At 37.5% G+C, this 144,179-nt stretch overlaps 1 pseudogene; it reads right to left on the reverse strand.

Annotated features, from left to right (window-relative positions):
* Positions 1-4,387: 4,387 nt before the first annotated feature.
* On the reverse strand, positions 4,388-5,126 carry LOC118669722 (annotated as a pseudogene).
* Between the last annotated feature and the right edge of the window lie 139,053 nt (positions 5,127-144,179).

A 144,179-nucleotide genomic window follows, 5' to 3' on the forward strand; every position in this document is an offset into this window, starting at 1 on the left:
TGAGCTCTAGATTTCGACCCATAGAGAACTGTATTAATTCTCTGTCTAGGGTCCCTTAAACAAGTGATATAGTAGTGTTTGGGGCTATTATTCTAACTTACCATGTCATTTTAAAGATAGTAGATGAGGCAATTAGCCATAAACAGAGAGCAGAGTGTTACCAGCTATAGATGGGTCAATAAGTATTAGTCCAAGTACATGTTAGCCAATGATACACTAAAAACAATTTGGGAGGCAAAGCAGGGTGAGTTCATATTGACAAATATGATTTAAGTTCCACCTTACAACTTTCCTTGGTATTTAATACATACTTTATTTTTCTTTGTATTAAAACTTAGGATAAGAATTACTAATTATTTTTACATTTTCTTTAAACAAAAAAGTAAACACAATATTTTAAGACAGGAAAAAGTAGACTCCTTTTTTAAGTTAATTAAAATAAAGCTAAAGTAGTTAAGTTATTCTCTCAACTATTAGCATGTTTTAAATGATGTTCCCAAAGATTTTCATGGTGAGACAAAACAAAATAAATGCTATAAATGGATGCTTGATATTATATACCTAGTTAGAGAAGTCACTAAACTCAGTTCCCTTGATTATTTTTCATTTTTTTTAAATTATAGTTTGCATTCAACATTGCTTTACAGTAGTTTCAGGTACACTGCATCATGGTTAAACAGCCATATATTTTACAAAGTGCTTCCCCAATCTTCAGGTCCCCATCTGGCATCAGTTCTCTTGTTTTTATTTTCTATGATTGTTTATTTTTTTTAATACTCACCCGAGCACATGCTTATTGGTTTTAGAGAGAGGGGGGAGAAGGAGAGAGGGAGGAGAATGGAGGGAGAGAGTGAGAGGGAAAGGGAGGGAGGGAGAAAGAGAGAGAGAGAGAGAGAGAGAGAGAGAGAGAGAGAGAGAGAGAGAGAGAAGGGAAAAACATCTATCAGTTGCCTCTTGCATGCACCTGGACCTAGACTGAACCTGCAACCTGTGTAAGTGCCCTGACCAGGAATTGAACTCACAACCTTACTTTGTGTGGGATGACACTCCAACCAACTGAACCACAGCAGCCAGAGATGCTCTCTTGATTTTAAATCTCTTGATCAGTCTACTTAGTCACACTGACTTGCATGCAGCATACAAAATTAAAATAATAATAAACAAATGGGACTACATCAAAATAAAAAGCTTTTTCACAGCAAAAGAAACCATCAAAAAAACAAGAAAGCCCTGAGAGAATTGCATGGGAGAACATATTTGCCAATATTATCACCAATAAGGGTTTAATCTCCAACATTTATAGGGAACTCATATAACTTAACAAAAGACAGATAAACAACCCAATCAAAAAATGGGCAACAGACCTAAATAGATCCTTCTTTGTGAAAGAAGACAGAAGGAAGGCCAAGAGACATATGAAAACATGCTCAAAGTCACTAATTATCTGAGAGATGCAAATCAAAATGACAATGGGGTACCATCTCACAACTGTCAGAATGGCTATCATCAACAAATCAACAAATAACAAGTGCTGGAGAGGATGCAGAGAAAAAGGAACTCTTCTGCACTGTTGGTGAGAATGCAGGCTGGTGCAGCCACTGTGGAGAACAGTATGGAGTTTCCTCAAAAAACTAAAAATGGAACTCCCATTTGACCCAGTGATCTCACATCTAGGAATATATCCCAAGAAACTAGAAACACCAATTAGAAAGGATATATGCACCCCTATGTTCATAGCAGCTCAATTTACCATAGCTAAGATTTGGAAACAGCCTAAGTGCCCATCAGCAGATGAGTGGATTAGAAAACAGTGGTACATCTACACAATGAAATACTATGCTGCTGTAAAAAAGAAGAAATTCTTACCATTTGCAACAGCATGGATGGACCTGGAGAGCATTATGCTAAGTGAAATAAGCCAGTCAGAGAATGATAAATATCACATTATCTCACTCACTTATGGAATATAATGAACAAAATAAACTGATGAATAAAAACACATCCAGAGACAGAGATGCATCAATCAGACCGTCAAACCTCAGATGGTAGGTAGGGAGGGTGAGGGTAAGGGGGAGTGATCAACCAGAGGACTTTTATGCATGCATATAAGCCTAACCAATGGACACAGACACCAGGGGGATGAGGGCATGAGTCGGGGGTTCAGGGGAGTAATGGGGGAAAGGACACATATGCAATACCTTAATCAATAAAGAAATTTAAAAATAAAACAAAACAAAAAATGTCACAAATGTGATAGTCTGTGAACAGATATCTCTCTCATAAATTATTGTGGCTTATTCATGTTTGTTTGTTTGTTTTGCTTTGTTTCACATTCTACTTATTTGTTTAAGGTGGTAGGATGCTAATGGATCACAAAGAGAGATATTTATAATGAAGGACAATAATCCTTGAAATAGACACACTAAGAATTTTGATGTTATATGCTACAAGTAACATTGACAAAAGTATGATATATGAGCCTTTATTTTTAACTTATAAAAGTGTTGTATTAAGTATTTTTTCTCATAATTTAAATATACTGGAGAAATAGTTTAACTAATTTCCTACTTTGCTACACTTCTCTTAGTACTATGTGCATTAAAAAAATTCATACATATATTCATTTATAGTGTATTCTGGATATAAATTCCATGATGAAAATTACATTATGAAATAGTGATTATATTTCTACTATACAGTTCACACAATTACAGCAAGGTAAATCTGAGAGAGAAACAGTTATATGGTTGTGGAGGCAGTAGTGGTTATGTAGATGTGTGTGTGTGTATATGTGTATGCCTATCTTTTTCTGTATTATATAGGTATAAATATGAGTATAGATATGTTTTATAGTATTTAACATAAGGCAAAATATTAAAAATCTAATTGTTTAAATTAGTTAATTAGAAATAAAACAAATATTTGTGGAAATAAGTACATTCATTTTCCCCAGATTTGGTGACTGTCTCACTTATGGTTCTCCATTTTGTAATGCAAAAAGCCACAGTATTGATTTTTCTTCCCTTAATTGACTCTTTCTGGTCATATCAATTTTTCTCAGTGTGATTTCCAGGTACCTGTTTTTGCTGCTTTGAACACCATTCAGTTTCTCATTGTTGAAAATTTACAGAATGAAAACTTATCCTACATTTGATAAGACTGACTTGACTAATAGCTAAAAGACAACAGAAGGAAACACTAGTCCTTATTCTACTGATGAATGTCTAAATTAAATCTTTGTTGACACAGTGAATATTTTACCCTCTTTATACTGCAGAGAATCAGTACTTCAATGGTTTATAATATAGCTAGAGGCCCAGCGCACGAAATTCGTGTGCGGGTACAGTCCCTAGGCCTGGCCTGTGATCAGGGCCATCTTCCCCGGCTGCCTGCAGCCGGCCCCATCCCCACTGCCACCCACCCCCAGTTCTTCATTCGCCATCAGATCCTGCTGGGGGGAGGAACCAAGAGGTTGGCTGTTCTGCCTACTTGCCGGCCCTGATCCTGCTGCGGGTAACCCTGTGTGTGGGGGGTGACTGACGGGGCAGGAGGCCTTGCCCTGGTGCCACCCGCATCCCTCACCACCCACCCCCAGTTCCCCATTCATCATTGGGAAATCAGAGCCTGATGGTGGGGGAAAGGGACTGAGAAGTGGTCAGTACACCTCATAGTGACTGGTCAAGCAGTCATTCTGATGGTTCTGCCATTAGGGTCAATTTGCATATTAGCTTTCTATTATATAGGACTAGAGGCTCAGTGCACAAAAATTTGTGCACTCAGGTGGGTCCCTCAGCCCGGCCTGTGCCCTCTCGCAATCTGGGTCCCCTTCGGGGCCCCTTCCCCTGGCTGCTGGCACCAGTTTTCCTCCGGCGCCCAGAACCCAGGCCTTCGCTCTTTGCTGGGAGGGGCCCATGCGTTGGGTGAGGGGCTTAGCTCTTTTAAAAATACTTCTGAATGTTTGGTAAATAACCCTGTAGGAATCTACTTTCTGAAACATGCTGGTTAGTAAGGGCTGATTTGGGTAATCAACAAAATGTATGTTATAATCCTAATCCCCAGAACCTCAGAATGTACCTGTATGTGGAGATAAGATCTTTAAAGAGGGGATTACATTAAATTGAGGCAGTTCCAGTGTGACTCTTAGCCCATCTCACTGAAGTCCTTATAAGAAGAGGAATGTTGGGGTCCAGCCCCAGTAGGTCCAGAGGTTCCCAAATGTGTGGACAGAGTTGGCAAAGAAGGAATGACACAGAGGCAGCGTTCAGGTGATCATCATAGGCAGGTTCTCTTTTTATTGTCCTGTTACATCTATATTTATACTATTTGATTCTATAAGCTTTTTTTTTTTTTTTTGCCAAGGAGAGCATGGGGTCCATTTATTGGGGGGTCAGTCAAAAGGGGAGCTGGCTAGGGTGGGGTAGGGCAGCAGCTTGTCTGGCCCCTGAGAAACCCAACTTGAGTCCAGAGCCTAGACCACTTTGAAGCCAAAGTCTTCCTCCACCTTTATCTGCATGGGGGCCAGATCCAGAGTCAGCGGGACTCCCGCCTGGCCCCCTTCCCATGGCGCTCGCCACCTCTTCCAACCGCTGGGCCCCTCACCAGGGGCCGGGCTGCAGGCTTCTGCAGGTGCTGGTGTCCTCCTGGGCAGGGACAACCCCTCTTTCTCCAGAGGCTAGTTCTCAGCATTGCCTGGGCTGGGGGCATCTGTGCTCTGGCTGCCCTCGTCCTCCAGTAAGATGGTGAACTGCCTGGCCCAGTAGTCGGCCCCGTAGGAGTCCAGCACCCTCATGAGGAACCTCCGCTCCTGCTGGAGTCTCCGTGTTATCCTCTATATCTGATGGAGCCTGTTCAGGACCCACTTGTTCACCTGCTCGATCTCCCTGCAGCGCCGACCCAGCACCTGGTACTTCCTGCGATTGAGTTCCCCTTGGCACCACAGCCGCTGGCCTTAGGCTGCCTCCTCCTCTTTGTCTCGCTCCTGGAGGCTGGTGCTGCCCAGACCCCCCAGACATGAACTCCACTTCGGTCTCAAGCTCGCTCTCCAGGATGTGACCACCTAACAGTGGAGGCAGCGCCAGCTCCCAGCAGGGAGGTGCTGAGAACTCCTCAAATCCCAGGGCTGCCATGGACCACTCTCTCTGCTCCAGCTTCATTTCTCCCTGGCTCCCGGCAGAACTTCCAACCTTGCAAGCCTCTTAAAGTGCAAAATGACTCATCCCATCCGATTTCATGACCAGGCACACAGGCCCCTGCTGCTAAGCCTCCTGGGAGTTGTAGTTCTCTATTTCCAGCTCACTTTCCTCGCCCCACCCCCACCTGGAGTCCCCATTGAAAGGCCCTGCTTGCTGGTCTAATGCTGCTGGCCAGGCATCTGAGTCACCTCCATCTTTATTCCTGTCCTGACACAGTGCAGTCTGACCATAGAGACTCTCCGCTTGGGAAGCCCCTGGGCCTCCTTCTGGGGCTGGGGATGTGCCACTGCCTGGGAACCGGATTGCGTGCCCCAGCGGCGACACAGCCCTGGCCCCTGGGTCTTCTTCTGGGGCCTGGCTGCGTTGCCCCAGGACCAGATTGCTGCCCCAGGCAGGGATGCAGCCGGGCATCTGGCCCCGCCTCTGGGTGTTCTCCGATCACAGGTGATCTGAGAAGCCCGAGGGGCAGGGAAGAGGCAGACATTCCCTCTTCCCTGCCCCACCCGGCTTCTCTGATTACTGGCCCAGGGCCAGCAAAGGCGGCCCCGCTTCTCAGATCACAAAGGCGGCCCAGTTCTCCGGCTCTTGGCTGCCACCTGGGTTCCGACACCGGCAGGCAGCTTCTTCCATCCTTCCCCTTTCACCTCCCATCATTGTGCCTACGTATGAAAATTAACCGCCATCTTTGTTGGCAGTAATTTGCATATCGCCCTGATTAGCCAATGCGAAGGGTAATGAAGTTAGGGTTAATTACCATGTTTGTCTATTATTAGATAGGATGATAAGAGTGGGTGGAGTGCAAAGATAGTTGCTTGAGCATGGTTCTTGGTTAGACTTGATTTATCTATCTCACTTTTACAAATAAATTACCCTCATACACATTCCTATTTGTTTGTGGACACAGAGTGTGTGTGTGGGTAAATCACATTCTAAAGCAAAACTTACTACAGCTTTGTTTTATTCAAATTATATTTTCTTAGTCCATTCTTCCCCACATAACTTGATTCTGATTTCACAGTTTGTTTAAGCTTTGTGTTACAGACTTCAGTATTTGAAATAGACTTTTAAGCTTCTTTATTACAGATTTTGCAGTTTCTTGCATGTGATCTTTATAGGATATGTGTTATTGTCTATGAATGCTTGATATTCAAAGCTCTAGCTATAAGTTCCAACAAAATAAAAGTGAATTTATTGAGGCCCACAAAGACAAACAAGGTTCATACTGTCTGTCCTATACATCACCTAAAGTAAACCAAAACAATAAATTGTACTTAGCCAATTGAGAAGTCATATTTACCTTTTAATAGTATTAGAATACACTTCTCATTATAACCTAAATAATATTTTCCTAAAATTTTAAATGAGCAATTTTATGTAATTTATTTGAATCAGATTTCTCTAGAACCATTTATTTTTGTTGAAAAAAGTTTAATGTCAATGTAAGCATTCTATTTTATTTTATAACCAAAACCAGGTAGTACTTTCTAGGGTATTCTAAAGTTGTAGCTATTGTGGAACTACTTAGAGGAAGAACCAAATATAGCAGAAAGGAGTATAAGCAGTTTGGTATTCTTAACTTTACAAATGGCGGGGGGTTGGGGTATGGGAACTTAACCAAAGAACTTATATGCATAACCCATGGATACAGACAATAGTGCAGTAGGCCTGGGGCTCTGTGGGGTGGAGGGGGCCAATGGGGAAAAAAGGGAATATCTGTACTAGTATCTTTCAACAGAAAGATACTAGTACATTAAAAAATAAAAAATAAATAAATAAAATTTAAAAAGTAAAAAGGTTTGAAGTTATACATATACAACTTCCTATATGAACTTGACAATAAACTTCCATCACATCTAGAAAGTATTATGAGGAGGCTGTTGAGGATAAAAGGAAAACTTCTGCATCTAAGCATTTTTAAAGATACATATAGACATATCAAATTTGGGGGGCTGATGATTAATTTAAGTTATAAATAGGTAAATGTTATTTTTTACTTCTATATAATTTTCCTACATAAAATTGACTATTAGTCACTTCCTCTTACTAAGAAAGAACTTATGCCAACAATATTTACAATGCATTAAATGGACCAACACTCTAAATGTCCTAAGTGAATTTCTTCCACAAATAAAGGTTAATTGGAAACTCAGTGGCATTTCCTTTTGCATAAAAGATTAAATCATAGATATTATATTGACACATTTTACATCCTGACCTACCATGCTTTACCATTAACCTAAGTTCTGTTCAATGAAAGTGATTCCTCTTTGTAACTTTGTTAGAAATCCCAATGCAATTGAATACTTATGTCCTTGGAAACAATTTAAGAATGATTACCCAGAACTGGTTAAAACCATTCATGTATGAAAGACCTTTAGACTCTCGAGTGTCTAGGAATTTCTAATACAATAAATGTAACATTTTCATTTAAAAAGCATTTTAAAGCTGTTGGCTCAGAGTGGAGATGGGCAAACTTTTCAATTACCAATTTCATTTACTTTGATGACCACAATTTCTAAATTCTCAAATGCCAGATGCTTTCAATGTATAGATTCTAACTAAAATGCTCCTGAAATGTGTTCCCAATGTCCAGTGAATTTATGTGTATAAGTAAATATGGATATGTTATACAAAAGATTAATGTTGACCATGTAAGATAGAAATTGGAAAATACTCAAGAAGTAGACTAATACTCTGTTGACAGGTTTGGGGCAAGCAAGCCCTTTCTTGCATTTACAGGCTCTCTTTTGCATTTAAGAGAATGAAATGCTACAACAAATATAGATGAAGAATTTGGCAATATCCTATATAATCAAAACCTAATATGCTAAGTACCCTACCATTCATTCAACTGTTCGACTAGTTGCTATGATGCGCACTGACCGCCAGGGGGCAGACACTCCTACTGGTAGGTTTGCTTGCTGTTGAGATTGGGCAGATCTGGACAAGGGTGAGACAGGCCAGAAATGCCCTGGAGCCCTCCTGCGGTCCCTCCCCGGCCCTGATTGTGCACTGGTGGGGTCCCTTGGGCTGGCCTGCACCCTCTCACAATACAGGACCCTTCAGGAGATGTCGAAGAACCAGTGTCAGCCGATCCCCACAGACCAGGCCAAGGGACCCCACCGGTGCACAAATCAGTGCACCGGGCCTCTAGTCTGACATATATGGCTATATTTATATAATTTACATAAATTTTATATTATACATGTTTATATAAATATATGTATGTTGTGATACATATAACTAACAATTTATATTTGGCATTTGAGTCATTCATCCTAACTCAGAGACTCTATTATATATATCAAAACAATATATTATATATAACATAGATAATATAGATAATACTATTTAGTACTAAAGATTTCATACAACTAAAATAGGAAACTGGCCTAATAAACTATAGAATAAAAATATATATAACTGAAAAAGAACATAGCAATGTTAATTCTATAAATTGACATAAAGTCTCTCTTTCTGTAAGTTCACTATTGGTGTATAGAAATGCCATAGATTTCTTGGTGTTAATTTTGTATCCTGTTACATTGCTGAATTCATTTATTAAGTCTAATAGTTTTTTGATGGAGTATTTAGGGTGTTTTATGTACAATATCATGTCATCTGCGAATAAGAACAGTTTTATTTCTTCTTTTCCAATTTGGATGCCTTTTATTTCTTCTTCTTGTCTAATCACAATGGCTAATACTTCCAGTACTATGTCGAACAGGAGTGGTGAGAGTGGACATCCCTGTCTTGTTCCTGTTCTTAAGGGAAATGGTTTTGCCCATTGAGTATGATTTTGGCTGTGGGTTTGTCATATATGGCTTTTATTATGTTGAGGTATAATCCTTCTATTCCCACCTTGCTAAGAGTTTTTATCAAAAATGGGTGTTGGATTTTGTCAAATGCTTTTTCTGCATCAATTGATATGACTATGTGTTTTGTTTTTTTTTTCCCTCTCAATTTGTTTGTGTGATGTATCACGTTTATTGATTTGTGGATATTGTACCATCCTTGCAACCCTGGGATAAATCCTACTTGGTCATGGTGTATGATCTTTCTGATGTACTGCTGGATCCAATTTGCTAAGATTTTGTTGAGGATTTTGGCATCTATGTTCATGAGGGATATAGGCCTGTAATTCTCTTTCATTGTGTTGTCTTTATCTGCTTTTGGTATTAGGGTGATGCTGGCTTCATAGAATGAGCTTGGAAGTGTTCCTTCCTCTTGAATCTTTTGGAATAGTCTGAGGAGGATGGGTATTAGCTCTTTCTTGAATGTTTGGTAAAACTCCCCTGTGAAGCCGACTGGCCCCGGGCTTTTGTTTGCTGGAAGCTTTTTGATGACTGCTTCAATTTCTTCCATAGTTATTGGCCTATTGAGATTTTTAGATTCTTCCTGATTGAGTTTTGGAAGGTTGTATTTTTCTAGGAATATGTCCATTTCCTCCAGGATGTCTAGTTTGTTGGAGTAGAGTTGTTCATAGTATTTATTAACAATCATTTGTATTTCTGTGGGATCTGTTATTATTTTGCCTCTATCATTTCTGATTTTGTTTACTTGGGTCCTCTCTCTTTGCTTCTTGATGAGCCTGGCTAGAGGTTAATCATTTTTGTTCATTCTTTCAAAGAACCAACTCTTGGTTTCATTGATCTTATGTAGCAATCTCATTTACCATCACACCAAAAAAATTAAGATACCTAGGAATAAACTTAACTAAAGAGGTAAAAGACCTCTACTCGGAAAACTACAGGACATTGAAAAAAGAGATAGAGGAAGACATAAACAAATGGAAAAACATACCATGTTCATGGATTGGTAGAATCAACATCATTAGAATGTCCATACTACCTAAAGCAATCTATAAATTCAATGCACTCCCCATTAAAATACCAACGGCATATTTCCCAGACCTAGAATGAACTCTCCAAAAATTCATCTAGAATAAAAAAAGACCTCGAATAGCTGCAGCTATCCTTAGAAAGAACAAAATAGGTGGGATCTCAATACCAGATATCAAGCTGTATTACAAAGCCATTGTTCTCAAAACTGCCTGGTACTGGCACAAGAACAGACATATAGATCAATGGAATAGAATAGAACAGAGAACCCAGAAATTGACCCGAACCAATATGCTTAATTAATAATTGACAAAGGAGGCAAGAACATACAAAGGAGTCAAAGAGAGTCTCTTCAATAAATGGTGTTGGGAAAATTGGACAGATACATGCAAAAAAATGAAACTAGACCACCAACTTCCACCATACACAAAAATAAACTCAAAATGGATAAAGGACTTAAATGTAAGATAGGAAACCATAAAAATACTAGAGGAATCCAAAGGCAACAAAATCTCAGATATATGTCGAAGAAATTTCTTCACCAATATAGCTCCCAGGACATTGGACACTAAAGAGAAAATAAACAAATGTTTACATCAAAATAAAAAGCTTCTGCACAGCAAAAGAAACCATCAACAAAACAACAAGAAAGCCCACTGCATGGGAGAACATATTTGCCAATCTTATCACCGATAAAGTTTTAATCTCCAACATTTATAGGGAACTCATACAACTTAACAAAAGGAAGATAAACAATCCAATCAAAAAATGGTCAAAGGATCTAAATAGGCACTTTTCAAAAGAGGACATTCAGAAAGCCAAGAGACATATGAAAACATGCTCAAAGTCACTAATCATCTGGGAGATGTAAATCAAAACAACCATGAGGTATCATCTCACACCTGTCAGAATGGCTATCATCAACAAATCAACAAAGGACAAGTGCTGGAGACGATGCAGAGAAAAGGGAACACTCGTGCACTGCTGGTGGGAATGCAGACTGGTGCAGCCACTATGGAAGACAGTATGGATGCCGGGGTCCAACCCCAGCAGGTCCAGGGGTCCCCAAAGGTGTGGACGGAGTCGGCGAAGAAGGAATGATGCGGAGACAGCGTTCAGTTGATCAGCAGCCTAGCCAGGATCTCTAGCCAGGATCTCCAGCCAGGTTCTGTGTCCATGTTCTCTTGCTAGGTTCTCCAGGATCTCCAGCCAAGTTCTGGTCTGGATCTCCAGAGAGGTTCTGCTTCAGATCTCCAGCCAGGTTCTGTGTCCATGTTCTCTTGCTAGGTTCTCCAGCCAGGTTCAGTCACCAGGTTCTAGTCAGGTTCTCTTGCCCATTTCTGTAGTCAGGTTCAGTCCAGGATCTTTTGCCATGTTCTCTCCAGTGAAGTTCTTCTGTCTCTAGTTCTGTGTGTTCTGTCTTCTTACATCTGTATTTATACCAGTTGATTCCAATCCTATCAATCTCTATTTCAAAGGTTAGGGCGTTTCTTATCTCCATTCCAGGGAGTAAAGATTATGTAGCTTAAGCATGATTGTTCGTAGTTAAAGTGATTAATTACCCACCTGGCACTTAGTTAAGAGGTTTTATTCCCTCCCTAACTTCAGGGGAAAATCCCTACCTGGGGAAACAACCTTTCTCAGAGACCTTGGTTAAAACACATAGTGCCAAGAAGGTGAGCAAACATATTAAGAACAGTATGCCATATATGCCAGGTCCCTTGAAACAGCAAGCATGGGCCGGCTCCCGGCAAATTCCCCCTTTTTTATTTTTTAAAAGCGGGCATTAAAAAGAAAAACCCCAAATGCTCTCTTGTATCCATTTTAAGAGTAGGATTGGCGCTTTCCGCTATTACCTGAGTCCTGATCTATCATCCTAGGGAGAGCTTGCCAATCCTGCACTTTCCCAGGGTGGAAAGGCTGCAGTGGGGTTAAGGATAAGGCTCCTTGGGCCTACCTTCTCCCATGCCATTACATTTACCTTTCCTTCCTCAGAAAAGCATGGACATACTTCTTGTATAAAACGTTCTGACTGGGAGTAACCTTAATTCCTCTGCTAGCAAGCATGTGTGTTAAAAGATCAATACAGAGTCTTATTTCTTTAGACTCAGTATGGCACATCTTCTTAATCTAAAGATCAATACAGAGTCTTCTTTCTTTGGACTCAGTATGGCACATCTTCTCAATCTAAGTTCTGTACTATCCACCTTCTTACCCTACTTATCCTCTATAGGGGGGTCTGAGTACCCTGGTGGAGTCCTATCCGTCCCGAGTGTGGGGGTTCTCAATGGGGGAGGAGGGCTTACCTAGGGGAATCCTGTTCCAGGGGTTCCCAAAGGTGTGGACGGAGTCAGCGAAGACTATCCACCCTCTTCCTACAGTGGAGTCCTATCCGTCCCGAGTGCGGGGCGCTTACCTAGGGGTCCCTGTTCGGGCGCCAGATGCCGGGGTCCACCCCCAGCAGGTCCAGGGGTCTCCAAAGGTGTGGACGGAGTCGGCGAAGAAGAAGGAATGACACGGAGACGGAGTTCAGTTGATCAGCAGCCTAGCCAGGATCTCTAGCCAGGATCTCCAGCCAAGTTCTGGTCTGGATCTCCAGCGAAGTTCTGGCTAGGATCTCCAGCCAGGTTCTGTGTCCATGTTCTCTTGCTAGGTTCTCCAGGATCTCCAGCCAAGTTCTGGTCTGGATCTCCAGAGAGGTTCTGCTTCAGATCTCCAGCCAGGTTCTGTGTCCATGTTCTCTTGCTAGGTTCTCCAGCCAGGTTCAGTCACCAGGTTCTAGTCAGGTTCTCTTGCCCATTTCTGTAGTCAGGTTCAGTCCAGGATCTTTTGCCATGTTCTCTCCAGCGAAGTTCTTCTGTCTCTAGTTCTGTGTGTTCTGTCTTCTTACATCTGTATTTATACCAGTTGATTCCAATCCTATCAATCTCTATTTCAAAGGTTAGGGCGTTTCTTATCTCCATTCCAGGGAGTAAAGATTATGTAGCTAAGCATGATTGTTCGTAGTTAAAGTGATTAATTACCCACCTGGCACTTAGTTAAGAGGTTTTATTCCCTCCCTAACTTCAGGGGAAAATCCCTACCTGGGGAAACAACCTTTCTCAGCGACCTTGGTTAAAACACATAGTGCCAAGAAGGTGAGCAAACATATTAAGAACAGTATGCCATATATGCCAGGTCCCTTGAAACAGCAAGCATGGGCCGGCTCCCGGCATATGGAGTTTCCTCAAAAAGTTAAAAATGGAACTCCCATTTGACCCAGTGATCCCACTTTTAGGAATATAACCGAAGAAACCAGAAACACCAGTCAGAAAGGATATATGCATCCCTATGTTCATAGCATCTCAATTTACCATAGTGAAGATTTGGAAACAGCCTAAGTGCCCATCAGTAGATGAATGGATTAGAAAACTGTGGTACATCTACACGATGGAATACTATGCTGCTGTAAAAAAGAAGGAATTCTTACCATTTGCAATGGCATGGATGGAACAGGAGAGCATTATGCTAACTGAAATAAGCCAGTCAGAGAAAGAAAAATACCACATGATCTCACTCATTTATGGATAATAAAGACCATTATAAACTGATGAACAAAAATAGATACAGAGGCAGAGCAGCATCGAACAGACTGTCAAACTACAGTGGGAGGCCAGGGAGGGTTGGGGGAGGGGGGTAAGAGATCAACCTAAGGACTTTTATGCATGCATATAAGCATAACCAATGGACACAAGACACTGGGGGGTAGGGGAGGCCGGGGGAAGGTCAAGGGGAAAAAAAAAGAAGACATATGTAATACTATTTGTAATACTTTAAGCAATAAAACAAAATTTTTTTAAAAAATTGACATAGAGTGATTTCCAGATACCATTGTTAAGAGCAAAAGCAAATCACAATAGTGTATTTAGTATGTCTGATAGTTTATTTGTATAATTGAGAAAAAATATGTTAACTTCAGACCTATATGTTATGCTCAAGAAATAAAAAATGAGATGACATGCTCTTCTTCCTTGCAGACATTGTAGAAACCAGAAATCCTGGAACATCTTAATGGTATTTACTAACAGAAAGACAATGGAGAATCTTTATCTGTGAAAACATTTAGAAGGCTGTAAGTGCTCTGTTTGTTGAGTTTATCGTAAACAAATCTGGAATATATGAGTTAATGAAGCATGGCTGGCTGGCTGTGTAATGAAAGATTACAAAAGGAAATGTTTCATAACTGAAATGACTTCTTTTGAAGCAACATTACACATTCATTATTTAATCTTTGCATGTTAAACACAAAATAGAGTATGTTCTACTCTAAGAGAGAAAAGACAGCAAAAGAGCTGTGGATGGTCCTGCACCTCCTTAAAGGAAAAACGCTTGGCCAATATCTACCTTTTGCTTATGTCTTTTTGGTCATATGTGGATTGGAACTGAGATCCACGTCAAGTTTGATTTAACAATGAAACATTTGGTGTAATCTTAAGAAAATAAAAATAAATAAAAATATTTTCTTGTTCATATATAGGTATCTGAGTAAACACAATGTATAGATATATATATTTAGATATAAATACATCAAAAGTAAAATATATATATATATATATATATATATATATATATATATATATAATCAAAAGTAAATTGAAAGAAGAGTCCAGACACTAATAAAAATGTTTCACTAAAGAAAATAGGTTGAAGAAATTATGGATAAGAGTGAAATCCTCTGAGCATATGTTCAATAGTTTATAATTCAAATAAGTAAATGTTTTGAAATATAATTAAATCAAATAGGAAAAGGAAATAAGCCATACAATTGAACACACTATAAAAAACCAACTTCACAGCATATCAAAATCATGAAAGAAAATAAATGTTACTTAGTAGTTGTTATATTCATAGTAGTGTTAACAATGGAATTAAAAACTGTTTTACAATTGTAGGAAAACCACCTGAACAAATGTATAGATGTTTAAGAAATATGATTATTACTATTAAATATATAATTATAGACTAAAAGAAGCCAAGAAAAACTGTGTAACATTAGATATGAAACAGAAACAGCAGTATGAAGTATTAAATGTGTGCATGTGATTATGTTACTCCACTGGAATAGGCCAGAGCAATGTTGTTCTGGTTACAAATTGCTGACCTACTGGTCAGACTTTAGATTTAAATTTCCATTGACCATGCCCAATAACAGGACTCAAGTCTTCTTAGATAAATTGTTTATAATACCTCTGGTGTAGGGAAAGCAAAAGGTGCACCATACTCTTTCAAGAAAAGCCTTGAGACAGCTTCATTTCAAAAGCATGGCGGAAATAAGAATATTGGGGCTCTCAATGGCCAAATTTGGAATGCAAGCAATAAAAATAGTGATCATAGTTTCTTATAAACAATTCATTTGAAAATTGCTTAAAAGGAATTTGAAAAGTGGAAGAGAAGTAATAAAACTCTACAGAATAATGTCAGGTAATTATTGAAACAAAATCATTAGAAAAATCACTAATTTGCAATCTCTAATGCAATAAATTATTTTTACAAGAAATATCAATGTAATCTAAAAACATTTAATGATAGACTTAGAAATTAGGTCATTAATGGTTTCTAAAAGCTTCTCCACACAGATTACTTATCCAACCACAAAAGGAAAAATATACCTGTATTCTATGAAGATCTGGTAGGTACCACCTTGATTAACTGTTCAAACTTATTTTCCTTAATACCAGTATAGCGATCACTTTATGCCTCCTAATGGAAAGGATTCATAATCAGCTAGGGTTAATATGAATCTATTCTTCTGAGATTTTTATGTAGATTACAGGTGATATTACAATAAATTAAATGACAACATGAGGAAACAGGGAGATATACCATGTACTGAAAGGCGCACCGCCCGCCTCTCTGGGCGGTGCAGGAGGAGGAGTCCGGCCGTTGGGCTCTGGAATCCCTCCGCGCCCGCTGTAAGGCCTAGCCTCCCCGGAGTGGGTCCGAGTGTCCGGACCAGGCTGCTTGGCCGGCGGCGGGCCAAGGGGTGGGGCCAGGCGGCGACTGACCACGGGGGAGGTCGTGGGAGCGGAAGGCCTCACTGCCTGGCTCTTTCCTCCCTTCCCTGTGGTCGGCTCCCCGCTTGCCCGCACTGAGGCCGGAGGTCCATGCAGCCCTCGGGGCCCGGTCAGGGGCGCCCGGGCCTGCGTGGGCTGGCCACCGGGCCCCATGAGGCACGGCCTGGCCGTGCTGCTGGCGGCCTGGGGCATCGACCCCCCGGCCCACAGCGGGAGCCCAGCGCAGGCTGCCACCCGCCCGCTGCCCCCCGGACTGGACCCACGGGGCAGCGGCGGTGGCTGAGTGGGGCACGTGCCCTAGCCCAGGGAGGTCGCCGTGCTGCAGTGCACCAGCCTCGTGGGCCAGGCCTGCTCCGAGCGGATGCTGCTCTTCTGGAGCTGGTCCGCTCCGCCGGCTGCACCCCGTGTGCTGGGCCTGTGTCGCCCAGACGTGCCGCTGCGGGAGTCCCGGTCCACCCGCAGGCCGGCTGCAGGTGCTGTACTGGAGGGCCATCCTGCCTTGCGGCGTGTTCGAGCGGCAGCAGCGGGAGCCGGGCAAGGACTGCGCCCTCCATCTTGCCTTGGGTCCTCCATTTTGGGACGGAGCCATGTGTTTCTTCATGGAAGAAGCCTCTGCTAGCCACACCCAGGATTTCTCTGGACTAACCAATAATAATCAAGGGAAGTGTACGCCATCACTATGACCACATCCTGTGTAATGAGACACCTACTCGCGCCTGGCAAATCGGCGGGGCCCACAGTCCCCTCTCCTGCCCTCACTCCACCCCCCTATAAAACCCCCTGTCCCATCAGGCCTCGCTCTCTCGGCCACTGGACTTTCCGCTGTGTCGGTGGGTCTGATGAACGGGGAGCGCAAGCCGGCTTGCATTAAAAGGACTCCTTGCTTTTGCATCAGACTGACTGGCTCCCTGGGGGTCTTGGGAACCTTGAAATCTGGGCACAACAGTACATGAACTTTTTGAAAGTCAATATCAATAAAAATAAAATACATGGGGTTATTGTCTATGATTTAACATGAAAAGAAAAATCTTACTAATAAATTCATAAATCTTGATTAAATGTTTCAAACAGCACTCTTGGGAAAGAGAAATTTGAATTGAATAGTAGAGTAGATGATAATATATTATTAGTTTCCTTAGATGTGATAATATTGTGCTTATATAAGACAATAATTCATTACCCTTATAATCTTCATGACAAACTACTTAAGTATAAAGTGTCATTGATACTTTCAAGTTGCTCCATTTAATTATATATGTAGATAAAAGTGTGAAAGAGGGAGAGAGAGAAAGATAAAAAGACAAAGACAGAGAGAGACAGATATGCAAATATGGCAAAAATATTAAAAAGTACTGGCCAGAGTAAATAGGGGGTGGGGGCTTGGTGAAGGTGGAAAGGGGTATGAGGAAGGTGGGGACATATGTAATAGTGTCAACAATGAAAAATAAAAATAAATAAATACATAGAAAAGAATGAGCACAGTTTATTGGAACTGTGGGAAAACATGAAGTACAACAACACCAGCGTCATAGGAGTACAAAAAGTATATTGAATCTCATAAAATATATTGATGTCCTTTATATTGCCTTTCAGACTCCTTTGAGAATGTTTACTTTTTTAAATTAAAATTTGAGGAAAGTAAGAAAGTTAGTATCATTCTTCCAACTTTACAAGCAATTGAAATTGTACCATAAATGAGCATATAATATCCTTCTATTGGATTTTGAACTTGTATTTCATTTATGATCAATAGCATGACTTTTGTCAAATGAGGGATTTTGTTCCTTGCAATAGTGTTCTCTTCCACATATACTAGAATCAGTTTTATTCCCTCTATCCTAAACCATTTTGTCATGCTACTTAAGGCTTTCTCTCAAGAGAATATAATTTGTGCCTGCTATTCTTGCTACTCAAATAAAACTATTTTCATCATCTTTCAATAACTACCATGGCAAGCTTAATACCAGTTATTCTACTGATAAGTTTTGCCCCACATAGTTATGTTGGATGACATAGAAAATAATATTTTTAATTTAGTCCTCTCATTATTTTTCTTATTAGATATCTCTGTGTTTGAATGTGTGTGTATATGTGTTTGTGTGAATGTGTGAATTTTTGGTTTTAATGCTTGTGAGAACAGATTCTGAGAGAAATAAAAAAGTGAATAATGCAGAATAGATGTGTTCCTAAAAGTTATGACAGAAATAACTTGTTAACTTGTCCCCTGTGATATCTATGGTAAAACATAAAACTTAACATTTATTCCTAAGAGAAATAAGAATGCCATTTTAAAAGTATAAGCAAAAATGAAGCAATTTGAAATATGTTCAACAGCATATTCTCAATAAAACGAGTAATCTTATGAAAAAAAAAACACATGCTCTCATGAATTTGAAAATATTGAATCACTGAGTACTTCTCATAAAGCTCAAGATCCAAATAAATCACGGAATAAATTTACTTATTTTCTTAACCCTTTAAAAATGTGTAATACTTTATTATTTACAAAGCAATTATAGTAATAATTATAGATACATTGCGCTATGTATGATACAAGCAGGATATTATGTTCTGTAAACATATTTTGATTTAGGCATCACCGCTTTCTGGTAAAAGTGGTTACTGAATTTGTAGATGATGAAACTGAGACTCAAGATTAAAAATAGTTAGAAGATATACAGCTAATAAAATTGAAGACATGTTTTTCTGACTCCAAAATCCCTGGGCTATTCTTTCTGTTTCTCACCTAATAAAGAGACATTGTCCTGACCCAATTCACTCATTCACCAAATAGTTATTGAACATCGACTAAGTACCAGTCATTGTTCTAAATGTGTGGAATACATCAGTGAAGAAAACAAAGATATAGTGGAAAAAAATTCACTTATGAAAGAATTTTTTAAAACAATAAAGTGTAATATATCATTGTTTTCCTAAGTTTTTAACTTAATTTTGTTGTAACATTCTTTAGTAATGTCCATTAATTAACTGAGAGCTTTTGTGTATTAGTTTCCTATTGATGATGCAGCAATTTACCACACACACAAAAAGAACACACATTAATATTTTATTTTTAATAAATATATTTTTATTGAAGGAGAAAACCAAGATGGCAGCATAGGTAAACACCGGAGATTGCTGCCTCGCACAACCACTTCAAAAATACAACTAAAAGACGGAATGGATATCATCCAGAACCACAGGAAGGCTGGCTGAGTGGAAATTCTACAACTAGAAGGAAAGAGAAAAGCATACTGAGACTCAGAGGAGGTGTGGTGTGGAAGTAAAATACAAAGGTGCAGAGGTTCATGCAGAGAGGGCTGGCGGCTGAGGTCATGATTGTCTTTTTCAATCGGGAGGGAGTCTCAGGCTCTGAGCCCCAGTTCTGGGCGAGTCTCTGGGGACCCAGACTCATATGAGAGAAACGGGATTGTCTGGCATAGGTCGGAACTTGAGGGCAGCTTTCTCTCGAAGGCACACACAGTGATTGCCAGGGCCTCTGAGGACAGGACTGAGAGCAGCCATACTGCTTTCTCCGACCCTGTTGATCCCTTTGGGCTCCACCCCGCCCAAGCTGTGCACGGAGGCTTTTGCATATGAAAGGCCCGGCCCTTTGTAATCTGAAAATTACTTAACAAACTGCATCTGTCCAAGGCCCCAGGGCAACTTGCATTGCTTTACAGCTGGCTTCTGCAGGGTAGCCTCAGGCAGAGACTAGATTAGCACCTTCTTAGATCCAAGAGCCAGTGTACCCAGTGGTCAGAGTGGGACCATCCAATTATAACTCCACAGATCCATAAGGGACACACTCAGGGGGCAGACTCAGTGAGCACCAAAGCCCCACTGAAGCAAATCTTGCCCCAAAAGGGTGTCTTCAGCACAGAAGTTCTCCCACCATAGACACAGCTGATTCTCACAGCCAATTGGCCTGGAGATCAAATCCTCCTAGTGTTACCTACAACAATCAAGGCTTAACTACAACAAGACTGTGCACAAAGCCCACAAGGGGGTGCACAAAGAGTGTCTACCTCAGGTAATTGGGGAGGCTGAGCCACCGGACCCTATAGGACACTTAGCACAGAAAGCCACTCTATCGATGCAGCGAAGTATAAAAAATGCTGAGACAAAGAAACAGGACGCAAGTGACAGAAATGAGGAAAGCAAACTACTGGATATAGAGAACAAAACCACATTTTTAAGGTTTTTCAAGAACTTTCTAGAAACTGCCGATAAATGTAGTGAGATCCTCAAGAAATCTAGTGCGACCCTCGATGTTGTGATAAAGGACCAACTAGAAATTAAGCATACACTCACTGAAATAAAGAATATTATATAGACTCCCAACAGCAGACCAGGGGATTGCAAGAATCAAGTCAAAGATTTGAAATGCGAAGAAGCAAAAAACACCTAACCGGAAAAGCAAAATGAAAAAAGAATCCAAAAATACGAAGATAGTGTAAGGAGCCTCTGGGACAGCTTCAAGCGTACCAACATCAGAACTATAGGGGTGCCAGAAGAAGAGAGAGAGCAAGATATTGAAAACCTATTTGAAGAAATAATGACAGAAAACTTCCCCTACCTAGTCAAAGAAATAGACTTACAAGTCCAGGAAGCGCAGAGAACCCCAAACAAAAGGAATCCAAAGAGGACCACACCAAGACACATCATCATTAAAATGCCAAGAGCAAAAGACAAAAAGAGAATCTTAAAAGCAGCAAGAGAAAAACAGCCAGTTACCTACAAGGGAGTACCCATACGACTGTCAGCTGATTTCTCAACATAAACCATGCAGGCCAGAAAGGAGTGGCAAGAAATATTCAAAGTGATGAATACCAAGAACCTACAGCCAATATTACTTTATCCAGCAAAGCTATCATTCATAATTGAAGGTCAGATAAAGAGCTTCACAGATATGGAAAAGCTAAAGGAGTTCATCACCACCAAACCAGTATTATATGAAATGCTGAAAGATATCCTTTAAGAAGAGGAAGAAGGAGAAAAAGGTAAAGATACAAATTATGAACAACAAATATGCATCTATCAACAAGTGAATCTAAAAATCAAGTGAATAAATAATCTGATGAACAGAATGAACTGGTGACTATAATAGAATCAGGGACATAGAAAGGGAATGGACTGACTATTCTTGGGGGGAAAAGGGGTATGGGGGATGCAGGAAGAGACTGGACAAAAATCGTGCACCTATGGATCAGGACAGTGGGTGGGGAGTGAGGGCGGAGGGTGGGGTGGGAACTGGGAGGAGGGGAGTTATGGGGGGGAAAGAGGAACAAATGTAATAATCTGAACAGTAAAGATTTAATTAAAAAAAAATAAAGATGCTTTCTCCCTAAAATTAAATAAATAAATAAATAAATAAATTAATTAATTAATTAATTAATATATTTTTATTGATTTCATAGAGGAAGGGAGAGGGAGAGAGACAGAAACATCAATGATGAGAGAGAATCATTGACCAGCTGCCTCCTGCCCACCCCCCACTGAGGATCGAGCCTTCAACCTAGGCATTTGCCCTGACCAGGAATCAAACTGTGACCTCCTGGTTCATAGGTCAACTCTCAACTACTGGCCCAGGCTGTCTGGGCAAAAGAAGACACATTTATTGTCTTACAGTCCTGTAGATCAGAACAAATGACACAGATCTCACTAGGCTAAAATCAAGTTACCAGGAGGTTCCAGGCAAGAATTTATCTCTTTGCCTTTTCCCGCCTCCAGAGGTCACCCACATCTCTTTAAGGAAGCAGTGTTTCCTCTGTGACCACTCGTCCATAGTAATATCCGCTTCTGCTGCCGGCCAAATTGAACAACCCATGTAATTAGATTAGCCCCACCTTGGTACTCCAGGGTAATCTCCCCATCTCAAGGTCCTTGTCTTCAATCACATCTGCAAAGTCCCTTTTACTATGGGAGTCAACCATTCACAGGTCCTGAGTATGAGGACATTGACATCCTTGGGAACATTAATCTGCCTATGACTGATATTTCAATTCTACTTTTTATCTTCCTAAACAAACCTAATCAATATAAACCATGATTCAAATTCAAGGATTCTAATTTTTATTGCATTTTTATAAGACCGTTTGCTATTTATTTTTTTAATAATTTAAATTGTATTTTTTCAATTACAGTTTATATTATTGTATCTCATATGAGATTAAAAATCAAATTATCCAGACGCTGTGGCTCAGTGGTTGAGCATTGACCTATGAACCAGGAGGTCAGGGTTTGATTCCCAGTTAGGGCATATGCCTGGGTTGCAGGCTTGATCCCCAATGCAGGGCATGCAGGAGGCAGCCAATCAATGATTCTCTCTCATCATTGATGTTTCTATCTCTTTCTCTCTCCCTTCCTCTCTGAAATCAATAAAAAATATATTTATAAAAATAAATAAATAAATAAATAAAATAATACAGTGTAAAAACAGCAGAATCTACTAATTAGATGTAAACATGTGTCCACATATGTACAGCTGCCTGGTCCAGGATATTAAACCATAAGCAATGTGAAGATTGACATTATATAAGGGTGATAGCTTTGATTGTGAAAGGGGATTGTTTTCATACAAGAAGACTGACCAAATAAGTAAGTAAATTGAACATAATGGAGGCCAGTTTTCTTATGGCTAAAGGTTTCAGTGTCCATTGCCAACCAAAATATTATAAACGATAATGCACTAGAAAGCATCTTGTGCTACTGACTAATTTGGGCTTGTCATTGTCTACTTTTATTTTTCAATATATACAGAGAAATGTAGAAAAATATAAAAGTGCTTATCTGTTTATATGTTTGTAACCTCCATTTCTACCCACAATCCAGACCTGCGAGCACCAACTCCAACAGCTCTGAGCACACCTAACACTCAGTTATTGTTTTCCAAGAATTGTTATTATACATTCTTGGTAAGAATATCACAGACGAACTTTCCGCTCTTCTCATTGCATCTCAGGAGGCAGTACTCATATTGGACTTGTCCTGCTACTTGGGATATTAACTTTGATCATTTGAATGACGAACTTCTAGGTCTCTTTGGAGGAATAGCTAATTCCTGAGCTGGTGGAAGGATGTATTTTTATTTTAGAAAGCTAGAAAATGTTGAAAGGGTAATAGTAATATGTGTAAAAGACAAAGAAGTAACTCCTATTGGCCCAAACTGGGACAATGTGGACATCAAAGTAGATATTTCTAGCAAAAGATTATAATCTATTGCATAAAATAGCAATTAATGTATCCCCCCTGATATAAATAAAATGAATGAAGACAAGACCAGGGAAGAGCAGAGGGCTATTTTCTATGGAATAGTACCAGCTAATAATTTTGAAGTAATGAAGGAATTAGAAAATTATTTTGCCAGTATCCTTTACTTCTATTTAACTAGAGGCCCGGTGCACAAAATTTTTGCATTTGGGGGAGGAAGAGGTACCTCAGTCTGGACTGCACCCTCTGGCAGTCTGGGAGCCCTCAGGGGATGTCCGACTGATGGCTTAGGCCTGCTCTTGGCGGGGATGTCCATCAGTCAGGTATCCTTAGGACTGCCACAGAGGTGGGAGAGTCTCCCGCCATTGCCGCTACTCTCACCAGCTGTGAGCCCAGCTTCTCGCTGAGCGGCGCTCCCCCTGTGGGAGTGCACTGACCACCAGGGGGCAGCTCCTGTGTGAGCTTCTGCCCCCTGGTGATCAGTGCACATCATAGCGACTGGTAGTTCTGCCATTGGGTCGAAACCTGCTCTCTGATATCCTCCAAGGGGTCCCAGATTGCGAGAGGATGCAGGCCAGGCCAAGGAACCCCACCAGTGCATGACTGGGGCTGAGGAGGGGCGTGGGAGGTTGGCCAGCCTGGGAGGGACCACAGGAGGGCTCTAGGGCATGTCCGGCCCATCTCACTCAGTCCCGATTGGCCAGACCCCAGCAGCAAGCTAACCTATTGATCGGAGCATATGCCTCCTGGTGGTCAGTGCACATCATAGTGAGTGGTTGAATGGCTTTAGCATATCATTAGCATATTACGCTTTGATTGGTTGAATGGCCGACTGGACAATTGGACACTTAGCATATTAGACTTTTATTATATAGGATTCAGGCAAGAAGCATCAATAATTGCTAACAATAGTTATGACATGTTTGAATAAAGAATGATAGTTACATAGTCTGAAAGTATTGTCCCTTAAAATATTATTAATGACAAATTAAAAGAAAAGAAAAACTCTACAGTGGAGAAATAGAAACTAATTCAAGGGGTTTATGTTCATATTAAAGGCAGTGGGACAAATCTACACTGGGTAATACTTCATGGAATGCAGTGAGAAGAGCAGAAAGTTCTTCTGTGATATTTTTACTAAGACAATATAACCTAAAATTATATGGAAATATAAAATATACTCAAATGGAGGAATAAATTACAAAATACTTGTCTTGTAGTCATTAAAAGTGTCAAGAACATACATGTCAAAGAAAGACTAAGAAAAATTTCCGAATTGATGGAGACTGACAAATGAAATGAGTGATCCTGGATTAGGTATTTCTGCTATAAGAAAAATTACTGAGATAATTGCTTTAATGGGGATTGAGGTTTACATGGTATTAATGTATCATTGTTGAAATTCTGATTTTTATGGTTACATGCAAAATATGAGAACATATCCTTTTTGGTAGGTAGTACTGAGGAGACAGAAAGAGGTAGGTAGATAGGGGTAGAACCATGGGGGCGAAGGTAGTAGAATCAGGGAACCCAATTAGGCAGAGTTACTAAGACACCCAAGTGGGTGGAGAAGGAAGGGCTCTCATGACAGACATGAACTTTAAAATGTATGAATGCTGCTAAGACAGACAGTATGCAGATAACCAATTACAAGACAGTGAGGCTTATAACCAATCCCACAAATGTTGCTAAGGCAAAATTCTTTGAAAGGACCAATCAGGAATTAATAAGCATCCTATATAATAAAAGGCTAATATGCAAATATAACGAATGGCGGAACAACCAAACAACTGAACAACCAGTTGCTGTGATGTGAGCTGGCCACCAGGGGGCACACGCAGCAGGCAGCAGAGAGCGGAGCATGGCGGGCATCGGCTGCAGTGAGATGGTAGAGCAGGTGAACAGGGGTACCAGACTTAGGCAGGGCGCCAGTTGCTGTCATTGAGGCGAGCCTCTGTTGGTTAATGAAAATTCTTTGCTTCCACGTGCTGCAGTCTCACCTGGCGCTCGCACCTGCTGCCAGTGCCATCCCCATTCTCACCCACTGCTGGCACCAGAGCCACCACTCGCACCCACTTCTGGCGCCTGGTGCCACTCCCGATCACTTCGGTCAGTGGGTGCAAGTGGCGGCTCCTAGCCTTGATTGCCCCTGAGGACTTCTCCATCTTCCCCTGTTCCTGAGGGGCGATCGGGGCAGCAGCCACAGCTTGCAGCTGCTGATGGCTCTGGCCCCAATTGCTCCACGCTGTCAATAGGTGTGAGTGGGGCAGGTTCCATGAGTGCGTGGGAGCAACAGCAGCAGCAGGTGTGGGGCTGCTGGCAGACAGGGGACCTGGAGGCCATGGCGGGAGGTGCCGGGAGGGGATGTGGAGGATGGGCCGAGAGACCCACCTCTGTGCCCACTGCAGCCTCATGGCCCACAATTCCTTCCAAGGTGCATGAATTCATGCATTGGGCCCCTAGTACATATGAAAAAGCCTGCGCGCTTCCCCTTAGTTCTTCCCAGGTGCACTAGATTCTTGGGTTAATGGCAGGAGATGCATGTGCTCCAACATCGCCCATGTGGCTTATGGCCATGTGGTCCTCTACACATGGATAATAGACTTTACTTAGCTTGGATGCCAAACTGCTCCCGACTGTAACATGGAAAGGGGGCTCTGGACACTGGCCTGCTCCTGGAACCCCAGTGCACCTTTTCTAGGACTAGCTTCTCTCAATAAACTTCGGTTCCACTATTTTTGTCCGCAACTTCATTCTTCTATTTTGTGAGACAGTGAACTCTGACTCAACACCCCAAATTTTGGTTTCAAGACAAAGCGTCTTATTTAAGGATGATGGAACATCAGGTCAAAAAAATCTCTCAAAAAAGTTTATTTTATGAGTCTTGCAACATTTTTTCAAAGAATAGTTTATTGATTTTTTAGAGAGAGGAAGGGAGAAGAAACATGGATATGAGAGGATAATACCAAGTCTGCAAACCAGGTATGTACCTTAACTGGGAATGGAACCAAACCTGTGATCTCAGTGCACAGGATGAAACCCAACCCCCTGAGACACACTGGCCAGGACTTTTTTTCCTTTTTTTAAAAAATGTAATTGATAGCTCTGGCACACACAACAGAAGATATACCAGAAAGCAGAAGGAAAGGTTGATATGTTGCTGTGGTGGTGCTTGTTTATATATTTTATTATTGTTGCTTTTTGTTTGTTTGTTTTTAAGAGGGAAAGGAAGAGAGAGAAAGAGAACATTGATGTGAAAGCAAAACATTGATCAGTTGTCTCCTGCATGCCCCCTACCGACCCAGGCTCGTGCCCTGACCAAGAAGCATACCAGCAGCCTTTTAGGTGCATGGGACAAAGTCCAAACAACAGCCACGCAGGCCAGGGCAATCCTTGCAAAATTATTTTTATGTTTAGTTTCTTCAATTTGCAATGAGGTTTAGTTGTATCAGCAGCAGAGAAGAGCATTTAGTGTATATATATACATATATATATATGTATATATATATATATATATATATATATATTCTATTTGTCAGATAACTATATATGAAACACATTTTAAAATTTTAATTATTACAGGACATATTTTAGACTGCTGTTGGCTTTAAGCAATATTCAATATTTCATTACATATCCTATTAGTCATATTAAAATACCATACTACCATATTAAGTCTGATTTAAATCTAACTATATTATAGTAAGTTGATTTGTATTGGGTTGCAGTAATTAGCAGACTTAATATTAGATATGCTTTGGAAAATAAGTTAATTCTTTATTATTATTTTACAATAATATTATTTGATATTTTGGAACACTCAAATTTGATTATAATCCACTGAAAACACCTAGTCCCTAGACATTGTGTATTTGCTGATTTAGAATATTTTATTATGTGACAAGACAATGTAGCTAATGAAGCAAAGGTTAAGGATTTACATTATTTAAAAGATTAATCTGTATCAGACTGCTGACTGTTCATTGCACTAATCCAGAATATTTTAAAAATATGCTATTACTAAGTTTTGCATTTAGCACTTTACCATTTTGCATATGATTTCCAAAACTTTAAACACTGCAAACTTTGTAAATTAATAATCCTCTTATCATTTTTATTATTTTGAAATTTTATAGTTAAGGCTGAGTCGATTTGCTTTACAGTGTCATTTTAAGTATTTTTTTTAAACTATGATACTATGTATCAATATATAATTTAGTCTGCTAGAGGAAAATTGTTTTTAAGCAGTTCTAAAAAGGATATAATTTTTCTTGTATGACTGCATTCTCAAAAATACTCCTCTTGGGGGGGGGGGGGTCCCATTGAGCCAAGAAAGATTCACAAAAAACAAGCACCTGAAGTTGATCATGCTGATTGAACAATGTTGATGCATTCCCTAGAATTTCTGAAAATCTGTTTTATCTGTGAATTTTGCATTTGGGGCTATTTAAAAGCAATAAATGTTTCTTTTTATATTTAGAATCAATTCAGTGTTCTATCTGTATCCACCTCCTGCACTCCATTTACTAAATAACCTCCCTATTCATTAGCAATGCTTTGCAAATGCTGAAGCCAATGAAGTGCACTCATATAATTTGTGCTCAAATGGTAAAAATGACCTCAAAGGTACAGAGTTATTTTGTGGTTCTTCCACCTTTGAAGTCATTATTGCTTAATCTTTCACTGCTGCCTGAATGCCACAGAAACATTAGTTGTGGATTCATGAATTACTAATGTGGTGCTTAGAGGTTGAAATATAAAGACTTCATCAAACTCTGAGTATTTGCATATACATTGCAGATAATTAAGTGGCCGATAGGCAATATTCCCCCCTCCCTGCTGCTGGGGTATTCAAAGATGACAGGATATTTAATACATATGTTCCTCAGCATTTACCCCACTTTAAAAATGTCTAAGGGAACATGTTTTTAGGGTGCCTGGAACTTTATTTCCAATGCTGTTGCTTTGTTGTATACCTGCAGGCTAATATAAAATAGCCAGATTTTGTATAAAACCTACAAGCTGTCAACACAAATGTAATTCTTTGTTTTTGCTTTGCTTTAGCAAGTTTAACAGTCTCTTTTGATCAATATCAGTTGTTGACATTTGTTTAATAACTAGCTAGAGAACCCACACTGTTTTTAATGATTATTTTATAAAAAATTAGCAATCTGTGGAAATAAAATGTAAAAAACAGGTGGGAATACTATTTTGTTCTAAAGCTGGCATGTGCCTTTTCTTAATTACATATAGTTTGCTTGCTCTAGGTCATTTGCTTTAATCTTTGAAAACAGTGACGCTGATTATTTATTTCAATGTTTCAAAGTTCAAAATGTATTTGCAAATGCATTATCTCATTTGATACTCACAACAAATCTGTAAGCTTAATCACTTGGTGTCTAAATTTTCAGCTATAAACATTGTTATATAGAATCAAATGAGACAGCAGAATTTATCTTTGTCTCTCATTTACATACATATATTAGACATGTTTTATATACTTTCTACTCAAACAGAAATTAAATCATGGATGAGCTCTAAAAGACCAGATAAAAAATTTTTTATACTTGGTTGTTCTTTGTTAATTGCATGCTAATAGATAGTAAAATAGTTAATTGCATGTTAATAGACTTCCTTTGATATTAACTAAAAGGATGGTAATGGAGACTTGCTCTATACTCAGTTTTGTCATTTCATAACAGTTCCAGCATTTGTTTGCTTAAGTCTCTTCTGAAATGTCAGATTTTATTCAACAGATGTTTACCAAGCTATTATTTTAAAATCAGCTGAAGAGAATAAAAATATGGTCTGGAAGCATATTCTCTTTCCTTTTTTTTATTATAGGAAACTTTTCAAAAAACACAGTAACTTAAAGATAAATGGGAAGCAAGGATTTATAATCTTATAGTGAGCTCTACATTTTATGGAATTATATGTATTTTTTAATATACTTTTTGGAGGAATGGACTCGACAGCATGCCATGAAACTCATGATCCTATTTAATATTTTGGGACAAATTTGGCAAAAGTACTATATTTGAAGGTTAATAACTAGGATTGAAATAATGTTCCATATTGAAAAAGACATGAGGTACAACCTGGACAAAGATAAAGTATCCTATCTAATAAAAGAGAAACATGGTAATTAGCATACGACCGCTACCCTTTCCATTGGCTAATTAGGGCGATATGCAAATTAACTGCCAGCCAAGATGGCGGCTGGCAGCCAGGCAGCTTGAAACTAACATGAGGCTTGCTTGCTTCAGTGACACAGGGCTCCATCATTCCCCGTCTGCCTTGCCCGCCTCTGAGCCTGCAGTTTGAAACATTGTAACAAATATAGAAGCTAAACAAAATCCCAGAAACCTGCTTTCAGTGAGTCAGGATCTCAGGGCTGGAGTTATACATTGTTTCAATTATAGAACCCAAACAAACCAGATACCTGCTTTCAGCAGCAGAGGCCTAAGAGCTGGAGCCTCAGAGCTAAAGCTGGCCCAGAATTTAAAAAAAAAGAAAAAAAGGAGCAGTTGGGAGCTTCAGTCACCCGCCAGCCTGAAAACAGCCCTCAGCCCCTCACACAGACTGGCCAGGCACCCCAGTGGGTACCCCCACCCTGATCCAGGACACCCTTCAGGGCAAACCAGCCAGCCACACCCATGCTCTGTGTGTGACAGGGGGCGGGGCCACAACCTCCCTATCGGCCCTGCTCTGTGCATGACAGGGGAAGGCGCCCCAAACCCCTGATCAGCCCTGCTCTGTGTGTGACAGGGTGCCCCAACCCCCCAGTCGGCCCTACCCTGAGTGTGACTGAGGGTGGCATTGCATCCTCCCAATCCTCCCTGCTCTGTGCATGACAGGGGGCGGCGCCCCAACTCCCCAATTGGCCCTGCTCTGATCCCTACCAGGGGCTGCACCTAGGGATTGGGCCTGCCCTCTGCAGGCCTAATCCAGCAGGGCGTTATCTCCCGAGGGGTCCCAGACTGCGAGAGGGCACAGGATGGGCTGAGGGACCCCCCCTTCCCCCCGAGTTCACAAATTTTTGTGCACCGGGCCTCTAGTCTATAATAATAAAAGCGTAATATGCTAATTAGACTGGACAGCCAAAAGACCTTCCAGATGTCCTTCTGGATGAAGCTGCTTCGGGGGGGGGGGGGAGGGCAAGGGAGAGGCAGTTAAGGGCAATCAGGCAGGCAGGCGAGCAGTTAGGGATGATCAGGCAGGCAGGTGAGTGGTTAGGGGTGATCAGGCAGGCAGGCAGAGTGGTTAGGAGTGATCAGACAGGCAGGCAAGCAGTTATGGGCAATCAGGCAGGCAGGCAGGTGAGCAGTAGGAGCCAGTGGTCCCAGATTGCAAGAGAGATGTCTGACTACCAGTTAGGCTCAATCCTAAACTGGCAGTCAGACATCCCCCGGGGATCCCGGATTTCGAGAGGGTGCAGGCCGGGCTGAGGGACCACCCCCACCCGTGCCTGAATTTTGTGCACCGGGCTTCTAGTATGTTATATTACAAGTGGTTACTTCTAGCAAAAGTAGGATGAAACTTATTGCCATAGTACTCAGTAGGAAAGTTTTTCAACAGTTGCATTTATAACTGCATTTTTCTGACAATAAAGCTAAATTCCTCATATTGTAACAAACCTGTACTATGCCTCAATGGATTGAAAACAAAATAAAAGCAAAATCAATCAAATGTACAAACACTATCACCACCACCACCGCCATCAATACCAACACCAACCACAAAACATAAAAAGAGGTATGCTCGCCCTAACTGGTTTGGCTCAGTGGATAGAGCATCAGCCTGCGGACTCAAGGGTCCCAGGTTCGAGTCTGGTCAAGGGCATGTACCTTGGTTGCGGGCACATCCCCAGTAGGGAGTGTGCAGGAGGCAGCTGATCAATGTTTCTCTCATTGATGTTTCTAACTCTCTATCCTCCCTTCCTCTCTGTAAAAAAAAAAAAAAAAAAAAAAAAAAAAGGTATGCTTCTTTTTGCAGCTCTGTCATTTGAAACAGACACATTATTTATTTTCTTCCCCTAGATTTGAATGCTTTAAATTTGGGAGAAATTTTCTCCATTGGTTAAAATTTTGCATCTCTCTGACATATTTATTCCCACCCTCCTGAGAACTAGTGAAGAAGCCTATGGCCAAGGATATGCCAATCAGAAGAATCAGACTCAGTGTTGGCGACAAGAAAAAAAAAGTGGGGCGACAGGTAGGATCAAGGAAGGTAAGACCTAGACTATTAACAGTAGCTTTGAAGGAAAGGTATATAGTTAAATACCTGGCAGAGAAGTGGTGGTAATAATTGTACAGGAGGCAATAGTGCTTGACGCAAATTCAAGTTCCTGGCACAGTAAAGTCAATAACACAAATAATGGAGTGTAGCTCATTGTGGTTATGGAGAGATTTTTTTTTTCCTTTTTGGTAGGATTTTAGTAGCTTAGCCTTGAGCGTAGTTCCTCAGCTCTACCTGTGATACTTTGCTTTGCCCAAAGTCCATACATTAAAACAAAAACAAGATCCACATGATCTTTGAACACAGAATCAAATTATAAAGCTTTTTATTGATTTATTTTATCTCCTCTTAACTTTGTTAATCTTCTTTATACTTTATTTCACATATAAGGTTCAAATTACCTCTAACAGTACATGGGAAATAGTATCTTGTATATGACCACAGTGCAGCATCATGTAAATTCTCAATTCCTAAAATTGAATAGAAGAAAAAAAAGAATTACAAAAAAACAAAACAAAAACACAAAAAAACAATGCTAAGTCTATTTGAAATCATGTAACATTTTCTCAGGCTACCCTTCTGTTATTATAATCCTCAAAGCTTGAAAATTTATTCTAAGAGAACCAAGTAATTAATTAAGAGTAAATAAAATTTTTGTACTTTGGTTGCATAAACAAAATAAAAGTTTTTGCTTTGTTTTCTGAACTTAAAAAAAGGGAGAATCCTTTTGAGTGTCTTTTTTTCTTTCTCACTTTCATGCTTTCCATTAGGTCAAAAGATCATGATTCCTTTTCATCTTGTGATTGTCGGGCATTCTAAGAGTTGCCAAAACCAAGAAGGAAATATCGATCACTTCACATTGCCAGCAACCTTGGATGACACATGTTCTAACACTATTAAATATCAATTTAGCAAGAAATTGTAATGACAAAGATGTTGTGACAGTCAGGCCTTGACAACCACTGGGTACTGTCTTTAAAGCACTGAATTCAAAGATTTTTAGGTGCTTTCCCTACTGTTACAAAATCTACCAGAAGGTAGAAAAGCATTGTATTCTTAGAAAAATATGAACAATTATGAGTGAAAGCTGTTACCAATGAGCTGAAGCTTGATGCCATGTCACTAGGTATTTTACACATTAAATAGTCTTCTTTACGTTAGGAAACATACTAATTTTGACGTCTCTCCACTTCCAGCCTACCTACCTGCCAACTACCTACCTACCTATCTTTATTAGTAGTTCAGTGTTGTTGTTTTTATTTAATTTATTGGGGTGACATTGGTTAATGGGATCATATATGTTTCAGGTTTCTATATGTAAGATCTGTATATTACAATGTGTGCCTACCACCCAAAGTCAAATCTTTTGTCACCATATAATAGGTCCCCTTTACCCCAACCCTACCCACTTCTCTCTGGCAACCACCACGCTTGTTTGTGTCCACAAGTTTCAGTTTTATATCCAAAATATGGTTCTTAGCTTTTCCTGACTGGCTTATTTCACTTAGTATAATGTTCTCAAGGTCCATCCATGTCGTTTCAATTGACAATATTTCATTATGTAGTGTTCCATTGTGTATATGTACCAGATCTTTATCCAGTCCTCTATGCCAGGACACTTTGGTTGTCTCTATATTTTTGCCACCATGCATAATAGTTCAGAGCTTTAATTGGGAAGGTTATTGCTTGATACAGTGACTTTTTATGATGACATTCTCTTATATCTATCATATCAATTAATATTATATTTTAGGTGCCATCTTTTCTGAATATTGGAAACTCTCCCATCTCCTCATATAGTATAATTACTTTATAATTTTTCTTTTGAATCTTCTCTTTCCTCATTAAGGAGCCTTACTAACACATTCTTCTGTCATTATAGTTTCAAAGTTTTATGGGATTTATTTTCATTTGTTATTGGAAACCCCTTGAAAACTTGATCTTATTATTTTCCTAGCACCAGGTACATGGCACAATCACTGTTATATAATATATATTTTATAAATATTGTTGATTTAATGAATGATTACCCCCAATTTCTCTCCAGGGAAAAGCATACATATTGACAATAAACTCTCATCTCTACATAAAAATTAAATGGATAAAGAATATTGTAAAATATATTTCCATAAAATTATTATTTTTCTCTGGAATGAAGCTATAGGCTTTGTTTTTAATATAGCCTGTGCAAGTTAGATATGCCTTGAAATAATTTTCTTGTTACTATAATTTGTTTTATTGAGTAAACAATAAGTGTTTTTAGAAGACAAATCACATTATTTGATCAACACATTAATTTGACATTCTTTTTTACAGTTATGTTAATTTCTCTTATAATGTTATGCATTTGTAGTGTTGTTGTTGTTGTTTTCTTTTATATATATATATATATTTTATTGATTTTTTACAGAGAGGAAGGGAGAGGGATAGAGAGTTAGAAACATCGATAAGAGAGAAACGTCAGTCAGCTGCCTCCTGCACACTCCCCACTGGGGATTTGCCCGCAACCAAGGTACATGCCCTTGACCGGAATCAAACCCGGGACCCTTGAGTCCGCAGGCCGACGCTCTATCCATCAAGCCAAACCGGTTAGGGCTGTTTTTTTGTTTTTTTTCTTGAAAAAATTTGTTGCATGTTTGTCACCTCATGTGTGAAAGGAGACACATTACTGGAGAAGAAAAACGGGAAACATTTAAAAGTATTGATCTAATTGCAAAATATATTAGCCTAGGTTTGCTATCAACAATGAGGCCTATTCTTCATTCTGATTAAGTCAATTAACTCCAGAAGTAAAGGTCTTTTTATCTTAGGACAAAGTCTCTACTGAAGCTAATCCTATGACCTGGAAAAAGTTATTGATCTAAAACTGAATAATACACTTTTGTCTAACCCACAGGTTATAGCTATTCAGACTAAATCATTTCTCAATTGTCCTTTTTTGGAGTTGTTTACCTAGCTCAAATTTATCATTGGATTTGTGGGTATGAGCATCACAGAGAAAACAGTGTGGCTTTGCCATGTTGCTTTTAATTTTGCTATCAAGCTTGTGCCAAATCAATTAAACCTCTTTAATTTCTGAAGAGAATTAAGCACTCTAGAGATTTACTATTTAATCATTAAATGAACATAACAAGGCACAAAAGCAAGATTTCTTTGGAAAAAGCAGAAAGATAAAAGAAGGAAAAATTTAGTTCCATAATACCAACTAGTATAGTGAGTGGTTGTGAATATGGAAGCAAGTTAAAAAAAAAAAAAAAACACTAAAATTTTGAAATTTAAACATAAGTCTACAATAGTTTCAAACATTGTTTTAGAAAATGAAGTATACGATGTATGAATAAAAATATCCTATAGCATTTCTGGAAAAGTCCTCCCAATGGCATTTAAAGTTTAAAGTTTAATTTTAGCCATATCATGATATTTGTGGTACATAAACTATGTGAAGGGAGAATTCTTGCAAATATATTGTATATTAAACTGTGCAAAGTAAAAAATAGAGCTTCCTTTCTGTGAACATAAGTTTTCCAATAACGCCTTCATATCTCTACAATAGCCAGCATATATAGAATGGGTATCTCTAGAATTTTTGCTAGGTATTACAATTTTTAAAATAATCTGTTAATGTATATAATCCTAAGGTTTACAAAAAACAGTTGTTAAACATTTTTTAAGCAGTCTATCTCTATATTGTTAACATAGAATTGTAGGCTAAACTATAACTCTAGAAATGGTTGTTACTTGTTTTATTAACAGAGTCTTCTTTTGAGACAGCTTAATGCCCAAAGTCTTATCCCTCAATGATTAAGCCCTACTCAATACCTACCTATTCTCTTATTTTAGTTATTCTAGAACGTTGTGTACAAATTTAGTAGAGAAATAAAACATGTTTGTCTAAAACTATGCAATATTGTTCTATTGAAAAATGTCTTATGCAAAAATAATCAACATTCAGTGAGAATTTTTACTATTAATTTCACCACTCGAAAGGGCAATGATATATTCAAAATGAAACTACTCATATATAATATATAAAATTACTAGCATAAAATCCTTGACTATTCCCATTGTTTTGCTTGGAGAGTACCAATGAATTCATGTGCGTACGTGCATAACCCATGGACACAGATTACTGGCTGGTGAGGGCTTGGGGGAAGAGGAGAGGGCAATGGGGGGAAAAGGGGACATATGTAATACTTTCAGCAATAAAGATTTATTTAAAAAAAATAGGATGCCACCCAAACCACAAAAGAGTGAGGAATTCTCTGGAAAATCTGCCACCCAAACAAGAAAAGAGTGAGGAATTCTCTGGAAAATGTCATGTCACTTGATGTAGTAATAGCATTTAAATTTAGTCATTTAATAATCTCTCAAATTATCAATAAAATTCTTCTAATCAAAAGCAGAGTATTAAGATTATTCTAGAAAGCATAAAATCCCTTAGAATATACAAGATAAATGTAATTATGAAGAAAAAACATCAGCTAAAATAATTACTACTTGAAGACAACTAAACAATTTTCAAAATATTACTATTTCTGCCCTATCCGGTTTGGCTCAGTGGATAGATGGTCAACCTGCGGACTGAAAGGTCCCAGGTTCGATTCTGGCCAAGGGTATGTACCTTGGTTGCGGGCACATCCCCAGTAGGAGGTGTGCAAGAGGCAGCTGATCGATGTTTCTCTCTCATCGATGTTTCTAACTCTATCCCTCTCCCTTCCTCTCTGTAAAAAATCAATAAAATATTATATATATATATATATATATATATATATATATATATATATATATATTGCTATTTCTTAGTAGCTAATCTGGGAAGTAAACTAAATTCAAACCAAACGAATTTGTCCACAGCATTCAAACAATTGACTGCTAGAAAATACTATCTATACATACCAGCTATCAGTGTTTAGGCATGTATAGAGATTGGTTGCATCTAGATTTCAAGTAGATGGAAATAACGGCACAGAAAACTTTAATTTTATTCTCAACAAATAACAAATTGCTCTTTTAAATATGAAGAATACCATGTTAATATATATACAATTAGTAGTCAAATAATTTCAATTTGAGAAGATTATAAGGGGGAAGAATACTTAGACAAAAACAAATTTAAGAGGTGCTGCTTAGTTAAGATATAACTCGAGGAGATCTGACTAGTGAGACTGCAAGATAAATAAGCTTTTAGTGTATTTAGCGTTTACATAGATCTTTCCCAACAATTCTAAAGTGGGATAGGGACAAGAGAACTCTGTGTATTTTCCACTCATTTCTCTTTCTACCTTAAACTGCTCTTTAAAAGCAATATTTATCAATATCTTTAAATTAAATGTATTGGGGTGACATTGGTTAATAGGATCATACAGGTTTCAGTTATGGATTTGTATGTTACAAGATCTGTACCAGTATATTGCACCGTGTGTCCAAAGTCCAATCATTTTCTGTCAACATATATTAGGCCCCTTTCACTGCCCCCCACATCTTTGTCCCACTCTCTCTGGCCACCACCATGCTGCTGCTTGTGTTCACAAGTTTCAGTTTTTATATCCCACATATTTTTAAAAAGTAATCGCAGCAAATATTTACAGTCTCTTATGATGAATAGCACCTTGACAAATGATCTTTCAGTCATTGCTGTGCACTTTCCTTAAGTTGGAGCTCATATCATTATTGCTTTATTGTGATTACATATTATTTAAGTGCATCCTATTTTAAATGCCATTAAATCATATTAGCAATTCAACATATTACTTATTAAATTATTAAAATGAACATAACAAAGATGTGATTTTATTTATCCTTGAGTATCCAGTGTTCTCACTCTATATTCACTTTTAAGTAAGATTAAACTTTTAAAACATCCTCAAAATAGAAGCTCAATACACACTCTTGTTCAAAGGTTCATATTTCCAACAACTTTTCTTCTTCCTTTTCTTCTCATTCTCTTAAAAGACTACTTTTTATTAACCAGGGTGTTTAAGTTCAAATCACCCTTTCTTCAAAGCAAAAGCTCTAGAATTGGCTAAGCATACCATCTGAATACCAATTTTACTGGTATTAAAGCATGGCTCACACATGAACTTTCACCTTCCTCTCCCTACAGCCAGCCCCCAACTTGTCTAGAAGATTAAGACCTGAAAGAAATATAATGCAAAATAATGAGATTTCTACTTTTCTACAGTCTATATAAATTAGACATGTATTTTCTCAAGTTTTACCCCATGACTCAAACAGTTCTAGATATAGAGTATATTGTAAAATTTAGAAAATGTTAATTAAAAATATAGACATATAAAAGTCAAGTAACCAAGTGGGAATATGTTTGTATCATAAAGTTAGATTGATATTAATAATTCACAAAAAATACTTTCTGAATACCAAGGAAAAATTAACCATTGTAAGTTATATTTCACATTAGCTTGTACAAAGTTATATTTAACAGCGGACTCTTTATTGAGGAGAAAAGTTCATCTTTGTAAAAAAAAATCTTAATGAATTAAATGAACTAATATTTTTCATGAGATGTGAAAGTGAACTTTTTTTCCATTTTGGAAAATATGCTATAATATAAGGATGCTAAGCTGCTACTTACAAGGGCAGAAACAAAGAAATCATGAAAAATGGTATCTGGGAATGATGCAGTAAGGTTTCTGTTCTGTTACAATGGGAACAGATTCTAATTAACAGAGAAGTATTTTGATGAAGCTTTTTAAATTTTTCTTTCTGAAAACAATTGAACAATGTAGAAAGTTGTCACAGTAAGAGGTTAAGAAAAACCTGTGTGAAACAGAGAACTTGACATTTAGATACCACTTTCAATTTTATAAGACTTATCTTTCTTAAGGAACTCAATTAAAGTAATTTGTTCATTATTGGATAAATGGGTTCTGAACAAGATAATGCATTAATCTTTCTAGATTTTCTGTTCCTAGAGTGTTTCTAATGGTTGTTTGAATAATTCATACCATCCAGTATATTTCTTCTATTTCCTTTCCTACTTCATTTTTTATTTTAGTCTATTAATATTTAAATGGAGAAGCAGATTTATTTGAGATCAATGACTAATTTAAATTCCATAAATTACAAATATTTTATTTAACAAAGGTAAAAATACAGAATTAGTTGCAGAAACCTACAAATGTGAGAACTATTCTGAGATGAATGAATTTTTTATGCATCTAAATGCCATCTGTCAAGAAGTATAGTTCTGTATGAATACTTCATGTTGATCATTGCAACTTATACAATAAAATTACGAATGAGAAGAACAGATACTCTGTAAAAATGAACAAAGCAGAAATAGTTTCTACAAGATGCTCTGAAATTAAAAACAGCAAAAACAAGCTTAAGTTACACATTTGGTTCTATTAAATAACTGGAGGCCTTGTGCATGAATTCATGCACTAGTGGGGTCCCTCAGCCTGGCCTGTGGAATGGGGCCAAAACCAGCTCTCCAACATCCCCCACAGGGTCCTGGATTGCAAGAGGGCGCGGGCCAGGCTGAGGGACCCCACCAGTGCATAACTGGGACCAGGGAGGGATGCAGGAGGGCTCCAGGGTGTGTCAGGCCCATCTTGTTCAGTCCCAATCACCTGGACCCCAGCACAAGCTAACCTATGGGTCGGAGTGTCTGCCGCCTGGTGGTCAGTACATGTTGTAGCGAGCAGTTGAGCGGCCTTAGCATATCATTAGGATATTATGCTTTGATTGGTTGAACAGATGACTGGACTTTAGCATATTAGGCTCTTATTATATAGGATAATAAAAACTAAAGAATTAGCCGAAAATGTTTAGTTATTTACTAAAAATCTGTGTTCAATTTTTCAGGCACAGCCAAACAAAATTTGTGTAATTTCTTAGAGTTAAAGTAAAACGAAAACTCCAAAAGGGTTCTGAAAGGAGCATTTATTCCCATGAAGATGGAGTACACCACCTGGAAGCTCTCCATGCCTTATAGTTCAGGGATTTTTATAGAAGCTTCCCATGAAGACATGATTATTAACCAAATTCTTAGCTCCTCCTTTCCCCAGAGGATGAGAGTGGGGGCTGAAAGTTCTATGCTTGTAATCATAACTTAGTCTTTCTGGTCACTAACCACCAGCCTGAAGCCATCCAGGTTCCCACCAAGAGACACCTCATTAAAACAGACAATACTACTATCTCCTAGGAAACCCCAAGAGATTTAGGAGCTCTGTGTCAGGAACTGAGGTCAAAGACCAAAAATTAGAACAATAGATGCTCCTAGCATCACTATCACTCAGGAAATTACAAGGGTTTTAGGAGCTCTGTGTCAGGAAACAGAGACAGAGATCGAATATATATTTCTCATTATGTCACAGTCTACCCACTGGTCTCTTATCAACAAAATGATCATAAAAGTCAAAAGCAATCGGCACATTACTATAATCCTGCTCATTCATTAATAATTAGGTCAGTCCATCATCACATCATATAAAAATGTCCTCCATTTGATCTTGTCATGTTCTAAAAGCAGGAATGGTTTCCGAAAAATGTGGCTTCAGCCTTGTAGGGTAAAGTGACATGAGCAAATGCAACAAGTGATAGAAACAAGGGGATGTTTTATAGTGACATTATTCCTCTAGTTTTATTCTTCCTTCATGCAGTTTACCCACATCCATATGGGAGCAAAAAACAAACAAACAAATAAAAAAACCCAAGGTTAATTGAGATATTGAACAAGATATGGTTGGTTGGTCTCTGAAACTGAAGGTTAGCCAAGCTCATATTATAATTTAGAGAAAAGAAAGTTTTTCTACTGGGGAATTTTCAAGGTTCTTTGATATTACAAAAACATCACACATGACCATTCCTTTTCCAAGAACCCCACATTTCCAGGTCTTAAAAAAAAGGATTCAGGTCAATCCGATGGTGGTTTGGGAAGCTTTTTGCACGATGGTAATCATTAGCATTCCTTTAGTTTAGCCTATTGTGTCTGGGTTATAGCCAGACTGTGCAACAGTACCTAAACCCCTGGAGAAGATATACTGATCATTGTGATGGCAAGTTCAGTGAACAAGTGAGTTATTATCAAACTCTGAAATGACTCCCAAGCAAGCACTGACATTTTCTAAAACTAATCAAGAAAATGGTCCCATCTACCGCCAGAGGACAAGGATCTGGAGATTGGAGTATTAGCCCAATCCCAGCTTTAGTGTCTATGCTGTGTCTTTTATTTTTGTAGTGAAGTGATAGACTTCTGTTAAATCTGTGGGAACAAAAGTGTAATATCCTTCTTATAACACTGTGTGGGTACTTCCTTGAGAAACAAGTATAGGCCCTATTTTACCACTGCTTTCCTCATTTCAAATACCTCCCATGCTAGTTTGTTTGTTTTAATCTGTAAACTTCTAATTTTTCTTTGAGCTAATGTTTGAGGCAGTTTTGAACAATATGGCCCACCTTTCATGCCTCCAGCATGGCACAGTTTCAGGCAGCATGATGATAAAAGTATGTTGCCTGAAATTCTACTTTAGTTTGCTAATATATTGACATTTGAGATGAGAATGATGAATCCCATGATCAGTAACTGGCAATTTTACTGTAGTGTAGTGTTAGTTTCTACTAGTAGTACTTGATATGGCCTCTTCCATCAGTAGGAGTTTGTTTTGGTTTCTCTCTGGTGATGTTTCCATTAAATGATTAAATGAGATGCTTAAGCTAATGTCCATGAAGACATTCAGGAAACTGCTTTTATTTTTTGAATATTAAGTTTAGCCTAAGGATTATAAAGCTGAATAAGTAGGGTGTAAGTCATCTATCTTTTACAATACCTAACCACATCTTTTAAAAAAAATGTTATTTTCACCCTGACTGGTTTGGCTTAGTGGATAGAGTAGTGGCCTGCAGACTGAAGGATCCTGGGTTCAATTCCAGTCAAAGGCACGTACGTAGGTTGCAGGCTCCATCATGAGCTCAGTTACCAGGTATTACTTCATCAAAAATGCCCATTACTGTGGCAAGATGTAAGCTGCTATATTAGTGGAGAATTATGTAAAAAGGTGAATGAACAAATTGGCAGAAAATGTTGTATATTATCAGAAATAAAGCTTGGAGAGGGGAAGGCAATAATAAATTTAAATAATTTGACAGAATAAAGTTGGAAGACTAACATTCTACTAACTATGTGGAAAAGGCTACTGCCCCAAAAGAGTAGATAAACCATAGCTATAACATTTAAAATTACACCATAATATGCTATAAGTTAATGATGCCATTTTGTTTTTGAGTGGACATACAAAAACATGTTCAAATATTTCATGTACAAATAACAGAATTTATGATAAGTAGGAAGACAGCATGGTACATAGCAAAGGAAAACTTAAGGGCACTTAAGATACATTATGATTAAAATTCTGGAATTCCAGTGCTTTGACTTTGGAAAGATTATTGCAGAGAAACTGGTACCAAGTAATAATATATTGCAAGACAGTAAATAAACCCTTTCCCTCTACCCTCCTAGGTTTTCTGATAGGGGCCTTATAAATCAAACTGACAAAAGACAGATTAACAAGAGAAAAACAATCATTATTAATATATTGATCACACATACCCATGGGAGCACAAGAATAAGTAACTGAAAGGGGTGGTTAAAACTTGGGCTTCCATAGCATCTCAACAAAAGAACAACAATATTTCAGAGAAGTGACAAAACAAAGGAAAAAGACCAAATGGCAAAAAGAATGGCAAATTGTGGCAAGATAGCTCTATAGGGAAAACTAGTGAAAGACAAATACTATTTAGTAAGGTTTTAATATAAATTCCCTTTGTGCTGTCTCTGGGATGATAAGAGTCTCTTGTTGTCTCTGGTGGTTAACTCCTTTCCTTCCTGGTAGAAAGGAAGGGGGGCCACCTTTACAAATTTATGTCCTACTTTTATAAAATAGGGGGAGGGCACAGAGCTCTTCTTGTTTGCTGCTTCTCAATTGTCAAAATATTCAATATGCCAAAGTGGAATATTTGGAAGTAGCATATTCTGTTACTCTTCAATATCCTAGTATTTGCACAATTCCCCAAGTTGTCTCTTAGTGGTTGGTTGAAGAGAGTTCTTAGTGAGCCAGAATTAATTGACTTCTTCTTACTTAACTAGATGTCATGCAGCTGATCATGGACTGGAGGTTAGCAAATTTGTGCTTTGTCTCTGGAGACACAGTAACCATTTTTAGCAAGTTTTTGAAGAAGATGAGATTCTTCTACTAAACCTTTATTAATGGAGCATTAAATCATCCACATTTTAAGAAAGATGGTGCCTCCCTCAAACGAAAGTTAATTTAAGTATTTATTCAGACACTGAGAAAGGCATAATGATGGTTTAGTGCACCCCTGTGATATAACTGTCCAATTATATTTTGATTTTTTTCAGCTGAAAGCATATAGAAAATAAATATTGACTTAAAATGCATAGCTATAGAAAAGAAATGTGAAGAGAGTTCTACAACAGTAAAATAAATAACATCTGAAAGAACACAGAATAGAATGATATTTAAATTGATAACCAGAAAAATAGATATGATTGTCATATTTATGGCCCAAAAATTCTGAACAAAATTATAGCCTTGCACATGAGATTTCTTAACTAGGAGCAAAGGCCTATAAAAATTATGATCAAACTTTTTTGTACTGAGTTCTTTCTGTTGTTTTAGAGCATATTAAGGGAGTCTGAATAAAGATTTTCCAGAATGACTATTAAATTTTAGAGTTTCCCACTGAGAATGGAAAATACATCCTTATTCCTGTAGTCCACAAGATGGAGAATTCTTCTGATAGCTCAGCTAAAATTAGTTGAAGAAATCTAGAGTCTGGGTGATCAAATTTAAAAAGTATTCACTATTAAATTAGACTCAGATCCTCAGGAAGAGGAGATTGGAGGAACCTTTGGCATGTTCTAACTTCATTGAGGAGCCTATTGCAGGTGTGAAGGCAGTATTATTCTTGAACCACGTCATGGCACCAAGTTACCATTTTTTATGAGATAGCAACACATTTTCAGACTTTATTTACAAGATGCTGCAGGTCAGGAGGCAGCATGGGGAAGAAATTGCTATACTTCCTACTGGGTGAGGGGCTTAATGGCTCTACTTCCTACTGGGTTGAGGGGCTTAATTGCTCTACTTCCTACTGGGATGAGGGGCTAAATCTTAGAAGACTTAGGGGTCATGGAAGGCCAGAACCTAAGTGCAGTATTACAAGTCCAAGGACAGAGGATATGTGCAGTTGCAATTGTGCACATGAGGGAATAATTCTCATATCGAATGGGAGCACAATGCAGTCCCTGGATCACAAGTTCAGTCACTCTCATGTTTTTGTTACTATATATGGAGAATTCTACAGGGGCTTGGAAATATCAAAATTTGATCTTAATTTTTTAAAAGATTGTTATTATTTACATAAAAACTTATTCAAGAGAAATAGCATTTAACTGGGACTCTGAAGGTTGTAATTTGATTTTTTTCAGTTATCTAGAATTATACATTTAAAGAGTCAGCAAACTTCAGAAAGTATGATAAGTCCATACCGAAGAGGATTGAGGCACAAAGCTTTGCTTTCTAAATGTAATAAACTTACTTTACACACCATGAATCAATTTGAGTATTGCTGTAAGCAGTTTACTAGCAATTCTGCAAATAATCTACCACCTGTTATGCAGCCTGTTAGATTAAAATCTTTTTCTTAAATTTGGTGCTGCATACCATCAATAGTATAAATGGCGTGCTATAACTTGGAACATTTCTAAGCCTACACATTGATGTGCAGTAGTACACATAATATAGCAATAAAACTTGGCTTAGCAGATCACTATATCACAACAATTTATTTTTATTTCTAATAAAATAAATTAGTTGTACCTAACTTTAAATAGCAGTTTTATTTTAACCATAGAACATATGCAGTATCCTATATAATTATAATTTACATTTAGATTTTATATTGTTTATACAGGTACTGAGTATTAAATTTATTTCAAGACCAAATTTCTCCTTACTGTGACATTTCAAACTGTTTGGATAATTGGATGATGCTTTCATCTTATTATTCCAAAGTCAACATTTTCAAAATTTAAGTGTCATAAAATTAAAATATCTTGGACATTGGATGGGTCCCAAGTCATCATTTACCTATTGGAGATAAGAATATATCCCCCACATTACTGCCTTCCAAATTTCTAATCTATCTTTTTACATTCTTGAGGATTTCATGGTTCATATCAACTAAATTTTGATTGCCTTATGTTATATATTACTTTTGTTTTTTTACCTACAATAGTCAATTATTAATATCTGATTGAATATTTGTGTTTACTCACAGTCCATTCTGAAGACAAAGTAAATAATATTATAGGGTTAAAAGGCATTAATGTTCAAAGGCGAAGAGAATGGGGGGGTAGAAGGGATCAGAAAGAAATATTCCTGAATGATGAATAGCAATATAATGTAGCAGACAGGCACAAGCTAAAATATTGTGGTCTAGACACCAGAAACCACTCAGTTTGCACCAGAGAGCTTGTTCAGACCCCTGAACATGAGACTTTGGGTGGAGATTTGTTCAAAGTCATAAAAAACAAACAAACAAAAAACACAAAAACTACAAAACAGTTTCAACATAAATCCACTTCCACACAGAGAGAGTTCACTGCCTTTCATGCTCTCAGCAAAAGACAGTGAATACCTGAATGATAATAAACACTTGAGTGATACCTGAATTGCTGTGCCTTCTGCTTCCCCACAACTCCATGAAGATTGGAAGCTTCTTTCCTGACCAGTTCAAAATAAAGAGCTATAAATTCTGATATTAAAGAGTCCTCCAGTGTAATGTCGGGACCTTGCCAAATCACAGCAAGCCCAACATACCATCAAGTACCATCCAGGAGTATGGGATTTATGATCAGCTTTTAAGTGCTTGACTCTTACATATGAATGAGCAGTCAACGATTACTAGATATTTGTGGAGTCTACACTGATGATTTATGATGGAAAATTATTAGCTGATTTAGGGCAAGAGAAGATATTTGAAGAGTGCATGAGGCATTAAATAATTCCTTATTTAGCATATGAATGCATTTACTAGAATTTACTAATATTCCAAGACTTGTTATTTTAGGTAGATTGCTCATCAAGCATTTGTAGTAATATCCAAGTTGAGTGATTTTTCTTTAACACAATCCAGCTACTCAGCAGCAAGATTTATTAATTTACAAATGATTGACACTGAATTATCTTAAGTATGATTAATGACTGTCTCCTAGGTCATTACAGTGAAATTAAATCACCCTCTTTGGATGATATATTATGTCATAATAATTGTTTACACTCATTATGGCTATAGGTCTTATATGTACTGTATATTTTCAGTTACACCTCTTCATTTACTCCTTTTTAATACAAAACCCATCTTTTCCCCTCTATTTACCAGGAATTATAAGAAGAGGTAGGATCTGAGGGTGAATTTGTGTCTCTCAAAAAGATATGCCCAAATCCCAGTTTCTGGTACCTATCAATGTGATCTTATTTGGGAATAGGGACATCTTAAAGTCATACTGGATTAGAGTGGGCACCTAAATTTAATGACTGCTGTCCTTATGAGAAAGAAATGTGATGACTTGAGGATACAGGTATACAGGGAGAATGCCAGGTGTCCAGGGAAGCAGAGATCAGAATGATGTGTCTGCAAGATGAGGAATGTCAAAGATTGCATGCTACCACCAGCAAATAGGAAGAAGATTGGAAGTCACCTCCCATGGCACCTTCAGAAATAACCTGGCTCTGCTGTCACCTTAATTTTGGATTTCTAGCCTCCAGAACTGTGAGAAAATGCATTTCATTTATGTTAAAGCTACTCAGTTTGCGATACTTTGTTGTGGCAGCCCTAGGAAACTAATACAGTAGACTGGAGTAAATGTTTTGCAGCAGTCAGTTTAGCATGAACTCTATCACAGCATGAGTCACTGTGTATGTGCGCCTTGCCAGACTGTGAAACTGGGTCTGAGATATACACTTTAGGCCCACCATGTCTAAATTAGCTTTATTGCCTTTTTCACCTTCATTTTGTTACTGTCTTGCTCCCTAATCACGTGCTTTAATTTTCTTTTCATTTTTTTCTTGATTTTTAAAAAAATCCTCACTCGAGGATATGTTTTCAATTGATCTTTTAGAGAGAGAGGGAAAGAGAGAAACATCCATGTGAGAGAGAAAAACATTGATCAGTTGTCTCCCCATATGCGCCCTACTGAGGTTTGAACCCACAACTTAGGTATGTGCCCTGACCAAGAATTGAACCCAGAATCTTTTGGTCTACAGGACAACACTCCAGCCAGTTTTTTTTTTTTCTTGATATTTTCATAAACGTGGAGAATTAGAGAAATTTAGGGAAGGGGTATTTATTACATCATTTCTATTTACTTTTAAGAATATTTGTTTTCAATAAGTTAAAGAGGTTTGAATAAGCAGTACAGCATTATCTTTAAAAACCAGAGATTCTGGAATGATACTACTATGGTGTATATTATACCCCTATTATTACTAGTTGAGAAATTCTAGGACTCTTAGCCTGTCTCATCATCTGTGAAATGAAGATAAGAATAGTAACTAATTCAGGGAGTTGTAAGAACTAAATGCGTTAATAACCCAGGTGAAGAGCTTCAAACAGTTCCAGGATACAGAAGTCCATAAAATTTAGCTGTTATTTTAAAAAGGAAGGCACGTTTATTTCTTCGGGATGTCTTCCTTTTATATTGAGTAACAAACATCTTTGCTACGTAAGTTATTAGCTTTTCATGTTGTAATAAATGATTTATGGAGAACTGTTTAAAAGTGAAAACCTTTTCAGGTTTTGTTATAATGTAATGTCTATGAGGTTTCTAGAATTAAGATAGCATGTGAATGTATCCCATTTTAGCACTTAAAATAATTTTTTAAAAACCATTTTTTTCAAATAGAGATATTGATATATCTGCTATAATGAGTCAATGAATCTTTGATAATTTAGAAAATATGTAATGACCTGTGGTGAATTAAACCATCAAGTTGAAGAGGTTCACTGTTTCCATAGTAAACTTAACCCAACTCTCTAACTCACAAGATGTATTATGTCATCAAAAGAACAAAAATAATGTGAATTATTTGAGAAAATTTATTTCTGTTGCTCACACTGTGCTCATACACAGAATAAGGATATAAATCTTCTTTTATGTTTCACCAACTTTATACTTTTTTCACTGAAACACAATATTTCTGAAACACTACTGGTTATAAATTACATAATACATTTCTCAAATGGACTATCTCAAATATGACTTGGCACCTTGATACCAATTACAAGTTTAAATTTATAAGATTGACTGTAATTTCTCAAAGGACGAGAAATCTGAATACATACATTAAGAGGAATTTTTAGAGCAGGAATATTTCAAGTGAATTAAATTTAATTTAGAAAAATAGACTCAGTCTGGCGGAAATGCTCCCAAGAAGAAAAGTAAGGTAAGTGTTTTAAGTAACAAAGAAACTGGAATTAATAGTATGAATTATAGTTCCTAATATTGTTAAGAATTATTGCTGTCATTTGATCATGCTAGATATACTGAATGTATAATTAATAGAAAAATAAATTTATAATTTTTATTTGGAGAGATATTTGACTAAACAACATGTTTCCACTTCCAAGGACTTTAAAAAAATATATTTTAATTGATTTCAGGGAGGAAGGGAGAGAGAGAGAGAGAGAGAGATAGAAATATCAATGATGTGAGAGAATCATTGATCAGCTGCCTCCTGCCTGCCCCACACTGGGGATCAAGCCCACAACTTGGACATATGTCCTACCAGGAATCAAACTGTGACCTCCTGGCTCATAGGTCAAAGCTCTGCTGGGCAACATATTTTGAAAACGTCAAACACACACACCCACACACTACAATCATTTATACTTTCACTCCCAGAAAATATCAATGCTACATTATTGGTATGTACTAATTCTAGTCCTTATTTCTATCCATTGACAAGTGTATTGTATTTTTTCTTTAATTATTTTTTTCACCAAACACTTTTATTTATTTTTCCTTTAAAGAAAGAAGTGTATTGTGTTTTTAAGTTCAATTGATTCACAATGAGAAGTAGCAGAATAGAATAGTTAGAATTGGGGCGGGGGGGAGTGGCTCTTGAGCGAGAAAAAACTAAACTAGCTCTTCTTTCTTCCTTAGCAGCCTAGGAACTTATATTTACAAATACTTAATGTCTTTGTGCCTTATTTTTCTCATCTTGAAAATAAGTAAATAGAAAACAGTATAATAAATTACATAAGATTTTGTAAATATTCAATAAATTAAAACATGAAACATTTAAAATAGTGACTGACAAATCTATAGTAGCCAAAATACTACTACTGTGTTGTTTGGTAACCCACTTTGCACATACTAGTTAGAGAGAACTGTGAGTACATTGAGAATCGTTCTTCACATCATTTTAATAACTAAATATAGTACTAGTAAATATATCATAAATAACAAAACTTTTAATACCAGATGCAATGTTTCTGTCATTATGTTAAATTAGTCCTCAACTTTGGACTCCTAGACACTAATCCCCCGACAACCTATTTTTGTTTATACTTGTCAACTATTTTTGTTTGCAAATGACAAAAACATTTAGTTCAAGTTAAATTAAACTATATTGGGACTTTATCAGCCAAACCACAGAACTCAAAGAAAAGCAGAGAATGTGGCCTCAGAGACAAGTAGAGATGTGAAAAGTCCTTGAATGCTGTCTTATATCTCTTTTTTCCTTTATTACTATTTTATTCTTTTTATTTTTCTTCTCCGTATTTATAAAAAAATCACTTATTTTTTTCTCTGGTTGAAAGAAAGAGTTTGAGATCATGACCACAGAAGAAACAAATTAGAATTGTCTGCCTTCCAAAGTTGTACACCTCACCCTGGAATATGTAGTTAAGGACAAACTGTTGTGGATTGGATTGTCTTGATTTGTATTTGAACTTAAGGGTTTTAAAATTTATCCAAGTTCTCTCCCTTAGGCCAATCAGGGAAGTAAGCATAATATGCCATCTGGTGGAAGTGAGGCAAATGATTTCAGGATAAAGCAATGAATGTTTACAAGGGTGGAGACTCCAAGGCTCACTAGAAACATGAAGGAAAATAAATCAATTGCACAAGTGGATGCTGGAATGAGACAAGATAGGGAGCACGTCATCAGAGGACATGCCTCAGTTATAGTCTTGTGTTGCCCTGTGTTACTTTTTCAAGAGGAGTAAAGATCTTAAAGAAAATTAGCTATCTTCTCATTTAAAAAATAAGCAACTTACTAACTAAATATATATAATCTTTTGAATGCCAAATTCAGTCCAAAGACCATAATTTTTACTTCCTTGTTTTAAAGAGGAGCCTTGCAAATTACTTATATGTAATAACCATTACATATTTTAATATGCATTTATTGAGATGCTGAGATAACCAGAGTTAGTTTTGAATCCTCATTTTTTTTCTTCTATAATGGTGTAAACATGTTCAAGATTTTAAACCTCAGCTTCATTATACAAACTAAAAGCCTAATCTTCACCTTCCTGATATTAAGTATGCATTAAAATCTTATATATTAAGCACCTGAACAATGGGGAGATCTTCACCAATATCAGTTTGCTGCCTTGGCTCATATACTTTCTTTAAAAATTCTGTTACAAAATGAGGAGTTAAAGAAAGAAAAACACAGAAAGGTCAAACCTGAGAAAATATTTGCTTTCAATATATACTTAATATGCTAAAATCAAACACATGATAATATCAAAGAGAAATGCCCATTACTAGATAATTATGAAAAAATAGGTTGACATTATTTGTGAAGTATCTATGAAGAGATACAGCCTAAGTGTAATAAATAATATAGCAGTCAGCATGAAGAGTATAGTACAGAACTGAAGAGGTGTTAAAGATCAGAACAGAACAAAATAAAAAGCAATGAGTTATGTTGTTTTACTTGACAGTTTCAGAGAGTTTTTCTTAAGTGTTGTCATCTGAGAATCAATTTTTTGGTCTAAATTCATCTCATATTCATGACTCTAGTTGAATAAAACCAACCATGTTTGATTCCAAATACTCGGCAGATTTTAAGAAAAGCTTTGCAGAGCAAAGCAGCATTATAGGCAGGATGGCAACCACAATATTTGTTAGATGGGGTTCAGGGGGGCCATTTAATCCATCTGTTATTTCAGCAAAACTGCATTGCTGCCTTGAAAGTGTTTCATGAGACTCCAGTGAACGAGGAGCATTTGTGATTCATTTTAGTACCAGAATATTCCAGAATAATTGGCTTTTAGTGGAGAGCTGCCATCATGAGCCAAGTTTTAAAATATGTTATTTCTCTGAATTTTGTGGCCATGGAGGGATACTTTGAAAGAATATTATATTGGCATGTGCTGCTCTTAAAATGTGATTTTTACAGTTATTAGCCAGGAAAGGATACTCCTGGAATATAATATAGATAACAGCACAGCCCGAGACAGAGTTTTCTCCTATATTCTTGTCCACTACACAACTATTAAACTATAGCATTTTACATAAGTAACATGTTTAAAAATGGCATAATTAAGCATTTTAAATGATTACTTTAAAATTAATTTAATATTTTTTTATTACCAGTATGTGTTCAAAATAAATGATAAGGCAATCCCACGATTAAAGTCATGATCATTAAAGTGACATGCCAAAATAATTATATGAACTCTATATTGGGATAAAAACATGTAAGAGAAGATAGAAGTTAGTTTAGAACAATTAATCAATGGGTATCCCCAATTAGGGAAATACATTGGTAATAGAATTAGATATGTGAGTATTATATACTGATTTATTCCCAAAAATGCAGAGCTAAATTTTTAAAGGATATGAAGTGATTATATAAAAATAATCAAAACATTTTTAAAAAAATAAAACCCTGCATTTACATTATGTGTTTGTTTTTACTGATGATGTCTGATTATCTCAAGATCCTTGTTATATAACAAGTCCAAGAGTTAGAACTGAGTGGGGAAATAGATTTATTTTTCATAATTTCAAACTAAATATCAAACACAGTCCTTGGGCAAAAGCTGTATCCACTGACCAAGCTAGCTAGTGCAAACAAACAATAAAAGTCACAATACGCTGTAACAACTACTGTGTAAAGATTTTCCAGGATGAATGAGATACAGAAAAACAATGAAAACAACCAAGTTGGTATGTAGAAGTAGTAGAAGGAGATTTTTCCTGGAAGAGTTAAAAACTAAACTAAATTTTGATGATTATGGGGGCTTTTATTGGGATAGAAAGCAACTAGAAAGGCTTTTCATGTTTACTCAAATATATGGCAGCTACTAACTCTTAATAATTGGTGGAAGAATGACTTGTTGGTTTAGTAACATGTAAAAAAGCTATAAAAAGATATCATAGCCCACTTAAGTAACTATAGTAGTTCTACAATACTGATAAAAATGTTGGAGAAACACTAGGACAAAGGAAGAACCTGAGAGAGTGCATATAGATATATAGATATATAGATATACAGATATACAGATATACAGATATACAGATATCTAGATATCTAAATATCTAGATATCTAGATATATAGATATATATTTCAGAGAAGAAGGGAGAGGGAGAGAAAGAGATAGAAACACCAATGATGAGAGAGAATCATTGATTGGCTGCCTCCTGCATGCCCCCTACTGGGGTTTGAGCCCACAACCTAGGCATGTGCCCTTGACCAGAATTGAACCTGGGATCCTTCAGTTCCCAGGCTGACACTCTATCCACTGAACCAAATTGGTAGGGCTATTGCTATTTATTTTTAAAAACAGTTTTCAAAAGTAAAAGCACCATAATAGAAATATATTGTATCTTATTTAACTAACTAGAGGCCTGTTGCATGAAGAAATTCGTGCAATAGGCCTTCCCTTCCCTTGGTTGCTGGCACCAGTTTTCCTCTGGCACCCGGGACCCAGGCCTTCACTCTGGCTGGGCTCTGGCCAGAGCCCAGCCCCCCAGCCATCAGGCTTCGCTGCTCCGCTGATCCCGGGGCCATGAGGCCTCACAGCTCGGCAGGCTTTGGGCACATATGGCTTCACTCCACTGCTTGGGGCCTAGTATGCAAATTAACCGCCATCTTTGTTGGCAGTTAATTTGCATATCACCCTGATTAGCCAATGGGAAGCATAGAGAAGGTACGGTCAATTACCCTTTTTGTCTTTTATTAGATAGGATATTGGCCACTTTGAGTCATGTGTGTTCTGGAGATAAATTCAACTATTCAAGAAACTCTTCATAGGTCTTAGGCAATTGCATCCCTATTTTTGGTTAGTGATGAGAAGGCTGAGGATATTTGTGAGTCAGATGCCTATTCGCTCAAATGAGCCCTCTGTGTGACTGAGGTTATGAATTTTTACTCCATCTGAGGCACTAGCGGAAGGTTGTTGAGCCAAAGCATGGGCTTTCTCCCTGGATCATGCTTTGCTGACAGTGAATTTCCTACTTTTATTCACTTTTGTATTCTGAATAAACTGAGAATTTCCCAAGTCATCATGTCCTGGTTCCTTTTTTGTTTCACAGTTCTTTCAATTTATCTCTTTCATCTCACATTTTACTATACGCAGCATGAAGAGAGGGAGTCACACCTTCAACACTTTGCTTGGAAATTTTATCAGTTAAATATCCAAGTTTATCACCTACAATTCTGCTTTCCACATAACTGCAGGAAGAAATGCTACTAAGCTTTCTGCCACTGTATAATAAGCATGCTCTTTGATCTAGTTTTCAATAACACGTCCCTCATTACTTTAGTTTTCACCAGCAGCCTTTTTACCATCCATATTTCCACAGTCTGTTTGTGATGATTTACATATTTTCTAAGACTATAAAGGTTTTGTCTGCCATTGTCCTTATTTTCTTTTGAGTCCTCACTAATAGTTAATAGTATTTATATTTTTACTAACATTTCAAGGCAACCGAGACTTTTTAAATGATGCTTTTCAAAATTCTTCTAATGTCTGCTCACTGACCAATCCTAAACTACTTCCAGATTAGCTTTTGACTGCTGCTATAACATCTTACCACAAAATTGTTGGCTTGAAAAAACACAAATTTATTATCTTAGGTTTCTGAAGTCCTAAAATCAAGATGTTGGCAGGGCTGCATTCCTTCTGCATGCTTTAGGGGGAAATATAGTTTCTTGCTTTTTCCAGCTTCCAGCGTCCTCTTGCATTCATTGCCTTGAGACTCTCCCTTCATCTTTAAAGTCAGCAATACAGTATCTTCAGTTCCCCATGTGTCTTTCATCTCGCCTCCATCATCACAGTCCTCTCATTCTGATCCTCTTCCTCTTCTAAGGACCATTGTGATCACATTGGGTCCACCCAGGTAATCCAGTATAACCTTCCTAGCTCAAGGCCCATAATTTAATTTTATCTGCAAAGCTCCTTTTCCCACATAATACAACATTGTCACAGATTTTGAGGATTAAGATGCGGCCATTGAGTGGTGGGCACTATTCTTCCTATTATAACCAGTAAGTAAAAAGGCTTTGAATCCATACTTCTACACATAATTAATTGTGGGGACTAGATAGAATGTGAAATCACCTTAAAAATGAACCTTTATCCAAATCGTATCACAGAATCCTGAGAAGGGTATTGCCTCTAGAGTGAAGCCAAATTGTTCCCCATCAGGCTTTTCAATACAGCAAGCTTCTTTGCATTTCCAGTTATATTATTCCTGTCTTAGAAATTTATATTCAGATTAAAATATGAAATTTACAAGTGATACAACTGAGCTATTGCAGTATGACTGGTATAAAATGAATGGGAATAAGTTAAATGTTCTTTGTGGATCAAGAAACCATTTGAATTGTCATGATTTAACTAAATTTAGTTAATAGGATGTATTAAACATAGAAAAGATTTAAATTACTTTGAATTCAATGTCAAAAAAAGCTAATTTAGTAATCTGTAACTTCAGAATTTCGTTTCTATAACAATGGCTCTAACATTTTTTAAAAACAGTTTTTGATTGATTTTAGAGAGAAAGGGAGGGAGAGGGATCAAGCGATAGAAACATCAATGATGAGAGAGAATCATTGATCGGCTGCCTCCTGCATGCCCCTTACTTGGTTCATGGGTTGATGCTTAACCACTGAGACACACGGGCATGGCAATGTGTTAGATAAAAAATGTTTTATCTAACATTTTTTAACTAACATAATATTTAGGATATAATATAGGTTCAAATTGAAACTGAATATGGCAGAAATAATAATACTGAATGGGCACAGACTTGAGAGTCCAGTTTTTATTACTGGTGGCACTATTATTAATTTAATGTGTAATAATGTTAGAAAATTATTAAAATTTTAGTAAAAAATGATTTATCTTCATGTATTTTTAAGTAACATACATATGAAATAATCATTGGGCTAAGTTATGAATTAAAATAATAAGAGCAATTATTTTTACTTCATAAGGCAACTTTTGGGGTCAATGCTATTTCAAGGAGCTTTTTAAAAGTGTAAGTTCATGTTCTCCAAGATTAATACTCTTATTATAGAATACATATTTCCCAGAGAACACATATTTTCCTATACCAATAAGCTATTTCTCAAGGAAATAATTTTCATAAATAAATTTAAAACATTATGTCCTTAGCTTTTTACATACGCTCAGTTGTTAATAATTTGACAAAGCTCCATTTGTGAGTATGTATTGACCAGATAATTTATCTATTATGCTGGACTTTCACTAGTTCCTTGTTAATCTCTTTAACATATTAAAATTAAAGTCACATCAACTTCTGTGATTCATTTATTTTAATATGCTGAGTATCATCAGCAAAAGATTCCCTATCACTTTTATTTTACATATTAAGGTGTCTTGAAGAAAAACCAAATTTTAAAAATCTCAGTATTTTCAATCTTCCTGACATTAATAACATTTTTATTAAGTTAAATTCTAAGTTGCAGTTTTCATTTTTTAGAAATTTTTTATTTTTTTTAATATATTTTATTGATTTCTTACAGAGAGGAAGGGAGAGGGATTGAGAGTTAGAAACATCGATGAGAGAGAAACGTCTATCAGCTGCCTCCTACACACCCCCCACTGGGTATGTGCCCAAGTAAGTTGCAGTTTTTAAACAAATTGTATTTTATTGTTCACTCGTTTTCATTTTTCTTTGATTGAGGACCTATGAATTTTGATGAGTTTAAAAAACTTCCTAGGGCTTGTGTTGTAGGCAGAATGCAGTGACAGAACTGTATTGAACCCATGCCACATGGAAATGGAAACACTGGATAAAATATGTAAACAAGGTTCCGGATAATAGTCCACGGAGAATTGCCTTCCCTGAAAGAACAAAGACCAAGAAGAAGCCTTGCCATTGACTCTTTTTTTTAGGGCAGCAGCAAAAGGTGAGGGAAAAATAAGCTGAATTGAGCACCTTATTAAGTTCAGAGGGAAAATAAGCTGAATTGAGCAGGTAAAGTTCAGAGTACAGTGAAGCCTGGGTTCAAATTTACAGCACACATTACTGGAGAAGAGGAGATCAGAGAAGAGAGAAGTGGGGGGAGGGGAGAGAGCAAAAGAGAGAGGAAGGGGGATAAGCACATACTCTACAGATCTATAGAAGTTGCTCCCTTGAGTTAGAGTTTTTGGCTATTATTAATCTGCACATATAGGAAAGGAAATACCTAAAGCCAAGGAGAGAATTGCTAGAAAGAAGAAGGCAGAAATGTCCTTGGTGCTCACAAAGGTACATAAGAGTTTATGCTGCAACAAGTCAGAGTAGAAAGACCTTCAAATACCTGACCATCACACAGTCCTGAGAAGGGTATTGCTTCAATACTGGGACCAACTATGCCCTAGTTCTGGACACGGCCTAACCATGTTTAAAAGTAAGCTTCAACAGACTACATTGATTCTGAATAACTCTAAGTGTGTCTCAGAATAATGATACCCAGCATTGTTTAAAATCATAATGTGACATACAGATGATGTATTATAGAATTGCACACTTAAACCTACATAATTTTATTAACTTATATCAGCCCAATTAATTTAATAAAGAAAGCAAAAAAAAAATTTCTATCTCCTGACAACATAAAATTCAAAAAGTTGGGCTCCTAATTTAAAAATTACCCACTGTGGAAAACAACAACAACAAAAACACACACACACAAAAATGTCAGCCAGAGAAAGTTTAATTGATAGAAACAGACTTAAATGAGAAGAATCAAAACTTTTTCAGCCAAAACTGGTTTGGCTCAGTGGATAGAGCATCGGCCTGCGGACTGAAAGGTCCCAGGTTTGATTCCGGTCAAGGGCATGTACCTGGGTTGCAGGCACATCCCCAGTGGGGGATGTGCAGGAGGCAGCAGATCGATGTTTCTCTCTCATCGATGTTTCTAACTCTCTCTATCTCTTTCCCTTCCTCTCTTTAAAAAATCAATAAAATATATTTAAAAAAAAACTATTTCAGACAAGGATGTTACCAGTTAATAATGTGCATTTTTTTTCAATAGATAGAGTTACACATATGTTGATATATATGCAGTTTTATATGTATGCTATTTTGTTGTATTGACATCAAGCTTCAAAATTTCATATGTCAAATTTGCTGAAGGTGTTAACATCATAGATATTTTTACACTTAAAAATGTCGAATTTCATGCCAAAAAAAGAGCATTTGCGGGAAGCTTTAATTCATTACTTTATTTTGAAGAAAAGTGCTGCTGAAAGTTATCGTATACTTCGGGAAGCTTATGGTGAACATGCTCCATCTCAAGATACTTGTGAACGCTGGTTTAAACGCTTTAAAAGTGATGATTTTGATGTGAAAGACAAAGAACATCCAGGTCAACCGAAAAAGTTTGAAGACCAACAATTACAAGCATTATTGGATGAAGATGCATGTCAAACACAAGAACTACTTTCAGAAAGAGTAAACGTTGCTCAGCAAACAATTCCCGATCATTTACAAGCAATGGGAAATATTTTAAAGGAAGGAAAGTGGGTGCCACATCAACTGAACAAAAGACAAATGGAAAACCGAAAAATCATCAGTAAAATGTTGCTTCAACAGCACGAAGAAAGTCTTTTTTGCATCGAATTGTGACTGGCGATGAAAAGTGGATTTGTTTTGAGAATCCCAAATGCACAAAATCATAGGTTGATCCAGTCCAACCATCAACATCGACTGCAAGGTTAAATCGCTTCAGAAAGAAGACAATGCTCTGCGTTTGGTGGTATCAGGAAGGTGTGGTGTATGATGAGCTTCTAAAACCACGTGAAACCGTTAATACTGATCGCTACTGACAACAAATAATCAATCTGAACCACGCTTTGATCGTGAAATGACCAGAATGTGCCACAAGACAAAGTAATTTTGCTTCATGATGACGCACCATCACACACTTCAAAACCAGTTAAAGACAGGTTAAAAGATCTTGCCTGGGAAGTATTAACCCGCCCGCTGTATTCGCCAGACCTTGCTCCTCAGATTACCACTTGTTCCCATCGATGGCACACGCACTTTCCGAGCAGCACTTCAAAACGTGTGAAGAAGTGGAAAATTGAGTCTTTGAATGGTTTGCCTCAAAACAAGAAAAGTTCTATTGGGACGGTATCCATGAATTACCTGAAAGATGGGGGAAATGTGTAGCTAGCGATGGACATTACTTTGAATAAAGCACTTTTGATGTTTCTCTTGAAATTATCATGTTCTCTTTGATTACAAAATCCGCATTAGTAACTGGTACACCTGGATCAACCAATAACTACTAGTATAACCCATAGATCTAAGAAATATATAAAGCATAATGATGATGAGAAGAGATAAAAATAGAAACAAGACCCCATGGAACTTCTATAGATAAAATACATAATATCAAAATGAAGAATCAGTGGCTCAATTTAACAGCCAATTAGAACATTGCAGGGTGAAAAATCAGTAAACTTAAAGGCACAGCAATAAAATCTATCCAAAATAATAAAGAAAAAGATAAGTAAGCCTTTCTTATATTAAACTTAGAACTATTGGCATTATAGAATACAATCTACATCTTTCTGGCACTTTCAAAGTCTTTAATAACAATAAACTTTTATAAAAATATGAAAAATTGAGAATAGGTGACATAATAAAATCAAAAATTTTATCTGGTAAATTTATTATCCATTTGGATTAACTTGAAATATGAAAGTATCATGCTCTTGAATTTATTGATGGCTTATGTTTAATGAAATTTACGTTTATCATTGAAAGAATATTAAGCTACAATATTAAAAACTCATTTTAATGCTAAGCATCAGGTATGAATGAAAGCAAGTACACATTTCATGACCAAACCTAATTGATTTCAGTTATACAGCTGATTAAATAGGATTCTGCTCCTCATAATTTTCTTGTAAGTATTGCCTTTATTATTGGTGATAAACATATTTAATTTAATACTTGATATTAATTCAGTTATGCATTATGAAATGTTGATAAGCTAAATATCAGTAGGCCATCTTTTCTTTTATGTTTATTCACAATCAAATTTACCACCAACAGAAATATATATGTTTTTGCTTGTATCTATATTTGCCTTTCCAGATCTACTCTCTTCCATTCTCTGGGAAACTGATCCCTGTGTATTGCATCCACAAGTACCTATGGCTGGATGATCAATTTGTCAGCATACTGCCTTTTGTGATGATTGGAGGAGTATGAGGTCATTATACTTTACCTTCTTGTTTTCTGACTTTGAGGATCTTAGGTTGACTCTCATTTGACATTCAATCATGTCCTCTTCACAGAGTTGTGCTGCACATAACTTTCTCCTTCCATCCAGATTCTGGTATATTCTCCCTTTCTTTGTGCAATAAGACTTAAGAATGGAGACAGCTTAGTTGTTATCAAAGTTTGAGGTTATTTAACTTTCCTTTGACCCACCTCACAATATCATAAGAAATTGTACTTTTCTAAAAGAAATTCTTCTTTAATTATTTTACCTTGTGATTGCTTTTGGTTTGCTAGTTGGCATATTTTTGACTAATTTGGATGACAGGTTTGATGACTCATGATGAGGCATTCAGCTTTTTCTTTATAAATAATTGTACACAGCAGAAAAACATCTTATTAACCTTTCAGGAAAGTAAAGTATCAATACATACAAGTATATATGTCATTCATTTTATCAATTAAAGTACACCTATTATATTTGCATATATTGTAATCTAGATCAAAGGTTGCATATGTTTCACATTTATTTTATACAAAAAATATGTCCAAAACTTACCTACTAAGCCATTTGTGGCATTGTTTTAAAATTATTTAATGCCATTGATATACTTTGAATTAATATATATTTTCCAATAATACTCTGGTAAAATGTCTCTAAATCAACTGAAGTAAAATTGGTTAATTACTTTATTTAGACATTCTAAATGCATTTATTGAATAGGTTTTTCTGTTACACAACAAAACACCCTAAAACTCAGAAACTTAAAACAATACACCTTTATTATGGTTCATAAATCTATCCTATATAATAAAAAGTTAATATGCAAATTGACCAAACAGCAGAATTACTGGTTGCTATGACACACACTGACCACCAGAGGGCAGGTGCTCAATGTAAGAGCTGCCCCCTGGTGGTCAGTGTGCTCCCATAGGGGGAGCTCTGCTCAGCCAGAAGCAGGGCTCATGGCTGGCGAGCACAGCGGTGGTTCCAGGAGCTTCTCCTGCCTCCTCAGCAGTGAGTTAAGGACACTTTGGAGATGTCCGACTGCCGGCTTAGGCCCACTCTCCATGGGGAGCTGGTCCAGGGAGAACAGGCATAAGCCAGCAGTCGGACATCCCTCAAGAGGTCCTGGACTGTGAGTCGGCACAGGCTGGGTTGAGGGACTCTCCCCCCACTCCCCAACTCAGTGTATGAATGTCATGCACCAGGCCTCTACTGTGGGTATAAGAAAGGACTTGAAAAGAGAAACTCCTCTAGTACTGGAAGAGAGGGAAAGTTTTCCCTAAGAGCTTATTTGAGATATGAATGGCAAATGTTAGCCTGCAAAAGTGAAATAAAATGTATTCATTCTTTTTAGATTGTATTAGTATAACGGTCAGTTTACAAATTGTGAGTTAATAAAACAATACTATTATGTCAGGGGACACATACATGTTGATGTTAGAAACAAAGTACTTAGAAAAAAGCCAGGACCTTTGCATGTCCATTGAATCAGGCTGGGGACCCCGCCCACCCCACCTCATGCCAACAGCCCTGGGGCTTACGGGGCTGGTTCTTAGCAACACAGAAGGAGCAAACACTCTTAACAGTGTTTGTGTATCAGTATGTTTGTGCAGTGATGAATGTATTTATTTCTCAGACTTGGGGCAAGCGAGAGGTGAGCCGGACTCTGCCACCGCATGCTTTTGCCAGACAGAGCCACAGCAAGGGCTCCTCCTGGATTGCAAGAAAGAGAATATGAATCTTTAAGCAAATAAAAATCACATAGACTCCCAGCAGAGCCGTTATACCACAATCTGCGAAAAGAACTATCCGGACTGAGACTGACTTTCAGAACCTCACTCAGTCATGCGTGTGTTTCCTGTTAGCCACCACTCTGGGGGCTGACCTGTCCCCTGCCCCCACCCTTTGGTGTTCACTGGACTTGACCTAGTGCAGGAAAGTGGTCTAAGCTGGCTGCAGGGGCGACAGGGACAGCCAGCAGGGCAGGGCTCATGGATGAGGTCACTGCAGTCGTCCTATCCCCTGGGTTTGGGGGACAAAAGCAGAGGCGCCGGGCCTTAGTTGAAGAAACAAGGGATCTCAGCTCTGCCACCCTCTTGCCCCTGCCCCCACCCCCCCACACACACCAAGGCCCTTGATCTTCCCTAGAGCCACGTTGGTGGATGTTGTTGAGCCTGTGAATCTGATGCCAAGAGTGAAGGGATGGAGAGGGGCCTAACCAGAGCCTCAATCTGACATTCCAAATGAGGGGGTGGGTGTGTACTGTTGGAATTGAAACTGCCCAGTACCTCCAGCTTCAGTCACCCTGCTTTAATTTTCTACCAGGAACCGCCCCCTGTTCCCCACTACCTCATCTTGCTATTTATTGCTGTAATCTATTGGCCTCAACAATGCTGCATAACAGACCTCACTTGGGGCAGGGAGGATCCCTAGGGCTTCCCCCTCCACTAGGCAAGGCCCTGTGGAGCCAGGTGCTGAGGGGAGCCTCTCTGTACCCTACTCATCACTTGCTTTCCCTTTCCCCCTTGTGGGGAACCCCTGGTTGGGCACTGGTCCATTGGTAATTATGTTGAGGGGGAAGGGGAGATATGAGGTTATGGGGTTCCTGATTTGCTTAATTGGAACTGGAAAAAGGATCATGTCCCACTTTATGTCCTTCCCAGAAAGGGAGAGAGACACTGTGACTTCATTCATTTACTGGCCACTACAGCTGTCAGTCATCACATTGAGTTCACCTCCCTGGAGAGTTTGGAGAAATTCAGGTCAGAGCTGCGAGTGTGCAGCTCTGGAGGGTCATAGAAAAGCAACTCATCGACCACTGACCTTTCCACTCGGAAGCATGCCGCCTTAATGTACAGTGATGAGAAACTGTTATTTTATGATCTTGTCATTAAAAGCTTAATTGAAAACTAAAGGAGGGGGATAAAAAAAGGAGGAAATGTACAAGCATGCAGAATTAAACCAAAAGACAGGCAGGACTGCATGAAACCCTTCTAAAAGTCAAAAATGGACAATAAATTATCATAGGACATTGATAATGATCATACAAGAAATATTTTGTGTGCTAAGAAAGGCATTTTAGTTAGCTTTGGAAATGTGTTTAGGTTCTAATTATATCGAAACATCTTTAAGTAACATTTTTTACTTGTTTGGCTACATTGGTCAATAATTTCAATATTAGACTGCAGTTAATATCACAAAGTCAATATTAAGACTAATGGTGGCTAAAATGTCTTTTCTCTTAGCTATCAAAAATGTCAGGAACAAAAATTAAAAATCAAACCTATTTTAATAAACACATTGATGGTCCACATTCATTCTTGGGCATACATTATTGTAAATTTGATTAGTATAAAATTCTTGCTGTGAGCATGTATTTGTGAGATAGATTGGTTATTTTCAAGACTAACAAAAATAATGTTATAAATTAAAACATTAATTTCATGTGACCTGATTTTTAGCCACACTGACTTAATTCATGTGGAACAATTAATCACAGGATAATTCTAAAGTGAGATTTTACACTTCATATTTAGCATAAGGATACACAGTATGAAATTCATTCTTTAATTAAATATTAAAGGTCATGTATGGCATATACCAATGATGTTTTGAACATGAGTTTACTTATTCTTTTCCTTGAAACTCTATTAAAATCACCATGGAAATGAAGAAAATATACATTTATAAGGATTTAAAAAAAGATGATAAATGTGATCTCATAAGATGAGTTCTATTACCCAATTATTGGATTGTATAAACATAGAGATTGGTTTCTTTACAAAGAACACAGTATCCTCCATGAAAAAATAAAATAATACAAAAGTTAATATAATTTAAAATCAGTTTAGGAAAAAATATCAGAGAAGTATTAAAGCAACAGAAAGTAATGATAAGTATATCTTTCTTCAAATTTCAATGATGTATGGGACAGAAGACTGGAAACCTCAGCCAAAAACTTCTTAGGAGAAATGTAAAGTTTTTCTCATTCTCCTACTACTAAAGAGAGAAAGACTTGAGTTCAGAGTCTGATGGAGAGGTATCAGTGTCTGCCAGTGAACAGATTAGACTTGTAATAACCTGCCGTGAAGTATGTGATCTAAGAACAGAACTAAAGAAGACAAAGATTAAGCATTATCAAATGTGTCACCCAGCTGCAACTCAGCCAACTTCATGACTGGTGTAGGATAATCATTCTTCCCTTTTATTTAATGAACAAAAGGATAAAACTCTAAAGGAAGATAATATTGTCTGGGGACTTAAATTTTATGTGATATCCAATATTCAATGAAAATGTCAAGTCATGCAAACAAATATTAGTACTGGGCACAATCTAGAGTAAAAGAAGCAACTGAAACAAACCTAGAGAGAATCAAGATTGGTTACCAGCCCTGGCAGGTGTTGCTCAGTGTTTAGAGCATCAGAAAGGTCTCAGGTTCAATTCCTGGTCAAGGGTTGTGTCTGTCCATTTGCTCTTGCTCCAGGTTGGTCCCATGTGGGAGGCAACCGATTGATACCTCTCTCTCTCTCTCTCTCTCTCTCTCTCTCTCTCTCTCTCTCTCTCCCCCCTCCCTCCATTCTTCCCTCCTTCCCTCCTTCCCTCGTTCCCTCCCTTTTTCTCCCTCCCTTCCACTCTCTCTGAAAAACAATGGAGTGAAGGAGTGATGTTGGTTAAAAAGTACACATTTTCAGTTATAAGTTAAACTAGAGGCCCAGTGCACAAAAATTTGTGCACTCGGGGGAGAAAGGGGGGTCCCTCAGCCTGGCCTGTGCCCTCACACAGGCTGGGACCCCTCGGGAGATAACGACCTGCTGGCTTAGGCCTGCTCCCGGGTGGCAGAGGGCAGGCCCAATCCCTAGGTGCAGCTCCTGGTCGGGCTCAGAGCAGGGCCCATTGGGGAGTTGGGGCGCTGCCCCCTGTCATGCACAGAGCAGAGCGGATTGGGAGGTTGCGATGCCACCCTCAGTCATGCTCACGGTAGAGCCGATTGGGGGGTTGGGGCACCGCCACCTGTTACACTCAAGGCAGGGTCGATAGGGAGGTTGTGGCGCCACCCCCTATCACGCACAGAGCAGGGTCGATCAGGGGGTTGGGGAGCTCCCCCCTGTCATGTACAGAGCAGGGCCCATCAGGGGGTTGAGGAGCTCCCCCTGTCACTCACAGAGTAGGGGCGATAGGGGAGTTGGGGCACCGCTCCCTATCACCCACAGAGCAGGGCCGATCAGGAGGTTGGGGCGCCGCCACTGTCACACTCACGACAGGGCCGATGGGGAGGTTATGGCTCTACCCCATCACACACAGAGCAGGGCCCGTTGGGGGGGGGGGGTTTGGGGCACCTTCCCCTGTCACACACAGAGTCGCAGGGAGATCAGGGGGTTGGGGAGCTCCCCCATATCAGGAACAGAGCAGGGCTTCAGGAGGTTGGGGTGCCTTCCCCTGTCATGAACAGAGCAGGGCCAATAGGGAGGTGTTGGCCCCACCCCCTGTAACACACAGAGCCGCAGGGCAATCAGGGGATTTGGGCGCTGCCCCCTGTCACGCTGATCCCGGTGCTGGGAGGCATATTACCCTTTTACTATATAGGATAGAGGCCTGGTGCTGGCTGGTTTGTCCTGAAGGGTGCCCTGGATCAGGGTGGGGGTCCCCACTGGGATGCCTGGCCAGCTTGGGTGAGGGGCTGAGGGCTGTTTGCAGCTGGTCACACACCCTTCAGGGTGGGGGTCCTTACTGGGGTGCCTGGCCAGTCTGGGTGAGGGGCTGAGGGCTGTTTTCAGGCTGGCGGGTGTCGGAAGCTCCCAACAGCGCCTTTCTTTCTTTCTTTTTTTTATTCTGGGCCAGCTTTAGCCTGGCTCCAGCTCTTAGGCCTCTGCTCCTGAAAGCAGGTATCTGGTTTGTTTCGGTTCTATAATCGAAAGTCTGTATCAACTCCAGCTCTGAGATCCCGGCTCACTGAAAGCAGGTTTCTGGGGTTTTGTTTAGCTTCTATATTTGTTACAATGTTTCTTAAACTGCAGGCTCAGAGGCCAGCAAGGCAGGCGGGGGACGTTGGAGTCCTCTGTCACTGAAGCAAGCAAGCCTCATGTTAGTTTCAAGCTGCCTGGCTGCCAGCCTCCATCTTGGCTGGCAGTTAATTTGCATATCTCCCTGATTAGCCAATGGGAAGGGTAGCAGTCGTATGCCAATTACCATGTTTCTCTTTTATTAGATATGATATGTTCTAGAGATCTAATGAACAGCATGGTGACTGTAGTTAATAATACTGCATCAAATACTTGAAATTTGCTATAAGAGTAAACATTAAGTGTTCTTGTCACAGGAGAAAAAAAGGGTAACTTTGTGAAGTGATAGATGTTTTAACTTTGCTGTAGTAATTGTTTTACAATGTATACATTTATCAAATCATCACTGGTACATTTCACATATATACTATTTTACATGTCATTTATACCTCAATAAAATGGTGTGGGGCCAATAAAACTAGGAACTCATGTGAATCTCCACCTGTTCTCTGACTTTCTTTCCCCCCATGGATAACTTAGTATTGATGGTTCCCCACACTCCTATTAAAGGGTGGCTTTCCCACTGTTCTACGGATCGCATCTCTTTTTACCTTATCAATGTTTTGCTTCTGAAATTATACTCTTTCTCATCTGCTTCACCAGCTTTCCTTCTCTTCTGGAAACAGAAACATAAAAACAGACTCAGTAACTTCCTATTTGTTATAGTCTTTGGATATCATGGTAATCCCCTTCATTTTTTTTAAGTGTTATTGGAAGAGTTGTCTGTAGCTATTGTCTTTATTTCATCAGTCAGGGTTAAACCAGGGAAGTAGAAGTGTGTGTGTGTGTGTGTGTGTGTGTGTGTGTGTGTGTGTGTGTGTGTGTGTGTGTATGTGTGTGTGTGTGGTGTCTGTGTGTTTTATGGGAATTCACTTAATCATGTAAGTTAATTAAGCTGTCTCTGTAAGGCTGTTGCTTCCTTGTCTGTGCTGGAACTTGAAATCCTTGGGGGCAGGCAGGCAGTCATCAAGGGAAGGTCATGACTAGGCTGGAGCTTAAGCATGAGCTAGAATCCCCCTACAAGACACACTAAAACCCAGGTGATTTCTTGTTACCTCTGTTCCTTGATGACAAGAATAACTTGCAGAAACTGGAGACTTTGTCACAAAGCTAAGCATACAGACGTGGTCAAAGAAACTAAGGACGAATTCCAGAAAAAGTGGAACAATTGCAGGCCCAACTACTGCTTCCCATCAACGAGGCAAGTCAGCAGATCCACAATTAGTGTGCGAGCTACAAAGTGCCTGCTGCTTCTCTTCTGCTTTTAAAATCTCCCACAGAACCCCCCTAGTTGCTCTCTCTAATGGAAACACACAATAAAGGGAATTCTGGGAAGTGAAGCTCAGCTCAGCCTAGCTCGGAGGACACATGGCAAGCCCTCCCAACCCCGTCACATCCTGTGCCCAACCACAGCACACAAATTAGCTTTCTCTACCAGCACTACTCTGAGATTGATTTCTGACCTGATTTTCTGAGACTTCTCAGCAGTTTGGGGGATGGTTGTTGATTAAAGTAATAAATTAAAATAGACATTTTGGAGAGAATCTAGAGTTTTTGTTTGTCTGCTTGTTTGTTTGTTTGTTTTTCTGATATTCGTAAATTCCCCCATGGAAAGAAAAATGACTGCTTGAGAGAAATTTCAGCCTGTGGTGCCAGAAGTTATGCTTCTCATCCAGGATAAACAAAGCCTCTTATTATTTTCCCAGAAATACAGAAGAATGATGCATAGGCATATTCTAGAAATACCAGACAATCGGTATGGCTAACTTCCCTGAAGGAGTTTAGTATCAGACAATCCTGAGAGCTGTCTCTAATGGAAAATGGCATTCGACTGGAGCCAGAGTTATATACCTCCCTTAAAGTTACTATATAGACAAGCTCAGGCTGCAATTGCCATTCCAATATTACTTGCAGTTGATAGGAAGTTATTCACCAAATGTGTCCTACATAATATTTTTAAATGAGCTAAAATTATGTGATGTTTGATATAGGTACAAGTATAGAACCATAGAATAAAGGGTACAACAAATTAAAATTAAAATTGGGCAAAATATTTAAGCAAATACATCAATAAAGAAGATACATGAAGGAAAAGAAGCCCTTGAAAAGTTGCATCATTAGTCAATAGAAAATTGCAGTTATATCCACACTGAGAAACCACTGCGCATTCATCAGGATTCAATTAAAAAGATGCCATGTCAGAGGATTGCTACCAATTGAATATTCGTTCACTGCTGGAGAAATGCAAACTATTAGAGACATGGTGCAAAACATTTCAGCAATTTTTCACATGATTAAAAATACCTTCCGTTATGGTCAAGCAATTCTACTTCTAATATCTACCCAAGATAAGTAAAAACAATTTTCCTACAAAGGCTTGTAGGCAAAGAATAGTTCTGAACTAAGACAGCCAATGTAGATCAACAGATGAATGAATGAACAAAAAGTAATATATCTATGCAACTGGAAACTTCTGAGGAGTAACAGTGAATGAAGTATATTAAGCACAAAAATATTAATTAATCTAAAAAAAATAGTGCTGTGAACCCTGGCCAGTGTGGCTCAGTTGGTTGAGCATTGTCCTGTACACCCCAAAAGGACATCGATTGGATTCCCACCAGGCAGATGCCCAGGTTGTGGGAGACAACTAACTGATGTTTTTGGCTCTTCCTCTTTCTCCCTCTCCCTTTCCCTTTCTCTAAAAATCAATAAAAAACATTAAATAATAGTGCTAGGAAATAGAATCAAGACACAGATATCTTAACAGTACGATATCATTTACAGTCTATCTTCACAGATTAATCATTGCCCAGGCTGAGGATGAGTGTGGCAAAGTGGTCTCAGGAAGCTTTTAGTGATAATGAGGTGTTGCATTTGATTATGGTGGTATTCCTAAAACTCTATGGATTTTGCATTTACCAAACCTCATCAAACTGTGTATTTAAGATGAATGACTTTTGTGGGTGTAAAATCTACCTCACAGAAGCTTTAAGAAAATAGTGTAATTTCTGTTACGCATATGTATTCTAATGATAGTGCTATTGCTCAAAATAAGTCTCAGTATATGTAATTGTTCAGTCAGGCATTTTTTACACTATTTCAGATGGCATTAAATCAGCATCATGCCCAGCTGGCTTGGTTCAGTGCTTGAGCATTGACCTATGAACCAGGAGGTCACAATTAAATTCCAGGTCAGAGCATATGCCCGGGTTGTGGGATTGATCCCCAGTAGAGGGTGTGCTGCAGGCAGCTAATCAGTGATTCTCATCACTGATGTTTCTATCTCTCTCTCTTCCTCACCCTTCTTCTCTAAATTAATAAAAATATATATTTTTAAAAAGTCAGCATCATGATGATGATAATGATGATGAAGATGATTTAAACATAAAATATAGACCTGACTGGTTTGGCTCAACGGCTAGAGCATTGGCCTGAGGACTGACAGGTCCCAGGTTCAATTCCCATCAAGGGCATGTACCTTGGTTGCAGCCACATCCCCAGTGGGTGGTGTGCAAGAGGCAGCTGATCGATGTTTCTCTCTCATCGATGTTCCTAACTCTCTATCCCTCTCCCTTCCTCTCTGTAAAAAATCAATAAAATCTATTTTTTTTAAAAAAATGTCTAAACATAAAATATAGTCACATATAATTCAAGATGGCCACACCCATATATCACAGAGTCTTATAAAAAATGCACTATAAACATTTTACAGAGGATAAACTGAGGCACCAAGTGATTAATTTGTTCATTGTTACACAGCAATAAGTTGTAGGACTGGCATGTGGAACCACTGATCATGGCTCTGAGGTCCATGCTTCAGTCTACACCACTAAGCTTTTTCCCATTATCTAACAGCTAGATGCCAATGCATGAAATTCATAAAAGGATAGGCCCTCAAAGCTCCAGCTTCCTCAGCCCTTGCAGCTGCCCTGGCTTTATCTGGAAGGTCATTCGGATGGTTGTTCTGCTGTTTGGCCATTGGGTCAATTTGCATATTACACTTTTATTATTATAGATAGTCCACCAAGCATAAGGTAGAAGAGAAGTACAATGGCATAATAGTTAGATCTAAAAATTACCAATAAAGGAACATTTAGTAATTCAGAATTAAATTTAAAAATTAAGAAAAAAACAAATATCCTATCTAATAATAGACAAACATGGTAATTGACCATACCTTCGCTATGCCTTCCATTGACTAATCAGTGTGATATGCAAATTAACCACCAACAAAGATGGCGGCTAATTTGCATACTGCAGGCAAGGCGGGACAGCGCAGCCACCAGCGTGAGCCACCATCCTGGGCCACAGGCTGGCCCCAGAAGCCCCAGAAGCTGGTGATCAGGGGGAGATGGGGGTCCCCTGCCCAGGCCTGAAGCCTGAGCCAGAGGTGTCAGGCCTGGGCAGGGGGTGGAGCTGGCAGTTGGAGGAGTCTGGGGGTCCCCTGCCCAGGCCTGAGACCTCTGGCCAAGGCGTAAGGCCTGGGCGAGGGCAGAGCCGGTGATTGGGGGGAAATGCGGGTCCCCTGCCCAGGCCTGATACCTGGGCCAGAGGCATCAAGCCTGGGAGGGCCAAGCCAGCAATTGGTGTGAACTACAGAGGAAAAACCATTTCTTACCACTCATTGGCTAAGGTCCCTGTATACCACTGCTAATATTCTTAGTAACTTGGGTAATAAGAATCCAAAAAGGTGATCTAGGTTTTTTCACCACACTCCTGGTGAAAAAAATGAAGGTCCGCTGCTGGAGGGCTAAGAAATGTCATATTCTGCCCTAGCCAGTTTTGCTCAGTGGTTAATGCCTTGGCCTGCCGATGGCAGGGTCTGAGTTCAATTCTGACCAAGGGTATGTACTTAGGTTGCAGGCTCCTCCCTGACTGGGGCCCAGGTCAGGGCTCATGCAGGCGGCAACCAATCAAAGTGTTCCTCTCACTTTGATGTTACTCTCTGTCTTTACCTTTCTCTTCCACATTCTCTAAAAATCAATGGAAACATATCCTCAGGTGAGGAGTAAAAAAAAAAAATAATACAGAAATTATTATTATATGAAAGACACATCTTGAAAATGCCTAAAAAAAGTTGTCATTTTTTCATGGTGAAGGGACTGGAGTCCGTGTTGACGAAAAAACCTTTCTGGCAGCGGTGACTGGCAGTGGCTGCAACAGCATGGTGATGGGGCTGGTGCCTTCCCCTGATCAGCCCGGTCACCTCCCACAAAGGGAGGCCAGACTGTGGCTTAGGCCCTATCCCCAAGGGGAGCAGGAAGCAGGCCTAAGCCATCACTAGGACATCCCCTGAGGGCTCCCAGTATGTGAGAGGGGACAGGCTGGGCTGAGGGACACCCCCCCAGTGCACGAATTTCATGCACCGGGCCCCTAATCCTATATAATAAAGGGCTAATATGCAAATCGACTGAACGGTGGGACAACCAGTTGCTATGATGTGTACTGACCACCATGGGGCAGATGCTCAAGGCAGGAGCTTCCCCCTGGTGGTCAGTGTGCTCCCACAGGGGGAGCACTGCTCACGCAGAAGCCGGGCTCATGGCTGGTGAGCACAGTGGCAATGGCAGGAGCCTCTCCTGCCTCTGTGGCAGCGCTAAGGATGGCTTAGACCACTGATGGCGAACCTATGACACACGTGTCAGAGGTGACACACAAACTCATTTTTTTGGTTGATTTTTCTTTGTTAAATGGCATTTAAATAGATAAAATAAATATCAAAAATATAAATCTTTGTTTTACTATGGTTACAAATATCAAAAAATTTCTATATGTGACACGGCACCAGAGTTAAGTTAGGGTTTTTCAAAATGCTGACATGCCGAACTCAAAAGGTTCGCCATCACTGGCTTAGGATCATGGGGAGCGGGCCTAAGCCTTCAGTTGGACCTCCCCTGAGGGCTCCCAGACTGTGAGAGGGTGCAGGCCAGGCTCAGGAACCTGCTCCCCGCTCCCCCCCCCCCCGGAGTGCACAAATTTCATGCACAGGGCCTCTAGTATCATTATAACAGAAAGTCCCATTTCCTAGCATTTTCCTTTATTATACATTCCTCTGAGGCATTATTTTTATTTGGCCTAACAGGTGTTAATGTAAAAAGAATAACAGGAAAGAAGTAGTCAACCTTGTGAGGAAACTTCACCTTATTATTAACATTGAAGTCTACTGTTCATAAAATAATTCAATATCACCTTTGTCATTCATATTTAATAAAATATAACCTTTTAGCAAGTTTTATTGACTTTTAATTCCCATGTATGCCAGTTGAGAGCTCATTTCCTAAATATATCCATGTTAATGTTACTTTGAAAGAATAGAGCTTTTAAAATGCACATTGCTTTTGTAAATTTAACTTCTGTTTTTAGAACTTTGGGCAAAAATCATTCCAAAGGTGTTGATAAAAAGTTTCAGATGTAAAAGAGATAGAATTTAAATCATTTAAAAAGAACTATTTCAATTTTGCTTTCTGTTCTACTAAATTTTATTTGCATCAAAATATCCCAAAGCAAGTATATCTGCTGATGAGAAGTCAAATATATATGTCAACAAATTAACATTTATCTCTTCAGTTCACACATATTAAATAAAAGTTCAATTTATTTTAGAATGTCTCTACTTTATTCATATAATCATACATTGAATTAGAACAATTTAAATGCTTGATAACAAGTAATGAACTAGCTTTTGTAAGAATACTTTCAGGAACAACACAACTAAAATTATTATTTGAAATCAATAGATAATCTAGAGAATTAGGATAATTTACATGATTTAAGAAAAACAATAATGAGTTGCAAAAAATAAATAACTATATCCAGAATATACATTTTCTTCTTTAAAATATTTGTTTAGAAAAATGTTTGACATTTTTATCAATTTATGGGCCTTCAGTTGAGAGTTTTCACAATAACATTGCATCTAAGGAAACATTAAATAGGAAGATATATCAGAAATGCTTCACAGTCATAAATTTATTTAAGAATTGGTATTTTTATCATACTCACCAGGCAGAAAGAATGCTTTATAGTTTGATTTTGACACTATCACTATTAAAGGCTGAACTATAAATTCAAAATAATTGTCTTCAAACTTCCAAGCTCCCAACCATTTTCCAAGCTTCATACATCAATATGCTCCACATGTTAGTGCTGCAATGTGTATTATTTGCATTATCTTATTCCCTTTTGCATTCTTCTCATCATAGTTTTTATTTATCTCTCTATTTCTCATTTTATTAGAGCATTTACTTCAGTATATTGGAAAATCTTTACTTATAACCCCTTTTAAAATGTTATATCAAATATATCTTTTCAGGTACTCAAGTATGTATTATATTAAAAATTCAATCTCTCACATCCTTTAGGCAAGACATTATAGTAGAATCCCTAAAACAGATAAAGATGTGATTTTTGTAAACACCGATGATGTGACAGGTCAAGTCCCTGTGTTTACACTGTAGGTGCCTCTCACATGGGAGTTTATATAACTAGTGGTCTCTGCGTGCTGTAGTTTAGAAATTTCTTGACCCTTTGCTATATAATTTTCTTCTGTCTTCAACTTTTTCTAAAATTAAAAATCAAAATATTAGTTAAACACATTTTTTAAGTTACAATGGTGTATTCTAAAACAAGATTTTAAAAGGAAAAGCCTGAATAAAGACTTTTACCCAGAGCTCAGTTCTTAACAACTTAGCTGATATTTGTAATAATTCTTGACTAAAACTAATTGGTTTAATTATACCTTTTATCTCTGTTTATATAAGAGGTAAAATAAATCTGAATTTTTTGACAAAAAGTACAGTGAGACCATGGACACTATATATCATTCATCTATTAGAAACATAATTGTAACATATTGAATGCTGTTACCAAAGCAGTTAATTTTAATTGTAGTATTTCAAACTAAAGAAATGTGTGTGTGTGTGTGTGTGTGTGTGTGTGTGTGTGTGTGTACTATTTGTTTTGTTTTGCTTTTTTGCTTGTTTGTTTGTATTTGTTTTTTTAAGTAAAGTTAAAACGCAGGGAATCCTGAAAATATTAATGAATAGAGTTAAAGGTAAAATCCCTAGAGAAAATAAATAGCATAAAGTCAAGTGAAATATAATTGAAGGTTTTTTTCCCAGCCCCAACCTACCCTCCCAGTTGTCTCATTCCCAAATGATCAGCAGTCCTTTAAACAACAAACAACAACAACAACAAAATACCCAAAGCGTTGATTCTCACCTTTCTAATAATGTTCACATTATTTAAGGATAAATGCTAAAAATATTCCTTGTAAAAATTTGACTTATTGTTAATCTTTGGTTCCAAGAAACATTTTTATTACTTTTGTTTCAAACATATTTACATGAAATCTGAAGGTCCTCAGTAGTTCTGTTCTAGTACAAAGGTAAATTAAGCTTTAGGAATCCAAAGTCAAATAACTATTCCTGCTAGTCAAGACATTTCTTAGGACTCAGGCTTTTACCTGAGAAAAGAATATCCTGTATGCTCCATGGCTGGGTCATCTTGGGGTAAAAAAATCTCCAAGCCCATGTTCTCAGGGCATTGCACATTGAAATCTGCTTACACAAAAGAAGTGGTAGAAAAAGAGAGTTGTTCTTCTCTTTATAATGATTTTTAAAATCATTGAATTTAAGTAAGAGTTCAATGACTGTATGCGCGAACTCTTTCAGTAACAGAAAATTCACTCTCCTAATGATGGTACCTTCCATACTTAGATAGCAATAAGAACTTGAAACTTATTTTGCTCATTTTTAACAGAAGTCACCCCAAAACATCCCACCAAGTGGTAGTAGTTCTTTAAGTTGATAGAGGAAACATTTTAACATCAGAACCAAGCTACAAATCTTTGTATATTTGAAAATAACTTCAATATCCCTTCCTTATCAAAGTATAATGAGGTTCCTCAACTTTATTGTATGTCCGTATTCTGAATTTTCATCAGGATAATTCTGAATTTTGTGTTATGTCTCTATTAAAGTGTGATTCCTAGGACTCTTCATATCAGATAAAATTATATTGAAAAACAAAATTGAAGTTAGCAGTTCCAAAATTTTTACTAATTAAATTGGATATTTTTCAACATTCTGACTATATTTTTCTATTTAAGTTTCGTAGGATTTCCAAAAGCCTGTGTAAATTGTAATGTGCATCAGAACACTAATCTACAAGCCTAAGTGTGAATTTTCATCGAATCATATTTACTGTAATATGAGGAGCTGTGGTTCCAGTCCTCCTTTAAAGGAAGGCAGGTACCATAAATGCGCATATGAATCTGCTTATCTAGAATGCTGCCCTCCATTAAATATGACAGGCACATTACTTCCCTGAATTTTTAATCATCACATGGAGAATTGCTCAGTTCATTCTGCATCTGTTAGTTTCAGACACTCCAAATTACTAACCCTGTTGATATGATTTGCCTTTATCAGTGTCTGCACTAATAGAAGGGCAAGTGTAACTTCTGCCTGTTTTGAGGGAAAATAAGTGAACTTCATCTAATTCTTATACTTCCTGTCAGATATGACATTATAATATTAATTCCCTAATTATGCAACTTAAAAATAAACATGTGTGTCTGAAGCATAAATTTTGTAACCTACTTGTTAAATAAAAATTATCTATACTTTTTTTTCTAGTATAATCATATACCAGTCTTAAAATCTGAGTTTTAAAGTGTTATAAACTGGAAATCTTAAAAATGTATATTGAAGTGTTATGAATTTACAATCTTACATATATAAGACCTTTGTATTACTACAACTAAAACTTGGGGTTTTATTAGTAAATTGATGGAGAAAATGCACTTTTGTTTTTTCTCAGTTGCCATTAAACAGATACAGCAGCTACATAATTTTAGCCTCTTATATCACCTCTCATCCAGACCCAGGAGCCTTCTAACTGGTTTCCTTGTCTCAAGTGTTACTTCAAATTTATTCATCTTTCTCAAGTACAAAAGCATGTCAATTCTCACTTAAAATGAATGAGTAAATTGTTATTGCCTAGAACACAATGTCCTGGCATTCTAGCAGGCATTTAAGGTGCAATACAGCCTCTTTCTTGTCCACGTTTTCAGTCCACCTACCATGACAGATTGCTTTTGATTGAACCACTCCTTGTATTCCACACTCAGCCTGAAATAAGAAAGCCATTTGGATGAGCACAATGTGTTCCTTTGCTTACCGGCCCTGTATATTCAATTTCATTACCATCCTATCCAATAAAAGGGTAATATGCAAATTAACCCTCACTCCGTCACAAAGATGGCAGCACCCATAGCCACAAGATGGTGGCACCCAGTCCCCTCAGCCCCATCCAAGTCTCCCAGTCCTGGGGGGGGGGGGGGGGAGGGGCAGCCACTGAGAGCAGGCAACTTGAGCGGCCTAGCGGAATGCTTGCTTCGTCACCATGGTGACGAGGCAAGCATTCTGCCCTGGCAGTGGAGGGCCTCTAGGCAGTGGGCATGCACATGGAGCAGCTGGGGTGGGATGCTTGCATCATCACCGTGGCAATGACGCAAGCATCCTGCCCCAGCCGTGGAGGGCGGCAACAAGGCAAGCATTCCACCCTGGCCGTGGAGGGCCTCTGGGCTGCAGAGAGCCTCTGGGCAGTGGGTGTGGAGCGTCCTGGCCCCACAGAGAGCAGAGAACCATGGGGAGTGGGCCTAAGCCATCACAGATCCCGGATTGAAGAGGGCTCACCTGAGGGCTCCCAGATTGGAGAGGGTGCAGGTTGGGCTGATGGACCCACCGCTGTGCACAAATTTTGTGCACCGGGCCTCTAGTTTATATATACATGTGTATACATATGGGTACAAGAGAGAAAGAGAGAGAAGAGAGAATTTCTAAATAGGCACCTGACTATTCTATAACTTCTAACCTGGCTGTGTTGCAATCACTTCTGTTATTAGAAAACAAATTCTATACATTTAAAAATAAAGATGTTTATGTCACTGGAATCCTTTAATGATAATTGTTGGGGAAAGTCATCAAGAAAACTCCACGACTGGTTTGAACATGAGCTGGACCCTAGCAATTGGAGGCTCTTCCCTCATTCCCCAGCCTTTAGAATGTGCACTTTGCTTGCCTTCCTGCTTCCGGAATCCATTCCAGGGATACAGCTTGAGATAGAAATGTGGTGTTGAGACTATATGGAGTGGGTACATGATTGACACCAACTAAAGCTCCCTAGGGGCCTGTCTGAACCCAGTTAGGGCCTCTATAAGAACTTTTAGGATTTCGCAAGCAGGTGCAGAAAACAGTACATTTTGTGACTGCCCAAGACAAGCCTTGTATGTAAATTCCCTGCTTACCTACCTACCCCTTTGGAGCATCTGCCTTCTTCTTTAGTCATTCCCTGTCCTGCACTTATCAGAGCCAGTTTTATATATCTGGGAAGGTCCACAAGAAGTAGCAACCCAAATATAATGAAAAACACACTACAAGGTTCTAATAAGGTGTGCTTACTATAAACTATTCTAGTCCTCTTTTTATCTATTACATTTCCTAAAGGTGGCAATAGCCACTTTTGCTTTCTTTATCCTTCAATATGCCTAGGCCCTAGGGCAGGGATGGTGAAGCTTTTGAGCTCAGCATGTCAGCATTTTGAAAAACCCTAACTTAACTCTGGTGCCGTGTCACATATAGAAATTTTTTGATATTTGCAACCATAGTAAAACAAAGACTTGTATTTTTGATATTTATTTTATATATTTAAATGCCATTTAACAAAGAAAAATCAACCAAAAAAATGAGTTCACGTGTCACCTCTGACACGTGTCATAGGTTCGCCATCACTGCCCTCAGGTGACCATTTGTTCCATCTACCAATTAAATAGTTGCTTTACACCCATTTTTTCATGTTGTTTTATATATATTTGACCGGAATATATTATTATTGAATGAAAGGACATTATCAATTGTTTAAAAAGTAATATTGGATGGATTTGGTTGTCCTCTTCTTTGTATAAGCAGCTTCTGCCACAATAATACCCAGTATTATCTGCATACATAGGGAGCAGAATATTCACTTTAACATGGTTACATCCTAAGACTACCGGAGGAGACTCTGATTTTTTAACCATAATATTTCAAATAGAATATATCTAATCATTCTCTTTCCCTCCCTGACAAAAATAAAATAAGCACTCTTGGCAAAATAAAATGATTTTGAATAAGTGGCTTGAGACAATGGATTCCTTCTCTTCTCAGGTGGTGGTAGAAGAAGTATTTAATGCAGTTGCTCTTGCCAGCCATAGTGCTAACCAGCTGTGTCTTGCCCTCACCTACATTACAGACTGTAAATGCTTGGAGCCATCTGGAAGCCACTTGGTATTGCCATTCAGAAACATGGAAAAGTATGAGCATGGTGAAAGTGATATAGACAACAATAAGCACTGCTGTAAAGAGTAGAAAAGGAAGTCTGATTACCTTAACCCGATACATATGAATATGCACATACACAATATTCATCTGAACTATTTTATTGTTAGTAATTATTTTTAACATTTGCAAAGTGCATGTTTAATAAAATTGATTATTGAAATGATATTTTTCTATAAAGTAAATGATGAACATGTAATTTATATAAATTTTTGGTCATTTACCTTCAAACTAGAGGCTGTGGTGATATCACTGATAAAATTAAAACCAGAAGAAAACAAAGTTGATGAAACATTAGCATTATCATCGGACATATTTCTCAGCTATGATTACAATATATTCAGTTGTAAGAAGTGTGTATACACACATAGACACACAAAAAGAGTATGTATATCTCTATATCTATATGTCTAAAAATCTATATTATTATGACATGGCTTTTTCATTAGGTCAAATTGTTACTTTTACAATTAAGTTAACTAATTTCTATAATTTATCTTGGTGTATTTACTAAACATGAAAAACAAAAATAAGTTTAATGTTTTAATCCCTATTTGAGTACAATGTTTAAATTTAACTAAGCCATAACAAAAATTATTTAAGTAAAAGAATATTGAGATATGGAGAGATTCTGAATTTTCTTAGAAATATACTACAGAAAGTTCAGAGGTATTAGTTAAATAATTTAGCTCTCCACTAAAGCAGTTCATAACTTCAGAAAAGGTCATAGTCCTATATCATTATTATTTGACATCTAAATATCACCCAGGAATCTATTGCCCTTTGACATATGTCATAAACTATAGGAACTCCCTTGATTTACTTTCAGAGAGTACATTTAAAATGCCAAGAGACAGTGAGAAAAGTGGAGGGAATGTACAATCTTAATTAAAAAACCACAGTAAATGATAGACAAACACAGGTTTTCTCTAATTATGACATTTAAATATTTATTATAAAAATATAAGATCCAAATAAGGTAAATGAAGCTTCTTTGGACCAGTCATATCTCAATAAAATATATAAAAGCATGAACAAAATACAGAACTGCAAATGAATATACTTTAAAACAGAGATCATCTTTCTGTGACTAAGCTCTAGAGACTGACACAACAGGGTCAGCATTCTGTCATGATCTGTTAAGGATGAAAAAAAGCCTAATCAAAATGTTCTTAGACAATTTGACAAATAGACCTACCAATTGCCTTAGGCTATACGTCCATGATGCCAAAGCAAATGAACAAAAAACTAATCACTTAACATTGTAAAATGTTTTATTTGTTGTTCTTATTTTCATATGAAGAGAACTACGATGAATAAATATAGATGACTTTACTATATTTAAATCAAATAATATTTATGTGGGTTTATTTCCAGGATTGGAATTCTATTCTTTTGGTCTATTTGTTTATTTTTTTCACCAATACTACACTCTTTTGGTTACTGCAGTTTTATAGTAAATCTCAAAGTTGGGAAATATTAGTCTTACAACTTTGCTCTTTTTCAATATTATTTTGGCTATACTAGATCTTTTGTTTCTTCATATAAACTTTAGAATCAGTTTTTATATATCCATAAAACAACTTTCTGGGGGTTGTTATTGATATTGAAGTGAATCTATAAGTCAAGTTGGGGAGAACTGACATCTTGACAATATTGAATTCCTGTTCATGAACAAGAAATATCTATCCATTTTTTCAATTCTTTGATTTCTTTCATCAAATTTTATAGTTTTCCTCATATAGATCTCATACATATTTTGTTAGAGTTATACCTAAGATTTAAAATTTTGAGCACTAATGTAAATTATATTGTTCTAAATTTTAAAGTGCAATTGTTCTATGCTGATATGTAGAAAAGTGATTGACTTTTACATTAGCCTTGTATCCTATAACATTGGTATAATTTTTTTTTCTTAATTACAGTATTTTTTCAATGTTGGTCAATTTTCTCTATAGATAAATATGTCATTGTGAACAAAAAGTTTTATTTCTTTCTTCCTAATTTGTATGCCTTTTATTTTTTTATTATAGAATTTTTAAAATATATTTTTATTGATTTCATAGAGGAAAGGAGAGATAGAAACACCAATAATGAGAGAATCACTGATTGGCTGCCTCCTGCACGCCCTCTACTGGAAATGGCGTTTGCAACCCAGGTATATGCCCTTGACCAGGATCAAACCTGGGACCCTTCAGTCTGCAGGCCAATGCTCTCTCCACTGAGCCAAACCTGCTAGGGCACCTTTTATTTTTATTTCTTGTCTTATTGCATTAGCTAGAACTTCCAGCATGCTGTTGACAAGCAGTGGGGAGAAGGAAAATTCTTGCTTTATTCCTGATCTTAATGCGAGAGCTTTGAGTTTCTCACCATTAATTATAATGTTAGGTGTAGGACTTTTGTAGATATTCTTTATGATTTGGAAGTTTCTATCTATTTTTAGTTTATTGATAGTTTTTCTATTATTACAAAATGATGTTGAATTTTGTCAACTACTTTTTCTGCATCTTTTGATAAGGTGTTGTTTTTTTTTTTCTTTTTTAGCCTGTTGATGTAAAGAATTACATTAATTGATTTTTGAATGTTGAACCAACCTTGCATACTTAGGAAAAATCCCACTTGGCCATGATGCATATTTTTTATATACATTGTTAAATTTTATTTGCTAATACTTTGTTGAAGATTTTTATGTGTGTAATCATGAGAGATATTAGTCTGTAGTTTCCTTTTTTTGTAATGTCTGTGTGGTTGTGATATAAGGTGATGTTGATCTCATAGAACAAATTAGAAAGTATTGTGTTTGCCTCTTCTGAAAGTGATTGTAGAGAGTTAATATGTGTCTTTCTTAAATGTTTGTTAGAATTCACTAGTGAATCCATATGGACCTGGTGCTTTATATTTTGGAAGGTGATTAAATATTAACTCAATTTTTTAAAATAAATATAGACCTATTCAGATTTTCTTTCTTGGATGAATTTTGAGCATTCGTGTATTTCAAGGAATTGTTCTACTTCATCTAGATTATCAAATTTGTGGCATCGTTTTTTATAGTATCATTTTATTATTGTTTTTATGTAATGGAATGGACTCTCTAGTTATATTCCCTCTTATATTTTGATATTAATAACTTATATCCTTTTTCTTTTTTTCTTAGACTTATTTTAATATGACATTATACAAAGACTATGCTTACTATATGAACCTCAAATAGTTTTATGTTCATATACTTTTAACATCACTAATTTTGAAACAGATTATTTTATTTAAACTGCTTTCTTTTCCACTTAAAAAAATGTGAGAACTTGTGTAATTATTCATTTACCTTTGTCTGAATTGTACTATATGTGGTTCTTAGCTAATGATCAAAATAAAATAAAGTACTAGGAAAATAATTTGAATGCTAGTATTGCTATAGTCATTATTATAATTTTAATTAATAGTGTTGTTATTCTAAATTTCTGTGTTAAATAATATTGTGGAATGCAAAATAAAATTAAATGTATTAAATGTTCAATTCATTAAAAAGTTGTCATTAAATTACTAATAAAAACACAAAATTAAATAAAATCCAGGACTTTATCAACAATTTAATAAATTTCTATACGTTCACAAACTGAATTAAAAATCCCCCCAAAATATTGATGTTTTTCATTGGAACTTTTATAAATTTAGTATTAATTAATCTGACCACAAACTTTTTATTAATCTAAACTTCCTTCATATATATAAAATTCACATACATATGCACACAGCAACAAAAAAAGGAAATTTCACTATAATAAAATTTATATTGAAACTGCTTTGTTACTTAATTGTTATTCAAGTAAGAAAATTGCTATTTTATAAATGATTTAGATGCACAGAAAATCAACTAACTTCATCTCATGAATGAGAAATGTATTACCTCTAGAGGTCACTATTTTCCAACAATATTAGTATTGTCTTCTTCAAGCTAGTCTCTTAAATTAAGCAGAAGAAACTTTAGAATGTATGTACTTTTTCAAAAAGTCTCCATTTTTTCAATAGAAATATGTTCTAATTGACTAGGTAAAAGAAATTAGCTTAATTTTTACATAAAGCGAAAAAGAGCCTAGAATAATAGCTGACTCTTCAGAGTCAGAAAAAAACATTTGATGTTAAGCCTTAATTTTGCTTTTTATGACAGGACATTTAAAAATGTTAATGGTATTTAGTGACGCAATATATGGAGATCTATAAAGTAATAAAATTATTATTATAAATATAATATTAAAAATAGAGGTAAAAATTACTCTCAAGAATCATCAAAATTTTTAATTCTATTTGAGGAAAGAAAACAGATTACAATTGTTGTGTTCTTTACTATATCATAAACTTTATTCATTTGTATTCAAAAAATCATTTGTATTCATTTAAAATCAAATAATTATATAAATTTCCCCTTACAAGCAGTTTTTGCTTTATGGTAATAAATAATGACATTTACAGATGAACACTAGCTGGTCTTAAAATGCTACCATGTATGTTAATGTGACACAGACATTTCTCAGCCAATTCTAGCACACTACTAATAGGACAAAGAAAAAGCAAAGCAGATAACAGAGAAGTGGATGAAGAAAATTACAAAGAGGAAGAGATAGAGAAAGACAAAAAGTAGAAGAGGACAAAAAGGAGAAAGTGAAAATTGAAAAGAAGTAAAGGAAGAGGAGCAGCTGGTATAAAAAGAAGAGGAGGAAAAAAGTCAGAGAAAGAGAAACAGGAGAAAGAAGAGAAGAAACTGGAGGAAGAGAAAATGGAGGAGGAAAAGGAAAGCAAATAAAGAACAGAAAAGAGGAGTGTAGGGAGGAGAAAAAGATAAGGGGGGGGAAAGAAGGAAGAAGAGGCGAAAAAAAAGAGTAATTAGTAAAAGAAGTTTCCCAAAATAAAAAAAATATATATGTTGTAATATCCTATATAATAAAAGGCTAATACGCAAATAGACCAAATGGTGGGACGACCGGTTGCTATGATGCACACTGACTACCCGGGGTCAGATGCTCAATGCAGGCGCTGCCACAAGTGGTCAGTGCGCTCCCACAGGGGGAGTGCCGCTCAACCAGAAACCGGGCTCACAGCTGGCAAGCACAGCGGTGGTGGCAGGTGCTTCTCTCCCCTCACCTCTGTGGCAGCGCTAAGAAGCAGCGAGCCGAACCGTAAGGAGCCACAAGCAGGTGGGTGGTAAGGAGCAAGGGGTCCCGGACTGCGCTGCGAGAGGGCACAAGCTGGGCTGAGGGACCTCTCCCCCCCGAGTGCATGAATTTCATGCACCGGGCACTAGTATGTTAATATTACCATAAGAATGATAAAGCTAAAATACAATACTCATAATATTCTTTATTAAATAAAGTAGAATCAAAGCTCTAAAAAGTTACTTGGAGACATTTGATCCTTTTCCAGTCTAATCTTTTTCTCTTTGTTCTCAATTCTTTTAACATTAATCCATTGATAAATCAATCAAAATAAATTGTGCATAGTAGTATTGTATAGTTTTAATATCACCCTATACATTTGTAATTATAGATTTTCTTTTATGCCATAATATAGTGTCCTTTGATTTTATTCATTGAATGTGCCAAAGTATGTTTTGCTCTTTACAAAGAACCAGATTTTGCTTTAGTGAACTCTTGTATTTAAAAACAAAACAAAAAAAAACTTATGTAACTTCAAATAACTTTAAACTAAAGGAGAATTGTAAAGATAGTACAGAGAATCTTTGTGAATGCCTCACATATCATATTGCATTAGACTGTTTGTCTTCTTCATCTCCTTCACACTCTGACAATTTGGCATTCTTTCCTTGTCTGTATTCCTGGTTTGACCCTTCTTAAAATGCCTGTCAGATAAGTAAACATAAGACAAATCCATGAGAGGGTATACGATATTATAGTTATGTAATTTGTGAAGAATACCACAGAGGAGGTGACTTAATATAAATTAAATAGGGATAGAGAAAATCATGAGAGTTAAGCAAATTGAAAGTTTATTCCATAAAAAAAATAACATGGTTAATTGAAGGTTTTTAGCATACAAAAATCAAGGGAGCTGGTGGTGAAAAAAATAAGCCTTAAATAAGAGTGAGAAGCCAGATCATTAAGGACTTTGAATTCTACAATAAGAAATTTGGAATTTTTGCTTGAAGATACTGGATGGCAGATGAATAATATATTTGGTTATTTATTTGTTTGTTTGCTTATTGCTTCATTTGCTTTCATGACAAAGATGACTCTGGTTTTATGTGAAAAATAATTTAGAGTTAGATAAACTAGAAACTACGGGGAATAGTCAATAAGTTTCTGGGCAGTTTGATGGAAAGATGGAAGCTGATAAATTAGATGCTGCATCTACAGTTGGAAGAACTAGTGTGAAAGAGAGGAGAGGTCTTGACTAAAGACATTTATTTTAATAAAGTTGGTAGATATATGCCTAATCATTAGTCTGTTTAAGAACACCGGTTTTGTTTGCTTATTTATTTATGATGCAGCCTCCTAGAAAGTTCTGCTTAGGGACACTTCAGGTAAATGAAACTATTCATATGTAGAGCTCTCATTTCTCCTCATTCTGGGTGCAGTCTGCCATATAAAACCACTGTGGGTATTTCAAGAAGAAAACAAGTATGAGAATTAGAGCTTTGCTCAACCTTTTGAAGGATTACTAAAGTCAAGTTCAGCTAAATCATTGACTGTTTTTTTTTCTGTTTTGTTGTTGTTGTTGTTGTTGTTTTAAGAAATCTGAAGGGCATAAATCTCAGCTCCTTTCAGCTCCAAAATGGATAAGATACAGGAGCTCTTCCAGAAAGCCATCACAAAACCCATGTCTATCCTATTCCACAGGTCTGCCTGCCACCAGAGAATAATGCCTTTTTCTCTTGCACCTTCCATTAATTGTGCAAGTGCTACTTATTGGTGGTCAGTCTTACCTAGTTTCCCTTGAACAGGAAACTCTGAATAATTAAGTTCCTAGGTTCTTACCGATTTGCAGGATAGTGTGTGGGATAATGTTGCCCTTGGAAACAACAATTAGCACAACCCTATAACTCTTTATAGTTTTCTACTCTGCATAGCTTTGGTGACCACTGGAAGCCATTTATATTTATACTGGAAGCTGGCCTATATAACTTGCCCAAAAAATAATCATTAAGTTATTTCTCTCTAGAAGATGAGAATATATGAGAATATGTCAGAAGAATTAAGTAAATTTAGGCAATCAAAATCAGCAGTTAATTTTTTTGTCATCATTCTATGCCTGCATTTATAATCCTATCTAATAAAAGACAAAAGGGGTAATTCACCATACCTCCACTACACTTCCCATTGGCTAATCAGCGAGATATGCAAATTAACTGCCAACAAAGATGGTGGCCAGCAGCCACGCAGCTGAAGCTAGCAGGAGGTTTGCTTGCTCCAGTGATGGAGGAAGCCAAGGTTCCCCTCCTGCTGCAGCCCGGCTCTAAGCGCCAAAAGAAAAAGCTCCAAAAGCAACAAAGTTTCAATTATAGACGGTAAATAAATTCCAGAATTAAAAAAAAAAAGAAAAGAAGGAGAGGCTGGGAGCTTCAGTCACCGGGCAGCCTGAAAACAGCCCTCAGCCCCTCACCCAGGCTGGCCAGGCACCCCAGTGGGGACCCCCACCCTGAAGGGGGTGTGGCCAGCCTGAAAACAGCCATCAGCCCCTCATCCAGGCTGGCTGGGCACCCAAGCAGGACCACCACCCTGATCTGGGGCATCCTTCAGGGCAAACCAGTCGGCCCCCACACATGCACCAGGCCTCTATCCTATATAATAAAAGGGTAATATGCAAACTGACCCTAACAGAAGAACGACTGGGAATGACTGGTCACTAGACACACACTGACCACCAGGGGGCAGACACTAAATGCAGGAGCTGCCCCCTGGTGGTCAGTGCATTCCCACAGGGGGAGCTCTGCTCAGCCACAAGCCAGGCTGATGGCTGCCAGCACAGCGGTGGTGGCGGGAGCCTCTCCTTCCTCCTCAGCAGCGCTAAGGATGTCTGACTGCAGCGTAGGCCTGCTCCCCCCTGGCAAGTGGACATCCCCCAAGGGCTCTCAGACTGCCAGCTTATGCCCAATGCCCCGGGGAGTGGGCCTAAGCCAACAGGTGGTCATCCCCTGATGGGTCCCAGACTGCGAGAGGGCACAGGCCAGGCTGAGGGGACATCCCCCCCGCCCCCAAGTGCACACATTTTTGTGCACTGGGCCTCTAGTACATAATGTTTATATATTGTTAAATAATGTGGTAAATAAATATCATTAATTTTAAAAACAAAAAAAACAATCAGTTGACATTAAGTTTTTTTTAGAGCTGTGTTGTATTTTATTCAGTAAGCTCAGCCTCACAAATGCAAACATTCTCTGTCACAGGCACTGTGTCTGGCAATCATTTTTTTTTAACCTAATGTTGGTCCTGATAATAGTCTCTGCAGGTAAAACCAAAGGTTTAGGGAAGGAAAGAAAGATGTCTCTTTTAACTCAAGGCAATGAGACTACCACAACCTATATTTTTAAATATGTTTACATATGCACTAACAGATTTCAAAATCCCTGTGCTGAACTATTTAAAAATAAAGTTGCTTAATTTAAAAAATAAATTAGATAGGTAAATTTGTACCACAAATGCAGTGTTACAGTATTTTTTTTTTTAATTCAGTCTTAGTTGTACTTTTTTTAAAAGCAATACTACAAAAAATATGTCACATAGAAGTTTAGTTTTAAGACTTGTCAGCAAAGTCATGAATCAACCACTGTATTTTTTTTTTTTTTAGTTGGAATCTCAATGCAAGATGTCCTGGTAAACAGTTTTCTATAGTGTGAAAAGAGAACTGAAATGATTCGTGTACTGTTTAGAAATTTGGCTGGTTTCAAACAGATTGAGCAACTGGACAGAGAAATGTGCCATAGGCATAGATGTGTGTAATTCTGTGCACTGATTTTCCCCAGAGAACTCAATCGTGAATAAGCAGGCCAGACATTTCCCTTTATGCATTCTGTTCTCAAACACTATGCCAGCCCGTCTTCTGAACACATCACCTCACTGTTCAGCCAAGTTATAAGACCATCTGGTGCACTTAGCATTCCAGAAAACTGAGATTCTGGGAAGCATTGGTCCCTAAGTGCCTGAATAAAACACTCTTGTCTAAGCTAATAACTTGACAATTTTATGTTCATCTAAATGTAGATCACTGTATTTAATTTTTTACTTCAATATCAAGTATATGTATGTTTGCATATGTGTGTCTGTGTGCCTGTGTATCTCTATGTCTCTGTTTTTAAGAGTTGAGATTCTCATTAACTAACTTTGGGTAGCTTGTTAAAAGATTTGAATCTTAAATGTGGTGTGCACAAATATACACATAATATTATACGCTTCAGGAAAAAACATTTCATGTCAGAAAACAATAATTAAGAAATTTTAAAAAACTGAACTCAATTTCCCATCTCCAAATATGTCCTTCATGAAATCTCAGTTACAGTACATGTCAACTTATCTTGGTCTAGTTGTTTGGCCAAAACCTTGGAGTTTAATTTATTTCTTCTCTTTCTCACTTTTACTTATTTATTCTTTTTCTACATCAAATTATCAGCAAAGCCTTTTATTTCAATTTTGAAACATATCCAATTTCTAACCTGTTCTTTCTCTGATCCTACCCATCAAAATCTCTCTTTTGGAATATTGCACTCACCTCCCAGCTTGTCATGACTGTACCCTAGCTCTTCTTAGCCTATTTTTGCCACAGCAGTAGAGTGGCATCACTTTAAAATGTGAGTTAGATCATGCCACTCTTGGAATTAAGCTCTTCAATGACTTGCCATCTTAATCAGACTAAAAGTTTAATCTTTGCCCATAATTTACTCAGTGACTCTCTCCCCACTCTCTGACCTCATCTCCTATAACATCCCCCCTACTATTCTCTTTGAAGCTGTATTTCTCTGTATCCAGGAAGCTATTCACAATTCCATCCCAAAAGTTGTTGATCTATCTGCCTGAAATAATTATTTCTTACATTCTTCAAGTTGCTGCTCAGAAACCATAGTATCAAAAAAGTCTTTTCATATCACTGTATAAAGTAGTAAACCCTATCCTCTGATCTCCTGTCTTGCCAGGTTATATTATTCTTCATAACACTTTTTATCATCTGACATTCATCTAATAAAAGAGTAATATGCAAATTAGCCATCACTCCACAAAACAAAGATGGCAGCACCCACAGCTAATAAGGAGGGAATACACAAATTGATGTCATTCCATGACAAAATGGTGGCGGCTGGGCCAGGACGCTTGCGTCATTGCCATGATGACAACACAGGTGTTCCGCCCCACCCTGCCCGCAGAGGGCCTCTGGGCCTGCTTCATCACTGCTGCTGCAGGGGCTGGAGGCGATGAGACATGAGCCTGCAGGGGGGCCTGGCACCCAGCAGCTCCAAGCCCCACGGCTGCAGCAGTGCTGGTGCTGCTGGGGCTAGAGGAGCAGAGACACAAGCCCACAGGGGGGCTCGGCACCCAGCAGTCCCAAGCCCCATGGCCGCTGCAGCCCTGGGATTGCTGGGGCTACAGCAGAAACACAAACCTGCAGGAAACCTGTGGAAAGGGAGATAAACTATCATAACTTTATTTCCCTTTCCACAAGATGAGAAAACTGACCCTATTTACTTAGTGATATGGCCCACACCTTTCTACAAGCACAGGGTATGTTATGAACACACCCAGGAAGGTCTGGTCAGAATACTGTCTCCAGGGAATAATGCTACTGTGGCAAATCATCTAAGAGAGGAAACAAGCTTTTGTTGGGTTTATTCTGAAGGTCAGAGAATATGCCACCCCAACATATGCCATGTTGTTATATTGATGATCTTGAGCTGCAGATGCTTGAAAAACAGCAAATCCAAGGAGAGGCTTTCACTGAAGTCCCCTGATCTGCCTAAAACTGGACCCCCCCAAAAGGAGCTTAAATGTCATAGGTCCCCTCGTTGGAAAAGTGTCATCAGGCCAGTGAAAACTGACTCCTGTCACAGGACAGGAGACTAGAAGTTGACATCACACCCAAACTTTGTTACAAACTATCTCTCCCCACCCCCATTCATCTTCCCTAAATGTCATTTACTCTCCTCTAAGAGGCCTTTATCTCTTGTCCCTTTTCCCTAGGAAGAAGGTATTTAAATCTGGATTCTAAGCCACCCTGGAGAGTTATTCATTTTTCCCCGGGATCTCCCATATATACATGAGGTATACATGTTAATGAACTTTTATTTTTCTCTTGGTAATCTGTCTTTCATTACAAGGGCCTCCGCTAAGAACTCAGAAGGGTAGAGGAAAACTATTTTTCCTCCTCCATCATTCTATCTCAGGAAATCCAGTACCAGGCTGAACAGTGAGGTTGGCTCAAGTGCCAAGCAGTCCCAACTGAGGGGAGGGAAGCTTCTAGGGGGAAGTCAATGATATTGGCATCAAAGTAGGACAGAGGGAACATTCATAGTTGCTGGTGGGAGTTTAAAATGGTGCAACATTTTTGGAGGATGATTTGGCAAAATCGATAGAAATGTTCAAGGTACATCCAAGAGTCTTCTAGGAATCTCATCTGCTGAGATAAAGCACAAGATAATAAGCCCTGGTCAGAACCCAGGATGCTACTGTGGGCTTCCCTTCCTTGATAGGAAAACCTGCTAACAACCTGTATTTTTAGGAAAAGGTGGCATCTATATTAATAGAAGGGTAATATGCTAATTAGACTGAACATCTTCTGGACAAAGCCATGGTGGCAGAGCTGAGGCAGAGGTGGTTAGAGGCAATCAGGCAGGCAGGGGAGAGCAATTAGGAGGATCAGGCTGGCAGGGGAGAGCAGTTAGGGGGATCAGGCCGGCAGGCAGGTGAGCGATTAGGAGCCAGCAGTCCCAAGGGGTCCCAGATTGGAGAGGGTGCAGGCCGGGCTAAGGAACACCTCCCCACTCCCACGCACAAATTTCATGCACCAGGCCTCTAGTCCTATATAATAAAAGGCTAATATGCAAATTGTCCCCACAGGTGGGAGTTTGACTATCTGGGAGTTAGACATGCACTGACCACCAGGGGGCAGCACAAAATGGCTGCTGTCGGCAACGCAGTGGTGTCAGCGGGCGGCAGTGGAGGTGCTGCTAACCCTGATGGGCCCAACGAGAGTGGGACCGTGGTGGCATAGTGGAGCAGGCAACCGTACCAAGGTGGGTGCAAGTGGGGGCCCCAGTTGCCCAACCAACCAGGCCTAGGGCCCTTACCTGTGCAAGAATTTCATGCACCAGGCCTCAGTTTAAATAAGACATCATTGGTTATAAGACATTATACTAGTTTATATAGCAGTAGCTCAAAAAGAGCTTACAGTTAAACTATGATATATTGCTTTCTCATCACTTAAACATTTTTATACTTTTAAAAGGAGGTCTTATACATACTTAGATATTTTTAAACATCTGTTTAACCTTGTGGAAAATAAAATTAACTGGTAAAGGTATTCCTAATTTATTTTTTCACATTTGAGCCATATTTCACTAGAATATATTCTCTTTCTTTTTTGTTTTGTTTTGTTGTTATTGTTGTTGTTAATCTTCACCTGAGGATATTTTTCCATCGAATTTTAAAGAGTGGAAGGGAGGGGGAGAAGCAGAGGGAGAGAAACATTGATGTGCAAGAGATACATTGAGTGGTTGCCTCCCACATGTGCCCAAAACAGGCCCAGGAATTGAGCCTGCAAACAAGGTATCTGTCTTAACCAGAATAAGTCCCGGGACTGTTCAGTCCACAGGCCTACACTCTATCCACTTAAGCCAAACAGGCTAGGGCTGAAATATTTTCTGATTCAGCATTTTCAATGTCCAAATTTTCCCATAAAATGATGTACTTTGTGGCATCAAGAAATTTTGAAATGCAACATTTCCTAAAAGTGTTGTCTTCTGAGTCCCTGTGTCTTTCTTCAAAATAGCTGACACCCAGTGCTTGTATTGATACTTTGCAAAAAATACTATTCTAGGTGATGTGGCTGGACCTGGTCCTCACAGGACACTTTGTATTGCCTAGTTATTGCTGCATGGAAAACAACCAAAATCTATCAGTGGCATACAATGATGAAGTCACCTGGCAAAGTCAGGATCACAGGGATGGAGAAGTGTGCTCTTCTCCTAGAGACCAGGGATGGTGATAGTTGTACAGGATGCCAGTGATGAGGGGATTATTAACTGTTGAACAATAATTATACCTAAATACCAGAATGGCAGTATTCTTAGGATCTTTCTCTTGCATTGGTCACATTCTCCAGTAAAATTATCCTAGTCTTCTTGGTAAAGGGTAAAGGGCTGGCTGTCATAGTTTTAGACACATATGCATAAAATTGCTCCAAGTTGAATGTGGCACCTTTTCCTTACTAACCATGCTGTGGTATGGTCCTTGTATCTTTGATTGTGCCTGGGTCCAAAGAATCTTTCACCCACTCTATAGAATAAAACCCCAGACTTCCAGCCAGCTATGTGAAGCGACTTAGATCTCTGCATTCAACTGTTTATTACATAAACTTTCAAACAACCTTCTTGTTTATACCTTTTCTTTCGTCACTACTTAACAGTTAAATATGATTGAATCACTTAGTTTTTTGCTCTGTCACAAAGTAGCCCAAAATGAAGTGACTTAAAATGACAGGCATCTATTTGCTCATGATTCTGAGCTCAATAATTTAGGTAGAGCTTCATTGGAGTGACTCCTTTCTGATTCCTGTGTTCTTCCTTGGGCTGACCTTCCTTGGGTTTGTGCCTCAGCTGGAACTTCTTCCATGTCGTCTTCCATTCTCTAGCACAGGCCTGTTCGTGAGTAGGCGCTGTGCAGTTTCCCGTGCCTGGGCTCAGGCCTCCAACAAGGCCACTCCTGCCACATTTTGGGTAAAAGCAAGCCACAAGGCTCACCCACATCCTAGGAGTGGGGAAATAAACCCGCTGTAGCTACTATATATGTGTGGCCATGGGCAATCTATATACCCGTGCAACACAGCCTGAACGTTAGGAGGCTAGCGTGAAAGAAATCATGTGCTTCTCAGATTTCCTCACCAAAGTATTCAGTTTCTTAGGTCTCCTAACACAGTTCCCACACTAGAGTTTCCCCGCTTTTATCAGTTTGTTTCTGTTGTCTTCTCTGCTATTGTGTCAATCCTTCCAAGTCTATGCTACCTCCTGTGCCTCAAATTAGCAAGGAACAAAAAATTTGTGTAGTTCATTTATTTTAATAGAGCCCAGGGAGGAAACATTATTAAAAGCTTCTGTGAAATTCAACATCCTTGACCTGAAGATACTTATCACTCCTTTACCTGGAAAATTCCTGTTAAGGCTCCATAATTGTACCTTCAGGCTCCACCTCAATGAAGTCTTCTTTAACCATCTCACAGAGAGTTTTGATCACTTCTCTTATTAAAATGTATATGTTCATTTAGGAGACTATCATCTATATTAGAACTTAATATTTAAAAAGGCAAGATAGTGAAAAGTCCAGGCTTTAGAGATAGACTCTCTGGGCTCAAATCTCAACTTTCACGACTTACTAGCCATGTGACCTTGGCACATCTCCTAAACTCTTAGTATCTGCTTCTATTTCTTATACAGTTGTTTTCAGAGTTAAAGGAATTCATCCATGTAAATTACTTAGAACAATGCATGACACATACTGAGGGATCAATAAGTGTTATTTATCATTACTACACTAGGGGCCCAGTGCATGAATTCATGCACCTTGAAACAAACTGTGGGCCATGAGGCTGTGGTAGGCACAGGGGGCAGGTCTCGGCCCATCTTCCACTCCCCCACCCAGCCCCTCCTGCCTCAGCCCTTGTCCCCTGTCTGTTGGCATCCCAACTCCCGCCACTGTCTCTCCCACATGCTGATGGCGCCAGCCCTGCTCACACCCGTTGAAGGCGTGGAGCAATTTGGGATTGCGCCAGCAGCGGGTGCTAGCAGAGCTGGCACTGTCAGCAGGTGTGAGCAGTGACTGCTGCCCCGATCACCCCTCAGGAGCAGGGGGAGGTGGAGAAGCCCTCAGGGGCTATCGGGGCCAGCAGCCGCCACTCACTCTTGCTGTCAGTGCTGAGTGATCAGGACCAGCGCCAGGTGCCAGCAGTGGGTGCAAATAGCAGTTCTAGTGCCAGCTACAGGTGTGAGTGGGGCCGGCGCCAGCAGTAGGTGCAAGCAGGGCTGGTGTTGGCAGCAGGAGCAAGCGCCAAGTGGGACCACGGCACACGAGAGCAAAGAATTTTCAGTAACTACCAGAGGCTCACTCCAATGACAGCGACCAATACCCCACCTTAATCTGGCACCCCTGATCACCTGCTCCACCATCCTGCCATGGCCAATGCCCGCCACATTCTGCACACACCCTCTGGTGGTCAACACATGTCATAGCGACCAGTTGTTCAGTTGTTCGGTTGTTCTGCCATTTGGTCTATTTGCATATTAGCCTTTTATTATATAGTATATTTGTGTCTTACACCAGAATATGAGCTAATTAAGGATGAGCATCACGTATTACACACCTTCACAAACCTAGAGGGATACAGAATCATCCCTCAGTATTTTCTGTATGAATAAGGGAATATTATGCACCTCACAAAGCATCCTGTGTCAACCTAGCACTGTAAGTGGATACATTTATTTTGTTTAAGCCACCCATTCTTGGTTCTTTATTATGGTAATCCTAGCAAACTAATGTAGATGCTAATTCCTATTGTTACTATCTTTAAAATACATCCATAATCTATCACTTCTTACTGCTCTGCCTCTCTTACTCTGATGCAAGCCACCATCAGCTCTTGCCAAGATTATCCAACAGTCTCTTGATTTCCAAGTTTCTGTCCTTACCCTTATAATTTAATTTAATTTTTCACAGAGTAGCATATATGTATGTGTGTGTATATATATATATGTATACATATATAGATATATATAGATATAGATATAGATTCATGTCTCTCCTCAAAACTTTTAGAACTCCCCCATCTTTACCATGAGAAAAAAAAACAAGTCCTTATTATGAATGATTAAAGAATACAGAAGTGAGTACTCTGTGTTTTCTCTGACCTTATCACCTACTATTTTTAGTCCTTCACCCATCACTAGGGTCTGTCCCACCAATACTGGCCTCCTTGCTCTTCTTTGAACCTGCAAACAATGTGTTTGCCTCTGGGTTTTGTACATATTCTTTCCTCCCCTGGAATGCTCAACTCTGGGATAGCTGAATGGCTCTTCCCTCCACTTCCTTCAAGTTTCTGTTCAAAAATCACTTTGTCAGTCAAGTCTCTAATGACCACACTCTACAAAATAGCACTCAGGTTTCTCACAATACTCCATTTCTCTCACCTAGATGTATTTCTTTCCATAGCACTTATCACTCTTTGACATAGTGAATAAAGATTTAAACAATTCCTAAAGAAATAAAGTAATAATTCAAAGTGATTGATGGTATTTTCTCACATGTGAATTGAACACAATTGAGTTTAAAAGAGAAAATGAATATTTATGTGCCATTTCTTGTAATGAGCAGTGGGAGCCCCTAGTTTCTAGAAATGTGGACTAAAACTCAGCTACCGCCACCTGGTTGCTTACAGTCTAGTCAGAGAAGTGGTTATAAAAAAGTGGTCTGATGTCTCTATGTCTCAGAAAAAACATAGAGGATTTCATAGAGTAGGGAATTGGGGTAGGACTTGAAACATGTGTAAAAGGTCAGGATGCATAAAAGAGAAAAGATATTCCATCAGAGTGCCAGCATGCACAAAAACACAGAGCCGTGAAAAAGTGATGGCACACTGAGTAGCTGATGGGCAAGGACAGGGAGAAGCCAGGATGTGTTCTAATGATTTCATGGTATTCATATCTTTGGATTTAAAACTAAAGCAAAGTTTGAAAATACATTTTATCTTTCCAAATAATCATTGTAGTGTAGCATAACTATGTAAAAACATCTGCTACCGTACAATATTTTAAGTAGGTTTTATTTTATAACACTAATTGGAGTATGTTCGTAGAATATCTTCTTCACACCTTTTCATCTTCATTTCAGGGTATCAGCCATGTTTTAGGTGAGTCATTATCCAAAGGATATCATTTTACAATGAATATAAATTCATTAAAAAGAAATAAAACCCCTATTACTATGTGGAAATTATTTATGTTTTACTATTTTACTTCATTTTTGCCAAGTTCATGGAATAAGCCAGTCCAAATAAACTTTTGCTTTTATTTTTTCTAAAACTCCATATTTTCATCCTCTGAATTATGTGATCTCTCTCTCTCTCTCTCTCTCTCTCTCTCTCTCTCTCTCTCTCTCTCTCTCTCTCTCCTCTCCTCCTATTATTGCTTATGTTAAAATAAGTGAGTATATCATTCCAGTCCACACACACTTGTCTCCTGCAATGCTGGATAAAATTTTTAAATGCAATAAATTTACACTGAATTTAAGTCTCCTAGAAAATAGGATACTTAAAGAAATTGTTAAGAATAATGTTTCAAATAAAATGCATTAAACTTGTTTAATTGCAATGGCTTCTTAAATGTAAAAGTTTGTAGTGAAAACTAAATTAGTTTATTTTCTTTCTGCATTTTATCTAAAAATAAAAAGCTAAAGTGATCTAAACAGATCTGTTCACTAATGTGTGACAAACAAGTGTAAATTTGTTTTTGTTTAGTTTAAAGGACTAGCTTCCACTTACGATTTATAATATTTACATTTTAATGTATATCTAATTTTACCTAACCATTGTGAGTTTTATACATTTGGCTCTGGCAATAAATACTATCTTTTAATATGAGGAAAGTATACTTACAAAACTTTAATTTTTAGTAATATAGATTTGAAACAACTCCATTTATTAAAAGGACGTGCTATTCTAACCATTGTGAAACACACTGTAAGAGACTGTGCTTCTATTTCCTACTCCATCACATGAAGCTTTAAAAAAATTAGTATAATCCACAATAATATCATATAACAATGCTATTTTGGAGCTGGCTTTGGCTCCCAGTTGCTTTGGAAATTGTTTCAAGGGAGATAAAAAGTCCAAGTGCAAGAGTGATGCCAGGTATACAGTTGGATAGCTGTCAATGCTTTAGGAAGTAAATGAAAACATCCAGCAGACAGCGCTTCTAAAAGCCAAACAATAGTCAACCTTTTGCAGCATACTTAGCCAAACACTGCTCTGGTAATGTCTTCAAAAAGTCCTACTCTCACATTACTTAATTTAAGCTATTTTGCCATTTTATGTTTCTGTCTTACATTGAAGACAAGACTTTTTGCATACATTTGAATAAAAATAAAATACAAATTATTTTAAAAGCATCAACCAGCATCACAGAAAATAAAATCAGTCCCTCTTCCAGTGAAGAGACATTATTCAAGATGGCCATTAGGCAAGTCTAAATATAAAATTATAGTAATTTTCTAAGCAATTCCGTTTCTCTTTTTTAAAAAAATCACATTTTCTGATTGGTGTTGAAATGAATTTCTAGGCCCAAGCTGGAGCCACCCCATTCATGTTCCTGTGAATATTCCACCTGATCAGAAAGACAGTATATCAAGTCAGCTAATCCTCAAACTCCAAGCCAACTCTGGGCCTTCTCCCTCCAAATAACATTACTTCCATTAGGTGTTCTTTGCCTGATATGAGAGGGACCAGCCTAATGATAACATTTTTATTAAAGATTATTTTTACATCCTCACCAATCATTGTGATGACTGTAAGTTGCCACAATTCAAATGAAGGATACATGGGTAGGTCAATGCAGAAAGTAAAAAATAAAGAAGAGTCAGCAGACTTAAACATTTTTGACCAGAAGGGATCTGTGGATGTGGTTATTTGTCCATGGAAGTGGTAGAAAACAAATAGATTGGAATGTTAATATTTTATTGAGGAAATCCTATTATCCAAGAAAACACAAACCTGTCCTATAAAAGCCTTTGTCCAGTCCCTGGATTCAGCAACACTTGTTCTCAATCATGAATCAACAGAAACCTGCCTGAGGGAGTCTCTTGGCAAAAGAGGATTGCAAACAACTTTAGATGCAGCTATTAAGGACATTAAACAATAAGGAATCTCCCATGGATCTAAGCCAGGAGTCACAGAAACTAGAAGAGGGTTACCAGCAGAGAATCAGAGATACTTTCCTGAGATAAGCAAGACATTTGCTTTACATTTAATAACTCTATTATCTAGGTTAAAATTGAATAGATGTTTTAATAATAATAGAATTAATTGTAAATGTTTATGAGTAGTTTAATTATTACATACTAAAAATATCAAGAAATTATAATTTTACTTAGTTTTATTTTATTAAAACTTAACTTGTTCCTTAACAGTATATAAATTTACTTTTCTTGAAATTCCCAAGTAGAAGTTGCAAGAATGTTTGCATAATGGTGATATTCATATCTAAATTGCAATATTTGTGGAATACAAATTTAGTTAGAATGTCTAGAACAGGGCTTCTCAATCTTTATAATATTGTCATTTCGGACTGACTCATTTTTTGTTGCAGGATTCTTCCCAGTGCATGGTAGAATATTTTCCACACACCAGATACCAGTAACACCTCCTTGACAAGCAAAGGTGCCTGCAGACGTTACTAAATGTCTTGCTGGGGTTCCGTGCTGAGAGCCTCGAGAACCTAGAATGTAGTTCATATTCTTGTTTCCACTAAAGGGCTTTCTACCTATATTCTAGGAACTTTTCACTTTCTTCGCCTTCCTGATAAGAAAAATGAAAGTTTTTTTTTAAGTTATGATATCTTTCTTCACCATGTTTGAAATAGGTACTTCTGAAATATGGGAGTCAATGGCCAAAGATTTCTCTCTACCAGTGTCAGTTCTTGCTTCAGTGTCTGTTCAAATTAATGAGAGTGGCAAAAAGAAAGAAAAAAAATCAAGAACACAAAAGAAAAATGTCAAACTTTTATATGTGAGTTCTGCTGTTTTTAGTACCAATTACATAACAATATTCTAGAAGTATCTCTATACTGGCTTTGTTTTTTTGTTTTTTTCATAAATAAAATAAAAAAAAACCCAGAAATTTGCACTTGAAAAACAAAGTAATCTGTACTCAGTGGCTCACATTCACTCTGATATGAGAGTATTGAAGAAGAGCTTTCACATGTCACATTTTAATACAGAAAAAGGTTCAAATTTTATGACCCACAATTCAGAACTCATACAAATTAATAAAAAACAAAATAAATTGGTTTTTAACTCCAAGCTCTCATTAAATGCAAAATTTAAAATAATAATGCTAATGTATCAGTTTTTAAAAATTCTTCAGATGGAAATATAGTCTTAGAGAGTAAGGCTCAAATGCATTTTTCTTATTTCTGGGTCTAAAAAGGAATTTTGAAATCAGTGGTTGCACTTGTACTAGTGTGCTCCAAAGTAAAACAAAAAGACTGTAATTTCATCTGGTAATTTTTACACATGCATAGAAAACACAAAATATCAGATTATTTTATATTATTAGTGACTAAGAAATTATAAAGGCTAGAGAAAAAGAGAGAATTAGTTAGAACAACTGTTTTAATTAATTATAATTAACAATATCAAAATAACCTGTGAGCTTTAGTAAGCCAACTTGAACTTTTTCTGATTCTTTGAATTGATATAGGATGATCTTCAGCAATCAGTCAATGACACTTCTGACTTTTAACTCTGTTCTTAGATGGAGCCTTATTCAATTTTTCATATCATCCGTAAAGTACAAAAGGCTATAAAACAAGTAGTAGCTCTCCTCATTTGATAACTTTTATTCTCTCTAGTTCTTAATGGTAGTTAATCTTCCAGGCTTTGACAATAAAAGTGAAATCTATGTATTTCAAATCTTTGACTTGATTCTTGGGATCCTCTTGTCTGCTGTTGGATCTCTGTAAATTATTCTTTATTTCAGTCAGTGTATGCTTAATTTCTAGTTGGTCCTTTTTCATGTCCTCCAGGGTCTCACTATACTTATTGAGAGACTCACTAAATTTATCGGCGGTTTCCATAAAATTCTTGAAAAACCTTATAAACGTGGCCTTGAACTCTATATCCAGTCATTTGCTTTCCTCCATTTCTGCCATTTGTGACCTGTTTCTTTGTCTCCGCATTTTGGCTGCTTCCCTGTGTTGATAGAGTAGCTCTGTGTGCTAAGTGAATACCCAACCGAAAAAGAAAAAAGAAAAGAGATTCCAAAAATATGAAGATAGTGTAAGGAGCCTCTGGGACAACTTCAAGCGTACCAACATCAGAATTATAGGGGTACCAGAAGAAGAGAGAGGGCAAGATATTGAAAACCTATTTGAAGAAATAATGACAGAAAACTTCCCCTACCTGGTGAAAGAAATAGACTTACAAGTCCAGGAAGCGCAGAGAACCCCAAACAAAAGGAATCCAAAGAGGACCACACCAAGACACATCATAATTAAAATGCCAGGAGCAAAAGACAAAGAGAGAATCTTAAAAGCAGCAAGAGAAAGACAGTCAGTTACCTACAAGGGAGTACCCATATGACTGTCAGCTGATTTCTCAATAGAAACCATGCAGGCCAGGAGGGGGTGGCAAGAAATATTCAAAGTGATGAATACCAAGAACCTACAACCAAGATTACTTTATCCAGCAAAGCTATCATTCAGAATAGAAGGTCAGATAAAGAGCTTCACAGATAAGAAAAAAGCTAAAAGAGTTCATCACCACCAAACCAGCATTATATGAAATGCTGAAAGGTATTCTTTAAGAAGAGGAAGAAGAAAAAGGAACTCTTACCATTTGCCACAGCATGGATGGAACTGAAGAGCGGATAAATACCACATGATCTCACTCATTTGTGGAATATAATGAACAACATAAACTGATGAACAAGGACTGATCCAGAGGCGGAGAGGCATTGATTGGACTGTTGGGCCTTGGAGGGAAGGTAGGGGAGGGTGGGGGTAAGGGGGAAAGATCAACCAAAGGACTTACATGCAAGCATATAGGCCTAACCAATGGACACGGACAACGGGGGGGTGAGGGCATGGGGGGGGGTAGAGGGTAACGTGGGGACAAGGACACATATGTAATATCTTAATCAATAAAAAATATATTTAAAAAGTAAAAAATAAAAAATAAAAAATAAAAAAATAAAGGTTAAAAAAAAAGTGAAATCTATATAAGGATTTATTATCAACAGTAAGGTAGTCACTGGGAAATGCTATTCTACCTTATTTGAAAAATCTATTAGTGTCATATGCTACCCACCAACCTAATCAGGGGATAGTTGTTATTGTTTTTGAGATGAGACTTTATTATGAGGATTTGATTTGAAAGTGTCATAGAACTTTGGCAAGCATGTTCTTTTCAAAAAAATGTATTAAACAATTATTTAGTTTCTAATATATGCCAGGCATTGGTCCACTCTAATAAGTTATATGAAGAGAATAAATAGAGGGATATGATAGAGAGGGATATGAAAGTGTGATTTATGCAGGGTAATCATAGAACTCCAAAAAAATAAGAAGACATTTAGACTAAAACTTAGTTTTCAAGTAGATTGCAGGCATCGAATAATTCCCAATAAGCAATCCAGACTAAATGAAAGCAATAATAAAAAAAACTCAAAGGGTGGATTTTTGCCCTTCAGAAATAAAGGAAGGGCCATGCTCTTGACAGATAGTAGGTAGTGAAAGAAACAATCCTATGTAATAAAAGCCTAGGTGGCATCACCTCCTCCCATGATGTCATCACAAGATGGCCACACGCACAGCAGAGGCAGGGCCGGGTGCCTGCTCCATGTGGTGGTCCTGGGGGTCCCATGGCTCTTTGAGGTGTGGAGGAGGCTGGTCCCAGCAGAGGAGACGGGTCGCAGCAGGGGAGGGCAGTTGTGGGTGATCAGGCCAGCAGGGGAGCAGTTAGGCATAAATCAGGCTGGCAGGGGAGTGGTTAGTAGGCAATCAGGCTGGCAGGCAGAAGCAGTTAGAGACAATCAGGCAGGCAGGCAGGCAGGCAGGCGAGCAGTTAGGAGCCAGTGGACCCAGATTATGAGAGGGATGTCTGACTGCTGGTTTAGGCCCAATCCCACAGATTGGAGAGAGTGCAGACTGGGTTGAGGGACACCCCCCTCACATGCAAGAATTTCATGCACCAGGCCTCTAGTAGAAAAATAAAACACTTAAACAAAATATACCAAATAATGGATAGAAAATCATAAATATTACTATTGAAAAAATAAGTTATTATTGAAAGGCAAATCTATGTATTGCCAAGACAGTATTTTCTAAGCAAGGTGATTTACTAGTATGTTTTATGTGATTCCTAGTAATATCCCAAGTGGCTTTTTCTAAAATATAAAAAGTTGTTTCTAGAGATTTTCTAATTATTAATAATTAGAAATTTTAGAAACTAAGTGATGCATTTGCTTTCTTTAATTTTTGCCATTTCCGAATCCTCACTGTTATTATAAGTGAGAAGCTGAGCATCAATTTGAGAGGATCATATGAACTTGAGGTAGAACCAGAGAAGGACAATTTTTATACTCAAGAAAATAGTGAAATCAAAAAGTCTGTGGGGATGTCAGTCTGACCATGAACAGGAGCTAACGAGATGGAATTCTGAGTAAGGTAGTATCTATCAGAAAAAGAGGAACTATGTGGCAGATGAGAGGGAACTTCTTGAAAAGCAAAAAAATTCATGGTGCAAATTCTTCCTCTGTCTCTCCTATAGAACTTCAATAAAATATACATTGATGCCCATAATTGATAATATTTTGGTGGAAAAAAATAAGCTGAAATTCTTCTGCAACAAAACATAAATATTCTGCTTCAATATATATTTCAGTCATAAACAAATTCATGACTAAACTTATAAGATTGGCAAGAAAATTATCAGAGATCAAGAAAGAAGCAAGATGAATATTTAGAAAGAAATGCTAGTTCTATCCTGCTTAAAGCATTTTTTCCAAATGACCACAAAGGGAGCTACAAAGTTTATGCAAATGATGAATTAGTTGAGATGACCATACTTACTCTAGAAGAGATTCATGGATTAAGCAGCATGTTAAGGGAGACTGACTAAAGGACACTACAATTTTTCTTTATTAGAGTAGGCAATAATGAAATGTGTTTGGATTCAATGGAAAATAGCACTGCCCCTGTGAGGTACCTGGCCCGCAGGTAGATTTAAGGCCTGAGTTCACACTCTACAAAGACATAAACAACAATTTAATTATCCTTCATTTAACTGTCCAAGGTATAGGGCAAAGGCAAAAGCAAACCTATCCTGGAAGAAATCACCCTAAATTAGAACTTAAATAATGACAAAGTCTATTGAACATATGGTCAACTATCAGACATCACAAAACATAAGATTATAGAAATTTTCTTTCATGAGGGTGCACAAAACGTTTATACAATAATATCAGACATGAGAAAACTTCAGATATAAATATCATGCATGATAGATTATAGTTGATATCTATGGAATTAAAATTTAGTTAAGAATCATGATTTTAAAAATGACAAGACATGTTTGAAAATGACAAACAAAACCTCCCAAATTCAGATAATAATGGGTTAAGAATGATAATATTTAAAATTAAAAGGATTAAGTAGCAGATTTGGCACAGTTAAAACAGAAATATCCTTTTAGTACAATTCTTTAACAAATTCCTTCATATACAGGGGTGGTAAAATTTGTATAGAAAATATAATAATTAATAAATAGTAATACAAGAGTAAATTCTGTGTTTCCTGTATGTCCAACTGTAAACCTAATTTTGTTCACACTTGTATTTTCTCCAAAGATGGATCAAATTAGACTAGGCAAGGCTAATTACTACTTTAATAATTGTTTACTATACCTGCATTTACTACGCCTGACATAATGTCATTGCCATAAGATAGATGTCCTGTTGTTGTGGCCAGCAATTGATGCATATATATATATTTGAAATGTTAGCCTTAATTAATTAAATTCAGCAGTGTTCATGTTTTTGCTCCTTTATTTTATTTTTTGGTGGTTCCAAGAATGTGAACATTCCATCTATTTCCATCTTATTTTCCCTTGATTTTGTCTCTCTCTCTCTCCTGTCTCTCTCTCTCACCTTCTCACTCTAGCTCTCACAGTTGTTCTTACTCTCAATCTGCCTTTCACTCTGCAAATTCTTTATGGTTCCTCATGAATGTAAATACTCAGCACCCTGTATTTCTACAAACAAATCTTGAGACTGCCATAGAGGGAAGAAAACTATTAGCTAATACACTTGAACAACATCTAAGATTTGGCAATGGAAGGGAGTAATGTAGTTTTTGTCTTATATTTGTATCTTTGAATTCTCATATAATTTCTAGATTTTACGTAAAGTTCCTACTCATAAATTATACTGATGCAATAGGATATAGAAAATGAAATTTAATTTTAGAGATGAAGTAATAAAATATTTTAGACGTAGAGCAATGGAACAAAAAAAAAAAACCTTTATAAAGAGTATTAAAATATTTATATAAGTATCAATCTATCTTCAAATAACACTTCATTTTGCCCCGTCAGTATGTAATGATAATTCTGATCTTGCAAAATACTTTGCAGAGCTGGTCTTTTTAATGCAGTGTTGTTGAATCAGTCAGTTAGCTTTTATAGTTTCAAAAGTTTGAATGTTTAACTTATCTCCTTAAAGTCATTAAGGTTATTTGGCTAGTAAATAAAGTATAATCTTTCACTTCTAGAGGAGAGGATGTACAAGTGTGTGCTGGTATCTTTTTTTTTTTTAAATATATTTTATTGATTTTTTTACAGAGAGGAAGGGAGAGGACAGAGAGCCAGAAACATTGATGAGAGATGAGAGAGAAACATTGATCAGCTGCCCCCCGCACACTCCCCACCGGGTATGCACCCACAACCAAGGCACATGCCCTTGACCGGAATCGAACCCGGGACCCTTGAGTCGGCAGGCCGACGCTCCATCCACCGAGCCAAACCAGCCAGGGCTGTGCTGGTATCTTTTGAGAAATAATCAAAGGGATAATGGAACTACCATGGGAAATAATTATAGAAATAACAGCAATTTAAAAGAAAACAAAATTACGATTACAAAAATGTCCCTCTAAATATTAGGAACTTCTACATGTTCCTCTGGGGGGGGGGGGGAATTATATACATCTATTTCTTCTAAGAATATTCTATAAATTGTCAAGGTCATTTGTATATCTATATTGTAGTTTTATGGCTGATTTTTAAGTTATTCTGGATTTTTTAAATTTTATTTTTCATAAAATTATTCTAATTTTATAAGACTATTGACCTTTTAAAAAGTTTAAAATTCATGAAGGCTACAACATATAAAAGTCATTGTAATAATGTCAGTATTGTATACTAGTATCCTATATAATAAAAGGGCAATATGCAAATAGACCGAACTGCAGAACAACCGAACAACCAATCAAAGCATAATATGCTAATGATATGCTAAGGCTGCTCAGCTGCTTGCTATGATATGCACTGACCACCAGTGGGCAGTCAACTGGTTGACCATTTTTTATGACATGCACTGACCACCGGGGGCAGATGTTCCTATCGGTATGTTAGCTTGCTGCTGGGGTCCAGCTGATCAGGATTGAACAAGATGGGCCAGACACGTCCTGGAGCCCTTCTGCAGTCCTTCTCGATCATGCACCAGTGGGGTCCCTCAGCCTGGCCTGTGCCCTCTCGCAATCTGGGGCCCCTCAGTGGATGTTGGAGAGCAGGTTTCAGTTCTATCCTGCAGGCCACTCCCCTTGAGAGGGCCCCAGATGCAGGGTTCATGGCTGGTGAGCGCTGCTGCGGCAGCACGAGCCTCTCCTGACCAGGACTGATTGGGCGCGAGCCCGCAGCAGGCACAGTGGGGCTGGGTTGAGCGAAGCGGCAGGTAGGCGCTACAGGCAGCGTTGAACTGCAGGTTTCGGCCCAATCCCTGCAGGCCACCCAGTGCACGAATAGTATCTATATATTTGGAAGTATATCTTAAATATTATTCCTACAGCCCTCTTTGGAAAACCTTAATCTCTTATATTGATATGTATATGGAATTTAGTACATTCCAGGAAGCCCTTCCAAATTTTTTGGAATTGCTCAGCCTGGATTTCTCAGGGGGAAAAGAAGACCTCCTTGGAGGTTTTTTGTACAAAGAATATATAGAATAAACTTTGTTTAGGCTCTTCAACAGCATATATCCTCTCAGATGTTAAATTAAATAAAAAGGTTTATCTAGAAACTGAAATATAAAAAGAAAAGTAATATATATTATTGATGTTCCAGTTTTCTGAAATATTGAATATACAGTAAATCAAGAGGTAGACTGGCCCTGGCTGGGTTGCTCAGTTGGTTAGAGAGTAGTCGAATAGCAAAGATGGCAGGTTCGATCCCAGGTCAAGACACATACCACAGGCAACTAGTGAATGCATAGATAGGTGGAGCAGTGGGTTGATGTTTCTCTCTCTCCATCCCTCTCTCTAAAAATCAATAAACTAAAAATTAAATTAAAAGAGGTAGAGTGAAGGTCTTACGAATGAGATGTCCACAAGTAATAGTGGTCTTTAGTTAGGTTGCAAATCCAAATATTTACATTAGCCTGGTCTTAATGTATAGAAAAGATGGTCTGGGGGGTGAGGGGCTGGGCTGTGATGAAGATACATATCTCTTCTATTTATTCTCCTTAGCAGATTATAGGAATGTTACACTCAGTCATATAAATCTACAAAATTTTAAATACTGAGTAATTATTCGTTTAATTAAAAATATGAAAAAAAAATTGAAAATTAAAAAAAATACTCACTATACTCACTTATTTATCTAATAGATATGTACTAAATCTCCATTGTAAACCATGCATCATACCATCTTACATAACATCCCCAGGAGTCATATCTCCAGTGAAATAATGTATGAGAAAAATATGGTCACACTTGATTAAATGGCTATGTTTTTTTTTTCAAAAATGCTATATTAAGTCAGTGTTTCCTAAAGTTTGATCCTCATATGTATGATAGGCAACAGATGAGATATTGTAATTTTAGGAAGTACACTAAAGGGGGCAAACATGCCAGGGTATATATGACCCCCTGTTATTGTCAGGTGTAAAGGAAAAGGAATCTAAGGAAAGATGGAAAGGTCAGGCTAAGAAGAGGGTGATAAGCAAATCCCAGGCTATATTTTGCAGGTTCTGTGACATTGCTGTAATTGTAGAGTGCACATCCACACACATACAGCCTCCAGATACAGCCAGCACAGAATATGAAATTAAGAAACACTGCAATACTAGCAAGGGTGGGGATCCGAAGGATAAAGTATGTGGGACCTGGGAACCTTAGGCTCAGATAACCGTGGAAGTCTGGTTTATAAAGTCAAGGACCGGGTGCTTTGAGAAGATTAAGATGTATTTTAAATTCTAACTGAGAATGACTTCCTACTGATGGGTTAGAAAGTTTAAAACTACATTTACAGAGTACCCTTGGAGCTAATATTCTTGATGCATATAAAAGTCCATCAATGAGACATAATCAGACAATTCTGGACAGATGGCAGTGGAGAATTAACTTTGTTTCAGTATCTGCTGACAATTTTAGGAGAGACCTGAATGTCTATGGGTGCCACACTCTGTATTCCAGTGGTTGGTCAACAGCAATTTGATTGGGAGAGCCAGTTTTCTAGTCAGGAGTAATGGTAACAGCAGTCCAAGCTTCCCAGCATGTGGTTTGCAACAGCTGTAATGTGACTTCTTCCTGTCTTCTACTCCTTCAGTCCTTCTAATAGTTCTGTAAGCACTGATGCCATGAACTAAAGAGTTTATCCCTAATACATTCAGGGTGACTTCTGTTTTCTTCCTTGAACTCCGTCTGATATAGATGGGGACTGAGTGATAGCCCAGGGTACAGACATGATTAACATTTATGGACTATATAACAACTGCTTTTAATGGGAGCTTCCATCTGACATCATATGGAAAGCAATACACTGTAGCTTTTCACCTGAAAATATATGCTGTTTCTCCAGTTTGACTCAGGACAACCTTCATGTGCCAACTCTGGTTCTAGAAAAATTGAATCTAGGATATGGGAGGGATATATCTCTGATTGCTGACTTCACTGCTTTCTTATGTTTCCTCCAGTTCTGATTCTTTTTTATTTTGATTATTATTCTTGGAGTCCCTCAACATGTTTTTCCGTTAACTCTTCCTCCCCCAATCTGCTCAGCCTATTTCATCTCTTGGAAAAATCAGGTGTTTTTTTTTTTTTTTTTTTTTTTTTTTATAAACCATTGTGAAAAGCACAATTTTTAGGCTCTGAAAATCCAAAGCAGAAAACTCAGAATTCTTCTTTATGAATTTTTGGGCTCTAATATGTAGTGAATGATTCATAACTGGGGTTTAAGGACAATTAAATAAGTATCACAAACCTCTTAACTCAATTAAAATTGTATGAACAAATTGGAAAGAGAGTAGCATTTTGCTAGGGGAATAACCTAAATCTTTATAATTTGCTAAAAATAAGTCCCTGATGGGAAAAACAACAATGTTTAGACTCAAACACTTTATTAGAACCATTGTGATATACTCTTTGGCTGTCATATTTATATTGTAGTTTAAAACAAACAAATAACCTAAAAACAACGTTGACTACTCTGACAGTTACTAAGTTACCATTGGCATTAATGGTTTAGATTCATTTATTTTCATTACTTGGGTTCCATGATTCTTCCCTATGGCAGGTTTTTGCAGAATTTTGTTCCAACCTAGACAATTTTCTATTTTTTATTTCCTACATGGAAGAAAGATGAGAAAGATAAGTATTAAATTCTATATATTATATGTCTGATTTAATCAAGAACTGATTTGGGTGGGGGTTACTTTATTTTAGCTTGAGACATTTTTAGCTTTATTTGGCAGATAGGTACATCGATTGAATAGACCCATCTGTTGTCCCAGCAATTAGTTGGCTTGCATCTAGATGAACCAGGCGTGTATCCAATGTGAGAAGAGTCCTCTGTGGGAGGTCTTGATTATGAAAATAAGATTTGGCTTCCAAGAGAAGTGCCAAGTGAATCTAGGCCATAAGCCTGTGCATTCATTCATGGCATATTGGCTTTTTCTAAGACACGTTTATTGAAGATATTAATTGAAAAAAAGTTCATTTTTTCAGAATTAAATTGGCTTAAGCTTCACTTTGGGTAATTTCATGGTGTCTTAAAACACCCAAAGCATAACTGATAAAGTGGGCATCATTTCTTGTCAGATTTACTTGAGAGTTCTTCTAAAGCTTAACATTAATATTTGCGTATTTTGCAAATATTTTCGCAGAATATTTTTATAATGTTCATCTTATAAAAATTATTTGTTGAAACATAAGATCAGAATTGATAACCAGGTTGTAGTGCAAGTGGTTATCTATCTATCTACTGAAGCAATTTTCAATGTTTTTCATGTCATTGCACACATAAACTAATTGCTAAAATTCTGCAACACACCCAAAATATTGTATTTGAAAAAATATAGATCTGACCAAAAATAGTTATAATTTTCATTCATCCACACTGGATAGTTATTGTTGGGTTGGCTATTTGGACAGTCTAAGGAAAAGAGGTCAATGCCCCTGACTAAATAGTCAGGTATTGTATGTTTTAGAAATTCTTGCAGCACACCTGTTGAGTCACCAATCTACTGTCATCTGAAATCCAGAGAACGAAATCCACTTTTTTTCTCAAAACGTCTCTCCTCTTGATTAAATATGGTATTGCTACTGTTCTTTACTGGAAACTATCTTAAGTTATATAGATTTGATGTATCACAATAAATTAAACCACTTATTCACATAAAAAAATACTTATTGAGGGTGAACTTTGTGGTAGCCTCTTAGATCCAGATGATAAAGTAATAAAAGAAACATTCAAATTTTAATGAATGAACAAACACTGCCCTTATTGAATTTAGATTCTGGTGTAGATAAATAAGTAGTAAATTGATTAATTAAATAATAGTTTATCATAAATAAGTGTTCTGTACACAAATATATGACAACGAAAAGAAGTGTTACAGTTGTGTCCCAATTTTAAATAGAGTGGACAGAGTTATAACTGAGAAAGCGATATTTGAGTGAATCCTAGAATGACAGGAGAGAATGAACCCTGCCAATTTAGGGAGCAGAGACTACCAGGCAGAGAGTTTAGCCAATGCACATGTCTTGGTGATATAGGAGATTAGCCAGAGGTCAGTCTGTTTGCAGCCAAGTTTTGGCAGGGGGCACATGAAGATGAGGAAGAAGGTAGTAGACATGTATAATTGCTTTGGTTTTTGAACACAGTAGAATAAGGATCATTGGGAGGTTTTGAACAGAAAAATACATAATCTGGATTTTAAATGTATAACTGTGGTGGTTGATCTGTATAGAATTAAGGACAGAGACATGATGGTATAAGAAGGAAGTCCAATTAGTAAGAAATAGCAATTTAGTTGACAGTTGATGGTGATTTTGCCCAAAGTGGCAACAGTGGAAGTAGTGATAAATGTTTAGAATTCAGATTTTTCAGATTTTTTTGTAAGTAGTACCCAAAGAATTTGCTGAAGATTGGGTAGGTGTCAAAGAAAGAGAGGACCCCCATAATGATTTTGAGCAGGGGTCCTCAAACTACAGCCCACGGGCCACATGCGGCCCGCCGAAAACATTTATCCAGCCCGCCGGGTGTTTTTGCCGGGTGTTTTTGCCGCTGCTGCCTGTCCTGCTTAGCAGCCGACTCGTCCCAGGCCCGCAGTGCGCATGTGTGGAATGTCTGAGGGACAGTGAACTGGCCCCCTGTTTAAAAAGTTTGAGGACCTCTGATTTTGAGGTTTTGATCTCAGTTACTAAAAGGTTATAGAACAATATATCTGAATGGAATATTGCCCAAATTAATTTCCATGTGTACTTCTTAATTATTTTGATAGGCCATTTGCATCTTTCTTCCTATCTAAACACAAAATCCTCAACTGTATGTATTGTACTTTTGCAATACAATTCCATGGATAAATCCTATGTTAGAAACATGCTACATTTGGTCCTGTTAACAAGCATCTCACTATTCAAACTGTACTATTCTTCTCCCTTCTTGTTTATTCAAATAACTCATTGCACAAATTCTTCAACCTCATTAATACTCCAACCTATAGACCTACTCACTATCTTCACTTCTTGTTTTCCGTAACAGAAATTACATGACATCATTTTAACCACTTCTGTACAAACAGCTTTAATATCAATACATTTCTCCCTCGTCTCATCTTATTTAATGAAATTATTACAATGTTTCAACTCAATATTAATTACTTCAGTTCTGCATCTAATTAATTGCAGGTTTCTTATAAAATACACAACTAAGTAGATTGGATTTATTTAAAAAATCATACCAAATAGATTAAATAGTATTGCTAAGCCTATAGTGACTCCATAAAATATTTGTTTTCTTCCTACCTATGAATTATTAGAAACACTCATATGTCTATACTTACTCTCTGACATAATTGGCTAGGTGTACACTTATTTCTCTAGATGAGTTTTCTCTTTAGATTCATTTAAATACCATCTATATGGTCCATGGTAATTTCCAAATTTTTATCTATACTCTTGGCTTCTCCATTAGCTCCTAATTAATGTATCCAACTGCCTACTTGACTCCACTTAGATGTTTCAGATGCAGGTCAAACTGAATTTATAGTGTTTGCCATTCAACAGGCAATCCATTTTGCTTCCCCAATGGAAGCAGCCTTTATTCAGATAATCAGACCAGATATTGGGGATTCTACACTAACTTCTCCACTTTCATTATCTACATTTAAGTTCATATAACTTAATCAAATATGAAACTTATATAGGGCTTATAGCTTTAGAAAGAAAGACTATAACAACAGGTATTGTATATAATGAATGCATTAAGGTGACATGTGTCCCTCAGATGACTTTTTGGTCTCTAATCGTTCCTTATTGTTTCACTCTTGTTCCATTATTTAGATATTCAGCTATATCTTTATCACTGATACTATTTTATCATCATTAACATGTTTTAAGTTCCTTTATATCCTTGTAAAGACCCAAACTTGAAAATAGCACAATTATTTTAATTATTATGTTTAGAACTGTGTTATTAATACAACTGTTTAAATGAAATAAGGCCCTGGCTGGTCTGGCTCAGTGGATAGAGCGTTGGCCTGCAGACTCAAGGGTTCCAGGTTCGATTCTGGTCAAGGGCATGTGCCTTGGTTGCAGGCACATCCCCAGTGTGGGGTGTGCAGGAGGCAGCTGATCGATGTTTCTCTCTCATCGATGTTTCTAACTCTCTATCCCTCTCCCTTCCTCTCTGTAAAAAATCAATAAAATATTTTTAAAAATGAAATAAGTGTAACATATACTAGTAATCTAACGCTGCTCATAAAAAATTTACATACTACTATCCAAGATGCTATGAACTTTCAGGACCTTAATCAAATTATTTTTTATCTTAATCAAGTTATATTTTGGAAAACATTTCAATAAAATACAAAAAAGCTTTTCATAGAAATGTCTAACATGTTTTCTTTATAATTAAATACATTTCAATACAAGTCATCACTAATATTCTACTACTGAAGTAATGAACCTGTGAAAAGAATAGGGCAATCAAGTTGTATCACACTTATTGCAGTTTTGTTTATTTTAGAAATAAATCATTCTAACAGATAGTCCAACAGTCCACCTAAAACTACTATTTACTTGCATATTTTGTGTAAAATTAGTTTCTATTATCTGTGATGGTTAATTTTGAATGTCAGCTTGGATAGACTATGGTACCCAGTTATTCAGTTTAAAACACTAATCCAGGTTGTTGTGAAGGTATGTTGTAGAGTGGTTAACATCTACAATCAAATTACTTCAAGAAAATATCTTTGATAATTTGAGTGGGACTTATGCAATCACTCGAAAAGCCACAAGAACAAAGCTGAACTTCCTTGAGGAAGAAATTCAGTCTCAAGACTACAGCATTAACCCTTACTAGAGAGTCTCCACATTTTTATCTATACTTCAGACTTCTCCCTTAGATTTGCCAGTTCCAATAATCATGTAAGCATATATATATATATATTCACAAAACTGTAGCTCTTTGCTTTTGTGTACAAATAGACTTAAAGAAATGAAACAGTTTTGAAACAATCTATAATCTATTTTTAAACTATGAACGTATGTGTGCGTTTGTGTGCACGTGTATTGAGATATAAGTTTAAGAGGTGGAATTGTGTAGAAAACTTCTTTATTCTTAAATGTAATTTTTAAATTCTTAAATTTAATTTTTAGCTCTGGAATGAAAAACATAAAAATTAAAAAAGGAATTCTTTATATAATATTTGCTATTTATTTCTCAGGGTCATTTTCTTCAAAATTATCTGTAATTTATCATGTATGTTTGTGTGAAGCACAAAATTAATTAAAGATTAGAGGACATTATCTATATCTTACCAGTTTGTTATCTGCTCTTTATTTATATATCTTAAAACAAATCATACAATGTTATTTAGCCACTTTGCTTCTGGAGTGATAAGTTTATTGATTCCAATGATTGAATATGTGTAGGCCACAAAGTATATAACAGTGGCCTATCTGTATATTGGTAACATCAAAGATAAGAAATAAAAATATTAAAATAATAAAAAAACAACCACAAAATAAAAGAAGAGTCTTACACTAACCAATGAGAATAGTGTTCTATGAACTGAAGAATTCAAGCAAACTAATTTTGTGTAACTAAATGCACTGACTTACAAACAAGAAAAACATTATTAGAGTAATATTGTGACCTCAATTATTATCAAAGGTTCTTATGAAATAAAATTCCACTTATCATTTTATAAAATGTATATATGCCTAGTTTTCACTTCAAAAAAATAATAGCACTCTTTTTTCTATCTTATAAATATTCAAGTGACAATGAGATTTATTAAAATTAAAAATATGAATGATATTAAATAAAAACAGATTTTCTGCAAATGCTACCTACAAAGGAAACACTAGATAACAAAGAAATCTGAAATATTCATATAATGTCCAGGGCCTAGTAAGTTACATAGGAAAGGTTTGTCCTCTTCTAATTTAAAGAGAAAAGAAACTAGAAGACATGTCAATGCACACAAACAACTCTTGAAATTTGTATATATAATGACATTAAACTAAAAATATCCATATGAGGAAATGAAAACTGTCCTTATTATTGGATATACTAGTAAACAACATTCAGTGATTAAAATTAATTTATAAAAACTATTCCTAAAATATTATAGCTTAAAACTTTCCCTCAGGCTATGGTTCTAACAACACAACTTATATTTCTGACATAATCAAGTGGAAATAGAATAGGAAATGAATACCCACACCACAAGAATTTATTCTTAACTTAAATTCTTTCTCTTAAATACCACCCTTAAGATAAATGATTTTTCTTTAGCTACCCAGTTCTTGTTGCTCCTGGCAAGGAAAAACCTTTAATGTAATCATCATTCAATGGACATTTTTATAAAACTCTTTCTTATCGTATTACAGTACTTTCACTATCACTATTCCTAATTAAATTCAGTATTTTTAATATTATAATATAAACTATATGTATATTAGAATTCCAAGCTTTTCAAGTCTTTGCTTCCTCAATAATTATATGTTCATTCAAAAAATAGACCCACCCTAACCGGTTTGGCTCCGTGGATAGAGCATCGGCCTTCGGACTCAAGGGTCCCAGGTTCGATTCCCGTCAAGGACATGTACCTTGGTTGCGGGCACATCCCCAGTGAGGAGTGTGCAGGAGGCAGCTGATCAATGTTTCTCTCTCATCGATGTTTCTGACTCTCTATCCCTCTCCCTTCCTCTCTGTAAAAAATCAATAAAATATATTTTTTAAAAAATAGACCCAAGGTTATGAAACACAAACATAAACACAAACACATCTTGAGTGAAATGCCTTAAAATGTTCACAGTTTAAATTGTGGGAAAATAATTTTCTTTATTCCTCTTTTATTATTTGAGTACAACTGCTCTCATGATCATGTAAGGTTTCATGGTAAAAAAAAATGTAATAAAATAGTTTATATTTAATTTTCTTTCATTTCCTTCAGGGGGAAAAAATCACATTGCACTGGGTTTAACAAAGACTTTACACAAAGTAGTGATGCACAAACTTTTGCCTCATGGCACATAAGGATATTTTAGGGCACATTAGGTTAAACAAGGCTGCCTGAGCCAACAGTAATAAGTCCAGTCGCCTGGCCTCCCAGATGCTGAGGCCATCAGTACCTTGACACATTGGCAACTCATAAACTCTACACCAGTTTGCCACACTTCGATGGGGAGCTCTGGGTAATTTTAAGACTTACTATTATACAGACATTTTAATTACTCTTCAGAGCACTGCGACTAAATGTTTGGTAGTACAATTTCCATTATTGATTCTCTTGTTTACTTGTTTGATGATTAGATTTTCAGAATCAACTAAAAGAATGTGAAATAATAATCAAGTATTTGTCTCTTAATGTTATATATTGATGTTAAATATAATAGCTTTTCTCAGTATTTTCCTTTGCTTTTTATGTGTAAATATATTTTCCAACAAAATAAATCAATGTTTAATACTGAGAATCTTATGCTCTTGGTATCCTGTAAAGTGAAATGTTAAGCCTTTCTATTTCAGATGATTATCTTTAAAATTAAAAAGCGTATTTTATAATGTGCTTGTTTACAATTATTTGCATAAGATTCAGGACTATTCTGTAAATATATTACTCTAAGCCATTGTTATATATTGGGTGTGGCTAAACATAGGAAACATAGGTATTTAACATGTTAATCGTCACTAATTGAATAACAAATAAATGTATGAGTTGTTAAATAGTGTATAAATCAAACAGCATTAAATTATCTTACTTAATAAAACAAGTAAATCACATTGGACTTAAGCAGGACTAAAATAGTGTATTAGTTTTTTACATAATAATAATTTTGCTTTATAAAATTATATTTTAAATAACCCTTCCTTCATTGTCACCCCCTTTAAAAAATTTTTCTGCTATGGTCCCTCATTCTGACAAATACCTTTGAACAACATTTTTCACCCTTGTGACTACAAATGTATTCCTTAATCCTTCCAATAATGATTTCTTCTTGCCACTGAAGAAACTTCTGTGAAGTATATCAGTGACTATCTACTATCTAAACCTGTAGCACTTTTTTCATTTCTTTTTCATTTGATTTCAATAGCACATAATCCAACTGGCCTCCCAGTATTTTCTTGCCTTCTATCAAAACACCCACCTTGGGTTTTGCTTTTTTATTGTTGTTTTGTTTCTACTGGTTTATTTTTCTGTAAGTGTACCTAGAGTATTAATGCATAAAGACTCAGAATTATGCCTCCAAACTCTAGCCCAATATTTCACAATTCTTGAGTATTCAATTTTTTAAATATGGTGGGTCCAAAACTGAATTATCTTTCATTAGCATCCCAAATACCCAGTTAGCCAATTAAAAAAAAAAAACTATAAGATATCTATGGCTCACTTATCTTCATTATCTGTCATATCCAGTGATTTACTAAACCCTCCAAATGCTACTTCCAAAATAATTACTGCATCCATTATTTATTTTTTATTCTTGAAAATCCCACCATCATTTTGCTGGGCAAGACACTTATCTGTTTTCAAGAATATTATGAGTCTCTTGAATTCCCTATCAAGAGACTCTTAAAGCTGCAGCATTATCATCCATATTGATACTACAGTCATTTGTCAGATGCAATCCTAATGAGATTAGTTATTCTGCTTAAGATACAGTTATGAATTATTATTGCCTACAAGCAAAGGTCTAAGCTTTGCGTAATGCTGTAAATCTTTCTAACTGATATTACATTCGTCTATTATTTGAATCACAGCTCTTTCTCCAAAGCAGGCATTTTCTTTGTGTTGGTTATCCACATCACTCTGGGAAACTAATGGGGGTCAGATATTACTTTATTCTATTTTTAGATTATTTGTCAAGCAAGTGCTACTCCTAAGAGTCGGAACCTTAAAGAAATTATGAAATTTGAGAAATAGTGGCAGGGATGACAGCATGGAATGCCTAGGTATCTCTATACCCCGTAGTAACATGAATAGTAATTTTCTTGGGGTTCATATTGCCTTATTTCTGGCTTACTCTGTGAAACAGATTCTCCAGTCTTCCCCTTGAATCTGGAACATATCAGATATCATCCCAGTTAATTTATTTCTCTTTAAGTTAACCAAAACCTGTCTCTTATTTTCAGCTAAGAGCTGCAACAGATAAAAGCCCATCACAGGCCTGGCAGGGGTGGCTCAGCAGTAGAATGTCAATCCAGGAACCAAGAGGTCACCAGTTGATTCCTGGTCAGGGCCCATGCCCAGGTTGTGGGCTCCATCCCCAATGGGGGCCGAGCAAGAGGCAGCTGATTGATAATTTTCCTCTATCATCAATGTTTCTATCTCTCTATCCCTCTCCCTTCCTGTCTCTCTCTCTCTAAAAATAAATTTTAAAAATATTTTTTAAAAAACCCATCACATATGATCATAAAGGTACGTTGTAAAATATCACAGCAAACTTTTACACTGTTCTGATTTTCAGGAATTATTTTCTTGTTCTTATAGTATCTTAAAATATTTCTATTCTTTATCCAAGAAATACATGTCTCTTCTATTGTTTTATACTGTGATAGTCTGCATACCACCTAAGCTGAATTACTCAATTACTTGTTATCCCTATCTATATTTTATATTTATACAGAACTATGCATTTCATCATGATTAATTGTGACTTTCAGTTTCCCTCCCTTTTGTTTTACACTTCTGACATTAACCGGTAGACTATCCTAATTTTTCACAAAGCAAATGAATACTCATATATCTTAGCACCTTTTTATCTTTTCCAATTTTCTGGAGTCAAAATCTACCTTTTACGCAGCCTTCCTAATTGCATATTTTATAAATTCACTTTTAAAAACAAGAAATAATAATAAATATATTGCAGATAAAACGATGATTAGAGGATTCATAAATGCACACAGCTCATATCTAAAGTGATCCAAGGCAAATTTGTGATTTTTAGACAGCCAATTCTATTAATTACTCAGAGAACATCAATTAATGAATATTAATAAGGACAGAGGAACATCAATTTGAAATTCTGTCCTTAACTGATATTATTCTTTTAATGTTAAGAATCAGATATTAACATTAGAAAATAAAAGAGAAAGGATTTGGATTGAATATGCTTATGATAACAAAATATCCATAACCTACAAATATATACAATGTTGTAGAATCTTGATTTCACATAGCTTTTTATTTCTAATAATGATAAAAGGCCAACTGTATCATACTCAATTAAATATTATACAACTATTAAAAATCTATAGTGAAATATAATATTGCAACATATAAAGTACATACAACCAGTTAGCTACTACAAAAAGCACGCTTGGAATTACAACAACAGATTTTAAATATGTAAATACGCACAAGAAAAACACTAGAAAAGAATAATACAATATGCTATCAGAAATTGCTTAAGATGCTGCAGTAATAGCTTCAATTTTATTTTTTAAATTTCTCTTTATTTTCTCCCACTTCCTTTGTTTTAATTACTTTTCATTCTCTAGAGAAGATTTTCATTTTAAATTATTTTGTTTTCATTGCTTTTTATTATTAGAAGTTGAAGCTAAAATATAGAAATATAAGTCTCATAGTCTTTGTGTTTTCTTTATAATTGGGAATTCTAGACCCATTTCTATTTGATGATGCCATTATGTCTGCGAGGACACTGGTGTGTTCTACGGGCAGCGGGTGACATAGGGTTAAATGCACTAAGTCCTCTCCTGTGCCTGGACCCTCTTTCTGTGAAGCAAGTTGATTAGCCTTGGAAGAGAAGAGGTTTTGATGAAGAGCTGCTTTTGACCCCCATTGCATAATTGGAACTGCACACATCTAATCAGAAGAAAATGGAATCTCTTTACAGGAAGAAGACCCTTTAGCAATAGATTCTCTATTACTTAATGCAAGTATATTCCCAGTGACACTGACTCCTTCACCTGCATATTGATGGGCGTGGCTGCAGAAAACCAATGTGTTTAGGTACTGCCCTTTAGAGCAGGGGTTTCTCTGGAGTTTCTTCTCCCTGAAACTCAACCCATCCAAACAGGGACTGCTGGGACTACACACTTTGTAAACGAAAAGCCAACCAATGCCACAATATTCCAAAGCAACTGTACATTGTCAATAATTTACTGACATCCCCATGCATCAGGGAGCGCAGCATTCTCACACATAGCTCAGATCAAGTTACCTCTTAGTGCAAAGTCCTTGAAAGGCTCCTCATTTCAAACAGAGCGCCTGAGGCCCTAAGTGACCTGACATTGTGATTGTGTCTCTTGTTTCATCGCTCACATTCTCTCCTGACCACTTAGTTCCAGTTATTAACACTCCCTGAAATATTAACTTCCTCGATTCTTCAGTATTTCACCAGAAACGCTTAGCTCACGCCAGCTCGTGGCTTTTCCATTAGCTATTTTCTCTAATGAGATGCGTTCTATCGCACGGATTCCTATGGCTAACTCCCCTTTCTCCTTCCATCGGCGGTAGTTCCTTTTCAATAAAGCATGCTCTGAGCACCAACTACAACGTGCCAAGTCAGCTCTCTACATGTCAACCCCTCAACCTCTAAACTTTGGTATTGTGTCTTCTTTTTTTTATTTTTCTGTTACAACTTTTTACCTTCTAAACAACTATATAATTCACTTATTTATTGTGTTTATTGTCTGTCTGTTGCAACTGTAACAGAGTGAAATGCTTGGCTTCTTTGACTCATCTAGCTCAAGCCTAATTTGTTCCAGGACCTTTAGGTTAATAGATTCTGTTGAATCTTGCATGTAGCATTTGGAGGAATTCTGCTGCAGATTGAGTTTTACAAAACAGCCCCTTACTGGAAACTGCCTCTCCCAAGGAGATGTTCAACCTCATACCTGGAATCACAGCAACGAGACTCAACACACTTAAGTACAAAGAAGTTTCATGATCCTCCTGGGATCCCTGCTGGTGCCCAAATGTCTATGGTCCTCAATCATCCCTTGCCCCTGCCGTTTCCCCCTTCCCTTAATGTAAAAGGAGCACGCATTCTGTACCTCCTCAAGATGGTTCTGAAGATGCTAGTCCACCATCTTCTTGGATTTCTGGCTTTGCAAATAAAGTTGCTTTTCTTACCCCCACACCTTGTTCCTTGACTTATTGGCTGTCATGTAGTGAGTGGTACCAGCTTGAATTTAGTTACAAAACCTAATGTTAAAATTTAAGTTCTAGAAGATCAGAAGATTTTAATCTGAAATGCATCAAGTTATTGATGCATTTCAACCACACACACACACACACACACACACACACACACACACTTTCTGAACATAATAGGTGATCAGCAAGTATTTGTTGAATGAATTGAATCCTTGTTTTCGTTTGTGTTTTCCTCAAACTAATCACATTAATTTATTAACTTTACTGCTGACTTTATATTACCCTTCTGTTTTATGACTCTAAATGACAGAGCATGCTGTGTTCCTGACAGTGGGTAGATGAAATTGGTTTAAAACAGTATTTGTTACAATTAAAGAACTTTCCATTGACATACGTAATTTTTGTCAATTCAACATCCAATTTCCTTTAATCTGGTATTAGAACCTCTTACTTTTTTATGGAGAAATATCCCTTTCATCTGTGCCAGTCCTATGTGTTTGAGATGGGATCAAGATACAGCCCACTTAACCAGGAACTGAATTATCAGATTTAGAATTTTTAAAAAATCTCTTTTACACTAGTTTCAGGAACTCTGGAATATTAAATTCTAAATTTCCATACTCTGATCATATATTCATATATCTCCAGACCTCTGTTCTTCCCACTGCTTATGTTTATGACTCCAAAAATATTGCTATTTTATGAATTTTTAACTTATTCCATTTAAAGGCATCTTACCCTTTCTAGTCTGTCTCTAAAATAGAACCAATGTTTTTGTCAATACTCTTCAGCATTGCCTTATTGTTGCCTTATTATTCCAGCACAGACATGATAAAATGCCTAGAATGTGGGTCATTTAAATTGTTTCTACTTACTGAAACTATGAAATGGTTGATTAAATCACCTGCACACACTAGTATCTTTATACTATTTTCTCTTGATCCTAAAGTGTGTTTTCAAAACTGACTGCAGTTCTTTCATTTTCCTAGTCAACATTCTTTCCCATTAACAAAGTAGAAGTTTTCAATATGTTCCCTTCTATTTGGATCATCTCCCAGTTACAATTCTGTTCATTACCAGCAGACTCCTTAATATTTTGCTCCAGGGAGAAAATACAGCCCTTAATTTCGTACACACCATCAATAAATATCAACATCTGTCTTTCCTTCCTATTTCCTGTCATAGTGGCACAAGTTTCTTCCTACATGCTGTCAAATTGCCAACACGAGGTCTGGATCCCATCACTAACTTCTTCAACAGAAATATCATTTCACTTAATAGCTCCTCATTTTTTCTAATTCTCTCAGCAACATTCACTGAAAATTATTGAATTTCTACCTTAGGCCAGTTGTGTTGTAGGGATTAGAATAGAAGGACTAAACAATCAGCCTTGGTTTCAGAAACTTACCCCTTGTTTTGATGAGTTATATAATATTTAAATAATCACACTTAAGATGAACAATTTCAAAATGGATGTTTATATGAAAGAGGTGAAATAAGTATATAATTTGATAAATAAGTTAATGAAGTAGGACCTCAGGGAGGCTTCCCTAGAGTACTGATTATTTAGATAACAAAGGCTAAAAGGCATTTTTGAAATGCCATTGGGAAGTGTTGAGAAGCAAGAAATAACTCTGCAGCTGGAGTGAGCATGAGATTTTCATACAACAGTAAAATAATAAAAGCCGGATGACTGAAATGCAGAAAATTAAGATATCTGTGGATGCTGAAGCTGGGAAAGTATATGCAAATCAACTAGGTGCTGTGTTATTTGCATAACCAAGTTTCAGTGCTTAGAAGAGAAATCATTCCAGATATTCCAAACATGAAGAGAGTTACCGCAAGAAACTAGGACCTTTAAATGTTCTTGGAGTCACTGGAGAAATATTATTTTACGTGCTGCCACATGACTAGCTATGTAGGCCACCTTCACGAAGCCTTTCCAAAGATCAGAAGGCCGTTGCCTTTTGTAGTGACATTAGTACTGTCAGTACTATTAGTACTATTAGTACTATTTCTTCATGTAAACATATGTCTACACATGAAATGCGACCCTGGTAATCATAAACACTAAAGTCTTTCAAAATTTATTTTTCAACATCATAGCATCTGGCTGTAATAAAGAATTTGAACTTAAAATTCTGTTTCTGTTACAGGGAAGCACATCTCAGTGAGAGACTATAATTCCTATCTTAAGCCCACACTGCTAATTAGCCCAGGAAATGAAGTATTTATTCACTCATTGAAATTCAGAAAGGTGCTTGGAACTGAGTGAAATGGATGCTGAGTGAAAATATACCATAAATTGTACACTATGTAAAATGCATTGGCTTTTAACCTGAAATCCATATAATCCATTAAGTAGTTTTAATATATTGTCATGTTTGCATTTTGGAAACATCAGGGTTTACAGTATTTAGAATGGCTTAAAGAGATGCAGAATGGATTTTTGGAAAGAAGTTTGAAAGCTATTGCAGTGCTGTTCAAAGCCGAGAAATGATAGGAAACCGGATTTATGTTATGGCCATGTAAGTAAAAGTACAGATTTTTAAAGCAGTAAGGGGATAAACTGGTCAGACTTGTGCATTTATTAGTGTAGTTTTCTATGAAGCAGAATTTAGACAAATGATTAAGTGCAATAACTCTTTTTGTATGATTCAGAGAAGCACTAATCAGGCAGGTAGGATGTGAGATGAAAAAGGAATGGAGGCTAATTCAGATGTGTTATCAAAAAATGATTCCACTGTGGACACTTTGAGCCCATTGCTGTTGAGTTCTTCAGGAGACAGTGTAGAGAATTCCTGATCATATTCCTATACAAGGGGAGAGGATGCTGGGGAATCAATCTTCCAAATCCCACACATCATTATCTAAAGATTGCTTCTAAATTATTCACTTTCCAGCACTTCCAATCTGCCCCGCATGATATCTGAGTATGCCAGAGACAGACATTGGGTGAAGTGTTACAGGCACTTGTAATAGCTAGCCAGGAGCATAAACATGAGTGAGAGCCATGAGGATATGGATAGGAACGTAGCAGCATCTGCTGCAAAAAATGGAATGAATATAGATGTTATGGAAGAAGAAGATATCAAAGATAGCTGTGAGATTTACGTTATGAGCAAATAAGTAAATATCAATGTCTTTTACAACCAAGAAGAACAACAGAAACCATGTATCGAGAGAGACTAAGAGCACGATATTGAGAGTAGTGGGGTTGAGGTGCCATTGGTATATCTGTAGAGATGTCAAGTAGGCCCTGAATACATGAATTATAATCCCAGAGAAGATATATGAGCTGGGAATTTACATTTTGTACATATTAAAACTATGTTTGTACAGAGGTCATTGTGGCTGATGTCACTATCTTGCTCAGATTCGCATAGCCACGCCTGTGAACCCATTCCCCGTGTGTTATTTGGGGTAGTAAAGAGCCCACAGCTCTTCCCTCTCTATAGAACTTTCCTCAGTTAGCATGAGTCTCTTCACCGGAGTCTTTAATTTAGCACCACAAAGATGGACCATAACATATCCATGGCCACCACGTTCCATTTGTCTAGCCATCGTTAGACTATTTCAAACAATTTTCTTGCTTATTTTTTTCTTCTTCACATTCCTATATTACTCCCCAATCCATTATATTATTTCCTTATAAACAATCTCTCAATAAATCTCATGCGCCTTGATCCCTGTCTCACATAAATAAAATGCACAAGCAGTTGGCGCAGAACCCCACATCACCTACAGTTGCTGCACTCATGCTTCAAGCTCAGCTCACACCTCTGGTCTCATGGAGGATTTGTTTTGACTTGCTGACAGAAGAGGAAATATCCCAGCCTCAGTTTACTCATGTGTTCCCTGGGGCTGTAGGTGGAGAGGTGAGAATATCCTGTTGCTGAAACACAGCTCCACTCAGGGGCTGCCATCAAAGGCAGTTATGAAAGAAAATCTCCTGTTAAAGAACCTTAGACATTCTCCTGGTCATTCCCTTTCTGTGGAGAGGAAAATGACCTGAAGTAAAAGTGGGCACAGAGTCCTGGGCAGTGGCCAAAGGCTAAGCTGGTCTGAGGTCTGAAAGGGAGATTGAGGACAATGAGGCATGAGGAAGAGATAAATATCATCCTACTGGAGGTGGCACAGAGTGTAAAGATCTGTCATGACTCCGTATCTCTCACCAGGAATGGACTCCACTGAAGAAACACTAAATAACAAAATGGACATGATGGCACACCCAGGTATCACTTAGCCTGTGTTGTTGGCTAAATCTAGACTCTCATAAAGGCACATACAGTAGCAGAGATGAGTGCTACACATGGAAAGTTGGAGAAAATGAGGCCTTACATATTCTGGATTCTGATCTTACTCCACTAGAAATTATCACTAAAGTCACTGATGGCATCCTAAATTATAAAATTTAAATTATTATAATAAAACCTAATAATAATTCTATTTCCATTCCCATGACTTCTGGTGAATTTGAGAATATTGAATACTCTCTATGTTGCTCAGTTCATTGCTTTTGACATTTAATGAACTATCCAAGTTTTCTTTCTTCTCTAAAACTATTTAGTCTTTTGGAAGATGGGTGTTTTCATTGTCTTAGTTGGCTTTTCCCATTCCTCTCCCTTGAGGGTTTTATTGATGCCCAGGATTTTAATCATATTTAATCAAGTTTAACCAAAGATTCTAAGAGTCTCTTTTATTCAATATTGAGACAACATAGGATATCAAAAATAGATACATAATTGTCATGGGAGATAGAAGAGAGTGATTTTATTTGTATTTTCTGGGTTTCCAGGGGCTAGGAGAGTAGAGGGGTAATGAAAAGTGTTCTTACTTTTCATGGTCCTTATGTCGCATTACTATTAGAATTAATAAACTATTATTGAAAATTTAAAATAAGTTAAATAGAATGAAAGAGCTTATGTAGGTAAATTCATTTCTTTATAAATGGCTTTTTTAAGCAATTTAAATTGTTAAACTATTTTCATTGTGAAATACAATACACATACAGAAAATGCTGCAAATTGAAAGTGAAAAGCTCAATAAATTATAAGCTCATTCATGCAACTTTCACCCAAATCAGAAAAGGGCCTCTATTAGTACCCAACATGGCACCCTCTCAGCCCCTTCTTTATCAGTCTTCTCCCTCCTTCCAAAAATAAACGTCTAGATTTTTATGATAATCCATTTCTTTCTTTCCTGCATACATTTAGATCTAAGACATGCATACCTAGGCACTCTTTTTTTAATGCTATATTAATGTTATATTGATAACACAACAAAAGTATTTATCTCTACACCTAGTTGGACTTTGAAACTCTGAGGCCCCAGAACTTCTTTTCTTTCCTAGTGTGCATGAAATTTAAACTTTCTAGCTGAAGCACGTTTCTACTTGAGCAGACAGTGGAATGAATTATTTTTGTTGACTGTGTCGCCTGCAGTGACAATTCTCAGGGGTTTTAAAGGATTTGTGGCACTTATCTTACACTTTCCTGTTTATTGCTGGATTTACTTGTCTGTTCTGGGAGACTGTTTACTAAATTACTAAAAGCATCTCTCATAATTCCTGAGGGCTTGCAATATTTGTCTCATATATAAAGTCAGAATAGTAAATAATTTCCCTAAACATTTCCTGATTCAACTTTTAATGACTCTTAAGACACTAATAAAAGTCTACATTATTATTCCATACTTCTACTCTTGTTTTTATGGGTAAAAAACAAACAAACAAAAAAACAAACAAAAAAAACACCATTACATAAACTAAATTTTGTGGTAGATAAAGAACAATAAATTCAACACTACTTTTCAAATAAAGCAAAATACCATCATGATTTTTTTGTTTTGTTTTGTTTTGGGCATAGAAATGTGTGACTTAGGATACTGCATTTGCTTAGAGTTTACTGATTGTTAAAATAGTAGCCCTGGCCAGGTAGCTCATTTAGTTACAGCATTGTCCCCATATGCTAAAGCTTTGAGTTTGATCCCTGTGGGGGCCCTATCTAGAGTGCACCAGATGTTTAAGGCCACTCTGAGTATGGGAATCCTAATCAGGGTGTTCAAGGTTACTTTGCTGTATGCAGTGGCAAGAAGTAAGGACACAGCTCTCTTACTGTATGTACACTATGCAAGCGTGCCCTTCTATAACCCAAAAGAATGAGTTCACTATTTGGCAAGAAGCCCTTTTGTCTAAGTTAGTATTAAAGAATGTTACTGACTAGCAGGCAGGGGCCTGGGAGGCGGCTGCTTAGGGAGGCTGTAGCTCTAAGGATGGCTCCTGTATAACTCCTATGTTGGAGGCTACTGGTATTTTGTAGGAAAGATGTATTGTTATCTAGCTGGTGTACAGCTACTATATGGGACTTTACTTTGAAGAACTGCTTTGTCTAATAGCTCCTGTCATAGCAATGGCTACTTGGGCTACAATAAAGACTCTCTTATATACCCACAACTTCTCATGGCTTCTCTGTCAAATACCTGGCGTCCCAGGAGATCCGGTCCCTAGCAGAGAGGCTAGGACCTGACAATCCCCAATCAGGACACACACAAGTATCAACCAATGAATGCATAAATAAGTGGAACTACAAATTCTCTCTCTCTCTCTCTCTCTCTCTCTCTCTCTCTCTCTCTCTCTCTCCCTCTCTCTCTCTCTTCTCTCTCTCTTTCTCATCTCTCTCTCCAAATCAATCAATCAATAAAAAATAGTTTGAATTTCACATATATTGTATGGTCTTTGACTATAATAAGTATAAGAAAACCTCAAGATGAAACATTAAATTAAATCATAGCAAAATAGCATTCTATAAAACAAGAAAATAATTTTCTATAATAATAATATGTACTGTCACAGTTTTTCCCATGAGAAAGTAGGATTATAAATCCAAAATGTCAACACAGCATTCATAGCATTTGGGAAATTTGCTGCACATATAAAGGAAACGGTCATAATATCTTGTAGGCCTTTAGTTGACTTTTGTGCTACCTTGAGGGATTTCTAAGTTATAAGTATATTTAGAAAATACTTTAAAATATCACATTGTTACCTAATAGGATTAACTTGAAGTCTTAAGTCAATATTCTATTTCTTCTTATTTCCTACAGAATAAAGTTATAGAACTTGCACGGAAGAAGTGCAATTTACTTGGTCTCTTTAAAATTTGTTATATTGTTGTCTATGCAGTGCTACTTAATTGAATTAGACATTTAATTCCGACTTGATCTGAAATTCTAATATGCAACATGTTAGTTCATTTGTCTTAGTGTATATTTTTATTGGGGCATTCTGCTTTATAATATCAAGATATATAGAACCAATATTTAATTTATTAAACTTTATCCACAGAGTGTGTTTAAGAACTTGAATATCAGAATGCCAATAGTTGTCTATGCAAGTGTTTAAATTATTAGGTTTTATTTAAAAAGAGAAATGATCATTTAATTTTGTCCAGAAGCAAATGAGAGCAGAGGCTTTGCTCTACAAGACACATTTATTTATTCACTCATTTGCTTATATTTTATTCAATGCATATTTACTTATAAGCTGTACTGTATAAATATATTTAAAAATATATACTTATTAACATTTGTAGTAAATTTTACAATTAACTGCAAATTCATAAGAGTAAAAATACTATGTATGACCTTAAGCCAGTATCTTTAAACCAATATTATTCTTCTTAAGAGTTTATACAAAATAAAAGATATATAAATTTAGTTTGTCAAGAGCTTGACATATAGTATATTCAAAGCAACAATATATATGACCATATATTAATGTATTCATTTACACAGAAACATATCCATCTCTCTTTTTTTCTTAAACAATCTGTAGGCATTGAGCTCCATATTATAACAAGCAGAGTAAAATTTTACAATTTCTATGAGAGAGTTCAACATTTAGAATTATTATTAATAATAACTCAGTTGTATCTTGAAAGACCATATCTAGTCAGGGAAATAAAATATGGTGGTGATACAGAGAAATATCAATGTGACCATTAAAAAACAGGGAGAGTTTGAATAAGTAAAAATATGACAAAGGTCATCCCAGGCTTAGCAAAACAAATGGTGTGATTGGTTAAAGCTGAGAGTGTGTAAAGAAAGGTTTCAAGATATAAAGTCAGAGTGAATCAAATGGCCAATTAAAGCATTTTTGCTTTTCTATTATGCTGTTAATTCCAGTTATATAATCAGCAAAATAACATGATCAGACTTGTGATTTACAGTTGCTTAGCTAACTAAAGTGTATGATATCACCAATAATACCAACAACAATGGTATGATTTTTGGACTCTAAAACATCTATACTAGTAAGAGAGTAATATGCTAATTAGACTGGGAAACCTTCTAGATGTCCTTCTGGACAAAGCCATGGTGGTGGGGCCAAGTCAGAGGCAGTTAGGGGCAATCAGGCCAGGAGGGGAGGGAAGTTGGGGATGATCAGGCTGGCAGGGGGGAAGTTGGGAGCAAGCATGCCTGTGGGGGGGGGGCAGTAGTTGGGGGCAAGCAGGCCAGCAGGAGGGGCAGTTGGGGGTGATCAGGCAGGCAGGCAGGTGAGCAGTTAGGAGCCAGTGGTCTCAGATTGCGAGAGGGATGTCCCACAGGGATCGGGCCTAAACCGGCAGTCGGACATCCCCTGAGGGGTCCCAGATTGGAAAGGGTGCAGGCCAGGCTGATGAACACCTCCCCCCCTCCCCCGCATGAATTTCATGCACTGGGCCACTAGTTATTATATAAGAAGTTTATATAACAAATTATGTAGACTAGTCATCAATCTACCTATTGGTGAAAACAAATAATGCAGTTAATTGAAAGTAAACACTGCATTAAGGTATTTCTTGCCTAGGTAGGATTTTTTTTTTTTTTCTGCCATCAATTTAGTAAGTTCAGGCTTTACCTAAATTTGGGAATCCCAGCCTCTTTTATTAAGAAATAGACATGATAGCATCATTAGGGTTTGGTGGAATTCTGATAACTCCATCTGCATCTGCAGGTGCTACATATGATGAGCATCTGTGTGTCTGTTAGATCTCTGCTATTGGGGTTAGCAGTATTGCCAAGAAAGATAAAGATACTTATGGTTCCATTAATATGATGTCTAAATCTGTCATGTGACTGATTATAGGCGATGCAATTGTAATTGTTTCAGGATTATTCAAATGGTAACCTCAAAGTCTTTTTTCCCTAGACCAGTGGTCGGCAAACTGCGGCTCGTGAGCCACATGAGTTTTGGCCCCATGAGTGTGACTCTTCCTAAGCCTTAGGAGTACCCTAATTAAATTAATAACAATGTATCTACCTATATAGTTTAAGTTTAAAAAATTTGGCTCTCAAAAGAAATTTCAATCGTTGTACTGTTGATATTTGGCTCTGTTGACAAATGAGTTCGCCGACCACTGCCCTAGACCCATCTCTTATCTCCTGCTTCTATGTCATTGGACCATAGTTGAAACTGGAAATAGTATATATGTCTAATTCATTATTGAATATTGGCTATTTCATTGCTAACAACTCATATTTTAAGTCTGTAAATTTCTGGATCAATTACAACCAATGCATTGGGTAATATCATTAGTTAAAAATAATTACAATACAAACAAACAAATAAGCAAGCATGGTTTATCTACAGATCCAGAATTTGGGCTTAATCTCTTACATTTAAAGGACTTTGAGTTGTCTCCCTGAGAAAAGCATAAATGCATTTTTCATCAGAAAAGGATAATTAATTAAATATTTGATGACTACAGTATACATTGCATCAGTCATTGTAATTATTAAAATTATGATTCTATTTTCCTCCCAGAAAAAAAGTATGGTTTTACTTTTTGATCCCATTTAAACTTACAAATGTTTGCATGGGTCAATGAAATGTGAGCTGACCTGATATCTGTCACATCTCAATAGAAGCTTTAATAGCCAAGTAGAATTTTCAACACTTTCTTTCTCTTACCGTGGTGATCACTGAAACAAATATTAAGATGATTCCCTAATGGTTAAGTGACTAGGTTGAGCAGTGCTCCTTTTGAATGAATAGTGTTAAAAAAATTATTCTGACATGAGTTCACAATGACAAGAAAGAAGACTGGAATGAGGTTTTTAATTTAATTTTTTTTTTTTATTTTTTTTTTTAGCGAGAGATAAAGAGGAAGGGAGAGAGAGAAACATTGATGAGAGAAACATCGATCAGCTGCCTCCTGCACACCCCCTACTGGAAATCATCTATCTATCTATCATCTATCTATCTATCTATCTATCTATCTATCTATCTATCTATCATCTATCTATCTATCTATCTATCTATCTATCTATCGTATCTAATAAAAGAATAATATGCAAATTTACTATCACTCCAACACACAAGATGGTCGCCCTCATGTGGACACAAGATGGCCAACAGGGGAGGGGAGTTGTGGGTGATCAGACCTGCAGGGAAGGGCAGTTGGGAGGGACCAGGCCTGAAAGGGAGGGCAGTTGGGAATGATCAGGCCTGCAGGGGAGGGCAGTTCGGGGGAACCAGGCCTGCAAGGGAGGGCAGTTAGGGGTGACCAGGACAGCAGGGGAGTGGTTAGGGGCAATCAGGCAGGTGAGCAGTTGGGAGCCAGCAGTCCTAGATTGTGAGAAGGATGTCCCAGATTGGAGAGAGTTCAGGCTGGGCTGAGGGACACAATACGCCCCCTCACCCCCAGTGCACGAAGTTCGTGCACCAGGCCTCTAATATGTGTGTGTGTGTGTGTGTGTAAAATCTCATTTTAACTCACTGTATTTGGAATTTTCATGCTTATGTAAATTCCACATGCACATTTATTAAAATTTGATTTACTCCTGCTTATCATTCTCTATTAATTTGATTATTAGCCCAGCTAGCAGAAATAGAAGGTGAAAGGGAAAATAATTTCCTTAGTCCCTACAATGGCAATTTTCACATATTTGGAGCTGGAGGTTTTCAATCTCCACATGTCTGGATTATGGTTAACATTTCTTAAGATCAAATATGGTTGGAACAAATAGTCTTTAAATTCTCAGAAAAAAAACAAACTAAAAAATAGGTTACTGAACCTCAATGTGCCTAGTGAAGATGATCATAAATTCCATGTATACGACATCTGTTATATTTGTTGCCAGGATCTATTGCTCCTTATTTTGTTAATTGCATTCAAATTTCTGCTATGGAAACCACCTTCTCTCCTCCTCAGACCATGTGAATATAATAGGGCTGAACTTATACAGTTGGTATTGAATCAGACACTTGACATTGTTTTTTAGAGAAATTGTTGAAATATCTTAACCAATCTGGGGATTGTCCCAAGACACAAAGCAATAAAATCCTAGGTGTCTTTTTATTGCTTTTTCTAACTTTACATGTGGCATAAACTTGGGATTTCAGGTTTTTAACATGTGAGAAATCCACACTGAAATAAATAATGATTCAGGGTGAAATAAATCAAATGCTTGCCTGTGTCATGATATAAAGCGATTTTAAGTTCCCATATATCCTTTGATGTGCAGATATTTTTTTTCTTAAGTACATTTGAGTAGAATATTTCTAATAAACAAAAAATCAGGAGTAATTCATTCAGTTTTAAATGGTCACAGATCACAGACTTTGATTATAATTGAACACAGAAATGGATGTTGCAAGCAAACTGAAACAAGGGAAACTATTTCTGAGCAACAAACTCATTTCAGGCACTAAAATCAGAAAACAAAGTTTTCACAGCAATCCCATGAGAAAGATGGCACTAATTATTTTTCTTCTCAGTGTAATTATTAAGGCTCAGAAAGTATATGTGGAAACAGAATTTAAACTTATGTCTTTCCGATTTCAAATGTTTCATGATTTTCAACATTGATATTTATTGTGATTAAATCTCTAGTAATTCTACAAGGCCTGATAATAAAAATTTGTCCTCAAAGTTGGTTACCATAAGTTTACTTTTAGCTTGATGACTTCTATTGAGAACAAATATCACCCTTCCTTAACGTTCAATGTCATTTTTGATCAATAATCACAGGTTCCCAATAACAGAGCAAATGGAAATTCATTATCCATCCACAGAGTATTTTGAATACTTGTCAGACTAAGTATAACTTGCATCATGGCTAAACAGTGCAGTATAATTTCTCAAATGTTATTTCATTGAAACTAAATACAAGGAAGACTTATTATTTATACTGAAAATTCATATAAAAAGAAACAGAAGCTCCATTTTCTCCATTATTTTCTAAATAGTAATCTTGTTTTCTTTTTCACTTATCTTGCAATTGGTGGAAAGTGATTCAGCTACTGGAAAAGAATAAATGCTATAAATATTGAGAAAGTTTTATGTATCTAATTAATTATTTTTTTAAATATATTTTATTGACTTTTTACAGAGAGGAAGGGAGAGAGATAGAGAGTCAGAAACATCGATGAGAGAGAAACATCCATCAGCTGCCTTCTGCACATCTCCCACTGTGGATGTGCCTGCAACCAAGGTACATGCCCTTGACCGGAATCAAACCTGGGACCTTTCAGTCCGCAGGCCGATGCTCCATCCACTGAGCCAAACCGGTTTCAGAAAGTAATTAATTATTTTACATTAATTTAATTAGTTCTTAGTCAGGTTTTTCAAAATATTGGGCTAATATTTTTTCAGTGATTCATCTAAAATGATTAGAAATTATGCATTAAAAATTTAGAATTAAAAATAGAATTAAAAATTCATTTTTAGCAAATTTGAATGTTATACATTTATGGGAAATAAAAATAAAATTACTTTTATCAGAGAATCTTTATTAATCTAAGGTACCTTGGCATATATTCAAGTATCATAAGCTTTGGGATATTGTTTGGTGTTTAAAAATGTAATTATGAATACTTATAAATATTGTAATTCTAAATTCTGGTTAATATTTTTGTGTTTAACCAGCTCTCAAATTGTTTTATTTCCTCAACTTTATTTTATTTCTATTCCTCCAAGTTGTATTAATAGAAGCCAAATATTGATAGAAAACTATGGGAATATACATTTTAGGAGTCTAGGTTTCTTATGATAGATAATTTATACATATTGTTCATGTTCTTAAGCAATAGCTTCCAGTCTATATTTTTAAAAAAACATCTGTATGAAAACTTTACATCAAGAAAATAATAAATGGAGAAAGCTTTGTCAAATAATAATAAAGAAAGCAATGTACTTGGGAAAATATCATACAAATGAGGATAATCAACATAGTTATTATGTATTGACTGCTTATTCTTATGCTTACATTTAATATTTTTATGTTCTAAATCCTTTGGTAATAAAAAAGTTAACAGTTTATACTAAGTGGGAAGTCTGGATAAAATAATTTAAATCTATTAAGCCTATTATTATCATTAGTATTGTCATTTATAATTAACATAACACTAAAAATGTATCTATTTTCTACAGATATTATTTTTATTCAGGTTTGCACCCTGCTGTAACTTACTAAGATAGGAGCACCATTACTATTTTATTTTATGTATTAAAAATTACAGGTTAGGGGGAACCAAGATGGTGGCATAGGTAAACACCTGTACTTGTTGCATCTCACAACCACATCAAAATTAAAGCTAAAAGTCAGAACAACTATCATCCAGAACCATGGGAAAGCTGGCTGAGTGGAAGTTCTACAACTAAAGAGGTAAAGAAGAATGCATTGAGACTGGTAGGAGGTGAGGAGGCATGGAAGAGGCTGGCACCCAGGTGAGCTGCTGTTTTAATCAGAAGGGAGATACAAACTCCCGCTTGCTCTGAACTCCAGTTCTGGGTGAGACTCAGGGGGAACCAGACACAAACGGGGAGAAACTGGACTGCCTGGCATTGGGACAGGAACAGGAGGGCGGCTTTCTTTCAGATGGAGGTGCACGCAGCAGTCATTGTTCCTGCACAGGGAACTCTCTGGTGCAGGGCTGACTGGCAGCCATTGCTATTTGCTCTGCCCCAGTGATTCCTTGAGACCCTGATCCACCCAATTTACAACCCCACCCAAGCTATGCTCACAGGGTTTTCATATGAATGGCATATCCTTTCTCAGCCTAAAACCTGTGAAACAGGAAGCAGCTGGGTCAGGGAGCCCCAAAGCCATCAATCTGGCAGCAGCAGCCTGCCTTGCTACACAGTTGGGCCTTGTCTGGGAACTTCCAAATCTGATACAAAGAGGAGGAATCTGATACAAAGAGGAGGAATCTGCAGATCTCTCTGTAGATCCTATTGGGTGACCCCAGGCAGTGGCTGACTTTGATCCAAGAGCCAGTGTACCCAGTGGTCAGTGTGAGACCATACCAGATTATATCTCTTCACATACATAAGTGACACACTCAAGGGGCAGACTCAGTGAGCACCAAAGCCCCACTGAAACAAGTCCTGCCCCATATGAGTGTCTCCTGCACAGCAGCTCTTCCATTGTAGACACAGCTGGTCCTCACAGCCAATTGGCCTGGAGGTCAATTCCTCCCAGTGATACCAACAACAATCAAGGCTTAACTACAGCTGATAATGTCAACTCCATAACTACAGGAGAAACCAAGATGGCGGCATAGGTAAACACCGGAGATTGCTGCCTCGCACAACCACTTCAAAAATACAACTAAAATATGGAACGGACATCACCCAGAACCACAGGAAGGCTGGTGGAGTGGAAATTCCACAACTAGAAGGAAAGAGAAAAGCATACCGAGACTCAGAGGTGGCTCAGTGCGGAAGTGAAATACTAAGGTGCAGAGGTGCACGCAGGGCTGGCGGCTGAGGGCATGGTTGTCTGTTTCAATCGGGAGGGAGTCTCAGGCTCTGAGCTCCAGTTCCGGGAGAGTCTCTAGGGACCCATACTCAAATGGGAGAAGCGGGACTGTCTTGCATTGGTCGGAACTCGAGGGCAGCTTTCTCTCCAAGGTTTGCAGCAGTTGCTGGGACACTGAGAGGCAGAGCCTCTGGGGACCAGACTGAGAGCAACCATAACTGGGATCCCCTGGGACCCGCCCCGCCCAAGCCCTGCACAGAGGAATTTGCCGGATAGCCTCAGGCAAAGGCTAGATTAGCACCTCCCTAGAGGACAGAAGTTCTCCCACTGCAGACACAGATGATTCTCACAGCCAGTTGGCCTGGAGGTCAAATCCCTCCCAGTGTTACCTACAACAATCAAGGCTTAGCTACAACAAGACTGCGCCCAAAGACCACAAGGGGGTGCACCAAGAGTGTCTACCTCAGGTAATTGGGACACTTAGCACAGAAAGCCACTCTATCGACACAGTAAAGCATAAAAAATGCCGAGACAAAGAAACAGAACACAAATGACAGAACTGGAGGAAAGCAGACTGCTAGATATAGAATTCAAAACCACACTTTTGAGGTCTTTCAAGAGTCTTCTAGAGACTGCTGATAAACTTAATGAGCTGTAGAAGAAATCTAATGAGACCCTCGATGTTGTGATAAAGGACCAACTAGAAATTAAGCATACACTGACTGAAATAAAGAATATTATACAGACACCCAACAGCAGACCAGAGGAGCGCAAGATTCAAGTCAAAGATTTGAAATGTGAAGAGGCAAAAAACACCCAACCGGAAAAGCAAAATGAAAAAAAAATCTGAAAATATGAAGATAGTGTAAGGAGCCTCTGGGATAGCTTCAAGCGTACCAATATCAGAATTATAGGGGTGCCAGAAGATGAAAGAGAGCAAGATATTGAAAACCTATTTGAAGAAATAATGACAGAAAACTTCCCCTACCTGGTCAAAGAAATAGACTTACAAGTTCAGGAAGCACACAGAACCCCAAACAAAAGGAATCCAAAGAGGACCACACCAAGACACATCATAATTAAAATGCCAAGAGCAAAAGACAAAGAGAGAATCTTAAAAGCAGCAAGAGAAAGAAACTCAGTTACCTACAAGGGAATACCCATACAACTGTCAGCTGATTTCTCAACAGAAACTTTGCAGGCCAGAAGGGAGTGGCAAGAAATATTCAAAGTGATGAGTACCAAGAACCTACAACCAAGATTACTTTATCCAGCAAAGCTATCATTCAGAATTGAAGGTCAGATAAAGAGCTTCACAGAAAAGGAAAAGCTAAAGGAGTTCATTACCACCAAACCAGTATTATATGAAATGCTGAAAGGTATCCTTTAAGAAGAAGAAGAAGAAGAAAAAGATAAAGATACAAATTATGAACAACAAATATGCATCTATCAACAAGTGAATCTAAGAATCAAGTGAATAAATAATCTGATGAACAGAATGAACTGGTGATTATAATAGAATCAGGGACATAGAAAGGGAATGGACTGCCTATTCTTGGGGGGAAAAGGGGTGAGGTAGATGCAGGAAGAGACTGGACAAAAATCGTGCACCTATGGATGAGGACAGTGGGTGGGGAGTGAGGGTGGAGGGTGGGTTGGGAACTGGGAGGAGGGGAATTATGGGGGGAAAAAAGAGGAACAAATGTAATAATCTGAACAATAAAGATTTAATTTTTTTTTTTAAAAAAGGCTTAACTACAACAAGATTGTACACACTGCCCACAAAGGGGTGCACCAAGTGTGTCCACCTCAGGTGACTTGGGAGTCTGAGCCACTGGGCCCTATTGGAATCCTCAGAGGATAACACCAAGACACATCATAATTAAAATGCCAAGAGCAAAACACAAAGAGAGAATCTTAAAAGCAGCAAGAGAAAAAGTTAGTTACCTACAAGGGAGTACCCATACGACTGTCACCTGATTTCTCAACAGAAACTATGCAGGCCAGAGGGAGTGGCAAGAAATATTCAAAGTGATGAATAGCAAAAAGTACAACCAAGAATACTCTACCCAGCAAAGCTATCATTTAGAACTGAAGGTCAGATAAAGAGTTTCACAGACAAAAAAAGCTAAAGGAGTTCATCACCACCAAACCAGTATTATATGAAATGCTGAAGGGTATTCTTTAAGAAGAAGAAGAAGAAGAAAAAGGTAAAGATAAAAAATTATAAACAACGAAGAGACAACAAATATATATCTATCAACAAATGAATCTAAAAACCAAATGAATAAAAAAATCTGAACAGAATAAACTGGTGAATGTAATAGAATCAGGGGCATGGAAAGGGAGTGGACTGACCATTATCGGGGGGAAGGGGGTATGGGGGGTGCGGGAAGAGAATGGACAAAGAGCTTACAGTTATGGACGAGGACAGTGGCGGGGGGCGGGGGGGGGGGAAGGCCTGGAGAGGGGTGGAAACTGGGTGGAGGGGAGCTATGGGATTATAAAAGAGGAAAATCTGTAATAATCTGAACAATAAAGATTTTAAAAAATGAAGGTTAGAGAATTTAAGTGACAGACACCTCTACCAAACATTTAATTCAAGAGTACTTATAAATTGCTTCTCTTCTATATATGTTCAAAGTACAAAGATAAATACACAGTTTTTAATAAAGAAGTGCAATTTTAACATATTTTAAAATTCATTAAAATAAATTATAAATTCTGTTGATTCTATACATTGATCCATATCCTGTAAACATACTAGTACACATGCAATTTATTTTTCTTATATTTTATGTCTTAAAGGTCAATATTGAATAACATAAAGTTATGGAGTTGGAGGTTTCTATGGATACCGAATAGCTACATTGAAAGGACTTGTTATATTTTTAATTACCTGTTTGTGGCAAAAATCAAAGACCAGGTGTTCTTTGATTATCATTGTGAACACATATATCTGGTAGAAAAATAAAGCACAATATCTGCTTAATAATTTAAAGTGCCTATATTCATCAAATAATGAAGCTAAAATTTCTATTACTATATATTTATTAAGTATGTTTATGCCTTTCTGTAAAAGAATTTCATTGGTTTGTCAATATTATATGTGGAGATAAATTTAATAAAAAATTAAATTGTTTCACAAACCTTAAAAATAGTCTTCAGTTTGATGATTTCTTAGGAATAGATAATGTCAACTAGTTCCTATTACTTTTGAATATTCAGAGTTTTAAATAGTGTAATTTGTATTATTTTATTAAAATGAAATTGCAGGCCTGTCCAGTTATCACAGTGGTTAGAGCATCACCCCCAGGATCTTTGAAGGATCACGGGTTTGATTCCCCACCAAGGGCATGTGCCTGGGTTGTGGCTTCAAACCCTGGCCTTGGTCATGATGAGAGCAGGAGGCAACCACTTGATGTGTCTCTCTCATGATAATGTTTATCTCTCTTCTTCCCCTCCACTCCCTCCCTTTCACTCTCTCTAAAAACAATTAATGAAAAAAAAAATCCTCAGGTGAGGATTAATGAATAAAAAATAAATAATGAATAAATAAATAAATAGTCAAATTTGTAGTTTATTCCTAGGAATGTTATTTTAGTGTCATGCTATCAAAGACTATAAATATTCCAAACATTTTAAAACATAAAAATAAAGCAGAAAAAGCAGACACTGTATTTGTGAGCATCTATATTACTAAAAGAGTTATTCAATATATTTTCTTTAAGTGATCACAGGATATTGTAGTTTTGCAGATGAATAATGTACAATAGAAAAGTCTCCCAAGAGTAATTCAGCATGTCATTGAAGAAAATGTGCATTGTTATCATGTCTCCTATTATTCTGATCCAGTGCTCATCCTTTATATAAAGCAGTTCCTCATTCATTTATTCACTAAATGCTTATTGAGTACCTTCTAGGTTAAAATGTGAATGAAACATAGATAAATATTCATATTCTAGGAAGACAGATAATGAAATATCTAACTTCATGGAATAATTTTAAGGCTCCAGTAAAATGCTTGAAAGACATAGCATGTTACACAAATAGCTACATTGGTAGGACACTTTTTAAATGTTTGGAACCCAACAATATTGGAATTACATGATGGTTATCATGGCTATACTACCTAATATAGCACTAACAAAATTGGTTTAAATCATGGTTATATGACTAACATATACCTAATACTGCAGTATACCTAACATCTTGTAAGCTTGCAACAAGCTACAAGTCTTATCCTATATAATAAAGAGCTAATATGCAAATGGGTGTCACGCCCTTGTGCCCTCGTGCCCTTGTGCTGGGCCAGAGGACCTGAGGCTGTGCCAGGGGATGTGAGGCTGTGCCCCCTGCCTGGCTCTGGGGCTCCCCCCATCCCTGTGGGACTTGACAGGGGTGGGGTTGGATGGGTCTGCATCTTGCGGAATTTTGAGGGGTGCATGAGTGGGCAGGGACTTGCCTCTTGGTCCTGCGGCATGCCCCAGATTCTGACAGGAGGTAGATTTACATATACATTTTACTAATCTATTATAGAAAAAGGGCAAATATTAAAATATTTCCTCTAATTAATTCCCTTTTAATGTGCACAAATTTCATGCACCAGGCCACTAGTTTATGTAATAAAATCAAGTAGATTTAATAATTGTTAATTTGCCATTTTTATACCATAGGAAAATTTATATATAAAGACACATGTACCCAGTATATGGTGAACAAAGCATAGACTCAGACCCACTCTGTAGTTATGTGATCCTGAGATATGTTATTTTCAGCCATATACTTCTGTTTATGCATTTGTACATTTTTCTAAAACACCTTTTCTGCTGGTGATGTCCTTTTAAAAAATTGAATAAAAATGCTATTTGTAACAGAATTCATTAATTTGATTACACTAAAATGAAGAATTTTGCTTGACAAAGTTATAATAGGAGAAAATTAAAATACACAAATAGCCCTAACTGGTTTGGCTCAGCAGAGAGAGCGTCGGCCTGCAGACTGAAGGGTCTCAGGTTCGATTCTGGTCAAGGGCATGTACCTTGGTTGCGGGCACATCCCCAGTAGGGGGTGTGCAGGAGGCAGCTGATCAATGTTTCTCTCTCATCGATGTTTCTAACTCTCTATTCCTCTCCCTTCCTCTCTGTAAAAAATCAATAAAATATATTTAAAAAAAAAAAAAAACCAAAAAACCCCACAAATATTTTACCCAAAAAACACATATAGTATATTTCAATTTATATAAATTTCCAAAAAAGTATAAATTAAACTATTATATTTAGAAATCCTATCTAATAAAAGAGAAACATGGTAATTAGTGTACATCCGCTACCCTTCCCATTGGCCAATCAGGGTGATATGCAAATTAACTGCCAGCCAAGATGGCGGCCGGCAGCCAGGCAGCTAGAAGCTAACATGAAGCTTGCTTGCTTCAGTGACGGAGGACTCCAACGTTCCCCACCTGCCTTGCCGGCCTCTGAGCTTGCAGTTTGAAACACTGTTACAAATATAGAAGCTAAACAAAACCCCAGAAACCTGCTTTCAGCGAGTCTGTATCTCAGAGCTGGAGTTGATACAATGTTTCAATTATAGAACCCAAACAAACCAGATACCGGCTTTCAGCAGCAGAGGCCTCAGAGCTGGAGCCAGAGCTAAAGCTGGCCCAGAATAAAAAAAAAAGAAAAAAAGGAGCAGTTGGGATCTTCAGTCACCCGCCACCCTGAAAACAGCCCTCAGCCCCTCACCCAGACTGGCCAGGCACCCCAGTGGGGACCTCCACCCTGAAGGGTGTGTGACCAGCTGCAAACAGCCATCATCCCCTCACCCAGGCTCACCAGACACCCCAGTGGGGACCCCCACCCTGATCCAGGACACCCTTCAGGGCAAACCAGCCGGCCCCCACCCATGCACCAGGCCTCTATCCTATATAGTAAAAGGGTAATATGCCTCCCAGCACCGGGATCAGCGGAGCCGCGAGGCCTCCCGGCACCGGGATCAGCATGACAGGGGCAGCGCCCAAACCCCTGATCTTCCTGGGGCTCTGTGTGTGACAGGGTGTGATGCCCCAACCCCCCGCTCCCCATGGGCCCTGCTCTGTGTGTGATGGGGTAGAGCCATAACCTCCCCATTGGCCTTGCCCTGAGTGTGAGAGTGATCGGCCCTGCTCTGTGGGTGATAGAGGGCGGTGCCCCAACTCCCCTATCAGCCCTACTCTGTGAGTGACAGGGGGGAGCTCCTCAACCCCCTGATGGGCTCTGCTCTATGCATGACAGCGGGGAGCTCCCCAACCCCCTGATTGACCCTGCTCTGTGCATGACAGGGTACGGAGCTCCCCAACCCCCTGATGGGCCCTGCTCTGTGCATGACAGGGGGGAGCTCCCCAACCCCCTGATTGGCCCTGCTCTGTGCATGACAGGGTAAGGAGCCCCAACCCCCCTGATGGGCCCTGTTCTGTGCATGACAGGAGACAGCGCCCCAACCCCCTGATTGGCCCTGCTCTGTGTGTGACAGGGTTGGCACCACAACCTCCCCGTCGACCCTGCCTTGAGTGTGACAGGGGGCAGTGCCCCAACCCCCCAATTGGCCCTACCCTGAGCGTGACTGAGGGTGGCATTGCAACTTCCCAATCCGCCCTGCTCTGTGCATGACAGGGGGCAGCGCCCCAACTCCCCATTGGCCCTGCTCTGAGCCCTACCAGGGGCTGCACCTAGGGATTGGGCCTGCCCTCTGCCACCCGGGAGCAGGCCTAAGCCAGCAGGTCATTATCTCCTGAGGGGTCCCAGACTGCAAGATGGCACAGGCTAGGCTGAAGGACCCCCCTCCCCCGCGAGTGCACAAATTTTTGTGCACCGGGCCTCTAGTATCCTACATAATAAAAGGCTAATACGCAAATAGACCGAACAGTGGAACAACTGAACAACCAGTCACTATGACGTGTGCTGACCACCAGGGGGTATGCATGAAACATGGCAGGTGTCAACAGCAGGGGGCAGAGCTCAGGGCATGGTGGGTGTAGGCTGAGGTGGGATGGTGGACCACGTGAGCAGGGGTGCCAGACCAAGGCGGGTTGCCGGTTGCTGTCACTGGGACATGCCTCTGGTAGTTACTGAAAATTTTTTGTTCCCACATGCCATGGTCCTGCCTGGCACTCACACCTGCTGCCAGTGCCAGGCGCCAGCCCCAATCACTCGGCACAGTTGGTGTGAGCAGCAGCTGCCAGTCCTGATTGCCCCTCAGGGCTTCTCCACCTCCCCCTGGCTCCTGAGGGGTGATTGGGGCCAGCAGCGGCTTCTCACACCCCATACCAGCAACAGTCCAGCTCACACACCATGCTGGCACCAGCCCCAATTGCTCTGTGCCATCAGCGGTGCGAGTGGGGCCGCTGCCATCAGCGTGTGGGAGCAGCGGTAGTGGGAGCAGGCCTGCCAGCAGACAAGGGACTGGGGCTGCAGCAGGAGGGGCTAGACAGGGGTGCAGAGGATAGGCCGAGTCCCTCCCCTGTGCCCACCGCAGTCTCACAGCCCACAGTTCCTTTCAAGGTTCACGAATTCGAGCACTGGACCCCTAGTACTAGCATATGATAAATTTAAAAAGAAAGAGAAAGAAAAACAAAAGCACCAAGACATTGTTTTTCTCTAAATTAAGGGGAGAGGGTGATGATTTACAAGAAACATATTGTAGCTTCTAGCAAAGTTCTATTTCTTGACTGCATTTGTTGTTTTTTACATTAAAATATGAGATAAAAATAAAGTCAAGAAAACAGCTCAAACATAAGTGAATACAAGAGAGAAGATATGAAGGCAAACAGGGTTCATTGGGGAGGTGTCACACTGCTTACTGGAAGTGCCAGAAAAAGAAGACAGATATGTAAATTAAGCCTAAAACATCATTGGAGGCAAAAATGACAAAACTGAAGTTGTCCTACTTCAGACACATTATGAAAAGCCAATAATGCTTGGAAAAATAGATGGCAGCAGGACAAGAGGAAGAAAATATAAGATGGCTTGACTTTATAAAAGGAATTATAGGCGTGAATCTATAAGGAGCTGAGCAGCACTATTGAAGACAAGACATAGTGGACATCAAAATTTATAGGGTCACCTGGAATTGGAGTCAACCTAATGGCACATGACACACATAAAGATTGAAAGGACACACCAAGTGCTAAACACAAAGAATGAAAAAGGCCTCACATCTATGCAGACATCTCTTCATAACATTTGTGAACACCAAGGCAAGAAAATAGGTCTTGAAATCTGCTAAAATCTTCTAATGTGTAAAATGTAGTTTACTTACAGGGCAATAAGGTTGGAACCTACTTCTTTTCAGCAACATAGAACACCATAAAGAACAAATAAATTGCCTATAGTGTCCTGAGAAAAATATGTAATTGGTAAAGCATATTTTTTTCCCCAGAAAATGTTTAATGAAATAAATCAGGGGAGAATTGTGACATTTTCAGATATTCATGTGTTTAAAAAGAAAACCTCCACATTCTATTTCTTACAGTGATATTTAAGGATTAACTCTAGCTTGCTGAAATTATAAATAATGGAATACATGGGATCCAGTGAATATTGGTGCCATCCAGAACAGTGATTAGGGACTTAGCACATGCATTTTGGAGAAACATAATTCAGACCACAGTATCAGGAAACCCCACATTTAATATGTTATTTTTAAGTATGTGACTTGTTATTGTATACATATATAATCTTGATAAAAGTGAATGTGATTAAATATATCAGGCTCTATTAAAAACAACAACAATGCAACTTACCAAGTGGGCCATACCTAAATTAATTAGCAAGTGCCAGATAGGTATTAAAGTGTTATCTAAAAGAGAGGAGAAATATAAGTAATACTTTCAACATTAAAGGTTTAATAATAAATAAAACAGAAGAGAAATATAAAAACAAAAAATCTTGTTCCTGTTTCTCATTATGTAGCTTTTTAACTATGAATTATCAAGGGGAAAAAAGCCAATAAACATGAAGGAATCACAGGGATAACTTTTAGAAAGCTAATTGCCCTTTGAAAAAATGATGCAGAAAATGTCATAATTCATTACATTCATTCTATGAGCAAGCAATTCTGATACTATTTATGGTGTTAAAAAGCCTCAAGAATGAAAATTTCCACAGTGCTTATGGCTCCATCTTTCAACTAAAATTAATTAAGTAACTTTAATTAACATCAAACACAATTATTATGAAGAACATATAATTGTAAATTGAATGAATTATGTACCTTGACAAAGTTGGTTTTGTTTCTGTAAAAAAAGATGATTACTATAATTCACTATTTTAATAGGTAATTGAGTAAAATTCATACTGTTCTTAATTGTTGTTGAAGTTAAACAAATATCAATATGTGCTATAACTCAAAATTATTCATATAACACCCAAAATTAACAGGAAAAATGTAACACATATTATTCTATAAAAATAAACAGAGATACAAGACTCCACATATGAAAGTGGAATGTAAGGAGTATCCTGGCACAAAATATTTACTATATAGAAATGCAGAAAACATTAATATCCATAATGTTGTAAAGGGCCTGTACATTAATAAGAAAAATAACCCAGCTGGTGTGATTCAGTGGTTGAGCATTGACCTATGAACAGGGCACATGCTCAGGTTGCAGGCTCAATCCCAGGGAGGGGACATGCAAGAAGCAGCTAATTAATGATTCTCTTTCATTATTGGTGTTTCTATCTCTCTATCCCTCTCCTTTCCTCTCTAAAATCAATAAAAATATTTTTTAAAATAAAAAATAATTAAAAGAAAAATAACAGATCCTAGAAAAATCAGAAATGAAAATATATAGTCCATACAAGAGAAAATGCAATTATTTCACAAATATATGCACATATTCTTTATAAGGACTCAAGGAACCAGGAAAGTGAGGTGATGAAAGAGTAAGAGCCAATTGGAAGATGCATTATCAAGCTGGTCAGTGGAAAGGTGATTAATTACTACATCCCCTGGACCTTACTCATGTGAAACTATTTATGTAGTATGCTATATCTTAATAGAGAGAAATAAGGGAACCAATTTTCCTAATCTAATACTCCTCATCTTCCATGAGTGAAAGGTTCATCATGTTTTGCAATAACTTGTACATGGATGGGCCCACGGCTGGGCCCAAGATGTACTGCATCTTTCTGTCAGCAGGGACAGATATCCTGGGCCAGGACGTAGGTTTTGTTTTGATACATCTGTGGGCAACATGAGAAACTGCTACTCTGGACACTTAGGCCTACAGCAATAGAAATCATAGTAATCTGACTTTGCAAAGAACATGAGTTAATGCCAGAGCTAATCAGGTCAAATGGCAAAAACACAAACTGGAAGGTGAACCATCAGCCATCTATAGAGGAT

The sequence above is a fragment of the Myotis myotis genome, unplaced genomic scaffold, assembly GCF_014108235.1.
Source record: "Myotis myotis isolate mMyoMyo1 unplaced genomic scaffold, mMyoMyo1.p scaffold_m19_p_1, whole genome shotgun sequence".
NCBI classification, from domain to species: domain Eukaryota; kingdom Metazoa; phylum Chordata; class Mammalia; order Chiroptera; family Vespertilionidae; genus Myotis; species Myotis myotis.